At 49.2% G+C, this 121,896-nt stretch overlaps 5 protein-coding genes, 1 long non-coding RNA gene and 1 other non-coding gene across 12 annotated transcripts; 4 read left to right on the top strand and 3 right to left on the bottom strand.

Moving 5' to 3' along the window:
• The first annotated feature begins 13,166 nt into the window (after window positions 1-13,166).
• LOC117037500 (uncharacterized) lies at window positions 13,167-18,225 on the top strand. Of its 2 annotated transcripts, none has more exons than XR_004425531.1 (3): window positions 13,167-13,576; window positions 16,785-16,921; window positions 17,795-18,225. It is a non-coding gene; the product is annotated as an uncharacterized LOC117037500 (long non-coding RNA). The 2 variants fall into 2 exon arrangements; XR_004425532.1 differs by lacking the exon at window positions 13,167-13,576 and adding an exon at window positions 16,343-16,482.
• A 4,990-nt stretch (window positions 18,226-23,215) lies between these two features.
• KANK3 (KN motif and ankyrin repeat domains 3) lies at window positions 23,216-33,632 on the top strand. Its single transcript, XM_033134458.1, has 12 exons — window positions 23,216-23,250; window positions 25,721-25,854; window positions 26,155-26,216; window positions 27,028-28,302; window positions 28,380-28,479; window positions 28,685-28,888; window positions 28,989-29,073; window positions 29,569-29,785; window positions 32,028-32,170; window positions 32,253-32,453; window positions 32,541-32,639; window positions 33,375-33,632. Exons 3-12 carry the CDS (start codon window positions 26,183-26,185, stop codon window positions 33,450-33,452), a joined length of 2,436 nt encoding a protein of 811 aa, XP_032990349.1. The 5' UTR covers window positions 23,216-23,250; window positions 25,721-25,854; window positions 26,155-26,182; the 3' UTR covers window positions 33,453-33,632.
• Window positions 33,633-33,768: 136 nt separating this feature from the next.
• On the bottom strand, window positions 33,769-34,933 carry RPS28 (ribosomal protein S28). 2 transcript variants are annotated; one of them, XM_033134456.1, is made up of 4 exons: window positions 34,808-34,933; window positions 34,666-34,713; window positions 34,044-34,177; window positions 33,769-33,856 (listed from the first exon to the last, which is right to left on the bottom strand). In XM_033134456.1, exons 1-3 carry the CDS (start codon window positions 34,844-34,846, stop codon window positions 34,055-34,057), a joined length of 210 nt encoding a protein of 69 aa, XP_032990347.1. In that variant the 5' UTR covers window positions 34,847-34,933; the 3' UTR covers window positions 33,769-33,856; window positions 34,044-34,054. The 2 variants fall into 2 exon arrangements, with proteins under 2 accessions (XP_032990347.1, XP_032990348.1); XM_033134457.1 differs by having other exon boundaries at window positions 34,053-34,177; window positions 34,808-34,932.
• NDUFA7 (NADH:ubiquinone oxidoreductase subunit A7) lies at window positions 34,928-44,848 on the top strand. Its single transcript, XM_033134455.1, has 4 exons — window positions 34,928-35,063; window positions 35,453-35,502; window positions 37,872-38,021; window positions 44,640-44,848. The coding sequence occupies exons 1-4, from the start codon at window positions 35,013-35,015 to the stop codon at window positions 44,728-44,730; spliced, it is 342 nt and encodes a 113-aa protein (XP_032990346.1). The 5' UTR covers window positions 34,928-35,012; the 3' UTR covers window positions 44,731-44,848.
• A 1,202-nt stretch (window positions 44,849-46,050) lies between these two features.
• CD320 (CD320 molecule) lies at window positions 46,051-51,854 on the top strand. Its single transcript, XM_033135476.1, has 6 exons — window positions 46,051-46,066; window positions 47,152-47,337; window positions 50,117-50,239; window positions 50,625-50,858; window positions 51,156-51,317; window positions 51,485-51,854. Exons 1-6 carry the CDS (start codon window positions 46,051-46,053, stop codon window positions 51,607-51,609), a joined length of 846 nt encoding a protein of 281 aa, XP_032991367.1. The 3' UTR covers window positions 51,610-51,854.
• Window positions 51,855-61,583: 9,729 nt separating this feature from the next.
• LOC117038587 (U6 spliceosomal RNA) lies at window positions 61,584-61,690 on the bottom strand. The gene has a single exon (XR_004425681.1). It is a non-coding gene; the product is annotated as a U6 spliceosomal RNA (small nuclear RNA).
• Window positions 61,691-64,239: 2,549 nt separating this feature from the next.
• CERS4 (ceramide synthase 4) lies at window positions 64,240-92,696 on the bottom strand. Of its 4 annotated transcripts, none has more exons than XM_033134880.1 (12): window positions 92,628-92,696; window positions 92,016-92,074; window positions 71,276-71,449; window positions 69,295-69,412; window positions 68,388-68,506; window positions 68,230-68,287; window positions 67,725-67,775; window positions 67,306-67,398; window positions 66,938-67,066; window positions 66,507-66,613; window positions 64,787-64,943; window positions 64,240-64,708 (listed from the first exon to the last, which is right to left on the bottom strand). In XM_033134880.1, exons 1-12 carry the CDS (start codon window positions 92,646-92,648, stop codon window positions 64,550-64,552), a joined length of 1,245 nt encoding a protein of 414 aa, XP_032990771.1. In that variant the 5' UTR covers window positions 92,649-92,696; the 3' UTR covers window positions 64,240-64,549. The 4 variants fall into 4 exon arrangements, with proteins under 4 accessions (XP_032990771.1, XP_032990773.1, XP_032990775.1 ...); XM_033134882.1 differs by lacking the exon at window positions 92,628-92,696 and adding an exon at window positions 88,649-88,742 and having other exon boundaries at window positions 92,016-92,187; XM_033134884.1 differs by lacking the exon at window positions 92,016-92,074 and having other exon boundaries at window positions 92,628-92,648.
• Between the last annotated feature and the right edge of the window lie 29,200 nt (window positions 92,697-121,896).

The raw sequence follows: 121,896 nt of genomic DNA, 5'->3' as shown, positions 1-121,896 counted from the left end.
TACATTTGGCCGGGCCAGATGCCAAGATTGCAAATCCCGGCAGCCATGCCAGGGAGATGAGAAGAGCAGGGAGGAAGACTTGCATAAGGAGTAGACTTCAACAGTCACCATCTGCTCTGGAAGCTGGCCTGTCCACGCTGCAGCCCCTGGCCTCTGTCTGAGTAGGGGACATCACTAACCCAGAGTGTGTTATCTCCTCCCCCGCTTCCTGCACGAAGATAAACCATCGATCACTTTCTCAACCTGATCACTTTCTCAACCTGACGGTCTTTTCATGATCCACTTTTCAGGGGCTTTTTCTGTGCTGTGTTTAAGAGGGCACAAAACATGCCAAAGGCTCTTAGCTGCATGTGTTGTGAACAAACTACAAAAGAATTTCTCCAGGGGCCTGGCACTGGATTGCAATCCTAAAAACTGCGCTGTGGAATACTGTGCTGTGGAATGTGCCCTCTACCCCAGCAATGACAGTCACCCTGATCAATTTTTTTTTTTTTATTGGGGAAGGGGAACAGGACTTTATTATATTGGGGAACAGTGTGTACTTCTGGGACTTTTCCAAATCAAGTTGTCCTTTCAATCTTAGTTGTGGAGGGCACAGCTCAGCTCCGGGTCCAGTTGCCATTGTTATTTGGGGGCGGAGGGGGTGGGCGGAGCCCATAATCCCTTGTGGGAGTTGAACCTGCAACCTTATGGTTGAGAGGATGTGCTCCAACCTATTGAGCCACCCATGTGCCCTCAATTGTTTCTTGAGCGTCCACTGTGTGACAGTTACTGTGCTGGGGCCATAATGGTGTGTGACCTCCCGTCCTCCCCCCATGTTAAGCTAGTCTGGTCAAGGTAAATGGCATAGAAAAGTGTGGAATATGTGGGCTGGAATCTCTCATCAGAAAGGGAAGCAGTGAAATTGACTTCTCTTTTTTGCTTGTCTGGGCCGCTGAATGAAGTCCCTGCCTTTAGGAGTTTTCAGTCTGGGGCAGGACAGGTCTCATGAACAGTGTCTTTCCATCCGTATCTCTAGGACATTGGTCACTGGGGACCCCTCAGCCCTCTTTCCTAATCTCCAGTCCTTGGGGCTTCTGGCCTGTGGAACAGGAAGAGTTGATCTGTCAGTGGAGAGATTGCTTATAATAAAAGTAGCAGCAAATACTTACTGTGCAATTAACACATGCCAGGTATTGTTCTGAAGTGGTTCTGTATTCACTTAAACCTAATAACTCCAAATGAGGTAGTTACTGTATTTTGTAGATGAGGACACAATTAAGAGAGGTTACAGACTTGTCCAAGTTCTCAGAGTCATCTGGAAAAAGATATTAATAGGATTTGAAATCTGGGTGGCTGACTCACAGCTGTGTTCTTAGAAGCCTTGGTGTGCTACCTTTATTCAAAATAGCGCAGTAAACCTTGCCTCCTGATATTCATGCCCTTGTGTAGTTTCCCCCATATCATATAACCAAGAGCATATTGTTAAAATGATGGTGTGTGTGACTTCTGAGTCTAGGTCATAAAAAACATGTGGCTTCTGCCTTATGCTTGATTGGATGATGTGGTCTAGGAGAAGCCAGCCGCCATGCTGTGAGAACCCTCAAGCAGCCCTTTGGAGAGATCCACATGGTGAGGAATTAAAGGCCCCACCCAACAACCAGCCTCAGCTTGTCAACCATACAAGGGAGCTCTCTGGAAAGCGCATCTTCCAGTCCTAGTCAAGCTTTCAGATGACACCGCCTCAACTCACATCTGTCATTAACCTCATGAGACCCCAAGTCAGAAATACTCAGCGAAGCCACTCCCAAACTCCTGATCCATTGAAACTGTGAAATAAAGAATGTGTACTCTTGTTCTAAGGCACTTCTTACACAGCTAAGGCACTTGTTACACAATAGATAGCGAATACAATAGCCAACATTTCAGTAGTGCCCACTCTGTGCCTTGCACTATTTTCAGTATTTTATGTACATACCCTATAATGTTGGCACAGTACTGTTCCCAGCTCTGTTTTAAAGATGAGGAAACTGAGACATAGAGAAGTCACGTGGTCTGAGAGAGGAGGTGTGAGGGCAATAGTTGCCCCAGGAAGACTGAGACTACTGCTGGGCTTAAACCTGCCCAGTCATGTTCTGTTTTGAGTTCCGCCAGGGGCTGACAATGAGTGCAGCTAGTGCTGCTCCTATGAGTTACAATCCTGTTCAAGTGTGCAAAAAAGCCAAACCCCCTCGGCCAACTCTCTTCTTGCACCCACCCCATCCCTCACCCATGTTTTAGGCAGAGATCCTGCTTGTTTCCATGGACCTCACTGGCCAAACCCCGCGTGAAGATATCCTTGGTTTGGTTTGCTCCAAATTTTGAACATTGGGAGATTTCTAATGAAAGTCTAGATTTTCAGCTTCCCTTGCAAAATTGAAAAGTCCTGCTGGTTTGCAATGGGCCAGAACTGAGGGGGAGCTGCTTCCACCAAGGCACACCCTCCCACCCTGTCACTGCTGTGTGACCCAGTCCCTTCCATGCTCTGTCTTTTGCAGATACCTTAAGTCTCTGCTCATTGTCTTTGGGCTGGTATTTTTCTATTGCCAGTGCCAGCCTCAGACAAGGACAACAGTGGCCTCTATTACAGCGCTGCACTTTACAGGGTGAACTGCACCTCTACACACACACTAGGCCAGGAGTTGTGGGAACAAAGGGTGTGTTTATTGGAGCCCACAGACAGACTCCCTTCTAGACCACGGGGAGAGAATTTCCATTTGGGTACTGGGATGTTCTGGAACTAGGTAGTGGTGATGGTTGTACAACATCGTGGATAATGCCACTAAATTGTGTACTTTAAATTGGTTAAAATGGTCAATTTTCTGTTATGTGCCTTTACCATAAGAAAAAAATCTAATTTAAAAAAATCTTGGCAAAACAAAAAAGTAATAAATTTGAACCTAGCCTTCCATATTGTTTTGAAGATATATTGAATAAAGTCGGAGGATAGAACATATTTTATTATTTAACAGGGGTTACTTAGTGCATCAGTTTTCTATCGTTGTGCAACAAATATTCGCAGAACTTAGTGTTTCAAAATCACTCCAGTGGACTCAGGTGGGTCGTCCTTTTGCCTGGGGTCACTCATGCAACTACAGTTACCTGGAGCTCAACTGGAAATGGATGGTCCAAGGTGAACACTTGATGGCTGGTGGCTAGCTGGAACTGTCAGGCTGGACACCTCAGTTCTCTGTGTGGCCTCTCCCGCAGGATGGCCAGAGTTTCTTACATGGTGATGGCATTGTTCCAAGAGATAGGACCGGGGACCAAGTAATTGTATTAAGCCTCTGCTTGCGTCACAGTTGCTGAATTCCCAATGGCCAAAGCTACACAAGGGCGTGCGTATCAGTAGGCATGAAGCCCGGGGCCATTAGTGAGCAGCCTGTCGGTTAGCTTGATGTAGGAATTTAAATATTTGGACGTACAGTACATGAACCTCCATTTGTGCTCTCGGCCCAGGTCCTGCAAACATTAGAGTGAACCTCTCTATTGCACCAGGGAGTCAATGCAAATCAGGATCCTGTCACTGCCCTCAAGGAAGTCCCAGCCCTGGGGGTCAGACCAACACAGTCTCAGTTCGTTCATTCTGCAAATGTTGCGTAAGCACCTATTGTGTGCTCAGCCCTGTGCCACACACAGGAGGTACAGCCCTGGGGAGGTAGACACAGTCCTGTTCTCAAGAACTCAGTTCACTGTGGAGACTAGGGCCCTGGGATGAGTTATCTACGTGGAGTTGAGTTGCAGTCAAGTCAGTGTCAAGTGACATTTTGTAGACGTTTAATTAAACATTTATTAACTGTAATATTGCAGATTTTTTCCCCCAAATGTGTGGAAGCTATGCTTTGTTTTCAGGTCTCAAACATTGTGTAGGGGCTTGAAAAGTTCTTACACTTTTTTTTTGTTCTTTTTTCAGTTTTTACACTTTCTTTGTGGAAAAGCTTGCCCTGGGGAGGGAGGCAGACCATGTGACTCTGTGATTTCTTTCCTTTTTGGGGGGTAATTTTAATTTTTTTTTTTTTTAGAATTTTTTTTTTTTTAATTGGGGAAGGCGAACAGCACTTTATTGGGGAACAGTGTGTACTTCCAGGACTTTTTTCCAAGTCAAGTTGTTGTCCTTTCAGTCTTAGTTGTGGAGGGCGCAGCTCAGCTCCAGGTCCAGTTGCCTCGAGGTCCAGTTGCCGTTACTAGTTGTAGGGGGCGCAGCCCACCATCCCTTGCGGGAGTCCAACCAGCAACCTTGTGGTTGAGAGGATGCGCTACAACCAACTGAGCCATCGGGAGCTCAGCGGCAGCTCAGCTCAAGGTGCCGTGTTCAATCTTAGTTGCAGGGGGCGCTGCCCACCATCCCTTGCGGGACTCGAGGAATTGAACTGGCCACCTTGTGGTTGAGAGCTCACTGGCCCATGTGGGAATCGAACCAGCAGCCTTCGGAGTTAGGAGCATGGAGCTCTAACCGCCTGAGCCACCGGGCCGGCCCGGTAATTTTAAATTTTGAAATAATTACAACTCATAGAAATGTAACAAGAAGAGTGCAAAGATCTGTATACTCTTCATGGAAATTCACCAATTGTTCATTTGTTCTATTAGCTTTATTATTCTTTCTCTCTCTCTCTTTCAGAGAGACAGAAAATGAGAGAGATTATTCTGTATATAGATAATGTCTATATATAGAGATATTTATATAGATAAAGGTAATATACAAGGTCTGCCAGTTAAGTTCATGAACTCATCCTAGAAAAAGTGCTACACACCTCATTGCTGAATATCACTACAGTCACCTTCCAAGTACTCCCCTTGGGAAGCTGTGCACCGACGCCAGTGCCTAGTCCACCCTTCAAAGCAATTTTGGAACTCTTTTTCTGGAATGGCCATCAGAGCTGTCATCATATTACCCTTAATGTCCTGAATGTCATCAAAATGTCTTCCTTTCAATATTTCCTTTATCTTCAGGTAAAGAAAACAACCATCGGGGGCCAGATCAGGTGAGTAGGGAGGGTATTCCAATACAGTTATTTGTTTACTGGCTAAAAGCTCCCTCACAGACAGTGCCATGTGAGCTGGTGCATTGTCGTGATGCAAGAGCCATGAATTGTTGACAAAAAGTTCAAGTTGTTTTTGTCTAACTTTTTCATGCAGCTTTGTCAGCATTTCCAAATAGCAAACTTGGTTAACTGTTTGTCTAGTTGGTACAAATTCATAATGAATAATCCCTCTGATATCTAAAAAGGTTAGCAATATCGTTTTGACTCTTGATTTGGACTGATGGGATGTTTTTGGTCATGGAGAATTGGCTGACTTCCATTGTGCACTTTGACGCTTTGTTTCAGGGTCGTAGTGGTGCACCCATGTTTCATCACCAGTGATAACACAGCCCAAAACATCATCTTGCCTCTCCAAAAGGTCTTGGCAAACTTCAACTCTCCTTTGCTTTTGTTCATCGTTGAGCTCCTTCCGGACCATTTTTGCACACACATTTCTCATGCCAAAATTTTCAGTTAAGATTTTCCTGTTTCTCAATGGATGTTTGCTTGGTCTGCTATGCTTCTCACAGTCAGCCGATGATTTGACACACAATTCAATGAAGTTTTTCAATGTTTTCATCAGTTCTGCTCGTTACTGGCTGCCCTGACCGCTCTTCATCAGTGACACGTTCTCGCCCCTCAGAAAAACGTTTAATCCATTTGTGCACTGCCGTTTTCTTCATGGCATTATCCCCATAAACTTGGACTAACATGTCCCTGACTTCACTTTCACTCTTGCCAAGTTTAACAAGAAAGCTAATGTTTGTTCGTTGCTCTAATTCAAGCTCAGACATTCTTGCGACAGCACACAAAAACACACAATAATGAGCACCACTCAGCAAGACACCGCCACATGTCGACACAAACACAGCTGTGAGACACTGATATATACCAAGGTTATGAAACCTTACTGAGCTGTTTGTACAGTGCTGCGAACGTCAGCGCACAGTGGCAAATTCGCAAACTTAATTGTCAGACCTTGTATATATTACATGCATATAGATATATATGTAATATACACAGAAATATATAGGTATATGTATCTATAACATACATACAAATATATTGATATATATATATCAACATTGAGAGAAACATGGATAATACATTTATACATAAATACATATGTAATATACGAAGAAACATAATACATGTATGTACAGAAATATAATACACATATATAGAGACATTATTACACACGTAGAGAGAGACATGTAATATACATAACCATATATATATGGAGAGAAGCACATTTATAAACACATATATACATACAATATATGATGTATACACACATACATAATACACATGCACCTATGTGTAACACACACTTATATAAAATACAGAGAGAAAGATAACCCACACACACATTATTTTTTTCTGAACCACTTGAGGGCATGTTGCAGACATGACGTGTGACTTCCTCTTTGACTGAGAACAAGGACATTCTCTGACATAACCACAGTACAGTTAGCCATTTCAGGAAATTCGACTCTAACATAGTACAGTTATCTAATCTACAGTCCACATTCCAGTTTCGTCAGCTGTGCCCGTCATGTCCCTGCGGCATCCCATCCAGGATGACACGTTGCATTGCTGTGTCTCTCTAGTCCCCCATTCATCTGCAACTGTTCCGAGGGTCGTCTGTGTCCTTCACGACATCAATATTTTTGAAGCGGACACACCAGTTATTTGTAGATCGTCCCTCACTTTGCATTTGTCTGATGTTTTGTCCGTGTACGCGTTTTCTGTCATGTGATATCTGCCCACACCCCTTAGTAGCGGCATTAATTGTGATGTTTTAAATTTATTTTTGATTGAGTTATAATTGACATATAACATTGTATTAGTTTCAAGTGTACGACATAATGATTCAATATTTATATGTATTGTGAAATGGTTACCACAATAAGTCTACTCTTTTTTCCTTTTTTCCCCCCCTTTTCGTCCGCCTCCCCCCCACACTCTGGTTGAAGCCGTTGTTTCTTAGTCTAGTAAAGTCTACTCTTAAGATCTATTCTCTTAGCAACTTTCAAACAAGCAATACAATGTTGTTATATAATAATATGTATATGCAGTCACTATACATTACATTCCCATGGCTTATTTGTTTTATAATTGAAAGTTTGTACCTTTTGACCTAATTGTGACTCTTTTAAACACTTAACTTGTATACTGGATGATAAGGGCTGTCGGGGAGGGAGGGGGTAGCACAGGCCCTAGAATTGCCCAGAGAAGTGACCAATCCCATCAGGTAAGGCTTCCTGGGTCAGGCTGAGGGAGACCAAGATTATCCAGACAAAGAGGGTAAGGAATGGGTGACCCAGATTGGGGGAGGAGCCTGAGAAATGCACTATAGCCTGGGACACGTGCCTGGTTCTTCCTAAATGAGCCCAGAGAGACACTGGGGCTATGTATGTAAACACCCCAAGAGAGTCTGCTGGGCCTCTGTCTAGGGAATGGCCCCACCACCCCCAGTGGCTGATCATGACCTTTTCTGCCAGCCTCTAGTCACATTCAGGTCACCAGGAAAGGTCAGTCATGGGTCAGGAGCCTCAGACTCCCAGGGCAGAAAAGATAGCTCAGATTCTGGGCTGAGGATACAGAAAGGAACAGAGCAGAGTCGCCACTGCCAAGATGCCTTCCCCATCTGCACCCCACTTCACAGTCCTCCCGTCATGGGACCTCGTGTGTGTGTGAACCTGGTAGACTTTGCACCCAGGGCAAACAGCCCTGAACTTGCTGAGAAAAGAATAATAACTCTCACAGCGCATGTTTACTTAGTGCTCACCTTTATACCTGCAGGCATGTTCATAGTCCATTTTATGTCATCCTCAGATCGGCCTTGGACAGGAGAACGTTCCTTTCTGTTTTGAATTGGGAAAAATTGTGGCTCTGAGGCATTCAGACACTTGGCCAAAGTTGCACACCTTGGGAGGGCAAAGATTTGAACCTACTTCTTTCCAGTTCCAAAACACTGACTTTTTGGTTTTAAATCTTGTCTCTCTTTTTTTTTTTTGGTAATTTACAATTTTGAATGGGTAATGCATTTCCATTGCACTAAACCCAAAAAGTCCAAAAGACATAGCTGGAGACGTCTCCTTCCCTAGTCCTGCGTCCACACAAAATTCTGTTTAAGAATGTTTATCCAGGTTTATTCATAATCATGTTTGTGGGTTTGTTTTTTTTTGTATGTTTAAACATTTTCATTGTAAAAATTGTTATGGACTGATATTTGTGTGCCCCTAAAATTCATGTTTGAAGTCCTAAACTTCCATTGTCATGGTGGTTAGAGGTGGGGCCTTTGGGAGATAATTAGGTCGTGAGGGTGGGCCCCCCAGGATGGGATTGGTGCCCTTATAAAAAGAGACATGTGAAAGATGCTCTCTCTCTCCCTCTCTCTCTCTCTCTCTCTCTCTCCCCCCACCCCATGTGAGGACAGAGAGAAGGTGGCTGTTTGCAAGCTAGGAAGAGAGCTCTCACCAGAAACAGAATCTGCTGGCATCTGATCTTGGATTTCTAGCCTCCAAAATGGTGAGAAAGAAATAAATGTCTGTTGTTTAAGCCACCCAGCCTGTGCATTTTGTTATAGCAGCCCAAGCTAACTAATGTAAAAATGGTGAGGAAAACATTTTAGCAGCATGTTAAAATATTTCAAGTGCATAATTTAGTAAACTTTAACATATGTATATGCCTGTGAAACTATAGCCACAAACAAGGTGATGGGCATATGTATCCCACCCAAGAGCTTCCTTGTGCTTTCTGGGAACCTTTCCCACTGGCTCGTCCCCATGTAATTAATCATGATCTGCTTTCTGTCATTGTAGATTGGGTTGCATTTTCTAGAATTTTACATAAATGGAACCACATAGTATGTACTCTTTTTTTCTGGCTTCATTCATTCAGCACGATTATTTTGAGATCATCCCTATTGGATTATCTATAGCATATTTATTTTGAATGCTGATATGGATAAACCACAGTTTCTTTAGTCATTCACCTGCTGAAGAACATTTGGGTTGCTTCTGGTCTTTGGTTATTACAAATGAAGTTATGGACATTCATGTACAAATTTTTGATTGGATAATGCTTTCATTTCTATTAGGGGGAATGTTTTATTTATGTATTATTTATTTATTTTTTAAATGGGGAATATCAATTTTATTTTCATTTTTGTGAGGGCACATCTCACAGTGGCCCATGCAGGGATTGAACCAGCATGTTTTTAGTGTTATTAGCACCACGCTCTAACCAACTGAGCTAACCGGCCACCCCTTGGGGGGAAGTTTTTCATTTTAAATTTTGTTTTCAATCTCTCTAGTTCTCCTGTCCCTCATCTGCCCAGTTCCCCCCACTGACCCCCACAATCACTGTCAAAAGTTCCTTCTCTGTCTTTCTTGTGTTTATTTATACAGATATAAGCAATATCCTCCCTCTTTTTACACAGAAGATAGTTTTTGCACCTTTTTTCATTTGACATAAATGTCAGAGCTCTTATAGCCCACAGAAGCTTCCTCATTTTTTACAGCTGTATAGTATTCCATTTTGTGTTTGTACTATAATTTATTTAAGCAGGTCCCTACTAGGGATCAGTGTTGTCCCTAATCTTTTGCTACTATAAATCAGACAGTAATGAATAATCTTTCAGGTTGTCATTTTGTACGTGTGCAATTATACCCGTAAATGGAATTCTCCAAAGTGGAATTACTGGGTCAAAAGAGATGTATATTTGCTTATTTTGATGAATGTCATCAAATTGCCCTCCATGGAGTTGGGTCAATATACACTGACACCAACAATATATAGGAGCATTTACTTCCCTTCAGCATTGCCAATAAATTGTCTTATTAAAGCTGAATTTTTGCCAACCTGATATGTGAAAAATGGCATCTTATCTCATTTAATTTTCATCTGCCTTAATACAAGATTATTTTTTTCAAACGTTTAATAGTCATTTATATTTCCTTTAAAATACAATTTTTAAAAAAACTTTTATTTATTTAAGTGTGTTTTTCCAGGACCCATCAGCTCCAAGTCAAGTAGTTGTTTCAATCTAGTTGTGGAGGGCGCAGCTCACAGTGGCCCATGTGGGGATCGAACCGACAACCTTGTTGTTAAGAGCACCGCGCTCTAATCAACTGAACTAATTAATCAGCCTCCCCTATAATTTATTTTTTAATTGGTATGTTCTTTTTCTTATGGGTTTCTAGAAGCTCTTTGTTAGGCAAATTAAGTTCTTATGACATGAATCACAAGTTTTTTCAGTTTGTCATTTGTCCCTGACTTTGCTGTTAATTTTTTTTTGCCATACAGAAATTTTTTATGTGTGTGTGAGAGAAAACAAACTTATCAATTTTTAAAATGGCTTCTGGGTTTTTAAGTCAGACAAAGTTCTTCCTTATTGCACGATTATAAAGGGTTTCTCCCATTTCTTTTCTTGTAGACTATTTTTGGTTTTATTTGCAAGAGTAATTATTTGATTCAAATTGCAGTGTCTTAATGAACCAGCTACGCCGCCGACCCCTCCCCCTTCCAAGCAATGACTTTTTGTAAGAGTGACACTCTAGAAACAACCCAAGTGGTTCAACTTTAAGGAACAGCCATCGAGTGCAACACACTTTCAAACTGCAGATTATTTTAAGGAAGTATTTAGTGACCTGGGAAAATATATAGGGTGCGTTAAATGAGAAATTCAGAAATTCAAACTGTGTACCCAGTGGCATTCCAATTTTTCTTTCTAAACATGTTTATGAGAAGAGAGGTTGGTGAGAAGTACACAAATGGGTGAATAATCTCAGGCAGAGTTTCTGTAGGCTCATTCATTCATTCATTATTTGTTGACGCTTGTTAGGTCAGCTATGGACATGGTCAAAGCGGCCAGGAGCCAAAAATACCCCTCTGTCAAGTCAGACCCGTCCCCAGGAGCCAAGTCATGTCCCTCTGTCAAGTCAGACCCGTCCCCAGGAGCCAAGTCATGCCCCTCCCCGCATGATAGAGACTGAGGCCCCTGGCGTTTCCCAGAAAAGGCAGCAGACCGCTGGTGTGATAAGCAACTCCGGACACAGCCACTCGCGCCCGATCTGTGCTGGGGGGGCCTGCTCATCTGGCACCTCACTCAGCCAACCCCCACCCCAAAAACTGCACATATGCCTCCCTCCTTCGACCCTGGGCGTGACTTCGCCGGCCCCCCGTCTTCCGGACCGGTGAACCTCGCGGGGAGCGCAGAATAAAGCACTCATTTTCTCAACCTGCCTGACGAGCCTCATTATCTCGCCGCAAGCCTTACAATGCTCATATCACAAAAGAATGGTAGCTATGCATCTCTTTTATTTTTATTTTTTAATATAATTTAATTTAATTATTAGTTTCGGGTGTATAAAACATTATAATGATTAGACATTTACACCCCTCACAAAGTGATAACCCCTGCAAGTCTACTACCCATCTGACGTCATAGCTATTACAAAACCGTTGGCTATATTCCCTATGCTGTACTTTACAACCCGTCATGCAGCTCTTAATGGATGTGCACATCGTAACTCATGAAGCTGTATTACTGAAAAAAATCAAACCTGAATCAGAAAAAAATGTCTAGAAGATCCAATATTCAAAAAATGTCCAAAATTGTAGTTATGAGTCACCTGTGGCTGTCAAACCCTTGAAATGTGGCCAGTCCAAATTGAGATGTGCTCTAAGTGTAAACTACACACCAGCTTTGTAAGACTTGGGGGGAAAAAAGAATGTAAACTACCTGCCTAATTTTTCTGATATTGATTGCATGTTGAAACAATCAAATTTTGGATGTGTTGGGTTAAAATTAAATGGTTAAAATAAATTTCATCTTTTTTTACCTTTTTAGAGTGTCTACTAGAAAATTTAAAATTACAGGTGACTCGCATTTGTGGCTCACATTATGTTTTTATTTTCAGCAATGGCCTACATCTATCTTCTGATGTTTACAAAATACAGCTAACAGGAACATCACAAATGACACCACAAGGGTGCAGTCAGCTATATCCAAACTGTGGAAGATGCAACAGGATAAATCTGTCTTTAACAAATAAATTGGAAAAAAAAGGGGGGGAACTGGTTTGCTCCATGGTTAAGAGCACGGTAGTAGCGCGGTAGTCCTAACCCCAAGGTGGCCACTTCGGGTCCCACATGGGCTAGTGAGCTGCGCCCTCCACAATTAGATTGAAACAACTTGTCTTGGAGCTGAGCTGTGCCCCCCACAACTAGATTGAAAACCAATGACTTGACATCCTGGAAAAACATACTGTTCCCCACTATTCCAAAAAAAAAAAAAAAAAAGATGAGAGAATTTTTAGATCAAAAGAGATTTTAAAAACATTTAAAAAAAAGAACAACAAAAAACACACATTTCAACCCAATGCAATGTGTGGACATTTTGGGATCTTGATTCAATCCATCTCTAAAATAATAAAACAAAATGTTACAAAACAAGTTATAACATTTATGAGACAGTTAAAAGTTTCAACACTTACTGGACATTCGATGATACTAAATTTTGAAAGTATAATACTATTATGAGTATTTAAAAAATAAATAGTCCTTATTGTCTAGAATACATACATACTCAAGTTTTTTATTTCAGATGATGGAACATCTGGTGTTTGCTTCAAAACAATCCAGTTGGGGAGGAAGTGGGAACACAGGAGGAGATGAAACAACACTGAGCCGATAAATGTTTGTTTTACAATGTACTTTTTTTCATTTTGGGAAAATAGACATCATATAAAACTTACCATTTTAACTATTTTCTAGTGTACAGTTTATTGGCATTAAGAATATTTCTCTACTTTTTTGCTTAAAATTCTCCAAAATAAAAGGTTAAAATAAAAAATTTGAATGAGCAAATGGTGACCAAAATAAAACATGTAGGTAAATATAATATTGAGTTCCCAGGAGGGCTAGTACAGTGATTTTTATTTCTCTCTTTAGTTTCTTAAATTTCTATAGTGAATATGCTGATTTTCTAAGGATTTTATTTTTAATAACAATAAGCAAAAGCCAGAAATGGCATTGTTTTTCGGGAGGACAATGCCTTCACAGGTGTTCCGCGGACTAGCGCTGCTCCTGGGGATTTGGCCGGAGGAGAAGCGCCCCCTCGTGGAGGATCTGAAAGCCGCTCTTGTGCGTTCCTTGCCCGCGGTTCTGGGCTCCTGGGGGAAAGGAAGGTGCTCCTGGCGACTGAGCGCTTGCGTGCGCGACTCCTGAGCACAGAAGGCCACCCGAGGTGGCTTCGAGGTCTTGTCCTAGAAGATGAGAGATTCAGAGGAGAAGCCAAAGGAAAGATATGGAGATCATGAATAGCAACCTTCCTCCTTTTTCCAGTCCATTTCATTTATTTAACAGCAATTCATTTATTCATGTATCGAACATTTATTGAGCACCTGCTGTTTGTCAGGCCCCATTCCAAGCACTGACGACAAAGATCCTTGCCCTAATGAAGCTGAAACAATTACTGTGTGAGAGAGACACAATAAACAAGAAAATATATAGCGTGTTATGTGGCGGTAAGTACTAGGGAGAAAAGTAAATCCAAGAAGGGAGTTACTGAACGGGGGGCGGGAATGCTTGCAATTTTAAATAGAGTGGTCAGAAACGGTCTCATTAAGAAGGAGTATGGGGGGGGGGGTTTGACATAGTGTGAGGGATATAAATGATAAATGTCTATTACGTTGTTTTGTGCACCTGAAACTAATAAAAAAAAGAAGGAGTATGAGGAGCATTTGAAATCTTGCTCCCAACATATGTTGTCACTTTGGTTCAAATAAACTCTTAATAAAAACTCTAAAAAAGAGAGAGGGAATTGGTGCAGGGAAGTAAAGGAGGTGAAGGGCTAAGTCAGGCAGATATTTGGGGGATGAACACCTGTGGAAGAGAGAATGAATAGCCAGTGCAAAAGCCCTGAGGCAGGACTGTGCCTAATGTGTTTAAGGAACATTCAGAAGGCCCATGGAAAGAGAGAGGAAAAAAGAGAGGGGGAGAGAGAGACAGAGATACTTTTTTTTAACCTTTTGAGAACCAGTCCCCTGACTCCTTCCTATTTCTAAATACTTCAGTTTATATTTCCTGAGATAAAGGATATTCTCTTGCAGAGGGTTTCTCTATTTTGTCACTGTTGACATTTGGGTTGGACAGTTCTTTGCTGTGGGGGTCTGTCCTGTGCATTTTAGTATCCCTGTCCTGTACCTACTAGATGTCAGCAGGACACACACACCCCAGGAGTGACAACCAAATATGTCTTCAGACATTGCTGAATGTCACCTGGATGACAGAACTGCCCCCAGTTGAAAACCATTGCTTTTATAACCACAGTACAATGGCCACAATCAGTATATTTAACAATGATACAATATTGCTATCTAAACTACAGACCTTATTCAAATTTTATCAATTGCCCAATGATGTCTTTTATAGCAATTAAAATTTTCTGGTCCCTGGTGCAACCCAGGATCACATATTTAGTTGTCATGCTTTTTTAACTTCCTTTCACTTGGAACACTCTTCCTCCTTTTTTAAAAAAAAAAAAAAATTAAATTGGGGAATATTCGGAAACAGTGTTTCTTCAGGGCGCATCAGCTCCAAGTCATTGTCCTTCAGTTGTGGAGGGCGCAGCTCAGCTTCAAGTCCAGTCGCCGTTTTCAACCTTTAGTTGCAGGGGGCACAGCCCACCATCCCATGCGGGAATTGAACCGCAATCTTGTTGTTGAGAGCTCGCACTCCAACCAACTGAGCCATCTTGCCGCCCCTTTGGAAGCTCAGCTGCAGCTCCTTGTCTTCAATCTAGTTGTGGAGGGCGCAGCTCAGTGGCCCATGTGGGAATCGAACCGGCAACCTTGTTGTTCAGAGCTCACGCTGTAATCAACTTAGCCATCCTGCTGCCCCTCTTTCTCCTTTCTTTGTCCATGACACTGAGATTTTTGAAGGTTATAGGCCATTTGTAGAGTGGCCCTGTTTGGTTTTGTCTGACTTTTCCTCATGATTAGATTGAGGTTACCCATCTTTGGGAGGAATACCACCAAGGTGATGGTTTGTCCTTTGTGCCTTAGATCGGGATACGCAGGATGGTCATTTTCACTATGATCACTTGGTTAAAGCCCTGTCTGTTTCTCCTCTGTAAAATTAGTATGTTTCCTTTTGTAATTAATATGTGTCTTATAGGCAGATACACTGATGCTATGCAAATATCCTGTTTCTCCTGAAACTTTCACCCACTAGTTTCAGTATCCATTGATGATTCTTGCCTGAATCAATTGTCCTGATTAGTTGCTTTGAATAATTGTTTTAAATAAACACTGCATAAGGACTGTTAAACAAACACACCACCCACCCACACCCCCCGTCCCCGCCAAAAAAAAACTTTCACAGTTGAAAGCTTTTCTAAAAGAAAGGGTTTATTGAGCCATAGCTAGAAAAAAGACCAGGTCCTGGAGTGTGCAGTCTAAACTACAAGCGTCAGAGCTAGGTGGAAACCACAAGCAGATCCACTGTTCTGGAGTAGAGGGCTACTTTTTATACATTGTTTGGGGAAGAAAGGTGTAAATTGTTTTGAAAGAATTTATATTGGTTACAGATAAGGGGGCGGGAGAAGGTGAAGGAGGGGCAGTTCTATGATAGGGGCACAGTCTGTAAGAAAGCAATATTTACTACTTTTGAATGGTTACAGGCAACTCCTGAACGTTCATGCATATACGGGATGCCTGGTGTCTGGTCTTTGGCTAATAAGACAGACACCTGGAGGTTGATTCAAAGCTCCAACATACATTCAGGAATGTGAGCAGTCTTTTGTTAGCTGGTCCACAGCTATTAACTGGTTAACTGTTCTTGTGTCTTTCATTCTCTGGTTGCTATTATTTAATTTAGAACATTTCAGAATTTTTCTCTTGTCAAGACAAAAGTCTGCTTTTAACATATGTCAGGTGTAAAGAGTAACAATGAAACATACATCCATGTAAATTTCAACTAGGCTAAGAAAGAGACATATGAGAACATGTGAAACTCCAGTAGGCTCCTGCCTGCAGAGAGACATAAATTGTTCAAAGCTGAGGGGTGGGTGGCAGGAGGACAGTAGAGAGCCTGGGATGGTAGGGGCTTGGATTAACTAAACACCGGAGACAGGGATGAATTCCAGAGCTATTTCTGGTGGTGAAACTAACAGGATGTACACCACCTAGATTTGGAGCCTGGGGAGGAAGGTGGAGTGTGTCACTAGGGACCGAGTGGAAGGACATGCTGCCTTTGGAAGCCGCCAACCCGGGGCAGTCAGCCCTCAGGGTCAGGGGTGTGAGGATCGACTGGCAGCCACAGCCTCTCTGGGGGCAGCCGGGCATTCCAGACCGGGGTGGGAGCTGCTACGGAGTTTCCAGGAGGCCCTTGAACTGGCGAAGGGCCTGAAAGTGGCTCCCAATGGGTTCACGTGAGTCGTGGAGTGGTCGGGAGACTCCCTCTCTTCTCCTGTGGCTCAAGCCTCAGTGTGGGACAGGGTGGGACAGAGAAGGGTCACATTTTCTACCCTGAACCGTGTTAAGAATTGGTGGGTGCGGGGGGTTATTGAAGAGGCCTCAGATAATTGTATCTCTTCCCTTCACCCACCCAAAGTTCCTTCTCCCTGGTCCACATCTCCACCCTGGCTGGCTAGGCTGGGACACTCTTCCAGGGCCCCTCAGAAATCCTTGGTCTGCATGGAGCTCAAATTTACCTTTCTCTCCTTTCATTCAGTGAACAAGTATTTATTGAGCACTTCTTGTGTGCCAAGCATTGTTCAAGACTCTGGCGACCAGGTAGTAAAGAAGACAGACAAAAGTCTTACCCATGTGGTGCTGACGTTCCAGTGAAGAAAACACAGACATATATAGGTAAGAAGGTTATAAGTGCTAAGGAAAAACATAGCGCAGGTTAAGAGGGGTCTTGAGTGGAGAAAGGGGCCAGGGCAGCCTCATTGTGACATCTGAGCAAAGATCAGAAGAGGTGAGGAGGAAGTCATGTGGATGTGGACGGGAAGAGCATTCCAGGTAGATGGAGCAGCAGGTGAAAAGGCCCTGAGGCAGGCCCGTGTTTGGTAGAACAGAATGAATTCGGAGGAGAGTGGGAGGAGAAAGGAGGGAAAGAAGTGACAGGAGCAGGTCGTACAAGGTCTTGTGGGCCACTGTAAGGATGTTGGTTCTTACACTAAGGGAGGTGGGAGACATGAGAAGGTTGGAACTGAGGAAGGACAATGACTTTGCCCCCAAACTGGTCCCTCCTTCATCACTTAGCCTGGTTACAGCTCCATCCAGACTGGAACCCTGTCTTTCTCACCTCCCAAGTCTCACCTCCATCTGGTTTCCCTCCTACCTCTACTTCCATCTCTCAAATCCCCATTTTCATCCCATTCAGTGTTTCTAGAAAAGACAGTACACAACAAATGAACACAAATACACAATACCAATAGCATTCCAATATGACAAAAGCAGCCAGTTAGGAAAACATAGGGAACAGAGCTTCTGTCTACAAAAGCAGCCATCTCTCCCCAAAGAGAGAATAACCCTAAGGAGAAGGATGTGCCCTATTTGAAGAAAACTATAAAACTTTATTAAGAGGTTAACATAAGACTTGGATTAATTAACAGATACATCATGTTTATGGATGAAATAACTGATCTTATTTTTTAAAGCCAATTCTTGCCAAATTAATGTATGTTTATTTCAATTTCTACTTTTAAAATTCAATGGACTGAAAATGGATCAAAGAACTAAACTTAAGAGCCAAGACTATAAGACTCTTAGGAGAAACATAATGGGAACCTTCGTGACATTGGATTTGGCAATGATTTCTTGGATTTGACACCAAAAGCACAGGCAACAACAGAAAAAAATTGGACTTCATCAAGGTTAAAAACTTTTAAGCATCATAGGACACTGTCAACAGACTGAAAAGACAACCCACAAAATAGGAGAAAATATATATCTGATAAGGGATTGATATCCACAATATATAAAGAATTCCCACAACTTAACAACAAAAAAACAGTTTAATTCAAAAACAGGCAAAGGAGTTGAACTGATGTTTCTCTAGAGACAATATACGAATGGCCAGTAAGCACATGAAAAGATGCTCAACATCACTAATTATTGAGGAAATGCAAATCAAAGCTACAATGAGATACCACTTCACATCCACTAGGAGGGCTATTTTTTTTAATGTCAGTTTGGCTTAAATAAACTTATAAAAATTCAAAAAAATGGAAAATAAGTGTTAGCAAGGATATGATCGAACTGGAAACATGTGCATGGTTGGTGGGAATATAAAATGATGCAGCCACTGTGGAAAAGTTAAATATAATAAAAATGGTTAAAATGATCAATTTTATGTTATGTATATTTTACCACCATAAAAACGTCAGTGGAACCTAAGAGCTTCATCTCAAAACTACCCACACCAACCCATATTTTAATAAAAGTACTGGACTTAAAAAAAAAAAAAGAATAATACTTTGGGCATCTAGGAAAAAAGAGAAAATGACTTACAAGAGAAACAAAATTAGATTCTCATCAGACTTTTTTTTGTTGTCCTTCTAGTCTGGAGGGCGCAGCTCAGCTCCAGGTCCAGTTGCCCTTGCTAGTTGCAAGGGGTGCAGCTCACCATCCCTTGCGGGAGTCTAACTGGCAACCTTGGGGTTGACAGCCCGCGCTCCAGCCAACTGAACCATTCGGCAGGCAGCTCAGCTCAAGGTGCTGTGTTCAATCTTAGTTGCAGGGCGCTGCCCACCATCCCTTGCGGGAGTCGAGGAATTCAACTGGCAACCTTGTGGTTGAGCGCCCACTGGCCTATGTGGGAATCGAACCGGCAGCCTTTGGAGTTAGGAGCATGGAGCTCCAACCACCTGAGCCACCGGGCCAGCCCCTCATCAGACTTTTGACAGCAATGCTTTATGCAAGAAGAAAATGGAGTGATATGTTTAAAGCTATTCTAGGAAAGAAAATGAGAGCCAAGGATTTTATATCCAGCAAAACCAAGTTTCTAATAGAAAGGATACAGACTATTATCAACACGTGAGCACTAATGGAATATAGTGTCTTTCCATGAGGTCTTCTTGAAGATTCTACTTCAGACAAACAAACGATTAGAAAGACATGAATGTAGGACTGTCAGAGAGTGTGAAGCATACAGTTGCTTGTAAAACTAAGACTGAAAGGGGATAAAATGGAAAGATTACTGTATATAATGGCAAAATGTGCTCACAGTGTAGATGCAGTACCACTATTTTTTAAAAAAGATGGAGAATGGGGAGAATATATGCAAAAGATACTTTAAAGTGCTTTTGGTCACTTATTGGTGGTATGGCATTGGCATTGTTTTTTGAGATGGTTGTGTGAGCAATTTTGATGAAAGCAAATGAGTAATTATGAAATATTCTAATTCTGTCTTCTGCATCCTTGAGAACTAGGATTTTTATGGAAGAAAGGAGAAATGGATAGCAGAAGTGTTAGTTTCCTATGGCTGCTGTAACAAAGTACCACAGTCTTAGTAACTTAAAAAACACAAATTTATTATCTTACAGTTCTGCGGTCAGAAGTCTAACATGGGTCTCACCAGGCTAAAACCAAGATGTCTTCAGGGCTGTGATCCTTCTGGAGGCTCGAGGGGGAGAATCCATTTCCTTATTTCCTTGTCTTTTCCAGCTTCTGAAGGCACCTGCATTCCTGGGCTGGTGGCCCCCCCTTCCAGCAATCACAAAACTCTGACCTCTGCTTCCATCATCATTTTTCCTTCTGTGACTCTGACCTTTCTGCCAACTCTTATCAGGACCTTTACGATGACACTTGGATACTCCAGGATCACTATCCCTTCTCAACGCTCTTAACAGAATCACATCTGCAAGTCCCTTTTGCCATGTAAGGTCACATATTCATAGGTTCTGGAGATTAGCATGTGGGCATCTTTGGTGGGATATTATTCTACCTACCACACAGAGTCATGACATTGAATTGAAAATATCAAAATGAACTCATAAGATATTTTATATAACATAGAATGTACATATATGTATATTGTACTTATACATACATGTATTTTATAACAATATTGTATATTATATATAATGTGATATTATGTTTTATGTATTTATACATCATATTTCATATATATTTACATATAAATATATTTATAAATATATTTTATTATAATACATTATACTGTTATACATTATATTATATCATAATCATTATGATATGATATATTTATATGTAATATGTTTTATATGTAATATATGTAATGTATATGTATTATATGTTATATTGTAATATAACACATTATAATACGTTATATTATCATGATACATATGCTATGTATCATAATCATATATGATGTAATATATATATATTCCCCCTACTTAGCTCTGTTCACTGAAAAAGTCTAGACACAACAAACACCCCAAATGGTATATTTCCCACTAAAAGAAACCAGAGTTTCTGGCTAATGCCAGGTCTGGAACAGAATATGTTCAAGATGAGCCTGGGACACCTGGTCATATGAGAGAGCCAGACAACTATCAAAAACTACCAGACTCACTGCAAAAAGTTCCAACCTGCAAAGGCTCCCACTGCCCAGATAGGCCTGTCAGTGAGGGTAAGTGCAAGGGATATGTTTCAATCCATAAGCTCGTAATGACTTCAAACATTAACAACAAAAGTCTAATTCATCACTTTCAGAGAATGGTGGGGAATCCATTCATTATTTTGAAAACTGGTATATAAAGTGAATGAATGGGATCAAATACATGGTGATGGAAAGAGAACTGACTCTGGGTGGTGAACACACAATGTGATATATAGATGATGTATTGCAGAATTGTGCACCTGAAATCTATGTAACTTTCCTAACAATTGTCACCTCAATAAACTTTAATACACAAACAAACAAATAAATTAAAGAAGGAAGCACTTATTGCCTGTCCTACAGGAATTTCTACTGTGTTACCACATAGGACATAAGGGGAAGCATCTGGCAAAGGAAGAATTCTAGCTAATAAATGGGAAAGAAATGCTGGAGGAAGGTCACTGTTTTGCAACCCTCAATGGCTGCTGGCCTCAGGCAAGGAGGGACAGTCACAAACAGTATGAGCCTCCTGGTGAAAGGACATAACACCACCCACGGTGGTGCCAAAGGAATCAAATCTGAGTCTGATCCCAGTTCTAGAACAAACTGCCAATTTGCAGGGCGTATGGAGGACAGCAACATACTAAACTGCTGCGTCACGAGTGTGGAATCAGCAACACCCCGACCATGGGAAACGTTTCAGGACAAACAGCCTGAGTTGTGCAATTGATTTATCCTAAGGAAAGGAAGGGGATGGAGGGTGAACCTGTGAATTAACAGCAACTTGAAAGCATGTCATTTTCTTTTTAAATGGGCAAGACTAAACTACAGTGTCTAGAGATTCCCATTTGGGTGATAAACTATTCAGAAATGCAAGGCAGTGACTACTACAAGAAGTCACAATAGCGGTTACTTTGTGGAGTCAGGAGGCAGCTGTGATTGGGGCGGGGTGCATAGGGGGGTTTCTGCGTAGCTGGCAATGTGTTGATATGAGTGGGGGTTATAATTATGCTCACTTCCCAGCTGGGTTTCTCAACCTCAGCCCTTTCCACATTCAGGCCAAATAATCTTTTGTTGCGGGGGGCTGCCCTATGCACTGTAGGATGTTTGGCAGCATCCCTGGCCCTCACCCACTAGATGCCAAAAAGAGCCCTACCCCCACTGCATCATGACAATCAAAAATGTCTCCAGATACTGCCATACGTCCCCCAAAGGGCAAAATCACCTGGTTGAGAACCTCCCTTCAGTACTCCTTAAATAATTCATTTATTTGATGCGATTTCTTGAGTCTGGCTCTGTGTGTATGTGCATTTTATTTTACAATAAAAATATTTTAAATATTCCAATGGAGTTTTCACGGGGAAACTCGACAGAATTCTACATACAGTTTATTGCAAGAAAAAAAAAAGAATGGAAATCGCCCAGGAGTTTTGTAAAAAGAGGAATATCAGATATTTAAATATATTCTAAAGTTACAGTAGTTAAAGCAAAGTGGCACTGGGACAAATAGAGGCAGGGAATCTGATCTACAATAACCTGCCTCTGAATGGGTTCCATTTGATCAGTAAAGTCTGAGCTGCTTCAGGTGCTTTCTGCCTGTCCCTCCAGCTCCCCTCCCACCAACACACTGACCTGCAAACAAAGTCCCCCAGGGGTGGAACTTCCTACTTCTTTTCCTTTGCATATGCAGTTTCTCGTATTTGGAGCACCCTTCCTTAACTGTCACCCCTGCAGGTTGCTTCCACACACCCTCCAGGTCAGGGTCTTGCCCCTCCTTTCTCATCCCATAGACTTCAACTCCCACCAGTCACCCCCTTACAATAAACTTCAGCTTGAAAATCTGTCTCTGCCTCTCAGCTTTGAGATCTGGGATGGCAGGGATTGTGTCCCCTCAGGGACTTACACAGTGCACAGTACACAGTAGGTGCTCAACAAATGCTCAAATAATCAGATAAAAAAACAAGCTGTACAGTCACGTTAGATCATAATATATTCCAAATGGGTTAAAATGTTGAATGTAATTTTAAATCATTCTTTCAACAAACATTTATTAAGCACCTACTGTGGGCCCAGGGCACTGGATAAAGCAATGACCAAAATCAATCAGTTTCCTGTCCTTAACGTGCTGACACCACTGGGAGAGACATGTGCAGGGAAGACATTCAGGAAGGTGGAACAGCAAATGCAAAGACCCGGCCATGGCAAACATCCAGGTTCGGGGTACCTCACCCAGGCACTGGGACATGAGCGTCGTTCTTCCAGATTCCACCCAAAGGATCTTCCAAATACACAAATCTTCCCAGTGGCTGTCCGGCTCAGAGACTTTCCACGGGTCTCTAGTGTCCCATAGATCAAATCCAAGCACTTGGCCGCTGCTCTCGGCGCTCCGCCCTGCCTGCTCTCAGGGACTGTCACTCAAAGCCCCGCCCCCAGATACGCCCCACATTCGCGGCAGCGGCTCACCTTGCCTCACCATTGGACACTTTGGAGAGTGTTGGGCGTTGGTTGGCTGGAGTGACCGTCAATTGGCGTCAAGGCCTTAATAACCCGTCCCCGAGCTTCGAGGGGGCGGGCTCCGATGCGGGCGCGGCGGGGGCTGCGGCTTCAGGTAAAGCGCCGGCTTGCCCGGCACCCACGCGGGTCCTAGGGGGATCAGGGGACACCCCGGGAAGGGCCGCTGCGCTTCCAGCCCCTCTGCGGACTCAGCGCGCTGCGACGGGGCGGACGCTGTGTCCTCCGTCTGGGACCCCACCCACACTGAGAGCCCCAGGTGGGCCGTGAGCAGAGTGGGGGGCTCTGGATTCATGAGATCGCCCTCTTCCCGCCCTTCAGGAGCCAAATGAGGGGCTTGTTCGCCCCCTAGCTCCCCAACCGACTCCGGGACCGTTTCCCGGCGTCCCTCCCGGACAGTTTGGGGACTTGAATCCAGTCCTTCTTGGTGGACCTGGGTGTGGGGGGGCGGGGGGGTGATACGGAAATGGTGTTGCGGGGAGGGACGGACGGCCCCCGGGCCGGCAGACAATGGGCAGCGGATGGAACCGCCCAGCGGCGTTTCCTGTAGGAAACTGCTCTGTCTCTGTGAGCCCGTCCTGGGGGCGCGGTGAGAGGGTGGTGGATGCTGATCTGAGTATCTCTCCCTCCCACCATCATCAGCGTCCACCCCCATCTCAGGAGTCTGAGAGTCCAGCCCCAAAGTTAGGGGGTGCCACAAGCAGGGCCTCAAACCAGAAAGACGTCCTCTACCCTGGACCGGGATCCGCACTGCCCGCCGCGTCCCCCACCCCTCAGATTTCGTGATTACAGCTCCGAGTCTTAAAATAGTTCCTGGGGCGGGAGTGGGGGCGTATGGAGTCGGCTCTGACGGCCTAATGAAGGGGCGCCAGACAGAGGATCCGTGACAGCTCAGGCAGGGAGCTCAGGCAAGAGTCGGGCAGCTGGGTGCCCCCATTCCCCATTCCAGGATGTAAGCCCGCTCCACCCTTCAGGGACACACGCGGGGACAGGCATGAGTGCAGGCTGGGATGGTTGGGGAGGGTAGGGCTGTTTCTAGAAGACCATCAAGTGAAGTGGCCAATGCAGAAACACTAGTAAAGCTGCCTGGATTCAAATCCTGCCTTTGCCTATATGTGACTTGGGAGGGTCACTTAATCTGTGTCTCAGTTTCTCCACCTGTAAAATGGGGGAAAGGAGAATGATAGTAAGAAAACCTACTTCAGAGGGTTTAGTTAGGTTTTTTTTTTTTTAAGTTAATACCCATAAATTGCTCAGAATAGAAGCTGGTCTATAGAAAATGGGAAAAAGTGTTGTTTTTATTATTATTTGCCATTCTTGAAGCATCCACCCATTTCTCAGCCCAGCCTCTGGGCCCATAGTCGTAGCTGGTTTGGGTCTTAGGGATGGCCCACAGCTGTTCTTTGAGTTCCCAGCATTTCGGATTTGGGTATTACCAGGTCACCTGGGGAGGGGGCTGACCCCACTGAGTCACACAGCCAGCTGTGTGTGAGGCAGGCCCAGACCCCTAAGTTCCCACCCAGACTTTTTCCACGACCCAACTGTTCTCTGGTAGTTTCCTAAAAACAAGTCCTGAGAGGCACTGGCTGTCCTCCGTAATGACCAGTTGCCCTCTGACCTGCCGTCTCTCAGCAGCCGGTGTGGAGGGACAGGAAACAGCTGCTTCAGGACTAGAAGGGGCCCTGCCTGGCCTTGGGGTGGGGTGCGGGAGGTCAAGGATCCAGGCTGGGAGGGTCCCGCCAGCAGTGGAGCAGGGTGAATCAGGTGGACGGGTGGGTGCTCAGTGACTGGTTGGAATCAGGCATGCAGGTGGTCATCAGGAGTGCAAGAGGCTGAAAGGGGTGACCAGGAAGGTTGCCAGCTGATTAGGACAGCTCAGCAGTGGGTCAGTAAGAGCACAGATTGGGTCTGGCAGGCACCTGCCAGTGGAGGGCTGGACAGGCAAGGGGTCCCCAGAAGATGAGTGGAGCCCAATCTGTAGATGTTTCCCACAGGCAATCAACTTAATTGCTTCATGTCTAGTTTCCCCATTTGGAAAAGTTGAATAATAATATATACCTTACATGATTATAAGGGGTTACATTTAATCAGGCAGGACATACAGTAGGCACTTAATACAAGAAGTTTGCCCTTCCTTGAAGGTTTTTCATTTGGGCTCTTCAAAGCCCTATTTTTCTCACCCTGTGCTTGCTGAATCAAAGTTCTGGACTCAATATTTGTCCTTGTTAAATATCGCATTGTTAGATGTGGCCTAATTTCCCTGTTTCTTAGCTCCTCCATCACATCACCTGAAGAGTTACTCTCCCTCCAGCCCAGGCATGGTCGCAGCTTTGACCACCTGGGTGTTTGTGGTTCCATTTCAAGCTCTTACAAGCCCCTGTGGCACTCCACTAGAGACATTCCAGGGGGGACAGGTATCCATTGATTTGTATTCCTGGAGTATCTGGTCCACAACTCCATCTTTCCTACAAGGAAAGACCTTGGTAAAAAATCATATACACAAGTATATCTTGTTTGCATTTGTCTAAGGAAAAAAATTCAAGTGTTGTTTGTTTTTTAATCTGCAGAATCTGAGAAGATGAGTCCTTAATGAGCCCATGAAGGGCTTCCAACTCTTGCCTTCCTCTTCTGAAGATTCATATTCCACTCCTTTGAGCATTAATTTGTGATTTTCCCCAGGGACTGACAGAAAACACAGCAGGTCTGCAATGACACCCACCCCCACCCTGGTGCCCAGCTATTCTTGTTCTCTTGATCACTTTCCTCTCTTCTTTTGATGCCCTTCCTGCCTCCTCTTGTCCAGCAGGCTGTTTGGAACCTAGGGGGTCCCCACATTCATTTATTCAAAAGTTTCAAGGCCTCTTGAGGGAGGAGGGAAAAGAGAGCATGGTGTGTGGGGGTAGGTAGCTCGAGTCTGTTTACTCACTCAGAATCCAGGCAGACCCCAGAGGGACAGGGCCTGCCTGACTCTACCCTCACCCCCTTTGGGGGTCTTTTTCAGGGTGTGTCTGGTGGCTACTCCAGGAAACATGGCCAAGTTTGCCCTGAATCAGAACCTGCCTGGTGAGTGTGCAAAATGGGATACATGTGTGCACAGACCCAAACTTCGTGCCAGTGTATGGACACAGCCTTGCAGTTCCCTCCTTTGCATGGTGGCCACAGGGCCCTTTCTAAAGGTCCATAGGCTAATGTCTTGGCACTGCGTAACACCCTCCTGTACCACCCTACGACATGCGGAATATAATCCAACTCTTCATGGTGGCCCAGGAGGCCCCCCACTGTCTGGCCCCAGCCCACCTCTCCTACTCCTCTCTCCTCTCCTGTCCCTCACTGCTCTGTACACCCTCACCTCCACCCCTCTGTTACTCCAGCCCACCCTGCTCACTCCAGCGCAGGGCCTTTGCATCAGCTGTTTTCTTTTAGGGTCCGACTGCCCCCAGCTGATTCCTCCTCATCATTCAGGGCTCAACTTATAAGTCCCTTTGGCAGGCACTGACAACAAAAGCCAAAGTCATGCCTCCTCCAGTTACTCTATATTTCATGTTATGATTGCCCGAAGCACCATCTGTAATGATCGTGTTTTTCTGTCTCCTACAAGGGGACAGGGATGTTGTCTGTCTTGTTCGCTGCGGTGTGCCCACCTCCTAGAAAAGTGCTTGGCACACAGTAGTCGCTCAATAAACGCGTTTGCGTGATTATTGGGGCGCAGATAGGCATTTGAGCCTCGGTTGTGCCTGTGCACAATGGCAAGTATGGAGTTTGGTGCAGGTGGAGCCCGGCAGGTGTGTCGTGGTGGGGTGGGGGACGCGCTCCGTTTGTACATTCGTTCCCTGGTCCCCTGTTCTGACACCCCTTATGCCCGTCATGCCCGCAGACCTGGGCGACCCTCGCCTGTGCCCCGGCCCGATCGGGGGCTCCCGCAGCCCGAGCTCGCCATACGCGGTGGAGACGCCCTATGGCTTCCACTTGGACCTGGACTTCCTCAAGTACGTGGAGGAGCTGGAGCGCGGCCCGGTTGCCCGCCGCGCTCCGGGTCCCCCGCCAGCGCGCCGTCCCCGCGCGCCCCGGCCCAGTCTCGCGGGCGCGCGCAGCCCAGGGGTCTGGACATCCAGCGAGTCCCTGGCTAGCGATGACGGAGGAGCGTCGGGCGCACTCTCCCCGGGCGCGCCCTCGGGGTTCCTGATGCTGCCGCCGCTGTCGCCACGAATGCCGGTGCGCAACCCGCGCGTGGAGGACACACTCCTGGAGACTAGCCGGCGGCTGGAGCTGGCGCAGGCACACGAGCGCGCGCGCAGCCCTCGTGGGTCCGGCCGCAGCAGCCCAGCCCTAGGCTCCGCCCCCCATCCCGCCCCTGCCTCGCCCGGGCCGGTGCAACTGCAGCTGGTGCGCGAGCAAATGGCCGCGGCGCTGCGGCGCCTGCGCGAGCTCGAGGACCAGGCGCGCGCGCTCCCGGAGCTGCAGGAGCAGGTGCGCGCGCTGCGCGCTGAGAAGGCGCGGCTGCTCGCTGGGCACCCGCATCCAGAGCCGGACGGGGAGACCGAGGCGCGCCCGGACAAGCTCGCTCAGCTGCGGCGGCTCACCGAACGCCTGGCCACCTCCGAGCGCGGCGTTCGCGCCAGGGCCAGCCCCCGGGCCAACGGCCCGGACGAGGAGGCTCCGAGGCGCAGCGATGGCGCACTCCAGGTCGACGGGGCGGCGGGGACTCCCTCCCGGTCGTCCCAGACGCAGGATGCGGGAACCCAGGCCGTACTGGGGACCCAAGAGGCGGGATCCCAGGCAGTGCCGGAGATCCGGGAGGCCAGCGTGGAGGCGGCTCCCGAGACCTTTGAGGCGGACGCGTGGGTGACCGAGGCGCTGCTGGGGCTGCCCGCCGCCGCCGAGCGCGAGCTGGAGCTGCTGCGCACCAGCCTGGAGCACCAGCGCGGGGTGAGCGAGCTCCTGCGGGGCCGGCTGCGAGAGCTGGAGGAGGCCCGCGAGGCTGCAGAGGAGGAGGAGGCAGCGGCCCTACTTCAACGGCGCGAGGCTGCCACCCAGACGCCGTGGGGTTGTACCGAGAAGGCCACGCAGACCGAGTCCCTCGCGGAGGCCCTTTCCCTAACGCAGAATCCACCTGGACCGGCGGATGGGGACAGGGCCATGGCGCCCGCTGGTGCGTCCGACCCCTTGCGGAGACCTGGCTTGCTGGCCGCGGAACTCGAATTCAGTGCCTTCATCTATTCCCGGCAGGCATCCTCAAATCCATCATGAAGAGGAGAGACGGTACACCTGGCGCCCAACCCAGCCCGGGACCTAAGAGCCTGCAGTTTGTTGGCGTCCTCAACGGAGAGTGAGCACTTTCCCCTTCCCGGTGGCAGCATCTGCGGGAGCATGGACTGGGGTTTGAATCCCAGCTCTGTCCCTCGCTTGCAGAGTGGTCTTGGCAAGCCTGTTTCCTCATCTGGGGAATGGGGACAGCCACTCCCCACTCCCCGCAGGACTCCAGAACGAGCCCAAAGGGGAGGCTCAGCAGATGTCTCCCACGTTGCCCCCAGGTATGAGAGCTCATCCAGCGAGGACGACAGTGACGCCGATAGCGAGGACGGCGTTGCTGAGCCCCCAAGGAGCAGCTCCTCGGGTTCCGGGGACGATAGCGGCGGGGGATCCGACTCCGGCACTCCCGGGCCTCCCAGCGGCGAGGATGCCCGGGACCGGGAGCCGGAGACTGAGGCAGAACCTCAGCCGGGTGCGCAAGGGAGGTGAGCGGTGCCAGAGACACGGAGTGGGGACGGTTGTTCTCTTTCCAGCCTGGCGTCCCTACCCTAACCTCTCCTGAACTTCTCGCGGCCTTTTTGGTAGGTGCGAGCTGAGCCCGCGATTGAGGGAGGCCTGCGCAGCGCTGCAGCGGCAGCTGACCCGGCCCCGTGGAGTCGCCCGCGACGGCGTGAGTGTGGGGACAGCCCATCACAAATGGAATCGTGGGCCCGCCAGGGACCTCCCCTGACGTCCTAAGGGAGCATGTCCGGTTTCCTAGAGTTGGGGAAGGGTTCTGCCTTCTGTTCCCTTGCGCCAGGGACCTCCACCAATCCCAGGCTCTCCAAAGGGATCGTCGCACCGGGACTGCGCTGATTTCCCCTGGTTCCCCAAAAGGGCCCCACCCCAAGCGCAGACCCAAGCCCCATGCTCTCTCCGCCTTCCTCAACTCTAGTTCTCTCACAGGTTCTTCCCCAGAGGGGGAAGACCCCTGCCCTCGCGAACCACACTGACTGTACTCCTCCAAATGAGTGCGGCCCCATGGGTCCCCACTCCCCCCCACCCCCCAGACAAGCAGTGACCATCCTCCCCCGCCTGGATTCCCAGCCCCGCCCTCACACCCTCCCTGCCAGCTCACCCGGACCAACCCAGCGCCGATGCCTTTCCCCCGTCCTCGTCCTCGCAGGGCACAGCACGCTTTGTGGCCCAGGAGTGGTTTCGAATGTCGAGCCAGCGGCGCTCTGCGGCGGAGCCTGTAGCCGGGGTCCTGGGTGCGTTGGCGCGCCTGGGACCCGAGCTGCTGGAGTACGTGGTGAACCTGGCAGATGGCAACGGGAACACAGCCCTGCACTACAGCGTGTCCCATGGGAACCTGGCCATCTCCAGTTTGCTGCTGGATACGGGTCAGCATGGAGGAGGGGTGGGCAGGGCACCAGGCAATGGGGGGCCATGGAAAGGAGAGCCTGGGCAGGTCCTGCCTGGGAGAACCGGGAGAAGCACACAGAGAAAGGCTGGCCAGGCAGATGGCACCACCCTTCCTTGGGGGTTACAGAATCCATCGTAGATGCATTGACCTCTCAGAGCGCTGAGCTCTGCTCTGACCCGACTCTCACTTTGGGGGGAAGGCCACAATTTCAGGCTTTGGGATCAAGTCGACCTAAATTTAGGGGAGTTATTTAATCTCACCAACCTTAGCTTCCTCATCTGTGAAATGGGGATGCATCACCTCCCTACTCCGGGCAGCTGTGGTAACATATATTGAATAGCGAGACCTGCGGTAGGTGGTCAGTCAGTGGTCACCACACCTGTCCCTAAATCTCCAGTCCTGGCGCTCACCTCTTTCCTCTGCCCCGATGTCCAGTCACCTGCTTCTCCAATCTTGAGTACTCACTGGTCCGGGCTGTGACTACTCTCCTGGACTGGGATACTGTGCTGTCCTCCATTCCTAGGTCCTGCACTGGCTCCATTTTACACATTTCTTCACCTGCCTCTTACTGGCTCATCCCCTGCCTTTGGAGCAGATACACAGCCCCAGGTGTTGATGAGCCCACTGACGTACTGAGAGCCTGCTAGGTACCAATGCAGTGCTGGGGTGGGGGTGGGCCTCCCACATACAGCTGCTTTCCCCATGGGACTCACAGCAGAGGGGGCAGTGGACAGTGGACAAACCATCTGCCCACCAAGAGCCCTTCTGGGTGCCCTCCTTCAGGTTCAGTAACCTCTGGGGTTTGCCCTTTGAAGTCCTCGCAAGTCTCACTGCAGTTGAATCAGGTCCCCTATACACCCCCCGACCCCCAAACACACAGATCATTCCCATCCCTGCAAGTCTTGGTGACCAGAGGAAGAGCACAGCTGCTCAGGGCTGCTCAGGGAGCTGGGGCTTGGGAGAGAGGCCGATGTATGAACTTGAAAGATATTTCCTGGGAATCTACTGCCTTAAAGGGAATTGGGTCTGTGGTAGGTGGCAAGGCAGAAATGCCATCACAAGGGCCCCAAGGCTCCTTGGACTCCCTCATTTTTTATTCCCAGTATTCAAACTCCCATTCAGCTTCAACTCCCCAGATGTTGCACTGGACCTTCTGGTTCTCACATCGGTCATCACCAGTATCGCCTATGCCCTTACCTGTTTGCTGCCATGTCAACCTGGCCTCACCCAGAATCCTGAGCCACTCAATGTACCCCTCATGTAGGGGCTGTTTCGTTTCATGGCTCCAACCTCCAGGATTCAATTCCTTGACCTGCTCCTCTCCCGTCACCTTGTTTTCTACCCTACATCAGCCTTACACTTGCAAGGTCACCCAAAGACCCTGATGTCACCGATTACGCCCCTTTCATAACCTCAACACCCAGGACCTTCTCAACTCACCTCCTTATGTCTCTTTTTGCTGTCTCCTGTTCTTCATCTCCAAGTCCTTGGACCTTATGGGACCATTATCCATCTCTCCCACCCCATCTCCTTGGACAGATAGGGGCTTAGGGCCTCCTCTTAACTTGATTATGTCTGCAAAACCCCTATTTCCAAATAAGGTCACAGTCACAGTACTGGGGGTTAGGACTTTAACATATCTTTTTTGGGGACACAATTCAGTATGTAACAGGCGTGGGGAGGGGGAGGATTCCAGAGAGAGGAACAGAAGTAACAGAACCTCAGAGACCATCATGGACCATGGCCTGTATTCCAGGAATAGGAGATACAGGAGGGTTTCAAATAGGAGACTGAGCCAAATTTTTTGATCTGCTTCTGGCTGCTATATGCAAACGAGGGGATTCATACCAAGGTGGACCCCTGGCACAGTTCTCTGGAGTAATGGTAGCTTGGTGGGTAGTAGCCATGAAAATATACATCCCTTATTGTGTCAGGTATTGTTCTAGTTACTGGGTGATACAGCAGCAAACAAAACCGAGTCCCAAAACCAGTTTGAAGTAGGTGGGGGAAGGCCTCCCTGTGAGATTTGAGCAGAACCCTGAAGTTAAGGGAAGAACCATGTCTCTTGGGGGAAGAGCCTCATAGGCAGGCAAAGGGGTCAGTCATGACCCATGGTGACCTCCTGTTACGCAGATCAACCTGATACTGGGAGAGGTGTGAGTGGACCAGGTTGGGCTGGGAGTGTTGGCTCTTCTCAGTTGACTGACCCCCTCTTCCAGGGGTCTGCAAGGTTGACCAGCAGAATCGAGCAGGCTACTCAGCACTCATGTTGGCTGCGCTCACCTCCGTGGGGCACGAGGAGGACATGGCTGTGGTCCACAGGCTCTTCCACATGGGTGATGTCAATGCCAAGGCCAGCCAGGTGCGTCGACACCCTCCCTGGCTCCAAGTCCAAGGTCACTTCCACTTCAGGAGCCAACCCTGTCTCCTTCTCCACTCCCCAGACGGGGCAGACAGCCCTCATGCTGGCCATCAGCCATGGCCGGCAGGACATGGTGGCGGCCCTGCTGGTATGTGGGGCAGACGTCAATGTACAAGATGCGGATGGGGCCACAGCGCTGATGTGTGCTAGTGAGTACGGGCGCCTGGACACCGTCAGGTTGCTGCTGGCCCAGCCAGGCTGCGATCCTGCCCTCCTGGATAATGTGAGCCACCAATGGGGCTGGTGGGTGGAGGGTGGCAGGGTATCCATGCCTTGGTTCAGGGACCTGATTGTCCCTATTATCCTTCAGGAGGGCACCAGTGCCCTGGCCATGGCCCTGGAGGCTGAGCAGGATGAGGTGGCCGCTCTGTTGCACGCCCACCTGAGCTCGAGCCAGCCTGGTCCCCTGGTGAGTGCAGCCCCAGCCCCAAGCAACAGAGCTTTCTAGCAGCACATGGGGGAGACTACCAAGTGTGCCCTAGGAAGACCTCCTTCCTGCTCCCAGGGGAGAAGCAGGGATGGGGAACCTGGGTCTGAATCCTTTATGTGGCTGACACTCCTCTACTTTACAAGTCATGAGCCTGAGGCCTGCAGAGGGAAAGTGACATATAATCAAGGAGAGCTGTTACTGCCCCCTGAGAGGCTCACAGCAAAGGAATTAGGGACCCTTTGGAGTTAGGCCTGGTGGAGAAAGAGGATGCAGGCTCCCTGCAAGTCACAGAGCTTCAGAACGGGAGACTGGATTAGTTTTCCAGCAGCAGTGAGGGGAACACTCAGTATGTCCCCAAGGGAGAGAGCTTATTCTCAAAAGGCAAATGCCAGGCTATTCTCAGCACTTGCATAATTAAACTCCATCAACCTGCCTATCCTGCTCTGCCCTGTAGAAATGTGGGAAAAGAGGCATGGAGGTGACGTGCCACTTCCAGGTCAGATGGGGCAAAGGTGGGATTTCAAACCCAGGCAGCCTGGCTCCAATGTAAAGGGTGGGCTTCCTCCTTAGTCAAGACCACAGGAATGGACAGGAACAAGAGCTCTACTAGGTTAGGCATCCCTGAGTCCAAGGGGGCTGAAACCCACAACGTCCTGCCAAGAGACTGTGACAGGAAAACCCTCCCCCCACACACACACCTCTCTCTCTCACCAGTCATCCCCTGACTCCCCCACGGCCATGCCTGGTGAAAGAGGAAGCAGTGACAATGGAGAGGACCCTCAGTCTCAGTGAGCAGCCTGGCACAACGGACCCTGATGGAGGGGTGAAGAGATCATTACCCCCAACCCGACCTCAGCCTCTGGGGTACAGCAGGGTGCACTGTCCAGATGCCAGCTGTGGCCCAACCTCCTTCCCTAATAAAACATTCCTAGCTAAACTTGTGTCTTGTTTCAGGGGCACATAAACACATGGTTCCCCTTTCTCAAAAAGAAAATGCCTTGTTGGGGAAGAAGCCCCTCAGGTTTCCAGAGTGCAAAGGGCCAGTGACCACCTGGGTGTTCCACTGGAAGGTTTTATAGACCTAGTGACAACCCAGAAAACACCTGAGTTTACATACAATACAAACGCTTTATTGACAGTTGGAGATCATCCCTGTAGGCCAAGTGGTGGACCCAAACATCCAAACATCCAGGACCCTGTAAAGAGACCCAAGCCTGAGATGCTGACCGGCCTCCGTAGCCATGCCAATTTCTGCAGACCCTTTCTACATCCCCACCCCCGCCAAGAGCCCCTCACCCTTGAGCTCGGCAAAGCCTCCCTACCAGCAGCTTACAGTGTAACAGGGGCCGGCTCTCAGTTCCCCCACTCCAGTACTGGATTCACCAGACTTACATTCAGCGCAGCCTCCGAGCCTCTCGCTCTGACTCCAAAAGGGTGAGCACGTCGCCCTCGCGCACCGGGCCCTTTACGTTGCGGATGATGGAGCGGCTCGTATCGTCCATGAATTCTACGCGCACCTACGGGACCCAAGGGGGGCGGGAAAGACGGAAAGGAGTCTGGGACGGCCACGGATAGGCACCGCGAGGTGGGCAGATCTGGATTTAGACGTGCTGGGGCCGGCCTGGAGATACTTAAAAAGGAAACTGAGGCTGGCTGGCAGGTAGGGCTGGGAAGGGAGAAAAGCCCAAATGGGCGGAGACATGGAGAACAAAGCTCTTGAATCCCAGCAGCCACCAAAGGGGACATCTGCACTTCTGGGCACGTTAGGAACGGGAGCAGACTCAGCAGGCTGTGGAGCCACTCAGTGGTCGTTGGGAAGGGCTGAGCCAAGAGAAAGAGGTTCGTCGGAGCTCAGACCCGGTTGGCAGGGCCCTGGTTAGGGTTCGGACCCTCGAGGAGCCTTGGGATAAAAGGGACGTCGGTTCTCTGATTCCAACTGGCAAGGCCTGGGGAATTTAAGGAGGCACGGCATGGTTCAGACCCGGGGACGCCCCCACCTGCTCACCTGCGTGCACTGTCCCTGGGAGCCGGTCCTGCCCAGCACCTTGGTGACCTGGCGGAAAGAAGTTGGGGTCAGACCTGGCCCGCCCGGCCCCCCTTCCCCCTCCTTCCTCATTCCGGCCCTCAAAACCCGGCCTCCCTCTCACCCTGGCTAGTTTGATAGGTTGCACACGGCTAGTGTCCATGATGGCGGCACGGCGGCAGTCGGCGGAGAGGAGTCACGTGCTTTAGGAAGAACTTTTATACAACGTCCTAGCCCCGCCCTTCCCCACTCTCGCGAGACCGAACGCGTACTTCCTAGCATCCCCCGCGGTAGCGACGTCGCCGGCGCCCTTCAGGAGCGGACGGAAGATGGCGTCTGCTACCCGCTTCATCCAGAGGCTTCGAAACTGGGCCTCCGGGGTGCGTGGGGCGGGAAGGGCCGCACTGGGGGTCGGGGGGTGGCGCTGCAGACTCCGTGCGCCCGGGACCCGCTCCTCCATTCCCTCCTGCATCCTGGGCTTGAAAGCCTTAGTGCCGAGATCCCCCTGGACAGAGAACCCGAATCCTCGCTCAGCCGGGGACCCCCAACTCTTGACCTCTTCAGCCCGGGACACACACCCCCGCCCTTGGCCGGAGATCCACTCAGACATGGCATCTCCTTAGTCCCCGCCCCCGATTTCCCTCTTCATAGGACCTACATCTCTGTCCCTAACTGCCCATCTCCCGTCTTCATGTGTCCATCCCGGCCTGTCCCTCTCCTCTACTGGGGTGCCCAGCTGGCTGACCTCCTTCCTCTTCTCCTCCCACAGCAAGACTTGCAGGCGAAGTTGCAGCTGCGTTACCAGGAGATCGCCAAGCGGTGAGCAGGCCCCGCTCGCTGCCCAAACACTCCCTGTTCTCTCCTTCCTCCACCAAAAACAAAGCTCGTGTTCCTTTAGAACCCTGGAGCCCTGGGTCAAAATCCTGCCTCCAGCCCCCTTGCTGGGCTCTGTTGGAGACTGCTGCCTGTGGAAACAGCCAGATGGGGCATGAATTCTGAGTGGGAATCCAGATTGTGATTTTCAGTCCACAGTGTGGCCTTGCGAATTAGTGTTATCATCCCCAAGCTACAGATGAAAAAATTTGGGGCGTGGAGATACTACATCGTTTGCTTAAAGCCACTCAGAAGCTAGAAAGTGACAGCTGGGACTTGAACCAAGAAGTGTCTTGATTTCAAACTCATTTATGTCCAAAAAATTACTTGATCTTTACCGGCCCCTGTCATGTCCTCAACCTTGGGGATACCAGTGCGAACAAGAAAAATTCTTGTCCTCATTCTTTATATCCTAGGGAGAGAGAAACATAGTAGGGAAATAAGCACAGCAGGTAAAAAAACTTGATTCTGGAATGTTCTGCAGACAAAATGAATAAACTGGAGGGTGGCTACCTCAGGTCAGGTGGTCAATCAGTCTCTTTTCAGGGATTGACCTTTGAGTTACCTGAATGATGAGAAGTAGCCAAAGGATACTTATTGAAAAAAACATTCTGGGCAAAGGGAACAGTAAGCACCAAGGCTGTGAGGCCCAACAGCCAGAAGTAGGAAGGAGGGCAGTGGGGTTGAAACACATGGAGGAAAGGGGGATAGCAGTTACATGAAGTAGGGCAGGCAAAAGTAAGGTAGCCATGGAGGGTTAGCAGGAAAGGAAGAAAAATAGCATTAAAATAACCAAATGTATGCGAATGCCTACATGGTGTAACTAATTCCTAATACCAGAAGTTTGTGGGTTTTTTTTTTTTTTTTTGAACAGGAGTTTATTGGGGAACAGTGTGTACTTCCAGAACCTTTTTTTTTTTCCCCAAGTCAAGTTGTCCTTTCAGTCTTAGTTGTGGAGGGCGCAGCTCAGCTCCAGGTCCAGTTGCCATTGCTAGTTGCAGGGGGCGCAGCCCACCATCCCTTGGCGGGAATCGAACCGGCAGCCTTCGGAGTTAGGGGCACAGAGTTCCAACCGCCTGAGCCACCGGGCCGGCCCCAAAAGTTTTAAATTATTTTCCCATCCAGGATAGTTAGGCCAGTTGAAGAAATGGTTTTGTAATTTTTCAGCTTTAGGATAATGGCGCCCACTAGTGATTCATTTGGGCCTTTCCATTAGGCACTGGTTCTTGGTACCTTTTCTGAGCTAGGTTGCAGAAAGCTATAGACCTGCCTACAGAGGTTGACTCTGCACTCCAGGAGTTAGACAAATTCTAACTTACACACAGGATATTACTTTGAATGTTAAATTTTAATTTTTATCTGTATTTCTTTTTCAAAAACTATATATATATATAAAACTATATATATACATATATATATAAAATAGCCACTTGTTTTTAGAAAAACTTAAATCCTGACAAAATGATTATCATCCAAAAGGTTAAAAACATGGTTGAATGAAAATGATCTTTATATGATTTTTCCTACCTTTTCTGCCCTCCCTCTCTTCTGTGTTTTCCAGGGAAACCTGTTTTGAGGTTATGATCTCCTTTTCAGGCTTCCAGCTTCTTTGTAAATTCTCCCGAAGGATTAGCTCAAGCCAGGACAGCTCTGTCATTTCTGGCTGCAGCCACTATGATGTGGCAGGAAACACAGAGGCCTGGGAGACAAGGGGGGAAATGGTGCTCTTTGAATAATAAGCCTTGATCCCAGCAGGGTTCTCCAAAGAGTTCCTGAGATTACAGGAAACCCAGAAGTTCTGTCGTCAGGCCTTAAGGGAGGAAGCCCCTCAGAATGAGCTATGTTTGGAGCTTGCTGCCCAAGTGTTTACTGACTAACTATTGGATAGGTGGTGGGCAGAGCCTCACACCTGGCCTCTTCATTTCCTGAGCATCTGCAGAGGGAAGTGAGGCCAGCTGCCAAGTGAGGCCATGGTGAGGTGGGAACAGGCCCAGGTGTCCGGTCTGGGCCTGCCCCTTCCTTGGGAGGTTTCACAAAAGGTCGTCTATCCATACATGCCACATTTAGGGTAAGTAGGGGACCTGCATTGGGGCAGACCCAGACCTCACCTTTCAGGGCCTTGACATCCAAAGCCTAGGCTGCCACCTGCTTCTAGGCCCCGGACCCTCTCCAGGCATGTCCCTCCATAACTGTACCAAGGGAAGGGATATCCCTGGCCTGAAGCTTGTCCCCATGACTGAAGTGATGAGCCCTGCCCACCCAGGCGGTGAGAGCACTTAGAGCTTTGCTTCAATGCCGATATCCTTTTTCTTCAGAACTCAGCCTCCTCCCAGGCTCCCTGTGGGCCCCAGCCACAAGCTCTCCAACAATCACTACTGCACTCGTGACGGCCGCCGGGAAGCCATGCCGCCCTCAATCATCATGTCTGCACACAAGGCGCTAGTGTCGGGCAAGCCAGCGAAGAGGTGAGGACGGCACACGCCCCTCCTGTAGCCAGCCGTTCTTTTGCTTGTGCTTTTCAAGGTCCCATTTATCAAGCATCTTCATCTGCAAACTCGTTTAATCCCCACCCAGCCCAGAGCAGGAGTTAGGGCCTAAGCCAGGGGGGTGTTTCCTGCAAAGCAGATGAAGCTCCACGGTCCCTTCAGGAGCCCTGGGAGAAGCCCAAGTATTGTTGTTTTGCAATTTTGTATTCCTTTTTAATTAATTAATTAATTTATAGTTAAAGTTTATCGGGGTGACAATTGTTAGTAAAGTTACATAGATTTCAGGTGTACAATTCTGTAATACATCATCGATATATATCACATTATGTGTTCACCACCCGGAGTTAGTTCTCCTTCCATCATCATATATTTGATCCCCTTTACCCTCATCTACCAACCCCTGCCCCCTCCTTTTATTTTTTATTTTTATTTTTATTTTTTTTAATAATTTTTCCTTGTTTTTTTTAAAGATTTTATTTGGGGAAGGGGAACAGGACTTTATTGGGGAACAGAGTGCACTTCCAGGACTTTTTTCCAAGTCAAGTTGTTGTCCTTTCAATCTTAGTTGTGGAGGGCACAGCTCAGCTCCAGGTTCAGCTGCCGTTGCTAGTCGTAGGGGGAGCAGCCCACCATCCCTTGCGGGAGTAGAGGAATCGAACTGGCAACCTTGTGGTTGAGAGGACGTGCTCCAACCAACTGAGCTATCCAGGAGGCAGCTCAGCTCAAGGTGCCGTGTTCAATCTTAGTTGCAGGGGGTGCTGCCCACCATCCCTTGCAACTCGAGGGAGTTGAACCGGCAACCTTGTGGTTGAGAGCCCACTGGCCCATGTGGGAATCGAACCGGCAGCCTTCGGTGTTAGGAGCATGGAGCTCTAACTGCCTGAGCCACCGGGCTGGCCCCCCCTCCTTTTATTTTTAATTGAGATATAATTGACATATAAGTTTGAGGTGTACAACATAATGTTTCAATATCTGCATATATTGCAAAATGATCACCACAATAAGTCTAGTTAACATTCGTCACCTCACATAGTTAAAATTTTGTGTGTGTGATGAGAACTTTTTTTTTATATATATATATACTTTTATTTATTTTTTTAAGTGTGTTTTTCCAGGACCCATCAGTTCCAAGTCATGTGGTTATTTCAATCTAGTTGTGGAGGGCGCAGCTCACATTGGCCCATGTGGGGATTGAACCGGCAACCTTGTTAAGAGCACCGTGCTCTAACCAACTGAGCTAACCGGCCGCTCCCATGAGAACTTTTAACATCTACTCTCTTAGCAGCTTTTAAGTATCCAATACAGTATTATCAACTATAGTAACCATGTTGCAGTCACAAGGCCCGTGTGCTCAGTGCATCAAATATTTAATATTCAATAGATCAGAGTTTGGAATAAGGAAAGATTTTATTTATGGAAATGGTGCCATCATGAGGAGATGGGAGATTTCTCCTTTTCTCAAATCCACTTTAAGAGTGCCCCAAGTTCTAGCATCCTGTATATATCCAGGGAAGGGAGAAGGAGTAAGGCAAGAGGTGAGATCCAAGGAAGTGGGGAATCTCCAAATCTTTTTGTTCCCAGTCCTTCAGACCAGAAGTTACTCAAGTCTCAGGCAGAACTCCTCCAGTCAATTAGCATATCTGTAGAACACTGGCTGGAATTAAGGTGGACTCAGGGAGGGAAATATTTTACCCTGTTACAATTCCCCCATTTTTATATTCATCCCTCAATCTTGAGGAAAGTAAGGCAACTGGTCCAGGCTCAACCAAGGAGGATTAGTCTGTAGGGTGGAATCAGACTGGTCTGCCCATCATGCCCCTTTCATCACGTCTTTCGCCATGGTCCTTGAGCCTTACAGGGTCCTTCTGGGTGTTTAATTTACAGAGACCATAGCAATGGTACAAGAAGCAGTAGGTCAGGATACCTGTACCCTAATATGAGACAAGTAAAAAGTAACGAAGGCAGGCAGTGACAATCCAACAGATTCTCCTGATCTGCACTTTTAGTCTCTGATGATGTCATCAGGTACTCAGGAAAGCTCCTACACAGTGTCCGTCACTGAGATCATCCAAAGCATGAGCTGTTGTGACGATTTCTCCCAAGTTTATATCATGTCATCCAGCTGCAGTCTGCAATTGCAAGGCTCAGAAAAAATAGTTTTAATTCTCAATAATTCCAAGGCAAAGGGTGAGAGGAAAAAATGAAACACTAGTTCAGAGGGTTGTAGCTGAATACTTCTATCAGAAAATTTCAGGATCCAGTCCAGCCCACAGGGGAAAAATAAAACTTTGAAGACAATTAACAACTAGAATCTGATTATCCACGATTGTGCATTATGGTCTCTATTGAAACAATTTTTCTCTCTAAAATCACCCTCATTTTTATCAAAGATAGCCAAATTAAAACTAATTCATTGTGTAAGCCTAGCTTCCATAAACTTGGCTTGTTATTTACATAAGTGCAACAAGAATAGCAATTGATCACATAGGCTCCCTTAAATCTGCTTTGCTGGACTTTTATAAGGAATCTCTAGATTGAACTTCAATTAGCCTCTCAGGGCTAAGAAGCCAGGCTACGTCACTGCCATCAGACTTTGCCTGCAGTACCTATAGAATTGGGTGAGTTCCTCAGGTTCTTGAGGTCCCAGAAAATGTTTTGAGGTTCTTTCTTTGCATCTCCCAGGAAAGCAACCTTTGTTCCTTACCTGGAAAGACTGCTGTGAGCCTTGTAAGCAGGTTACCAGGCTGTTTTTCCAAGAGGCTTTTATTGGCTTCCAGAGTCAAATCTTAATTCCTTAAAGCTTTCTGGTGACATGCAGAATCTGTGCACATCTCTCTCAAACATGACATTCCAGTCAAAGCCTTACCCCAGGAGTTTCCAATTGTCCTGTTATAAAGAGAACAGATTCTTCCTGAATCCATGCAAACAACCATATTGCCATGAAAATAATAATATTCATTAAGAGTTTACAAATTCTGGAGGGATCAGGTAGGGGAAAAAATGTAAATATCTAAGTACTGCTTACAAAGGCATAGTTTACCAAACTGCTCCAAGTCACAGGCAGCTTCAAAGAAACAAGTTTCTTTATATCTGGAAAACAAAAGAGTTAAAAATCAGTAATATTTCAAACAAAAAGTTATAAAAATTATCATCCTCGGTTCATTCAGTCTCACGCAATCAATTCTTGTCTATCTTGATTGTTTGCCAGTATTTCCATGAATCCAGTTATTAGAGTTCTAGCTATAAATTTTCATCCAGTTCAAAGGTATGATCTGAAAATTCCCTCTCAGAAACCTTGTATACTAAAAGAAGCCAGAGTCCTCTCTATGAATCTTTCTGAAGATGAAACATACTTGCAGAAACCATCAGAGTCAAACAATAACTGTCTGTAGAGGACAAAAAACTTAAAATGACACAGTTACAGATCTGATAATAGTGCAATTGACAGTGCAATCAACAAAGAACTTTGCTTTTCTGTATCATCATCCCTTCCCAGGGAAGATTACCACCTAATTGAGTATTCAGTTTAGTACCCACTACTACCAATCTAAGTTTCTTTGAGGCCTCTGTCTCAGTCTCCATCATAAGCTACACTGTTGTCCATTGAACACTCCCTACCCGTATAAGTTTCCTATCTTCACATCAAAGGAAAAAACCTGAAAAGATTTTTCAGACTACTGGCATTTAAAATGACTTGTTTATATAATTTTAAAATAGCCATGTTCTTTGCAGTCTTCTGTAGGGCGAGGCATGAAGTATTTCAAAAGGTCATATGCTTCCTTTTATTCTAAAAAATCAAATTGTCAAGTAGTTTTGTTTTTACTATTCTCACAGGTACAGAGCAAAGGATAAGCCTAATCAACTTTTTCTAACTCACCAGCATACTCAAAAAACTTTTGTGATTCAGTCTAACACAGGTATCAATGTGCTTGGCAAGAATATAATGAATAAAATGGCAAGTGGTAAAATTCAATTTATGCCAGAACACTGGAGAAGTTTCACAGGAGGCACACACATGCACAACTTTAACTTTGTAGACTCTTGGTGATTTTGACATAATCTCTAGTACATCCATTGTACTATTAATACCGTGTTTCCCCGAAAGTAAGACCTAGCCGGACAGTCAGCTCTAATGCGTCTTTTGGAGCAAAAATTAACATAAGACCCGGTCTTATTTTACTATACTGTAAGACCGGGTCTTATGTTAATTTTTGCTCCAAAAGACGCATTAGAGCTGACTGTCCGGCTAGGTCTTATTTTTGGGGAAACATGGTATATGTATACAAATACAATATAATAATTTATTTGACAAAGCTTCCATATAATTTCAACACACCAAACTAAGCCTTAGTTAGAAAAACTATTTCTCTTTTGTAAGGAGAGAAAACAAATCTTTTGAGGTGTTACAAGGGCTCTCCCCCCCTCCCCTTCTCCCTCCTTCCCCCCTTCTCTCTCTCTCTCTCTTTCTCTTTATCTCTCGTTTGAATCCTGGGAAGTTTGTCAACCATACTTGACCAAAAAAATCACATATCATTATGAAACAATATTGAATTATTCATTTACCCAAAATGACAAAAAAGGCATCAAACATAAATACAGGTCAGCAAACCTTTAGTTCTTAGGATTGAGAAGATTGTTCTTAAATAATCAAGGACCTGATTAAAACAATATAAAACACAGAACAATTTTAATAAAACATAGAATCTTTGCTTTCTAGATAGAAAGCTTTTTCATAATATCAGTAACAGACCAACAGTCCAAGAAACCCTACCCTACTTAGCAGGGAGAAAAAAACCCAACTCTAATTTTGTATCAGCTTATTTTTGATACTTAAATTCATTTACTTAATTAAATTTGTTCCAATCTTATTCAGCTTAACCTATATAAGACTTCCTCAATATTTTTCTTTATAAACCTACAACTTTCCCAGTCCCCTTCAGTTTGCCTCTTATTCATTAAGAAACAACCAACCTTAGGACAAATCACTGTCCTTTAATTTCCTTCAAAAATGTATTTCTATGTCTTATTCCTTTTATTACCAAAAATAATAGTTGTTTTCTATCTTAATTAGAATTCTTAACCCCTGGAAACCTCCATTTGTAATGACAACTAAAAGTAAGCAATTAGCATTCTTCAGGCTGGGAAATTTATGAATGCATTTTGTGACCCTTAGAAATATAGGCTCTTTCATTGGCAAATATATTCACAGGTTTTAAGACACATATTTCTAATAAAGCAAAAGACATATTCATTAACAGATTCAAATATATCTTTGAGCTTCTCTGTAATAAGCCAAAAGTTAGGTAAATTTAGATTAATAATGTTTCAGAATTTCATGTCATTTCAAAATACCTAGATATTCCATTATTTTTCATCATGTAACTTAGTAAGAACTGTAACGTTTCAAATTACCAAAAGAATTTTGGAAAAAAACATGTTTAAATATGTATATATCACATGACATAATTATTACTGAAAAGTTTTATCAACGACCTTTTGTTTTAATTGCTTTCATTAGTTCTTAATACCTCTGAGATTTCAAAATCAGTTATTACCCAAGCTATTTTCTTGACAAATTTCGTAACAAAAATAACTTAAACGTTTTTATAAAACTAGTTAAAACAAAAATACCATGTTTAATGTCAATAACTCTAGAAGAGGGCTCTCTCTCTCTCTCTGTCTCTCTCACATCAAAACTCTCATCAAAACTTAAACCAGCTCTAATACAAACATTTTCCTAGATGACATGATCCTGAAAAGTGCTTAGGTTAATTCCTATTATTTTTTTTTTCTTAATTTATATAAGTGCTTACTCCCTTCAAGCCAATTAAATATTATAAACTAGTAATACCATTTGGAGGCAAAAAACACCATATCATATATAAAAACATAGACATTATACACATAAACAGAATTACTAATAATTGCAGAGAAGACTTGAAATTTTTCATTTGAAGTGGGGTGGGGTTTGGCAGGTGAGCCGCTTGTATTTTTTAAAGTGCCTTTTTTTCCTTTCCTCCACCTCTGCATCAGGCAGTACTGGCTGTGGTTACATTCCTGATAGCTCAGCAGGAGGGCCTGGGCGGGGGCTGCTGAAACTCTTTTCTTTTTCTTTTCCTATCAGACTTTGAAAAATCAACTTCCAATTTCTCTAAATTTCTGATCAGTTAATTGTATTCTGAGAATTCGCATGCACCTGAGGGAAGGAAGAGCAGTGGACATGCATCACCTGATTGCTTGGCCCTTTTGCTAGTTTCCTGTTTTGGGGCAGCAGGAGTGGGGTGCTCGTCCACCTTGGGGCTGGGGTGCTGGAGGAGGAGATGAGCTCTTCACAGCTGGTTCTGGGCCCAGGAGCCAGGGTGAGCAGACCGACCCTGGGGCAGAAAGGGGGCTGGCCAGCTCCCAACAAGAGTCTGGGGCCCTTGGGGCCCCCCTTGGAGAGGTTTGGGCCTTCTGAAACCAATCATGCGCTCTGGTCTCCAGCTCCAGTCTGAGCAGGTGTGTTTGTGCAGGCAGGTGTGGTCCCCCTCAGATGACCTCCACACTGCAGTTTGGAAACCTGGCCCTAACCTAAGTCTGTTTTTATTCCTCTTCTAGCTCAGATGTGGTAGCCACTGAGAAGAAGGCAGTGACTCCAGCTCCTCCCATACAGAAGTGGGAGTTGTCCCAGGACCAGCCTTACCTGTGACACTGAGCTCTGGGCCACCTGGCTGTGCCCTCATGGCCACCCGAGTGCTTCCCCTCCTTATCTTCCCTCCTGGGACAATGTGACGTAATTTATAGCAAATATATCATGCTCTCCAGTATCACTTCGTTTTTATTTTAAAGCAACACACTGCTTACTTGGATTTCGGGGTGAAGTTGCTGCCAAATCTCTTAACTCTTACAGCCCTCCAGGGGTGGGGGAGGGATAATGCTTCTCAGGCTCCATGGTGATATGTGCCAGTCAGACGACATGGTGCAAGGGACCCAGAGATGTCCCTGTCTCTTCATTGAAGGCCTGGCTCTATCCCTGAGTGATGGGCTGGGTTTCAGGGTCTCTGGGGGTTTGCGGGGCGCTGACTGCAGAACAGCAGGGCCAGACACCCTGCTCACTTACCTCTCTGGAGAGCTCCCCCATCCACTGCTTACGTGGACATTGGCCAGCACCCCCCCCCCCATTGCGGCCCCTGCCTGACCTTGACCACCCTGCAACTCAGCAAGGACGGCAGAGGACAGCAAGGTTGCTCAGAGGTAATGCTTACCTAGGGCAAATGAGGAAATGTGTTCCTGAGCCAGAAAACTCTGCACAGGCCTAGAGGCTGAGGCAGTCAGCCCAGGAAAGGAAGGGGCTGGTGTCTGTGAGGGAACGAGGACAGTGAAAGCCAAAAAGGAAATGGCCCAAATATGGCTGCAGGAACAATAGGGAGCCATGCAGGGGAGTGTGGCGGCTGCCCCATGGAAGAACCCTGCCGCCCTTCAGTAGGTTAAGGTCAGCTGTGTGCCGGGAGAGTGGAAGTGGAGAACAGGCAGGAAAGGATCACAGTCCCAGGCAGGAGGTATGAGCGTCCCAGAGTGGGCATCTCAAATGCTAAAAGCTCAAAACTCGTCAGAGGGAGGGAGTCCCATGGGCTGAAGCCCCTGGGAAGACTTCCTGGAGGAGGTGGGATTCCGGTTGGGGCAAATGATGAATCCGATTTAGAAAGAAGATTGGGGGAGAGGAAGGCTGGGCAGGGTGTGCAGAGGCGACAAGGAGAGCAACCCTGGAGGGCTTCAGAAGACCCCAGACAAGATGGGTCATTGAATATTCTTGAATTGAAATTTGGCAAGGGAGTGTAATAAGAAAGAGGTCTGACACCTGAGCTCTTTCTATGTACTAGGTACTGTTCTGAACACTTTATGATCTCACCTCCTTCCTGGAGCAATCCTGTGAGATCACTGCTGTTGTCATACCCCCTGGACGTAAGAGCTAAGGTATTAAAATGGCTTCAACTTTGCTCCCTGGACCCCAGATGTCTTCCTTACCAAGATGTCAAACCTCAAAGGTGAGGCACCCGCAGCCCTATTTGCCACCCTTTCCACCAGCCTCTTTCCCCGTGCACCTTTGCTTCTTACCCTATTTCCCCGGAAAATCTGGGAGATTATTATCAGAAAAGACGAGTATATCTATTCCAAAAGTGGCTGTAACCCCCAACATTTTCAAATAGTGAAGAACGCCGTCTACCTGCAAATACAGCCCCTTCTGTGAAAATCCAGACGCTTTAGTGTAGCTTCATTGAACACTTGGGGGGTGGTAAACACTTGCATGCCTGTCTTAACATTCAGAGACAGTGACTTGTCTGGGGTCTCGCTGGCAGTTGGACGAGCTGCTTCTTAGGAAGGCAGAGCAGTAGATAAAACTATTTTCAAGAAGAAAGTGCAACAGCCACATTGGCTTTCTAGAAAGCTTGCAGAAGGTCTGTATTTTATGTGCCTCCTGGGTGAGTGTGAGAAGAGAAAACCCAAGGGCTGCCCGAGACATGTCTTGTTCCAGAAGTGAAGAATAATACTTACGTCCCACAGGAGGGGTCTCTGAGGACTAACTGAGGCAGTGAGCACATCCCGATGCCAGGGACCGAGGACTCAGGCTAGAACCCAAGAAAAGGACGTACATATTTGTAGTAGGCACTGGGAATACAATGAAAAACAGCATTCCACTTGGACCTGACATTCCAGTGGGAAATCAGACACTAAACCAAAATAAGTAAATAAAATGTATAATGTGTTGACTGCACAAATGAGGCACTTGGACGGCGGGGTCGGGGGGATGGGGCGTGCCTGAGGGGAGTGGCTGCCACACTAAATAAGAGAACTAGGCCGTACACGTACTTCAGGATGCATATAGAACGTTAAATATTGTAAGTAGGCACCGACAAGTTCCTTTCCATCCCCAGAAGTTCCTGGTGTCAAATGGGCCCTGTCCATACCTTTTCATGTACTACTTTGCCACTAGGAAAAGTGGGGGAAGAGCCTCAAATCGCGCGTTCCCTCGTATTCGGACTTTTACGGTAGGCTTAGCCCCGGGACCGCGCAACCTCAGACAGGGGCGTGAGTCCCGCCCCCGGCGTGTGCGCGCGTGCGCGGGGATAAGAGCGAGGCGGGGACCGCTCGCCGCTGGTGCCGGGCGTGGGCGGCGCGTGGAGCGCCTGGATGGCTCGGAGAAGTGCGTCCCGGACGGCTGCCCTGGGCCTGGCGCTGCGGCTGCTGCTCGGCTTCGCACTGGGCCTGGAGGCCGCCCCGACCTCGCTCACCACCCGGTCCCCGGCCCAGGCCGCAGGTGAGTGAGATCCGCGAGGCCCCCGAGAGGCTCGGCTTCGTCCCCGAGCGCCGGCAGTGCCTTGACGTGGGCTGCACCGCATGTGTGTCCCGGACACTCCCCCCGCTCGTGGTTCTCGACTCCGCCGACAGCATAGGCCGGCTGTTGTGTGAGCCATCCCCACAGGGGGACTTCCTGCCTCAACTACCCTGCTTCGGCCTGGCTGCCTCCCTGCACCTGCCTTGCTTTGTCGTGCCTCATTGTCACCTCCAAGCCGCCCTTCAGCCCAGCGTGGGCAGGAAGGCTCGCGGCAGGCTCTCGCTGTCCGACCTCTAACTGCAGTGCCGGTCACCCGGTACCTGGTACCTCCCACCGCAGCTGCGCCGAACAAACCCTGTACTCCTGAGCTGAGGCCATGAGGCTGTTTCCTCCCCCTTCGCAATCTCTGCACTTATTCCTCGGGCCTTAGAGAAGGAACGGTCTCCCTCCATGGGACCCCTGGCCTAAGTGGGGTTGGGGGCCATCTCTGCGGTTCCCAGAAGCAGCTGGGAGAATAGAGTGGCCTCCCTGTGCACACGGGTGCCTCTGACTTTCCCACTCCTCCACGGGTTCCCAGCTGATCTGGGCCCCTGCCTCACCCCAGAGTCCCTGCCTTTTCAGCTTAAACATTCCTGGTTCCCTCATGGAGGCAGGGCTCATGTTCACCAAGCACCAAACTCTACACACAAGCACTGCCCTGCCCTCTGCTCAAAACCGTCCCCTGGCCCCCTGGTCCCGTCCCTTTCATAACCAAATCCTATCTGCTCGGTGTGGCCACATGGCCTGGCCCGGCCCTGAATCCTTTCTGGAGCCACAACTCCTTCCCTTTTCCTCTTCACCAAGCTCCCTCTGTCCTGGTCTCCATTGCCTCTCCAAGAGGCTCTACCTCAGGGCCTCTACCTCAGGGCTCTACCTCAGAGCCTTTGCCAGTGCTGTTCCCTAGCCCTGTGCTGTTCCCTAGCCCAGTGCACCCTTTCCTCTTGACAGGCACTTGTTGACAGGCACTGCCCTGGGCTTCTGGTCTCTTCAGCACACCTAACTGCCCCTTTTACACGTGAGAAAATAAGGCTGCGAGGGGAAGTCCCTGGCTACTCCAAGTCCTGTCTGAGCCCACAGCCTTGTGAGCCTGGGTCAGCTCTGCTGCCTTTACAGAGGGACACGCACTCAGCAGGCCAAGGAGCGAGGTTGTTGGCGTCCTGGCCAAGAGTGGGAGGCCTGGGGAGGAAGCCTCGCCCAAAGGCTGCCAGGCCCCCACCCGCAGGGAAGGAAGCCTGCTCCAGGTTGTCTGCAGTTCTTCCTGTCTCCACCCAGCTCAGGGACCGTGGTCCATGGAGGGTCAATTGTGGAGAGTGGGAGGTTTGGAGTAAAGATGGAAGGGTCGGGCGGACCAGCATCAAATGGAGTGGGGTGAGGATGGGGCCACACCAGGTATTTGCCATCCATCTTGCTGCACCCAAGCTCTAAGGCCCTCCCTGGCTCTTTCCCTCAGGCTCCCAGCCATTCCAGCCCCTTCTGTAGTCCTCCCTATCAGCATACAATCCAAGCCTCACTGCCCAGGGTCCAGAAAGGCTCAGGTCTCATCTGAGTGTGACCTGTGTCCACTTGTTGTCAGGCACTGCCCTGGGCTTGTGGTCACAAGGTCAGCCCTGACATGCTGAATGTCTAGTCTATGCGGGTACCAATTTAAGGATGGTTGTTGTAAGTGGGAAGTAGAGCCTCAGGGAATCTTTGAGGGGGCATGAGACCGCCTCCCAGGAAATAGTCTGAGATCGGAAGGCTGAGGAGGAAATCACTAGGTACAGAGTGCAGGGAGGAAAGGGTGCACTGGGCTAGGGAACAGCACTGGGCTAGGGAACAGCACTGGGCTAGGGAACAGCACTGGACTAGGGGACAGCACTGGCAAAGGCCCTGAGGTAGAGTGAGCCAGGCCTCTTGGAGAGGCAATGGAGACCAGGACAGAGGGAGGTTGGTGAAGAGGAGAATGGAAGGAATTGTGGCTCCAGAAAGGATTCAGGGCTGGGCCAGGTCACGTGGCCACACCGAGCAGATAGGATTTGGTTATGAAAGGGACTGGGGCCCAGGGGCCAGGGGACGGTTTTGAGCAGAGGGCAGGGGAGGTGGGTGACTGAATGATGTGACTCTGAGAGGTCCCCAGTGTCTGAATGGAGAAGGGGGTGGGGGCCTGGTGAGGAGGTGGCACGTTGAGGATGGGAAGGTGGTCAGATCTGGGAGGGATTTAGGAATTGGGTTCACAAAGCAGGTCATCTGCCCAGGCCTCAGTTTCCTCTTTGCTAAGCAGGTGGGCTGTCACGGGCCCTGCTGACCCCGACGGTCGGCCTAATTCAGGGCGGGTTTAGAGATGGCCCCTGCTCCAGCCTGTTTAATCATGGAGCTTGGAGAGACTCCTGGGGTGACCATCTGGCTATTTGGAGCCTGGTAAAGACTCCTGAATCAATGAGATGTGGGTTTGAACCCTCACTCTTCCATCAGCTATGCCACCTCTGGCCTTAACCTCTCTGCAGTGTCTTCTGTAGAATGGGCACCGCAGTAGAACCCACCCAGGAAGGCTCACGGTGAGGCCATGAACTCTTCTGCTCCAAGCCCCACACATAGTAGGTCCTCAGCAAAGAGTGGCCACCAGTGTAGTTCCAGTGCTCTGGGACTTGGCCTGTCTCCTGGTGGTTACAGCCTGTGACCACTGGGCTCCTGGAGGAGGGTCCAGACTCGGACCTCCTAGGCCTCATTTGTGTGCATCTCACAGGCCCCAGTGCAGGCTCGTGCTTGCCCACCAGCTTCCAGTGCCGCACCAGTGGTTTCTGCGTGCCCCTCATCTGGCGCTGCGATGGAGACCAGGATTGCTCTGATGGCAGCGATGAGGAGTGCGGTGAGTGGCTATGGCCCCCGGGGGTTGCAGGGGCAGCACCACAGGAGGCGGTGTTTGGGGAAGGGGTGTGGCTTTCAAGTGGGGTGGGGCGGGGCCTGAGGGTAGATGGGACTTGCAACGAGGGAAGTCTGGGTGGGATTCCGGCTTGAGAAGAGGTGGGTTTACAGGGAGGGGAGTTAGTTGGCTCTTGGGAGGAGGAGCTTGCAGGGAGGCGAGTCCTTGGAAGGTGGAACTAACAGGCAGGGGCGAAGCCTTTAAGATAGGCGGGCCTTATAGGGTCCACTGTCCTTGAAAGGCAGGGCTTTCAGGACAGAGAGGTGGGCTGTGGGGAGTACCTGGGCCCTGTTGTGGAAGCGTTTGGGACCTGACTGACCCTGTACTCCAGAGATAGAACCGTGTGCCCAGGATGGGCAGTGCCCGCAAGCCACAGGCAGCCCCTGCTCTTGTGACAGCATCGATGACTGCCCTGATGGCATCGACAAGAACTTTCTGAACTGCAGCAGCCAGCCCTGCCGGAAGGGGGAGCTCCGCTGCTCACTGGGCAGTTCCTGCATCCCACACACGTGGTTCTGTGATGGCCACCCGGATTGTCCTGATTCCAGCGATGAGCGTGGCTGTGGTGTGTACCATGGGACCTCGTGCCTGTGGCGGTGGGGAGGCTGGTCATCAGACAGGGATGCCTGACACCTTTCATCATGTGACCAGGATGGGGTGTGGACACACGCATCTGCTTGTGTCTGCATCTCCGTGGGGGCATCCGGAGGTCAGTCCTGGGGGCAGCCGTGCTCACCAACCTCCTACCGTCTGGGATGGAAGATGAGCGTCAAGGTTCTCCGCAGGCACCTGGAACCCCTGTTTATCTCCCCACGCCTCAGGTGCCCCTCCCCAGCTCATGAATGCCTGGACTTAATTGCAGGAACTGAGACGCTCCAGGAAGGCACATCTGTGGGCACCCCTGTGACCTCTGTGACCTTGGAGAATGTCACCTTTCTCAGGAATGCCACCACCAGCTTAGTCAGGGACCAGGACTCAGTCAAGTCGGGAAACCAAAATGCCTATGGGACTATCGCAGCTGCTGGTATGATGAATAGGTCCTCCCACTCCTGGGGCCAGGGCAGCTACGCCTGAGAGCTGGGGCTCGGGGAGGGGACAGGCCGCAGACTCCCATGCCAGTGCATTAGGAGCTCGGTGGGTGAGGGGCTCCTGCCAGTCCCTCACCCACTCCCATCCGTTTGTTCTCCATAGTGGTGCTAAGTGCAGGTCTGGTTGCCGCCACCCTCCTTGCGTTTTCTCGGCTCTGTGCCCAGGGGCTCCTGGTGGCCGTGAAGGAGTCCCTGCTGCTGTCAGAGAGGAAGACCTTGCTGCTCTGAGGATGAGCTCTTGCCATCACGTTGCCCAGGCCCTGAGTGCGGCAGCTCTGGAGACGCGGAAGCTGCTGCTGGCATACCAGTCCTCCGACATGGGTTCTTCTGGCCACGCAGCACTGCAGACCTGAGCTCCTGCAGATGTGATCCTGGAGACTGGAGGTGTCCGGGCCCTCCCCTGGATGCGAGGAGCTGGATGGGGAATACACCCCAACTGGAACCAAGGGGCTGGCCCCAGACTATTGCCATGGGTGGCCCCGTGCTTAGACACTCCTACTGCCCCTACCTGAGGGTGGCCATTAAAGTTACTTTACATCGTCTGCCTGCCTCTCTGCCTCTGTCTCTCTCTGCCCAGGCATCCGTGGGGTCTGTGGTGGAGTGCCCAGCCCAGAGAGGGTGGGACTTGGGATCCAGCCCTGGACGTCCTGTCAGCCTTTCTGCCTCCGGGATCCAGAGCAGGGGCAGTGGGGCCAGAGCAGCGGGGAAGCCTGCGTTACCCACAGGCTTCTGCAAAGAGGAGCTTGGACAGTGCCTCCTGGGGGCCCCCATCCATCATGGCTGCCTCCTCCTTGAGATGGAAGCCAAGTGTCCTGGATTGGTCCCGGCTCCACCCCGTTCTAAAATGTAGGTTTTATTATTCAGGTATGATGAGGCCAACAGATCAGGAGAGGACTGCCATTGAAAAGCCACTTTGTAACTCCTAGTTCCTGAGGCAGGGGCATGCCATGCCTGGCAGGGCCACACGGGGGAGCACTGGGGTGTCAGGAGGCAGAGGCAGGTGGTGGGTAAATGCAGAGCCCTTCCTGTGGTTTCCACCACAGGGCGTGGGCAAGGCGGGGTCAGCAGGCATGGGATTGCTAGGAGAATGTTCGGTGGGCTCTGGCTGCTGTGTGAGTCTCAGCCTGCTGACTGCTGCGCTCAGCTAGGAATGCCTGAGACACTCACCTGAGTCCATGCTACGCCTGCTCCCCCCGCAGACGTTTCGCCAACCAGGGCCAGCGTTCTGGCTGGACCAGCCCTGTGATTCATAGTATGATCCCAGGATGCACCTCAGCAATAACCATCGGGAACTTTGAGGAACAAGATGTATTACTCACAGGTCCTGGAGGGTACGTGGCTGGCCCGGGGCCACACTGTGGGGAGAGAGAGAGAGAGAACCTGGGGCTCTGCCTGAGTTAGGATCTGAGGGTGGGGCACGTAGGGTTTCCTGGTTTTTTTATTGGCTAATTTAAAGCATGAGAGCGGGAATTACGGTGCAGGAAGGGGTTGCCCGAGTGGTCAGTTACCTACGTCACCCAAGGCTTTCTGCAAGAGGGAACTTTATGGGTGGGAGCAGCCTGATTCTTATCTGGTGGTTTTGGTAGTAGCTGAGTCCTAAGGCTGGCGTTGTGTTCGTTCAAGATGGATGTCTTTCGAAATGGATGCCCAGGGATCAGAACAGCTTCATGGCAGGCACCTGGCCCTGGGGTCATCAGGGCGGGGGATGGTGACTCTGGGTTGGCTAGGTTGAGGTGAGTTGTTCCATCTTTAGGCACAAGCTAACCCCAAAGGACAGTCCCTCCCTGGTTGGGGAGACCCCAGTTACCGGAGCGTCAAGAATACAGAAAATACACCCTAACTGCTGGGTGATGAGGCAAGGCTTTTCTCTGACCCTTGGTTTCCTCATCATTGAATGGGGTGACCAGGACTCAAGTAGTCTCCTTGTGGGGGCCTCCCTGACATCCTTGGAGGTGGACTAGGTGTCTGCTGCCAGCTGGCTCCATGCAGCCCAGTGCTGGGGGAGCACACAGGGTCCCACACAGGGTCTCGGCTCCCACATCTGGCAGGCAGGAAGCTGGCCCCATAAGAGGCAGAGCAAGCGTGTGCACCTGGAGGGCTTCCTGCAGGTGGTAAAGTTCAGCTTTGGGACCCTGCTCCCCATGGGGAAGGTGCTTGAGGTGGGTTTTGGAGACTGGACCTCGGGCAGCATGTTGGAGACTGAGTTCTCCGTTGGGCAGTGGGTTGAGGCATGAAAGGTGGGCTGCAGCCAGGATGGGCGGTGGGGCCTGGACTGACGGTGGAGCAGAAGGTGCCCCACCTCCGGGGGTACAAGGCCTTCCCTCTGCACCCTGTGGGTGCACCCCAAGCTGGCCAAGGTGCCTGCCACAGAGACGGAACTAGGGTGGGCTTCAAACAGTTGGCAGGAAGGAGTTATCCCAGAGAGTAGGGTTTTCTTGTTTGTAGGTTTTTCACCTTTTGCTCAGGCATGGTCAGCCGCAGTGGGCCAGAGGCTGTGAGGCCAGCTGCAGATGTCACATGCCGCCTAAGCAGGCGCCTAGGATCTGGCTCTTTCCGGAGTATCACTTGGGTTCTGTTATCAGGGGAGCCAACCACCGCATCCGCAGGGGCTCCCAACAACTGTCGATATATTCTATCTCATGGTTCTGGGTTGGCGGCTCTTTTTTTTTTTTTTAATGTTACTATCATGTTTTATTTTTTTCAATTTCAAAAAGGGTTTTCAATTTAAAAAAAGTTTTTCAATAGTATATTAGTTTTGGGTGTACAGTGTAGTGGTTAGATATTTATATAACCTATGATGCTATCCCCCCCATAAGTCTAGTACCCACCTGGCACTATATAGTTATTACGATATTAGCAACTATATTCCCTACGCTATAATTTACACTCCGGTGATTATTTGGAACTACCTATTTGTACTTAATCCCTTCACTTTTTTCACCCTGCCCCCAACCTCCTCCTCTCTGGCAACCAACAGTTTGTTCTCTGTATCTATGAGTCTGTTTCTGTTCTGTTTGTTTATTTTGTTCATTAGATTCTACATATAAGCAAGATCATAATGGTATTTGTCTTTCTCTGTCTGACTTACCTCGCTTAGCATAATAACTTCCAGGTCCATCCCTGTTGTCACACATGGTAAGATTTCATTCTTTTTTTTATGGCTAATTAATAGTCCATTGTATAAAGGTACTACATCTTTATCCAGTCGCCCATTGATGAGCACTTAGGTTGCTTCCATATCCTGGCTAGTGCTGCAATGAACATAGGGGTGCATATGTCTTTTTGAATTAGTGGGTTTTTGTTTTGTTTCTTTCCCCTTCTGCCTCCCCACGCCCCACTCCGGTTCAAGCCGTTGTTTCTCAGTCTAGTTGTGTAGGACACAGTGCCCTGGCCCACGCTGGTGTTACGAGCCTTGCGTTCCCCCCACCCCCACCCGCTGAGGCAGTCGGTCGCCGGTCGTGGGTTGGCCGCTCAGCAGCTCATGGCAGCTCTCGCCGGCTCACGCTGGCTGCTGGCCACTCATGCTGGCCACCGGCCACTCATGGAGGCACATGGTAGCCCACGGCAGCGCTCAGCAGCCCGCAGCAACCCATGGCAGCTCACGCCAACCTCCGGCTACTTACTGCAGCCCAGCTCCAGGGAGAGCCGTTTTCACAATCTTAGCTGGAGAGGGCGCAGCTCACTGGCCTGTGTGGGAATTGAACCGGTGATCTCCACGTTAGGAGCACAGCGCTCCAACCACCTGAGCCACCGGCCTGCCCTGTTTTTATTTTTATTGAGGTGAAATGTACGTAATGAAATGAACCATTTGAAAGGGAACAACTCAGTGGCAGTTAGAACATTCAGAGTGCTGTGCAACGACCACCTCGGCCTTCTTCCAGAACATTCCCATGACCCCAAATGGAAACCATGCCCTCCCCTCCACCACTCCCGGTCATGCCTAATCTGCTTTCTGTCTCTGTGGATTTGCCTGTTCTGGACATTTCAGATAAACAGAATCCTACAGTATGTCGCCGTTTGTATCTGGCTTCTTGAGCATCGTGTTTTCCAGACTCGTCCAGGTGGTAGCCCTATCTGGTTTGGGTTTGTAGGTTATACTATCCTCTTAAAAGAAGTTGGGTGTTGTCCCCCTCTCATTCCTTTTTCTCTTCTTGGTGTCAACCTGACTAAGATGGGAATTATCTGCTACTTGAAATGCTGATAAAACTTTATTGGAAAATCCTCTAGGTTTTGTCCTTGAGGGAGAGGTCGATTTCTCCCCCATTCTTTCCATCTCATTATCTTTTTTTTTTTTTTTACTCAGCAATGTTTTCGGTATCCATGTTGGTTATGTGAAGTAATTCATAGTGATATGTATTTTACAAAGTGCATTTTATTAGTACATTTCCGTATTATTGGCTTTTGGGATAGTTCCCCCTTTTCTCCTACCAAGACACGCCCCTGTATCCTCGGGTACTCCTGCTGCGACTGGGATGCTGCGAAGTGCTGTGCTGGCTTGTGGGATCAGCATGTTTTCATTTTTTTCAGTTAGTGCCTAGTTGTCTTCCAGAACAACTTGGATCAATGTCCACTCCACATCCCTCAGGAGAATATCATTTTCCCCCACAATCTCATTAACATTTGACATTATCACAACTTAAACAATTTTTTTCCAACCTCATGGTTGAAAAATAAACCTTATGGCTATTTCAGTGGGCATTTTCCTGACTTCCTAGTGAAGCTGTCTTTTGAAAACAACTAATAGATTTTATTTTCTAGAGCAGTTTTAGGTGCACAGCAAATTGAGTAGACAGTACAGAGATTTCCCATTCTCCCCCCACCCCCACACATGCACAACCTCTCCTGTTATCAACATCCCACAGCCAAGTGGTGCATTTGCTACAATGGATGAACCTACGTGGACACATAGTCACCCAGAGTCCATAGTTTACATTAGGGTTCATTCTGGGTGTTGGACATTCTATGGGTTTGGACAAATGTATCATGACATGTATCCATCATTGTAGTATCGTACAGACCAGTTTCACTCCTCTAAAAATCCTCTGTGTTCTACCTGTTCACCTGCCTCCCTCCAACTCCTGGAAATAACTGATCTTTATACTGTCTCCATAGTTTTGCCTGTTCCAGATGTCATACAGTTGGAAAAGCCATTATGTAGGCTTTTCGGATCAGCTGCTTTCGAAACTCAGTAACATGCATTTAAGGTTCTTCTGTGTCTTTTCGTGGTTTCATAACTATTTCTTTTTAATGTTTTTCTTTTGTTTTGTTTTGTTTTTAAAGAAGGTGTAGCTCACAGTGGCCCAAGCGGGGATCGAAGAAGCGGCAACCTTGGTGTTATTAGCACCACGATCTAAGCAACAGAGCTAACTGGTCACCACACAGCTATTTCTTTTTCACAATGAATAATTGTCTATGGTCAGGACGTCCTACAGTTTATTTATCCATCACCTACTGAAGGACATCTTGGTGGTTTCCAGGTTTTGGCAATTATGTGTAAAGCTGCCATAAACATTTATGTGCAGGTGTTTACGTGGACATAAGTTTTCGACGCCTCTGGGTAAGCACCAGGAGCACGGTTGCTGGACCATATGGTAAGAGTATGCTTAAGTTTTGTAAGAAACCACTGACTGTCTCCCAAGGTGGCCACACCGTTTTGCATTCCCACCAGCCGAGAGTGACAGTTCCTGTGGCTGCACATCCTCGCCAGCGTTTGGGGGTGTCAGTGTTCTATGATGGATTTTGGCCGTTTTAACAGGTGTGTAGTGGTATTTTGTTTGTGATTTTAATTTACACAAGAATTTTAATTTCTTTCCCCAATGGCATAGCATGTGTGATGACATATGTTTTCATATGCTTATTTGCAATCAGCATATCTTCTTTAGTGATCTTTGGGCCATTTTCTAATTGGGCTGTCTTCTTCGTGTTGTTTTAAGAGTTCTCTATATATCCTAGATAGCAGTCCTTTATCAGATATGTGTTTTCCAAATGTTTCTCCCAGTCTATGCTGGCCATGCAACCGGCAACCTTGGTGTTATGAGCACCAAGCTCTAACCAACTGAGCTAACCGGCCACCCCCGTCTTCTCTCTTGATAGTGTCTTTCACAGAGCAGAAAATTTTAACTTCAGTGAAGTCCAGCTTATCAACTCTTTCTTCATGGATCATGCCTTTGGTGTTATATCTAAAAAGTCATCGCCAAATCCAAGTTCATCTATGTTTTCTCCTATGTTATCTTCTAGGAATCTTAACAGTTTTACATTTTACGTTTAAGTCTGTGGTCCATTTTGAGTTAACTTGTGAAAGGTGTAAGATCTGTGTCTAGATTCATTTTTTTTGCCTGTGAATGTCCAGTTGTTCCAGCAACGTTTATTGAAAACCCTATTTTTTCCCCACTGTATTGCCTTTGATCCTGTGTCAGAGATCAATTGACTATATTTATGGGGGTCTGTTTCGGGGCTCTATTCTGTTCCATTCTTTGATTTCTTTGATCAGTTTTGGAGTTTTCCTCATACAGAACTTATACATATTTTGTTAGATTTATGCCAACATATTTAATTTTGAGGGTGCTAATGTAAGTGGTACTGTGTTTTTAATTTCAAGTTCTACTTTTTAATTGCTGGTACATAGGAAAGTGATTATCTTTGTATATTGACCTTGCATCTTGCAATGTTCATTGCTTTAATGGCTTATTAGTTCCAGGAGGGGCTTTTTTTTTTGTTTTTTTTTTTTTTGAATGTTCTATATAGATGATCATATCATCTGTGAACAAAATTTTATTTCTTCCTTCCCTTTCATTTCCTTGTCTTATCCTATTGCGTTAGCTAGACCTTCTAGCACAATGTCGGAGGCATGATAAAAAGGGACATCATCGCTTTGTTCCTGATCTTAGTGGGAAAGCTTTGAGTTGCTCACCATTAAGTATGATGCTAGCTGTAGGGTTTTGGGGTGGATGTTCTTTATCAAGTTGAGGGAATTCCCCTCTATTCCTAATTTATTGACTTTTCCCATTTTAAAAAAAATTGTGGTAAAAACATACATAAAAATTACCATCTTAACTATTTGTATTTATTTTTGTTTTTCTTTCTTTCATCTTAACTAATTTTAAGTGTACAGCTCTGTAGGGTTAAGTATAAGGACGGACAATTATGTTCAAGAACTCATCCTAGAAAAAGTGCTACATACCTCACTGCTGAATATCACTATGGTCACCTTCGAAGTACTCCCCTAGGGAAGCTATTCACCAATGCCAGTGCCTAGTCCACCCTTCAAAGCAATTTTGGAGCTCTTTTTCTGGAATGACCATCAGAGCTGCCATTGTATTACCCTTGATGTCCTGAATGAAATCAAAATATCTTCCTTTCAATATTTCCTTTATCTTCGGGTAAAGAAAGAAGTCATTGGGAGCCAGATCAGGAGAGTAGGGAGGGAGTTCTAATACAGTTATTTGTTTACTGGCTAAAAACTCCCTCACAGACAGTGCTGTGTGAGCTGGTGTATTGTCATGATGCAAGAGCCATGAATTGTTGGTGAAAAGTTCAGGTCGTCTAACTTTTTCTTGCAGCCTTTTCAGCACTTCCAAATAGTAAGCTTGGTTAACTGTCCAGTTGGTACAAATTCATGATGAATAATCCCTCTGAGATCAAAAAAGGTTAGCAACATCGTTGCAACAAGTTTGCGAACTTAATTGTCAGACCTCGTACATTCATATATATATATTTTTTAATTCATTGGGGTGACAATTGTTAGTGAAATTACATAGATTTTAGGTGTATTACATCATTATATCATCACGTATTACATCATCTATAAATCCCATTGTGTGTTCACCACCCAGAGTCAGTTCTCCTTCCATCACCATATATTTGATCCCCCTTACCCTCATCTCCCACCCCCCTACCCCCCTTACCCTCTGGTAACCACTAAACTATTGTCTGTGTCTATGAGTTCTTGTTTCTCATTTGTTTGTCTTGTTCTTTTGTTGTTTTTGGTTTATATACCACATATCAGTGAAATCATATGGTTCTCTGCTTTTTCTGTCTGACTTACTTCGCTTAGCATCATACTCTCAAGATCTATCCATGTTGTCACAAATGTTCCTATATCATCTTTTCTTACCGCCGAATAGTATTCCATTGTGTGTATATACCACAACTTCTTTATCCATTCATCTATCGAAGGACATTTTGGTTGTTTCCATGTCTTGGCCACTGTAAACAAAGCTGCAATGAACATTGGAGCACACGTGTCTTTATGTATAAATGTTTTCAGATTTTTTGGGTAGATACCCAAGAGAGGGATTGCTGGGTCATATGGTAATTCTATTCGTAATTTTTTGAGGAACCTCCACACTGCCTTCCATAGCGGCTGCACCAGTCTGCATTCCCACCAACAGTGTATGAGGGTTCCTTTTTCTCCACAGCCTCTCCAACACTTGTTACTATTTGTCTTGTTGATGATAGCCATTCTGACTGGGGTGAGGTGATATCTCATTGTGGTTTTTATTTGCATTTCTATGATCGTACATTCATATTTTTTAACCAATTCTCAGAACTCTTTTCATCTTGAAAAACTGAAACTCTATAGCCATTAAATAACTCCCCATTTCTTCCTCCCCCAGCCCCTGGCCCCCACCGTCTACTTCCTGTCACTATGACTCTGACTCCTCTAGGGACCTCCTATATAAGTGGAATCAAACAGTATTTGTCTTTTTGTGTTTGGCTTATTTAATAATGTCCTCAAAATTTATCTATGTCATAGCATGTGTCAGAATGTCCTTCCTTTTTAAGACTGAATAATATTCCATTGTATTTACCCATGCTTTTAAAAATTCCACTCCTGTGACTTGCCTGTTCATATCTTGGTGGTCCCTTTACTTTTGGGCAGCTCTTTCTCACTGATATTTGGGAGTTCTTTGTCAAAGTTCACTCAAAAAAAAAATCTCTACCCATTAAAGTTATTTCCTATCTCCCCTGGCAAGTATCAATCTGTATTCCATTTTTGTAGGTTTAATTATTCTGGATATTTCATATAAAAGGAATCATAAAATGTGTGACCTTTTGTGTCTGGCTTCACTTATTTATTATTTTCCCCCGCTTATGTTTTTGAGGGTCATTCATGTTGTAGCACGTATCAGCATTTCCTTTTTATGGCTGAATAATATTCCATTTTATAGATATACGATGTTTATATGCATTCACCTGTTGATGGACATTTGGGTTGTCCCCATCTTTTGACTATTATGAATAGTGCTGCTGTGAACATTCCTGTACATTCATGTATTTGAGTCTCTGCAACTCGTTTGGGTATATTCCTAGGGGTGGAATTGCTAGGTCATATGGTAATTGTTTAACTTTTTGAGGAGCTGCTAAACTGTGTTCCACAGTGATCAAATATTCTACATTCCCAAGAACAACGTACGAGTGTTGTTGCAATTTTTCCATTTGCTCACCAACACTGATTATTTTTTGCTATACGATTATGGTTTTGAAGTGGCATCCTGTGGTTTTGGTTTATATTGAGCATCATTTGCTTTGTTGAACATCTTTTCATGTGCTTGTTAGCTATTTGTGTATCTTTTTTTGAGAAATGTCAATTCAAGTCCTTTACCATCCTTTGTTTTTGTTGTTATTGTTGAGTTGTAAGAGTTCTTTATATGTTCTGGGTACTAGGTATTTTCAAGATATATGGCTTGCAAATACTTTCTCCCATGCAGAGGGTTGCCTTTTTTTGCATATCCTTTTAAATTGCATTTATTAATATAATAAGTATCTGTCACACCTCACAACTTCAAAAGCTAGAAGTGACAGTAATTCACCACCAGAGGGCGCTGTCACTCCGTTATTTTTGCCAAGATCAGAGCTGGGGAGAATTTTCCTTTGTACTTTTAAAAAAATTATTAGTTTCAGGTGTACAAAACAATGTAATAGACATTTACACCCCTCATAAAGTGATAACCCCCTCCCCCAATCTACTATCCCTCTGACATCGTATATAGCTGTTACAATTCCATCGACTCTTGCCTATGCATTATCCCATGACTATATATATGTGTGTATTTATAGTTGACATTCAATATTATTCAGCTTCAGCTTCAGGTGAACAGCGCAGTGGTCAGGCATCTACACAGTCCATGAAGTGGTCTCCCTAATAAGACAAGTGCCCATCTGACACCCTGCAAAATCTTTACAGCGTTGATTATATTCCCCCAAATAAGGAACACTTCATGAATTTGCCTGTCATCCTTGCACAGGGGCCATGCTAATCTTCTCTGTATCGTTCCAATTTTAGTACATGTGCTGCCGAAGCGAGCACCACTTGTACTTTTTTTTATGTTGAACATATTTATTTGCTTCAAGGCCAATTGCATCTTTCTCCTCTGGGCAACCTGTTCTATTTTCACGCTTCCCTCCTCTAGGATCTTTTTCTGTCTCTCTTAATATTTACTCCTTCACATTTGTATTTGATAACCCCTTTATACCTCTTTGGTTCTTTTTCTTTTCTTTTGCCATTTCTCTCTTCTCTCCCTTTATTTCCTTCAGGTCTTTCCATCTTCTCATGAGTCCTTCTCTCTGACACCTCATCCTCTTTTCCAGCTCCGAGTCTGCTGTCTCTCTCCTCTCAGCTTCGTTTTCTTTTTAGTTTTATGTTTCACAACACAGTCATGTATTTAACATATATCAAAATATGTTAAATTTGGAAAACAATTTGCACTGAAGAACAAGGGGATCTTCCTAAAACACATTTAAAAATTTCAAAGAGGTAAAGAAGTTATGGAGGTGAAGGTACAAGAAATTTGAAATATTTTCAATAGGAAATTTAACAGAAAATTGGTAATATATAAACATTACATATGAAACAAATTGATATAGCCTAGAATATTTCCCAGGTTATAACTGAAAGCACACAGCATCTATAGCTGAGAAACAAAAGTACAAATTCAGGCTTAGGAACTGGTACTTGATGAAATCACATTATTTCCCAGTAATTAAGTTTCCTCGTTTATGGTACTGAGTGATGATAAAGTGAAGTAATACATATTTGTATATAAACATAATAACGTAATTCTATATATAGTTGCTAAAAATATTGATGTTGTTCTTAATTCCTTTCAATCACATGAAGCTCTCTTGTGCTTTTTCTTATATTTCTGCTTATACATTTCTTTATTGAATTTCTTCCCGTTATTAAAAAAGCCATTGATTTGAGGTGGCTGGTTAGTTCAGTTGGTTAGAGCATGGTGCTAATAACACCAACGTTGCCAGTTAAATCCCCACGTGGGCCACTGTGAGCTGTGCCCTCCTTTAAAAAAAAAGAAAGAAAACTGCAATTAAAGAAAAACACCATTGATGTATCTGTTTTTCTGAATGTTAAATTCAAATGCAATGATAGACTGTCTCCATTTGTGGGGCATTTGTTTAACTCAAACATTGCCCAGAAAGTGTCCAAAGGGGTTTACTGCCTAATCCCTGGATAGCCTTCCTCATTTTTTCTTTTTCTTCCTCCATCTCTCGTTCCTCTTCCACTTTTTCTTCTACATCTTTTTCCTTCTCTTTTCTCCTTCTCTCCATTTAAAAATGTCCCATCTTTCATCTCCACTGTGATTCCTATTTGATTCCCCTGGTTTTTGACACAAGACGTAACTGGGTGTTCCTGCATAGGAAGATTTGAAGTAGCAGGAGCTCTCTCCATCTTGAAAGTTTCTTTTCATGGCTTCCAGGACACCATCCATTCCTGTTTTCATCTATATCAATAGCTGATCCTTCAGTTTCTTTCACTTGTTTCTTCTTTCTCCCTACCTCTCCCAACTTTGGTCCTCCTGAGTCCGCTCCCTTTTCTCTGCAATTCCTCTTCCCCTCCCATCCTCCTCCTCTTTCTTTTTCGTTTGCCTTTCGTCTGCTCTTTGTTCTCCCCTCTCCTCTTTCTAGCCCCTTTCCAGCATCTTGAAACCTTTCTCTTGAATCTTGCCTCTCCCTCCGTCCTTGTCTCTCAGTGGAGACAGACCTTTCTCCTCTGCCATGTGTCCCCATTCCCATTTTCCGTTTGCACAGATGTGACCCACACCCCTCCACCCACTCCCCCTCGTGTCCCTCAGCCATCCTGACTCGTTAGTCTTCTCTCGCCTCCTGTTCCTCACCCTTTTCCATCTCCATCTCTCCTCGCTGTTTCTTCTCACGTCTGTTCCTCTTTGACCCTGTTTTTTTCTTTCTCTCATGATCTGTCCTCTCACACATTTCCTCTCCCATGTCCCCCTGCGGTGCCCCCATCCTTTGCCATCTCCCACTTCTCTCTTTTACACGACTTGCCTCCTCTTTGTTGTCCCCCGAAGGCAGCATGTTCTGGCCCTGTATGGGGCCTCGTGGCTGTGGTTTCTGGGGTATGGGACATAGGCCCTCAGCCTCCCTCAGCTGGGGAGGGGGGACACATTTGGGCAGAGCTCCTGAAGAGACAGTGACCTCACCCAAGCTGACCCTTGGGAGGCCTGTGGGAATCCCCACCCTTGGACCCTATTTCACTGTCTCCAGGGAGGCTGCAAGGACAGGCATGAGTCTCCCCTCTGATCTCTGTGACCTTGGCCAAAGTCTAGTACCTTCTGAACTGTAAGATGGGTCTGTGAATAGCTGGCTGAAGGCTGCCCTGGGGTGGAAGGAGGTTTCTTGGCTAGGGTGTTGGCTGGGAGGGACTCATCTAGGGGAGTCTCCATGTGCTGCTTGCTGTCAGGGTCCCCTGGGGCTTGGCACATGTCCAGGGGTGGCAGTGAGTGTCCCATCAGTGGGGTATGTACTAATAAGCCGAGTCCTGGCTTCCTCGGGGTCTCCGAGGAGCTGTGGCAGGGACACAAACACTCAGGCAGAGAATTTGGCTCCATTCAAGTTTTATTGAACCCCTTTCAGCCTGGGGCTCTTCCAAGTCCCCAGGCTGCAGCCTGGAGCTGGCTCCGGTGGGCTGTAGCGTCCTGCTGCTGCCCACCGCCCTAGCACTGTCCAATGGCCCAAGGGAAGGAAGGAGAGTGGGTGGGTGGAGGGAAGGGGCTGGAGACAGATCACCAGCCCCCCCACAACCCTGGGGAGGGGCCCTCCCTATCTCCACAGAGCTGGCCCAAGGGCCGCCAGCCCAGCTGCCCCAGAAATCCAAGGCACTGGCGGCAGCCCCTCACAGCCAGTCCTTGGCCAGCTACATGGCTGACATGTGCCCGTTGGCCAGCCACACGGCTGCCCGGCTCCGAGGGCCATCAGTGGGCGCCGTCCCGTTCTTCAGCTGCGGATGCTCCCGGGCTGCCTCCCCTTCACTCGAGTCCAACTCCTCCACGTCACTGCGAATGTCCTTCTCCATCTGGGGAACAGGGTGGGCATGAGGCTGGGGCTAGGGCCCCAGGGCGGCGCCCGTGAGCCCACCCGCGCCTGGCCCTACCTGGCCTTTCTTAATGAAGCTGTGGATCATGCGAAGGATGAGGTAGGACCAGAACACGTGCAGCAGCTGCAGCAGCAGCAGGAGGGAGTTGAAGAAGTAGTAGCCGAAGAAGGGGCCCGAGTTGGCGATGGACTCGTAGTATGTGGTGTACAGGATCCTGCGGCAGGGGCGAGGCAGGAGGGCGAGGCGCCTTCACCAGCTGCTCCAGAACCTTCGATGGCGCCCCACTGCCTCCAGAGTAATGCCTATGCTCTTTAGCTAGGCATGAAGTGCCCCTCTCACTTGGTTGTGTTAAATGGGGACACATAAGGTTGTACAACCATGAACCCCAAGGGGCGCTTAGGATCCCAGTTGCTCTACTGGGTGGTCTTTTCACAATTTCCTTCTCTCCTCAGACCCCCGCCCCCACTCCTCCCACCTCCCCCGACCCAGCAGGCTTTCACCCCCTGCCACCCTCATCCAGATCAGCTGTAAGATCACCGGTCACCTGCCTGGCTCAGGCAGCAGGCGCCCAGCTGGCCCTCTCTCCCGACGCCCTTTGCCCTTGAGGAACCCACACTCCCGTCTCCCCACTTCATACCTGCTCTCTCTGTATCTTCCCTGCATGCCCCCCCCTCTGTCCACACCTGGTCCCCCAGTGACCCCATCCAGGCTCATGGCTGCAGACACTGGACATTCACATCTTTCCCTGGAACCCTGGGCTGGTATGCCCACTGCCTCCCCCACGACTTTTCAAGGGGTTGGGGAGCAGTGGAAATAGGTCCCTCAAACCCATACAGCTAGAGCTGGGCTCCTGATCCTCAAGGGACAATTCTGAGCTCATTATCATTCGTGACCCGAGTCATCCCCGAGTCCACCAACTTCTCTCACTTGCACTGGTCCTGCCCATCACCCCTCACCGGGATCAGAGAGCAGTGGCCTCGGCCTGGCCCCTCAGCTCCTGGGGGGTTCTCACCCTCTGTAGCCACCAGAGGGCACCTGTGAGCACCCAACTCAAGTCCTTTCCTCCTCTGTTCAGAACCCTCCCCTTCCACTTGGGATGAAAACCCCCACCTCCCTGCTTTCTCAGCTCCTCCCTCTCTCCCCCTGCTCCTGCTACATGGGCCTCCTGCTGTTCCTCCAATATGCCAGGCACCGTCCAGCCTCAGGGCCTTTGCACATACTGTTCCCTCTGCCTGGAACACTTCTGTGAGGATCAGTATGGTCTCTCCCTCAGCTCCCTCCAGTTTCTGTATGAACATTGTCTTCATGCCTTCCCTGACAGTCCTGTCTAATTCCAAATGCCCACACCCTTCCTGTGCCTGACTTTATTTCCTCTTTAATACAATCAATCCCTTTACATGCTCTATATTCTACTGTTTGCCTTATTTCATTCCTCCAGCCCAGCCCCCAGTGTCAGCTCCACACGAGCAGGGATCTTCACTTTGCTCTCTCTGCTGTGAGAGGCTCTGCAAATACACTGGGTAATGACTTAGTGAGCTGGTGCCCGACTACTCCATGTTCCCGGCACGCGGGAGTGAAGACCGAGCCTAGATCTCTCTCTCTCACCTCTGGTCCTTTGCATATGCTGTTCCTGGGCTGGGAACACAAAACCCTTCCTTGCCTGCTCCTGGAAGCCTCCCGGCCACCACCCACTGCCCCCTGGGTGAGGCAGGCCTGGATCCCAGCTGCGCCTGTCCACCCGCCCAGCATCCCCCGGCGCACAGGAGGGCTGACTCACTGGGTGGGGAAGAGCACAAGGCGAGTGTAGAAGAAGACCAAGGAGAAGACGATGAAGAGAGAGTTGCACACTTGCTGCTGGTGCGCATAGTTAAACATCTTACAGGCCTGGGGAGGGCAGCAGAGAGAAATGGACTCAGATGGGTGGTAAGGGTGGGGAACGAGGGGAGGGGGCAGGGCCTCATCCCAAGGTAAGGGCGACCTGTGGCTGGGCCAGGTGAGTTGGGGCCGGGCCTTATCTCCAAGAACTGCCTAGAAAGGTATAAAGTAGGTCCGTGTGTGAGAAGCTTCATCTTCCTGGAAGAGGAGGGGGCGGGGCCTCACCTCCCATGAAGAGAGAGACAGTCTCCTAGGAGACTGGGGGCGGGGCCTCCTCTCCAGAGGCACCTGGGAGGGTGGGGAGGGCGGCTGAGAGGCTCTGGCGGGGCCCACCTCCAACACGTAGTCTGCGGAGTCGTGCAGCAGCAGCACCAGAGAGCCAATGCGCAGCAGGTTCGCGCTGTAGGAGAAGGTGATGAGGATGATGGTCACAAGGTGGTGTGCCACCTGCTCCTTGAAATCCTGTGGGAGACGACGGGTCACAGGCAGGACAAGGCTGGTGGCCGGAGGGGCCCCTTCCCACAGGGCTGGGAGCAGGCTCTCTCGGGGCTGGTTGGCCTCTGGACCCGGTGGATTCCATGCTTGCTGCCTGAGGCACCAGGGGACCTCCAGGTGTGGGGTGAGCCCATCCCTCCCCCGCCCAGACTGGGTCCCGACTCCCCCGGGACGCCACTCCCTTAGCTGGACTCGGCCTGGCCCACCTTGCGCTTGATGTCGAAGGGCAGCCTGATCAGTAGGGAGATGTAGAAACTCAGCTCGAGGAGGTACCAACAGTACAGGGCTGGCTTCAGGGGCTGTGGCAGGACAGTGGGGTGGGGTTAGCTGAGGGGAGTGGAGGCTCCCCTGGGGCACGGGCATGGCTCAGGGCCCTCCCCAATGTGCTCAAAACCAGAATCCCTACGAGCAAAGAAGGTGTGAGCCTTCTTTACCTGGAGGTAAGCAAGGGTGCTGATTTTGTGGCAGCCCCTCTTCCACATTTCCTAACTCCTGGCCCCTCTTTGTTCCGCAGCAGAGGCAGAAATAAAATGGGACTTGGAGGGGGTCTGGCTGTACTGCCTGTGGCCACAGGAACTCTGCTCACCCAATCCTCCCTCCAGCGTCAACATCCCCTGCCGCTCACCTGCTTCGGGTAATTTTCCCAGCACATTACCGGCCTCCACAGCCACGACTCCTGTGGGGACACAGGTTGCCCAAAGGTCAGACACCAGCCCCCCACCCGAGGCCTGGGGCCTCCTTAGGGCTGCCCTGGCCCTCAGGTGCTGCTGTCACTCAGCTCTGCTGTTTCCCACCTGGTTACATCTCCGCTGTCACACTAGACCAGGGGCTCCCTCACTTCCAGGTCCCCAGCCCCATGCCCAGTAGCTAATATCTACCATGACCTTGTCAAGTTCTCTCCCCACTCCGTGCACATGCCTTCCCCTCTGCCCACCCCCCTACACCCCCCCACCCCCAAGCCAGGCCCAGCACACAGTAGGTGCTTGTGGGGTAGGTGTCTCTCCCCACTCCGTGCACATGCCTTCCCCTCTGCCCACCCCCCTACACCCCCCCACCCCCAAGCCAGGCCCAGCACACAGTAGGTGCTTGTGGGGTAGGTGAGGGGCCAGGAAGCAGCCAGGAACACTCACGTGATAGAGGATCGAGAGGCCACCGAAGAAGGAGCACAGATAGAAGACAAACCTCCAGCTACAGATGGGGAGGGAGCCCATGAGGCAGCTGCTGAGGGAACAGACCCCACCCCTTGCACCCCAAGACAGCCCCCTCTCTAGGCCCACCCCGGGCTGACCTGGCCTCACAGAACTTCTTGGTCAGGCAGGGCCGTTCCTGGTTCCGGCGTCTCCGGAACCAGCGTTGGGTCTGCCGCAGCGTGAGGCCACACTGGGCGGCCAGGACAGCCATCTGAGGCTGGGGAGGGGGACATGGGGGCCATGGTCACCAAGGTGGCTTTCCACTTCTATTCCAGAACAGATGGGGCCCAGCTCGTTCCCTCCACCCCTGCAGCCCCAGACCTCACTGTCTATGGAGATAGGGGAGAGGCGTGATGGCCTGGGGCTCCTCAGTCAGCCAGGCCTATGAGAACCCAGCCCTCCTCACAGGACAGGCAGGTGATCGATGGTGGATGGGATTCAGGAAGGGGCTGGGGAATGGGGGAAATTCCCCTTAGACGTTTTCCTGACATCCCTCTAGAACAGAGAAGTCTCACACTACTCCAGGTAGGCAGTGGAGACCTTGCCCGTCACCCCCACCTGCAGAAGGAGACTGACAACAGAGGGGATCACAAGGCTCTGTTTTGCAGGAGGTGCCCCCCTAGTCCCCCGGGGCAGGAAGACCTCTCCCTTTCCCTCTCCCCTTCACGACCCAGCCCAGACCCTGACCACTAGGCAGCTACACTGGGATGGGAACAGGAGGGTCACATGACTGCAGAATCCCCCAAATAGTCAGGCCTTCTGCTCTTCCCCAGAACAGGAGAGAAACCCGCTCTCCACACCTCTAGTCCTAGGAGCGACTCACTGGGCAGATGTGCTCACTGAGGGGGTCCTGGTGAAGAGGGGGGTGGGGGCACTGCAGGGGAGCCAGCCGCTGCTCTGGGTCTTCCCTACCCCCACAAGTGGGCCACATACCACCCTCAGGCCCCATCCACACAGCAGCCATGCAGGCAGATGGGGATGGAGAAGGGCGGTGGGGGCCCTCACCTCCTTGGGTCTCCATCCTTCCATGAGGAAGTGTTTCTCCAGCGTGGCGTTGGGTTTCACTAGCCTCCTGGCCTGATCCCGCACACCCAGCCACCGGCTCAGGGGCAGGCCGACGAGTCTGCGTGCAGGGGATACAGCCCATCAGTCCAAGTGAGAAGGCATGTACATGCTACAGGCAGGGAAACTGAGGCAGGGAGGGGTCATATCCTGGGACCCTGGAGGGTATCCTGGCTGCTGTATTAGACTGAGCATAAGAAAGGCAGCTGGACCAGTCTTCAGGATGGGAGTGTGAAGGTCAACTTTTGGGGTACCCAATCACCTTCACTCATCCAATCCCAAACCAGAGGTCAGAGTCCCCTCCCTACCTGGGTCCTGGTCTGCCGCCCACCAGGCTGGGGGCTCCCACTGGCAGGAGCAGGTCTGCTCCCTCCTCTCAGGCCTCCCCTCTCCCAGTCTCCCCCACTCCAGCTTGAACACTGGGGAGGAGCCCTACCCTGGTCAGTCAATCACCACATAGCCCACAAGGGGGCACCCAAGGCCAGGGAGCGGGACCGAATCGCACATCCATCTTCCCCAAATCACCCTTCATTTGGCGAAACGGAGGTGCAGAACATCCCAGCAAGGAACTCATTCCAGATTCAGTCGTGATGGGGGAGGGGATGGAACACACTGACGTTGGCTGAGTGCTTACGATCTGTCAAGCATCATGCACTTAACCCTATTATGGGCCTTCCCACTGTGTGACCTCAGGCAGGTCACGACCTCTCTGTGCCTCCATTTCCTCTTCTGTAAAATGGTAATTAATAATAATAGAACCACCTGTTGGGGTTGCATTGAAGGGCTAAGTGGGTTCAGACACATCAACTGCTTTGAGCCGTGGTTGGCACAGAGTAAGCGCTCAAAGGGTGCCTGTTAAATAAATGTCAGTGGGCGTTCCCTGGGTTCCCTGTGTCCAGCTTGTGTCCAGGGAGCCCAGAGCCCAGAGAGCTCCTTAGGAGTGCGAGACACAAAGCAAGATGCAAAACACTTCCATGTCAGTGGGCAGGGCAAGGCAGGGGGGACCCAAAGCGGCTGGATGGGGTTAAGGGCTCTGTGGGGGGAAGGGCTGGGCAGGTTTCCCTGGAACCCAGCCTTAAAGGAACTGTAGGGAAGCAAGTGCAAAGGCCAACTGGTCACAACGAAGGGGGCAGACCTGAGTGGAGGAGGACATGTATGTGGAGAAAGGAGAGGGGGACGGGTCCTTTGCATCAGGGGAAGCTTGGTGGGGGGACAGTGGGGGGCTGGCAAGGCAGGTCAGGGTGCTGTGGTCACATGGGAAGGGGTGGGACTCCCTGGGATGGAGTGGAGGGACCCCCCACCTGGAGATGGACTCCTAGGGACAGAGGAAGAAACTCAGCTCCGAGCAGCACTGGGATCACCCAAGAGATGACACAATCCAGAGTTTGGCAACCAGGAGGTCGCCGGGAAGCTGGGCAGGTGGCATATACTCAGGGGCCGATGCCAGGCTGCAGGAGCCCGGGGGTGGGTGGAAGGAGCCCCAAAGAGGAGATGGGGCCCACGCTCCTTTCTGTGGCTAAAAAGGGGAACAGGAGGGAAGGTGTTCGAAGGGGCAATGGGGGGGTGAGGGAAGGATGAGGGCCGGGCTTGCCTGTAGGGGGCAGGGGAGGAGGGAGTGGGCAGGCATTTCTTTGCTTACTGACTACCTGGCCTCTGCCAACCAGTCCTCGGTCAGCAAAGCAGGCATATGTCCTCCAGGTCCCCACCCGTTTTCTGAAGATGCTGGCACACCCAGACCTGAGCTGCAGCCAAGGTTCTGATAAAACAGCCATCAGAGACCAGAAGAATGTGAGAGGTGGGAGCTGGGGGCAGGAGGGAGCGGGAAAAGCACTGTTTCAAAACCAGGGACCCGTTAGGACGAAAGCACGCACGAGGCAGCAGCACAGGGCCAGCACCACACACATGAGCCACGATGAACACTCACCTCTCGAAGATGAAGCGCACAGCCACCAGTGCCAGTGCCAGGGGCAGTGCCGCCAGCAGGTCCTGGGGGTGGGCGTAGACCAGGCCATCCCGGTCCTCCAGTTCAGCCCATGAGCTGTTGGGCGGTAGCCAGAGCCTGTCCTGCCACAGCCACTCATTCAGACTGGACCACATCCTGTGGACAGATGGTCCAGTTAGTGATGAGCTCAGCATGCAGGATGGGTGCCCTTGTTTCCCCAGTGCCTGGCAACCTGGAGCTTATTACAGCCAGTGTTAAGGATAGACTTGCGCTGTGTGTCCTCAAGCAAATGACTCGACCCCTCTGAACCTCAAGTTCATCTGTAAAACAGGGATAGTAAAATCCACCTCTCAGCCCAACCTGGTCAAGCACACAAAGTCCTTAGCCTGGTGCCTACTGGTGCCTTAACAACACAGCTCATGACAACAGTTATTATTCTGTACTTTTACAGTGGCCCGAAGTCAAGGAAGTGTCTGAGTGGGGTCATGACCTCGAGTTCGTAAAGGTCCAGGAAGGTTTCCTGCCATTGCAGGAAGGTGCCTTACATACAGCCCAAAGATGAAGGACGTAAGGAAACCTGCAATTCCTTCCCTGGCCATCCTTCCCAACATGGAGTCTCCGTGAGGTATGAATGTCAGCTGTCTTGCTCGCTATTCCAGGCCAACACGGGTGGCGGCTGGACAAGAGAGACAACTGCAAGACTGAGCTTCTGGGATACATAGCAGCGACCAAGGTGAGCCTGCTTTACATCAAGCAGCCCCCACCTGCGGAGCTTGTCTTGAGTAGCCCACACAGAGTCTCCCTTTCTTGAGATCTTAAGACACTTGGAATGCTTTTTCACTCATTTGTTCATCTGTTCTCCCACCCATCCATCCCTCCATTCACCCATCTGTTCGTTTGGTCCATCCATCCATCCATCCATCCATCCATCCACAAAACGTTCTCTGATTGACTTGTACGTGCCAGCATAGGCTGGGTGTTGGGGACATAGCAGGGAACAAAGCTGACACATTCCTGTCTCCATGGAGATCTCAGCCCAGCAAGGAAGGCAGCCAATATGCAAATAAACAGATACAGTAATAAATGAAATAACCCCAATGTGATGGGGCCTGGTAGAAAATAAACAGGATGGCATGATTTTAAATGAGGTGACGAAGGAATGTCTCTCTCTAAAGAGAAACCATCTGAGCTGCGACGAAAAGATGAAGAGGGCCTGGGTTAATATAGAGGGGAAGAGCGATGGTACAGAGGGGCTTTCCAGAGAAATAATAAGCAGCATGTGCAAAAGCCCCAAGGCAGGAATGAGCTCAGAGAGCTAGAATCACTAAGGAGGCCCATGTGGCTGGAGCAGAGTGAGTGAGAGGGAGAGAGGGAGGAGGCAGGGGGAGAGAGGGGACGGGGGAGGGTGAGGGCAGGTTGTGCAGGGCCTGTGGGAGGGAATTTAGATGATTTCCCCCAACATTTTAAGAGGAAAACTTTCAAACCTGCAGAAAAGTTTAAAGAATTTACAGTGAACACCTATATGCCCACGGCTAGATTCTATCATTCACGTTTTGCTTTATTTACTTCATCAGATACCGGCTCGTGCTTCCATCCCTCCCTCTATCCACCCATCAGTGCGTCTGATTTTTCTGGATGCATGTCAAAAGAAGCAGCAGACATCAAGCCACCTCACTCCTAAATATTTCAGCGTGCAGATCATAACCAGGGTTTTACATTTGCTTATGTGTCTTTGTATTTCTTTCAAGGTAACTTACTAGAGGAAAATGCATCAGTCCTAAGTGTAGAGCTGCTGAGCTTTGGCAAATGCACCTACCTGTGCAACCCCACCTCCTACCACAAACATTCTTGTTTTTCCGTAAAGTTCTCCCGTGTGGTTTCCCACTCAATCTCCATCTCCGCCACCCAAGGTCACCTCTGTCCCAATTTTTTTTTCCATCTGCACTGGAGGTCTGTCAGATGGATGGATGTGAGGGCCCCTGAGAAGCAGGCTGTTTTATCTGTTCTAGAACTTCATACAAATGGAGCCACGGACTCCATCTCTGAGTCTGGCCGCTTTCACTCCGTGTCATCCTTGAGACTCACCCCTGTTGCATCTACCAGTAGCTTCTTTCCTTTTTAAAACAGAATCCGAGGTACCGTGTGAATGTACCACAGTTAGTTATCATTTGCTTGTTGATGGGCATTTGGGCGGCTTCCAGTTTGGGGTAATTATGAGCAAAGCTGTAATGAACATTCACATCTGAGTCTTACGTAAACAGAAAAGTTTTCAGGTCTCCTGGGTCAATCCCGAGGAATGGAATGGCAGTCACGTGTTTAACTTCATAAGCAACTGCCAAACTGTTTTCTGGGATGGTTGCATCATTTTACACTCCCGCCCCTGGAGTCTGGGGGTTCTGTGACTCATGGTTTTATTTTAGGTGAGATGGCAAGCCATGCAGGAAGTGGCCTGTGGGAGGCCAGAAGGGGGTGCTGTGAGCTGTCCAGATGAGGGTGGGGGTGGGGGTGGAGAGAAGGGGCTATTTCCAGAGACATTTTGGAGGCAGAGCCCCCAGGAGTTGAACACCCTCAAGAAAGAAGCAAGAAGAGAAGCAGGAATGTACAATTCCATTTATATCAAGTTCAGCATCAGGCAAAACAAATAAACAAATCTATGATGCTTGCATCGGCTTCCTGTGGCTGCTGTTACAAGTTGCCACAAATTTCGTGGCTTAAAATAATCCAGACTTATTTTCTTACAGTTCTGAGGGTCAGAAGTGTGAAATGAATCTCGCCCGGGCTACCATGAGCATGTAGGCAGGGCTGCGATCCCTCTGGAGGCTCCAGGGGAGAGAAGGTGTTTCTGTGCCTCTTCCAACTTCTAGAAGCGCCCTTGTTCCTTGGCTCGTGGCCTCTTCCTCTATCTTCAAAGCCAGCAGCGTAGCATCTTCCATCTTCAAATCTCTCTCCAACTCTCCTGCCTCCCTCTTATAAGGACCCCTGTGATTACTTTGGGCCCTCCAGGTAACCAAGGTTACCTCCCATCTCAAGGTCAGGCTGTTGGCAACCTTAATTCCATCTGCAAACTCAATTCCCTTTTGTCATAGGAGGTAACATTCCCAGGTCCCGGGATGGGATGTGGACATCTTTAAGGGGCACTATTCTGCCTGCCACACTGCCAGCCATCAGGAGAGTGGCTGCTTTTAGGGACAGGTAGTGTCCGGCGGGGCCATGAGAGGTTGCTGAGGGCTGAGAGTTTCTGTCTCCTGACCTGGGTGCTGTTCTGGTTGGGAAAATTCACTGAGTTGTGCATCTCTGATATGGGCCCTTTTCTCTGTGCAAATGAAAACATTTATAGTTAAAAAGTCTATGACTCAGGGGCGGCCGGACGGCTCAGGTGGTTAGAGCACAAGCTCTGAACAACAGGGTTGCTGGTTCGATTCCCGCATGGTCCAGTGAGCTGCGCCCTCCACAACTAGAGTGAAGGACAACGACTTGGAGCTGATGGGCCCTGGAGAAACACACTGTTCCCCAATATTCCCCAATAAAATTAAAAAAATAAAAAGTCTATGATTCAGATTTCAGTTCTGACATGTGGGTTTTCTCCCCCACCAGCAAGCAATTCGCCGGCACCAGCTGGGTGTCCTATAATTCAGCGCAATTCTGACATCTTCTACCTGGAGATCATGTCAAATCCCACAGGTGAAGGGCTAGGTCCCATAAGACTGCTGCCCCCCTACTTGAGATGACAGTCGCCTGGGCTTCTGACCAACTGGCTATTGAGAGGAAGCTCCCACCTTCCCCTCTGGGGTTTGATGAATTTACTCGAGTGGCTCACAGAACTCAGAGAAACAGTTTACTGACTAGATCAGTGGTTTATTATAAAGGACATACTCAGGAACAGCCAGATGGAAAGATGCGTAGGGCCAGGTATGGGGGAGGGGGCGCAGCTTCCACCCCTTCTCCGGCCACCACTCTCCCCAAATCTCCCTATGTTGACCAACCCGGAAGGTCTCAGATCCCTGTCCTTTAGGGTTTTCATGAAGACTTCATTACGTCGTCACGACTGATTATATCATTGGCTATTGGTGACTGATTCAACCTCCAGCCCCTGTCCCCTCCCAGAGGTCTGGGCGTAGGACTGAAAGTCCCAACCCTTGGATACATGGACACGTACGGTTGGCTCCCCTGGCAACCAGCTTTAGGTGACCAAGGAGGCTTTCCAAAAGTACCTCATTAACAAAGCAAAAGACATCTTTATTTCCCAATTCCCACAGTTTAGGAGCTCTGTGCCAGGACAGGGAACAAAGACCAAATTTGTATTTCTTATTATAAATCACAATATCACAAGTCATACAGAAAAAAGAAAAATTCTCAGAGTCTGAGGAACTGGGATGAGAGCATTTTGGGGCAGGAATTGGCCTCTGTGTTGAACAGGAGAAGCAGGGGACGTGGTAGAGGGGGCAGGAGCTCCTCGGGAGGCCCACGGGGATAGACGGAATCCTTGGGGAGGGCAGTATGGATAAAGGAACAGTCCCCACCCAACCACAGACCACACTGAGGAATCCAGCCTTCCGGCATCAGTAAGTAATTAGCAGTAGCAGCTGCCACTGGACACTTTCGTGGGGGGCGGGCACTAGAGGGCAGCAGCTTGGTGAAAGGTTAAGGACGTATGGTGGTGGCTAGGGTAGACCCACAAGGTTCAAGCAGCCCAGACAGAACAGGCACACAGACAGGTACATGCAGAGACTTTTGCCAGGGTGGTCAAGTTCTCTAGAATAAAAAAACATCTTCACTAACAGGCAAGGCTGGCTTGATCCTGTGCACCCATTGGGGCTTGAGGGCACAGGCCCAGCCTGGCCTTCCCAGCCTCGCCCACCCACTGCAGGGCATTCTCCAGCCTCCTCCTCAGGGCCCTCCCACCCATCCGACAGACCACCCCCCACAAGTGCAGAGGGAATCCCAGAATCCCAGGCCCATGTTCTTCTCCCACCCAAGGGTACCCAGATGGGGCTTCACTGAAGCTGTGATGCTTGCAAATCACAATGAGCTTCAGGGCCAAGGAGAACACATATGAACAATGGCATCTCGTAACTCAGGCCTCTGCCCGTGTCCCCAGCCTCAAAGCCCATTCATTGCCTGACACTCTGCTTCCACCACACTGTACAATTTCACACACGCCAGCCTTTACAAATGCTGTCCTCTGCCTAGAATGTCCATCTAATATTTATCGTCCCTTGTTGGGTGCTGAGGACACAAAATGGTGGGGAAAGTGGGCATGGTCTCTGCCCTCACAGGGTTTACTCATCTTCCTTATCTCTCTGGCAAACTCCTATGCATCCTTTAAAACCCAGTTCAGTTGTCACTTCCTCCTGGAGGCACCTCCCGTTGCCCCCACTTTGGCTCCACTTAAAGCACCTCCCTCAGCCCTGCCTCGCTCAACCCTGCCTCATTCACTGTGAGGTTGGGAGCAAGCCAAGCAGTGTTTTTGGAGGTGACGAGGGTGGAGAAGGAAGGATGCACGACCAGTCTCGAATCCCAGTGCTCTCAGCTGAAGCAGTCTCAGCCCTTTCTGGCCCCAAGTCATTGTGGAAAAGCACTTTCCAAACCAGAGAGCCCTCCAAGGGGGCTTCAGACTGATACACTGGACCCTGATTGCAGAGGTCTTGGCCCTGGAAGGCCTACCCTCTCTCTAATCTGTCTCTGCCTTTTCCCCCCACCCCTTTCACCGTCTTCATAAAGAAGAGGCACTACAGAGTTTGGGAAGAGAATGTGGTCTGGAGCCCAGGTGACCACCCAGAGTCCCAGCTCCAATGCTCCCCATCCTGGGTGCCTCAACTTCTTCACCCACCTGTTGGTGGCGCAGGTGCCTGGACAGGTGGCTCAGAGGCAGCTGTCAGCAGGCATCCATGGCCAGCAAGGCCCAAACGTCTCTTCCACCTCCCTGACCCCACAACAGATGCCTTCTTCCAGAGGGACAGGAGAAAATGGGACCCAGGGTGGCACTCCTCTTCAATCTGCATGTTTTCTGTTTTGGACCCCAGCTGCCCCATCTGAAAAGTGGACACAGCCTGATTTCCTGCTTTACCAGGCTGTTGTGGAGGCCCAGGAGGTCACAAACACTGCATGCTGGTATCGCAACAGATTTCATTCCTGTGTCACCGGTCGACCAGTCACGTGACCTCAGGCAGGTGATCTGGCTGCTCCCTGCCTCAGTTTCCTCATCTATACCATAACAATAGGCCCTTCCCACATGGGGTGGCTTGAATGATGCCTGGGGTGGAGTGGGTACTAGGTCAAGTTTAGTTACTTACTGTTAGCAGGAGAGGGGTAGGATGGGGAACAGTCTGGAAAGGAGGGGTGCTGGCCTGTGGCTGGTTCTGGGTGGTTCTTCCTGGAACACCCCCTAGTCTCTGCAAAGGCGCCTTCCCTTAAAGCTGTAGCTAATGAGCTCAGACTGGGCTCAGCCAGGGCCACCGAGGGGTCACCTGGAGAATCACCAAGTGGGTGGCTAGGCCAGCCTGACCAGCCTGAGCCCTCATGCCCTGCGTCACCCCTACCCTCCCCATCCCGGGTCTCCCAGCCCAACCGCATCTTGAAGCCTCTTTGGCCTTATTCCCAGCCCTGCCCCTGCCACCTGGAGCCAGACTCAGATAATCCTTCTTAGTGGCTAAAAATATCCCAGATTGGAGGACAGAGAAAGATTAGGGCTTCCTGCTAACATGAGGAGGGGGAGGGGCAACAGAGGATCCCTGGCCTGCCTCAGGGGTCTGAATGAGCACACCTGGTCCCTACTATTCCTCTGAACCCCCAAATGTCCCAGCATTGCCAGCAGAGCAGGGCTGTACACACAGGTTTGTTTTATTCTCAATCTGTTAATAGCTGGAAATGCAGGGCTTGCCCAGGTTGGAAAAAAAGAAATCAATTCAGACTCCAGATGTCCAGGCCCAGCCTAAGGATGGACAGAGGTAAAGTGTGCATACGTGCACACACACACACACAGGCTCACTCACACTCACCTGGCCTCTATACCCTGGCCTGCTGCCTGGGGTCACCTGACATTTGCCCAGGGTCACCTGACATTTGCCCGGGGTCACCTGACATTTGCGGCTGGAGGCCCAGGCAAAGAACACATGATGTGCTAAGTGGGGACTGTTTGCTGATAACCACAGCTGCTCCCGCACTGGGCCCTGGCTCCTCCACGTGTCCACGCGGGGCCTCTCTAAGCAGGGTCCCCACGAGGTGCTAATAATGACGAGAGGCAGCCAGTCCAGGAGATGCTTCCATGCTGCTCCCTGCAAAGACCCAAAGAAGGGCCCCAAGTCCAGGGCTCCCCCTCGTCCTAACCCCTCAAGTTTGGACACTTCTGCCCTCCACACTCTGGCCTTGTCGATACACTTCCTTCTCCCCACCAGCTCAATTCACTGCCACAGCTACCTGTGGTCTTCCAACTCACCGAGCCCATTCCTGCCCCAGGGCCTTTGCATGTGCTGTTCCCGCCCACAGCCCCATGTCTAGGTCTGTTTCATCATTCACATCGCTCACTTGTCACCTTCTCAGAGAAGCCTTCTCAGATCACTACCGAAGAAGCCACCACGTTATTCCAGCTCCTTATCATGTTTTATTCCTTCAGCCCTGTCATCCTGGTTGATCTGTTTTCTTATTTACTTGTTTGTCTGCTTCACCACAAGGCATAAACCTCACGAAGGGATGAATGTCTTTTTAGTCACTGCTGTGTCCTCTGATAGGGCCTGGCAAATATTAGGTGCCAACTAAATGCTAAGTGGATGAATGAGAGGGTAAAAGGGACACATTGACGGGTGGGTGGACGCGAAGACTTTAGCTCAGGTGATCGAACTTTCTAGAAAAAGAAGCCACTTTCTTTAAAAGGCAAGGTCAGCTTGATACCCATAAAGTAGGTCCACTGTCTCCCTGGAAACTGGGAGCCCTGAGGCTCAAAACCAGAAGCCACTGGACACGGATCACTCAGCCAGCAAGGGAGAGGGGAGGGGCCTGCTCTGCGCCACCAGGGGGATCGGGGCTCACAGCACCGTGTGGAGGACCCCCCAGGCCTGCCTCTGCCTATCAAGGTTTCCCCAGTGGGCAAGCTGCCCTCCTCCCTGCAGGCTCAGGGGCCTGGGTGAGCTGCGCTGGGTCCCCTGCTGACCCCAGCCCACTGGCCACCCCTCTTCACCACAGCCGCCCTTCCCACCCGCTGGCTACACCTTCTCACACCACCCCTTTGCAACTCTCCCCAGGCCCCAACTTAAACAACCAACATGGGGCCATGAGGGTTACCCATCAGCTGTGCCTTGGGACTGGCTGCTGGGACTGCCCTCCTGGCATCTGCCCCCTCCCTCCCCCAGCTCCACCCCACACCCAGGTCCTAGGATCCCCAAGAGCTTCCCCTAGTGGTCCAGCCCCCAGGCCTTCACCATCAGTGGTGCCTTTTGACCAAAATGCCCCAGCCCCATCACTGGGCCAGTTCCTCCTAGCCTTCCAAGACCTGGATCAGATGAAACTCCTTACTTAAGTGGATTTTTCTGCCCTTCCCACCCTCCTTGAGCCTTTCTGAAGAGCTCCGGGGAGCTAGCTGGCTCCGAGTCTCCCTCAAACAGTGAGGGCCAGGGCCCGACCTCCGGAGCCCAGCATCGCTGAGTGCAGGTGTGTGTTGTGAGGTCAGTCATGGAGTTTTCAAAGACTGATGGAGGGCAGAGAGTCAGGTCTCAGAGTCTGAGGGCGAAAATGGGCAGTCCCCAGCCCCACAGGCAGGCGGCGCTGAGGGCAGCAGGATCTGATAGATACCTGCACAAGGTTGGCTCAGGCATCCAGGTGGGAGTATAAGGGGAGCTCCCCTGGGCTATTACAATTAAAAAAACAACAACACAGCTTTATTGAGGTATCACTGACATGTAATAAACCACACATGCTTTAAGTATGTGATTCAATGTATTTTGACATATGTGCATAACTATGAAATCATCACCTCAATCATGACAGTCAACAGAGTTGACTCTTGAACAACACAAGTTTGAACTGCTTGGGTCCATTGTATATGCAGATTTTTTCATCTTGTAAAGAGACAATGTAAACTGACGGTATAGATAAATGTATACAGTACTGTAAATGTATTTTCTCTTCCTACTGATTTTCTTAATGACATTTTCTTTTCTCTAGCTTACTTTATTGTAAGAATACAGTATATAATACATAGAACATACAAAATATGTGTTCATCAACTGTTTATATTGTTGGTAAGCCTTCTGGTCAACAGTAGGCTATTAGTAGTTAAATTTGGGGGAAGTCAAAAGTTATAGGTATATTTTAAAATGCACGTGGGGTCAGTGCCCCCAACCCCCGCATTGTTCAAGGGTCACCTGTACATCCATCCCTCCTCAAAGTTTCCTTGTGCCCCTTCAGAGTCCTTCCCTCTTGCCCTTCCAGTGAAAACTGGAAGCAACTTTGATGTCCAACATTTGGGGATAAGGAACCTCAGGATTCCATTCAATGAAATATTAAGTAAGAGCTTAAAAGGAGGAAGATGATACATCATGGATGGATCTCGAGGACATTATGCTCAGAGAAAGAAGCCAGCCACAAAAAGACAAAACTATAGGACTCCACTACAGGAGGACCACCTAGAGGAGGCAAATCCATAGAGACAGGAAGTAGATGGCGGTGGCCAGGGGTTGGGGCTGGGGATGAGGAGTTAGTGTTTAATGAAAACAGTTTCAGTTTTACAAGATGAAAAACTTGTGGAGATGGCTTCACAACAATGGGAATATACTTAACAATACAGTGGTACCTCGGTTTTCCAGCGACTCCGTTGACGAACATTTTGGTTTACAAACGCCTTAAACCCGCAAGTGCTTCAGTTTTCGAACACGACTCAGAAGCCGAACATGTCACGTGGAGTCCGCTGAGTGCAAGCTCCTGAGGCCTAGCTGTCGGCTGTTTTCAAACGTTTCAGAACTCGTGGATTACGTTCGAAAACCGAGGTACCCCTGTACTGAACTCTGCACTTAAACATGGCTAAGATGGTAAATTTTGTTATATGAATTTGACCACAATTTAAAAAAAAAAATTTAATTTCAAAAATTACCAAAGATAGAGAAAAGAAGAGGAAAAACTATGCTTACTGACTAGGGAGAACCAAGTTAAAAAAAAAAAATGAAAGCAAAATGCAGAGACACACTAATGGCCTGGTACGTAATTTATGAAATGGAAAACCACCAGAAGACTTCTGCTTCTGGTGATGGAGGAGTCAGCCACATCAGACCCGCCCTCCTGAGGAGATGCTGCAGGAACTTAACTCTGTTTATATCAATATATATCACGTCTATGGTAAATTGGTTTTGTTATATGTCATTTCCCTTAAAGTCACAGGACCTATCAACAATGTTAAGTAAGGACTTACTGCCCCCAAAAGCTCTCTGAGGCTGCAATGTCCGACGTGGTAGCCACTGGCCTAATATGTAGCTATTTACTTTTCAATTAATTAAAATTAAATAAAATTAAAACTTCAGTTGCACCAGCAACATTCAATAGCTGCGTGTAGCTTCCATATTGGGCAGTGCAAACAGGGAACATTTCCATCACGCAGAAAATTCTCCTGAGCCAGTACTGCTCAAGAGTGACCAAAAATACGTAGAAGTTGGACGTGAGTCTACACCTGGAATAATGGAACAGCATGGGAAGCGTTTCCCACTTTTTACTGTTATTCAGTGAAAATAGAAACCGGCTTGAAAAATGAGAAGACAGAGCCCAGAGAGACCACAATAGCTCAACAACGGAACACGTAGGAAAGAAGAGAGCCAAAAAAAAAAGAAGTCCCAAATTCTATACAAAAACTCAGTGTGAACCCTTGAATCATATATGTACAGGGCAGACTCCAACCAGCCCAGATAAGGCTAAAAGATAAAGTAAGATTTCACCTGCCACCCATCACAGGGAACATAGACTTTGGAGCTTGAGTCCTGATGGGCTAATTGCCTGATTTAAAAAAAAAAAAAAAAAGAATCAATGCTCTTCAGAGGAACACAACATAATCCAGAGTCTCTGCAACACAGCTTGCACAATGCCGAGGATACAATCCAAAATTACTCCACATATGAAGAAACAGGAAAACATGACCCAGACACAAGAAAGAAGAAAATCCATGGAGACAGAGCCCAAGGTAATCCAGATGTTCGAATGAGTAGATAAGGACTTTGAAGCAGCTATTATGAATATATTCAAGGATGTGGAGAAAAATTACCTCCTCATGAATGAACAAATAAGACACCTCAGCAGAGAAGCAAAAATCATAAAAATAAACCAAAATGGAAATCCAAAACTGAAAAATACAATATTTGAAATAAAAAAGTCATGTGTAGGCTTGTGTCCTGTCACACTCAAGTCGTCCTCCCCCCCACAGAACGTGCTGACTTTCTCCCGAGACTTCCTGGCCAAGATCCCACCTTCCACCCAGTCCCTGGGGACTGGAATCTGGGAGTCGTCCTGGGACTGTCCACATACCTCCTGGACACTCACCAAGTCCTGGGCTTGTATCTACTTCCCCTGTCACAGTCGAGCAAGTCCCTTCTCTGCTCGATTCCTACCGCTGCAGCCTCGTCTGTCTAAATCACTGTGGCCTCAGACCTAGTCTCCCCACCTCTGGGTTTTGCCCAGGCCACCTCCATCCTTCTAACATGCACATCAGACTCACAGCTTTAAATCCTGCAAGTGCTCCCACCAACTTGGCGCTATGCACCCAGACATACGTCCAGGCCTCCGCACATACCTCCATTACCCCACTACCCACCGCCAGTCTGACAAATCCCTTCTGGTTCTTCACAACTCTGTTCTCCAGACACCTCCTCCAGGAAGCCTGCCAGGTGCCCCCACAGTTGGTGAGGGGTCCTTCCCCTGGATTTTCCTACTCCCTTTCTCAGAAATTTTGGGGCAACTTTTGTCTCCTCCCCAGTAGCCTGGTGATAGGGCCTGGCCTCTCCGTGTTTCCAGCACCTGACACGTAACAGGTGCTCAGAAGCTGTCCCCCAAATGGACGACAGAAAGAAAGGCTAAGCTGAAGCCCCGGTTCAGGCTGTAGACACCTGGGGCCCCAGAAAACAACTTAGCTCCAGCCTCAATCCTTCCCAACGCTGCCCCGTTCCTTTCCCGCCTGTGCGATTACATACTCACCAGTCTCCTTCAAAAGGTTCACTTTTTTTCCTTAAGTACATTTATTTTCAGATTTCCCTCCATCCCTTACAGAGAAAGCCAGCTTCGGGGTCACTTGCAGACAGTAGCCACAAAACAAGCACAATGAAAACAAGACGACATTCAGTCCCGGCCAGTGCTGACGCTGGCCAGGCTGTCGGTCCAGACCTGAGCCCTCCTTGTGCAAGGGGAGGTGGGCAAGTGCCTGCCGTCTGGGCCTGCAAGACACAAAGGCAGCAACGGGAGCTCTGTACCTCGATGGCCCCAGAAAAGGGGTGGTTTATGAACTCTCCTGTCAAGTGGGCTGTCCCTGGGATTTCAAAGACAGGGAAGCGCCACCTCAAGGGGTCCCCAATGGCTGGCATCTGGGAGGTGACGGGGTGGGGATGAGGTATGTGGGTGGGCAGCAGGCACAGTGGGTGGGATGTCTTCAAGGGGTGGGGGGTTGCGTATGTTGGGGTGGGTAGGCCCCATCTGGGAACTACATGCTTGGGCAGGAATTTGGGGAAAAGAAAAGCCCTTTTGGGCAAATTCCAGGTGCGGGACATCTGAGCAGCAGCAGGGGGGTGACAATGGGGGCAGGGCCTCAAGAGCCCAGGAACCCCAGCACCCCCCGCCCCCCACCAGCACTGCCCGCATTCCTGACTTGAAAGTGGCTCCCACTGGTCTCGGTTGATATAGTGGCAAACTGTGAACCTCAGAGTCCCAGACCTGTCAGATCTGCTCCTACTGGGTGGTCTCAGGCGAGCAGCACCTTCCGTGAAATTGAGTCACCATCCTGGCGCCTGCTTGCATGCCTGCCTTCCCACCTGCCCAGGTGGCATGGGGAGCCAGGCCGGGCACCTGTGAGGCGGGGTGGTGCAGAGAGGGGCTGCCCATGGTTCCTTTAAGGACCGGAAGTGTTTGTGTAACAGGAGGAAGGCTAAGCACTTCCTCTCAGATGACAGTTGAGGACAGCCCCTCCTCTCCCATGTGCACAGACAGAGGGTGGAGAGCCAGTGGCAGGGGCTGGAGGGAGGCTGGAAGGCTCGGGGTCATTTGCTTTTACCCAGCCATCCCTCTCTCAGTCGCCCCACAATGGCTCACGGTACAAGCCATCCCAGCTGGAAAACCCCGGAGAAAGACTCCCCACCCTTAAGGTCCAGCATCCATCACATAGGACTGCCTTAGTGATCTGGCCCCCGCCCGCCCCCAACCCTACCCCGCCCTGCTGACCTGAGGCCACCCAGACTCCTGGGTCTCAGCCTAAGGGTCATGGCTGCATTCCCAGGGTCTGTTTAAATCTCAGAAACATCAGTCTAATGCAATACCTGGCTGCCAGGCTTTTACCTGAGCTGCTCCCTTAGCCTGAGACCCCTTACCTTTCAAGTATGTCCCTATCCCTGCTCCCAGGAAGCCTTGGCGGACTCCCAGGCTGGGTCAGGGGGCCTGGGGTTCTTCCATTTGGCCCAGGTTATTCTGCTTTGTCACTGCCCAGGGACTGTCTGTCTCCCTAACGAAAGGGGGGCCCTGGGAGGGCAGTGAGCACATCCAATTCCTGTCAGTGATGGAGCCCCCGCCCTGGCCTCAGCTCAAATATGACCTCCTCAGGAACCCAATTACGTCAACATGGAGAAGGCAATGCCTTGGCAAATGCAAACATAATGCTGCTAACGGTTACAAAGGGTGATGATTACAGACTCTTTCCTAATAATAGAGAGATCCCTCCCCTGTTTCTTGGTAAAGAACTACTCTGGGGGCCGTCTGTTGGCTCAGTTGGTTTGAGTGCAGTGCTCATAACACCAAGGTCACCGGTTCCATTCCCACATGGGCCAGTGAGCTGCACCCTCCACAACTAGATTGAAAACAACGACTTGACTTGTTGCTGATGGGTCCTGGAAAAACACATTGTTCCCCAATATTCCCCAATTAAAATTTAAAAAGAAAGAAAGAAAGAAAATAACTACTCTGAATGAAAGCCAGTGGCTATAGATGTCCACACAATGGTTTCTAAATATTCTACAACCAATCTCTAAGCACATTTGAGCAATGTTCTATGCAAATGACTCATGTACTTTTTGGATTTCTGAAGGTCCTGAGGCATAACTTTTTTACCTATTCCCAAAATTTCTACTGGCTGTGCTTAGGAGTCCTGGCTCAATATTGACCAAGATTGAAACAGGATGAAACAGGTGAACCGTTAGAGTCCTTTGGCTCAGACCTGTCTCAATGCAGAAGTTACTGCAAGGATTTCTTTCATTGCATCAACTCAAGCAAAAGACTCTTGCAGTACCCCTGGAGAATGTTCTGGAAACCCTTAACACTCAGGCCTGTTAAGGAAGAGACCTTGCTCCCTGTGCTATTCAGACAGGCTTAGATTGAATAAACACGTCCTATTCCATCAATCTCAATACTTCTGTGGAGTCATGTGAATTTTGTTGTGTAGAAAAGGTGACAGTTTCAAAATTCAGAATCACTACTTTGGCCATGAGAACTACATTAAGGAAGCATGTACCTAGACAACCTGACACCTCCTCCAAGAATTGCCCTATAATCTGTAGCCCTCGGGAGCCTCTCAATTCGAAGTACATGAGAAAACATGGCACTTGGCAATGGAGGGGAAGTTGGGCTTTATCGTTAGAAATCTGCCATTTGGAAAACAGTACTGCTCCCTCACATCCTAAAGGGTCATGGCATTTGTCCTGGAAAATGGGTCTATGAAAAAAGTTTTTGGGGGCGGCCGGATGGCTCAGTGGGTTAGAGCAGGAGCTCTCGGCAACAAGGTTGCCGGTTCAATTCCTGCATGGGACAGTGGGCTGTGCCCCCTGCAACTAAGGATTGAAAACGGGGACTGGACTTGGAGCTGAGCTGTGCCCTCCACAACTAGACTGAGAGACAACGACTTGGAGCTGATGGGCCCTGGAGAAACATTGTTCCCCAATAATAAATAAATAAATAGATAGAAAGATAGATACTATATAAAAAAGTTTTCTTTGTATCAAAAGTGGAAGAGTCAAAATCTACGAAAAGGAAATATACTATCTACAGAGGGTGCCAAAAAAAATGTATACACATTTTAAGAAAGAAAAAAACTGTATTAATTGTAATACTCAATATGTACTGATAACAAAAGATGAATACAAGTCACATTTGACTTCTGCAATTACAGGAGGTGCTCAAAGTGGTTACCATCAGCGTCCCGACACTTCTGATTACTGCGAACTACTGCTTGAGCATAGAGAACATTGCTTAAAATGTGTATACATGTTTTTGGCACCCCTGGTACATCAGAGAGGCTCTGACCACCTGAAGTAAAGTAAACCCTCTCACTCGTAACACATTTCAGGAAAATTCTGGGAATATGCGGGAAAGGGCTAAGTGTCCTATCTCAGCGTCTGACTTGCCCCCAACTCTTTCCAGTCTCTGGCTAGGACCTCAGGAAGTAATGCAGGTGTCCAGTGCCAGGTGTTTCTGTCATCTACATCTTGCCACGGGAAAACTGAGGCAGAGTAGGAAGTGGAAAGGTGGGATTCGAACCTAAGCCCACCTGTTTCCAGAGCCTGCCATCCTATGCACCTTTCCCCCAATCCCTTCCAAGCCAAGCCTCTCAGGCTGCAGCCAGAAGTACCTGGGACGCCAATCATCATTTCACAAACATTTATGGTGTGCCTACTGCGTGCCAGGTGCTGGGCTACACACTGGGATCCCAGCAGGGAACAGACTACATCAGGATTGCCACCTCATTCGGAATCTCAGCTCCTTGAGGGTGGGACTGGGAGGTGGCAGATACCATATATTTTATTAATTTGTTTCATGAGGTCAGGTAGTAGAGAAAAATAAGGAAGGAAAAGAGATAAGGAGTAGGGCAGTGGAGACTGCAATTTTAAACAGGAAGGTCTGGAAGGCCTCCCTGAGAAGGTGATGTTTGAGCAAAAGAGGCGAAGGAGGAAGCCATGGGGATAGAGCATTCTGGGCAGCGAGAAGAACAGCCTGTGCAAAGGCACTGAGGCAGGGCCATGCATGATGGATCCAAGAGGCCCGTGGGACTGGAACAGAGGGGAGAGTGGGAAGAGCTAAGGGCAGGGAAGTGATAGCCTTATATCACTTCAGGATATACCTGAATAGACCTGCCCTAACCAACATCTCAAATGAAGAAATAAGACCTAGAGGCAGACATTTCCAAAGCTTGTCCTGCCTGCTCTCCCCTCCTGTCACTCAAAGCCCTTGTCCCTGCCATCTCCCAATAGTTTAGCCTGATTCCTTGCTGCAACGGTGGCCCCATAGGGCCTGCCAGGATCACCGCCATAGCTGAACCAGGCCTAAGGGAGCACCCATCCCAAATTGGAGGGTGATAGGGGGTGGGGACAGTCCTTATAACGGTGTCCTGGCTCAGCAGAACCTTGATGGAGGTTCCAATGTGCAGGAGTCCCAAGCCTCTGAAGCCAGAGGGGTTTGGGGCACATCTGGTCAGTGGTGGGGTGTGGAGGGCCAGAGAACTAGGCCCTTGTCCACGTGGGTTGTGGGGAAGGGAGGCTGAGTCTTTTCTCCTCTACCTACAAAGGGAGTGACAGCGGGCTGGTGGCGGGCCATCCTCAAAACACACCTGCCTAGGTATTTGCTGCTTGTCCTGAAGCCGCAGCCAGGCCACTAACACCCCTGTGTCCCTCAGGCTCCTGTTACCTCTGAGAACATCCTACCTTAACACCCAGCTCTGCGCCCTGTGCCACCTGCCACCCAGCTACCACTGCCACCTCCTTCTCCTCCCCCCACTACCCCCTTCCGACTTCAGCTCCTCTGCCTCCATATCCCCCATCACTGCCTTCTCCCTGGTTACTTCCCTCCAGGGCGTCTCTCAGGTCAGCTGAGCCCCACCAAGAACAGAGGGAAGGGGGTGGTCTTCCCTCCTCCCACCAGCCCCCTTGGACTTCGTGGTTCCAGGACTTCAGAGTAGAATGACCAGTGCACACAGGGAACAAAGCACCAAAACAACCCCCACCGCCACCCCGGCAAACTGCAAAGCAAGGGGGTATGCAACAACCTCTCACCCCTTGAGCAAGGACCCTCCCAAGGTCTGCTGTTGTTGGAGGGGGCCCTGAAAGCCTCAGTGTCTTCATCTGCCTCTCTCTCCTGTCTCACCCTCTTCCCCCTCACTCTGCTCCCGCCACACTGGCTTCCTGCACATGCTGGTCCCTCTACCTGAAATGCTCTCGCTCCAGATGTCCACCTGGCTGGATACTTCTCATTCTTCAGGTCTCATCCTCCTCCTTGCTCTCTCCTCCCAGAACATCAGCTCCATGGGGGGGCAGAAGGGGGCAGAGAGGAAAGTTTCATTTTGTTCACTGCTAGTCCCCACTGCCTCCCAGTGCAGGCACCTCCTAAGCAAGTGCTGAATGAATAAATGACAGACAGGGGTGAGAGGCGGGGCCAGGAAGAGGAGGCCTCCAGGGGATGGCTGGCAGGGGCTTGGTCCCTCCTCAGATACACAGTAGTGGGAGTCCAGGAAGGGGTGGGGAGAGAGCCAAACTCCTGCTGGTTTAGTGTGGGGAACTAGTGTGAGCATATTAACAAAGGTATAAAGTCCAGACTGAGGGAGAAGAAAGACTTCCTCTATAGCCACTCCAGTCAGAGCCAGGTTGGGTCTGAGGGGCTAATTCAGGGTGGCAATGAAAAGCCCATTCTGAATGGCCTCGGGTGGGGATAGGGACTGGAAGGACAACCAAACAAGGTGGTAAGACCCCTGCCAAGGGGAAGGATTATTCGACAGGGGATTCAGAGACCTGGCCAAAGCTGACTTCTTCTTCCTTTTTGAAGCCCTTGCTCCTCCCTTGGCTTCTGGCTCAACACCCTCTCCTGGCTTCCTTCCACCCTCTCTCCACTTCATCCTCCCACCCCCAGTGTGGGTATGTCTCCCAAGCTCCAGGCTTGCTTCTCCAAAGCCTGCCCCATACCTCGCCTCCACCTGGGTGCACCTTGCCTCTATCTGGGTCTCTAACAGCACCACAGTTTCCAGATGCTGGAAACAGATTGCTGACTTGCACCAGAATCTGCTCCCCCGTCAGTGGCTACTCCTTCCCACCCCAAATGCAAAGCTATCCAGGATCCTCCCACTTCTCACACATCCGAGCTTCTCCCAGGTCCAGCCCCATCATGACCTGGACCAGCGCAGTTGCCTCCATGGGATCTCCTGGCTCCCACCCGCAGCTCCTCCCATCATCCTGCGGTTTCTCCTCTCCACATCTTAGCTCATTGGTCTCTCTGCCCATTAATTCTTAATCATCTTTATTAACACAGCCAACAGCCGCCTCCTCTAAGAAGCCTTCCTGGACCCCCTCTCCAGGTTGCATCAGGTCACTCCTCTGGCTCCCTCCCCCCAGGCAGTCTCTGTTTTACCAGGTGCTTATTACCAGCTGGGCTCACCTCTGAGGTGATGAGTGCTATTATTCCCATTTTGCAGGGAAGACACTGAAGCACAAGGAGGTGAAGTCACTAGCCTGAGGGCACTGAACTCAAACTGGCAGGACATGGTCTGAGACAACCTCCAGACAGCCGGAAAGGGGACAGCCTGCGGTGCCCAGATAAGAGGGGGACCAGGGCTTCCCACCCCCACGCCTGCTTTCCTGTGGGTGTCCCAGGGGTAGTGGGAGGTGGGAGGAAAGAACCCAGGCCCACTTCCCCCTGCCAACTGCAGTCACCCTAGCAGCTCCGGTGCCCACTCCATGCCAGGCACTGGGCCAACCAATTTTACATGCCTGACTCACTCAATCTGCAAATGGCCCTGAGTCTGGAGGTGGGCGCAGTTATGCACACCCACTCTAATTTCTCAGAGAAGGAAATGGAGGCTCACAGGGTTGTGAACTCCTATCAGGGCAGGCGGCAGCGGCGGGCAGTAGCAGGCGGGTGGCAGTGGCAGGCGGGTGGCAGCGGCGCTGGAGGCTTCCCCATCCCCCCAGGCACCAGGCTGCAGCTGCGATGACCAAGCCCTTTCCTAGCCAAGGCTTCTTTTGATCCCAACAACAATTCTAGGGATAGGAACTACTGACCCATTTTACAGATGGGCAAACTGAAGCTCAGAAAATTTCCCTGGGGCCCAAAGGCCGGTTTAGGTTTAAGGACCAAGGCTCACAGCTTATTTCCACCGCCTCTTCCAATCCCCACTCAAGACACCTTCGCTGGGAGTAGGTGAACTGGGAGGACAGGCAAAGAAGGTCTCAAACGTCTCCTCCCTATAGCCTGGCTGGGCCTGAGGGACCCAGATGTGTTTAGTGAGGTTCCCACACTCACCAGTTTATTCACAGCAGCTGCTCTTGGAAGAGGACTGAGTTGAGGCTGGGGCTTCAAAAACAGCCCAGAATGATCCAGAATTTCCAAAATTTTTACCTCGGGTGTCCCCATGACACCTAAGTGGGGCCAGCCAGTGCTCAGCCACCTGGGAGCTTGCCTAGGCTCCCCCATCAGGTGGCACCTCACAGGTTCACAAGTCTGACTCAGCTGCAACAGCCCCACGGTCCAGATGTTTCTCCCTCAGTTTCCCCATCCAGGCAAGAAAGGCCCCTGCACTCTCCCAGCTGCTCATGCCAGCAGTCTCCTCCACTCACTTTTCTTCTTGCCCCACTTCTGAGCAGGCAGGGGATACAAATTACGTTCTACCAAAGTGAACCCCCCAATTCACCCCCTTTCCACCACCCCTGCCAGTCGGGTCCAAAGCAGCAGCTTCCTCCCATCTGTTCTGCCCCCAACAGCCCTGGGGTCTTAAGATGCAATGGGACCATGTCACCACTTTGTCCTAACACTCCTGTGGTCTCCACAGGCTTGAGAACAGGAATCCACATACTCCTCACCATCCACCTTCGAGGCCCGTTCCAATCTCTCCCCACCTTCAACTCCCTGCGCTTCAGTCACGCTGGCCTCTTTTCTGCTCTGCAAAACACCTGCCTCTGAATCTTGCCGTTTTCTGGGCCTAAAAAGCCTTCGCTGGCTGGTTCGCTCAGGCCCGGATGATACCTTCTCTGACAAGCTCTCCCTGACTTAACTTATCCCACCGCCCTGATGCTTTGTCTTCCCCGCACTTAGCACGGACAGGAATGACCAGTGTTTCTGTTTACGCGGTTCCTAGCCGTCTAAGCGTCCGGGCTGCGAGCTCTGCGGCCAGGGCCCCGGCTGCATTCCCAGTCCTGGCATGTCGGTGGCACCCGCTAGGCACTCCATAAGGATTCGCTGGTGACAGACCGACTGACACTCCCGTCGCGCTCCCCGCGTTCACACAGCCGAATTCCCCCGCGTCACGGTGCCAGGCTCGCCCCCAGCCCCTCCCACCCGTTTCGCAGCCGCATCCCGGGTCGCGCACGGAGTCCGGGCCCTCGCGGGAGTGGGGGTGTCTGGGGGAGGCGGCCCGGGCCTGGGACCAGATGGGAAGCCCCGAGAGGCCGTCCCGGGCAGGATGGTGGGGGACCTAACGGCAGCGTCTGGGGCCAGGGTCGCGGCCGCCATGGCTGCGGAGGCGGGGCAGGAGTTGGACGCGAGGGTGGCGTTTCGGGCGGCGTTCCGGGAACCGGGGCTCGCTTACCTGGGGGCGCAGGAGGCTGGGCGCACCGGGAGTGGGCAGCGGGGCAGGGGACCGCGCGCCTGGCAGACAAAAGAAACGCACTCAGCCCGCGCGAGGCAGCCGGACTCCGCTCCCGGCACCGCCTCGGGGAGGGGCCGGGGAGGGAGGCTGTGGGGGGGCTTGGGGCAGGGCCTGGAAGGGCTGGGCTGGGGGCGGGGCCCAGCGGGACGCGGGGGCCTGGCGGCGCTTGGCTCCCCGCCTGCGGTAGGCCGCTTCCCGGACCCGTGCCGGGCGCCACCCGGCCCCTCCCCTAGCCTTGCCCTCTCGGGGCCCCGCCCCGAGGCGCGCTGGGCCGCGATCCAGCCGCGGATATCTTGCCTGAACTTTACCTCTTGCGTTTGAATCCAGCACGGTCCGCTGCGCTCTCAGTCTGGCCCCTGCTGCTCCTCTATTCGCTACACGGGCCCCCCGCCCCCTCCGAGGTCCCCTCTTCTGGCCCGGCTCTGACCCGCGCAACTGCCAACACTCCCGGGGCGCCCAGATCCGCTGGAGCGCACCGCAGGGCGTTGCCGGGGAGGCCCGAACACCTACTCAGGCCTCAGAGGCCGCCTCCGATGCCCAGATTCTGGGTACCTGTCCCAGCTCGCGGGCCATGCCCGCCCAGTTCGTGGTTCGTGGGACCGAGGACTGACAGGCAGAGTTGGGGCCCCTAGGGCCTATTCTGGAGGCTGGGAGACGTGGAGGGCAGCCGGGCAAAGTCTGTGGTTTGATAGGGTGCAGGGAGCAGAGCTAGGGAGATAGGCCGGTGTGGGTGGTGGCGCAACCGAGGTGCCTGGGTAGCGGAGTCCAACAGGGAAGAGTGCTGAGTCCCCTCTTGGCGTCTGGAACCGAAAGTGTCCCCGGATCAGCAGAGCGCAGGGACATACAGCCTGCGCGAGCCTTGAATCCCCAATCAGGCAGTGGTCGCACCTGAGGACTCATGGTCCAGCTGTCACCAGTTGAAGGCAAAGGGGTTCCCGAGCCGCTGGCCGACCGCGTGTCTTCTGGGCAATGTCTTCACCTTTTGACAATAAGCCTCTTCCTGAAGCAGATCCTGGGGAGGTGGGGCCCTAGGCAAATCACTGAGATTTGATTTCCACACAGAGGAAGCGGGAGGGGACAAGAGACCTCTGCTGCAAGTGTGGAAGAACCCGTCCCTCCATTCCAGATTCCTGGCCTTGCACTTGCTGTCTACCCCCACCGACTCCCCACTTTTCTTTTTCTTCAAATGCTAAGTCCTTTTCCCTCAGGCCTGTCACCTCCAAAGAGCCCGCCACACACACCCCCACCTCTGCCCCACCCTCCACCTGCACTCTTATTCTCTCCCTTTCCCTTCAAGAGCTCCACTGCCCATCTAAAAAGGGAAACAATAAAGTCATTTGTGTCAGTTGTTGCCACCAGGAGCTGCCTTGTATCACAAGTCTTGCCACTGGGGCTGCTCTGAACATGGCTGCTCGTATTTGAATGAATAGCAACAGGGAAATTACTGCTGGAATGGGAGAATCCAGGTCCCAGTGAAGAAGTGGCAGATCCCTAAAGAAGTGGAGGGAGAGGCCCTCCAAAGAGGGTGGGGTGGGCCAGGTCCAGAGAGAGATTTCAGGTGGGAGGTACTGCCTGGGCAAAAGTGGGGAGGCTGGAGAAAGGGGTCAGCGTGGCAGGAGAGAGGCAGGCAGGACTGTGTGAGGTGATGCAGGCAGGACTGTGTGAGGTCCTGCCACGCCCTCTTCTGCACACCCTCTTTCTCCTGGTCCTACCGGCCCATCCCACACCCCCATCCCTGGACATAGAGTGTTCAGAGCAGGTAGCATCTGAGAGATGAGTGGGTGGGCATTTAGCTGAGTTAGGGTCTGAAAGTGAATGAGCAGAGGACAGTTCGGTGGGGCCAGCCACTAAATGCCCTCCAGGGCCTTCTCTGAAGAAGTGCAATCAGATTTAAAATTAGACACAATCAGATTGAAAATGAGTGGGCAGTGTCAGCGACTGGGGTCTGGTCTGGGGGTTGTAGATAGGAGTGAAAGGAGGGATTCCAGAGGGATTTAGAGGTAAAATTGCCAGGGTCTGGGGAATCAGGGGAGGCCAAGGTCTGGCTGATGGGAGTCGCGAGATGGAGCTGTTTCTAAGCTGGCCAGTTCAGTGTGGGGTGTCTGGGTGGGGGAGGAGGGACCCTAACAAGGCCCAGAGCTCAGAGCTGGGGGACAGAGTGGGAGTTCCGCGCCTCGTCCTCCTCCCCTCCAGGCCTTCACAGGGACAAGGAGGCCGGATCCAGGTGACCTGCTGCGGAGTTTCTCCTTGTCCCTACTGCTCCCCTCCAGCCAGTTGGCTGGTCCCAGCCACGTTGGCCTTTTCCAGACCCTGGTTCCATCATGGCCAGGTCTGGACCCTGGACCCTGTGATAGATGAATCCAGTGATGTCTACGTGTCCGAACCCCCAGAACCTCTGACTATGTGACCTTATAAGGCCGTTCTGATTAAATTAAAGGATCTGGAGATGATCCTGGAATATCCTGGTGGGCCCAGTGACCTCACAAGGGTCCTTATGAGAGGGAGGTGGGAGGGTCCGGGTCGGAGAATGAAATGTGATGGAAGCAGAGGTCAGAGAGAGAGCTTAGAAGGTGCTACACTGTTGGCTTTGAAGGAGAGGAAGGCGCCATGAGCCAAGGCAAATAGGCAGCCTCTCGAAACTAGGAAAGGCACAGAAACACATTCTCCTCTAGAGCTTCCAGAAGGATCGCAGCCCTGCGGACATGTTGATTTTAGCTCAGTGAAACCTGTAGGTAATACACGTGTGTTACTTAAGCCACCAAGTTTGTGATGATTTGTTACTGCAGCCAAAGGAGACTCATACAGACTCCAAGCCCCCTATTCAGAGTCCCGCTTACACTGTCAGAACCCACCTCTCATCTTGACTCAGTTTCCATATCACCGTCCCTCCAGACCTGGCCCCCTCTGGTTGTCTCCAGGGCTTCTGCTCCCCTGTTCTAGCAGGTTGGAGGCTGAAGTCCTGGATATCTGTCTGTCACTGCCTCTCCATGTCCTGCAGTGTCCAGTTCAGGGACTCTTGCTCCAGCGTCTCAAGCCAGCCAGGTGTCTACTGTCCCAGGGCCTGACTGTCCTGCCTGGCCCAGCCTTTGCTAATCAAGATCCCTGCCCTCAGTGGGGAGCTCCTCTCCCCGAAGACAGAGGCCCCCAATTCAGACAGACCTGGGCCCCCATTTGGGCCATGTGCCCTCAGGTGTGTGACATAACCTCTCTGAGCCCTGTGGTATCCCCATCTGTGGAATGGAAGGTGACCAGGCCCACTGGGGGACAGATGCCTGAAGGGACCACGCTCCTCATTTTGCCCCCTCCCAACCCTCCCCTTCCAAATGGCCTGAGTAGGGGCTGAGGGAGGGGATGGGAGGAAGTGGAGGGGGAGTGAAGGGACCTCTGCACTGGCTGTTCCCTCTGACTGGAACACTTCCTACACGTGCACGCGGCCCCCTCACCCACCACCTTGAACCTTTAGTCAAAGTCTCCCCCACCCCGCCCTCCCATCCTGCCATCCCTCTGCCTGCCCCCCAGTCCTCCTTTTTGTTCCATGTTGATCCTGTACGCTGACAGCCCTCCCTGGAGAATGTCCATTTCTCCAAGGGCAGGGGGCTGTGTTTCAATTCTACCCTAACGCCTAGAACAGGGCCCAGTACACAGTGGGTGCTTCATAAATGTTCATTGGGGGCAGAGAAAATGAGAGGCAAGGCAAGAAATAGGGTTTGTCTGAGAAAGGCTCAGAAAGAGGGCTTACTGAGTGTCCATGTGCCTGTCTGTGTGTTTCTACGTCCGTCTGGGTCTCTGTGTGTTTCTCTGTTTCTTTGTGTCTCTGTGTCTGTGGGTCTATCTAGGTGTGTTTCTAGGTGCATATGTGTTTGTCTGAGGAGGCGTCTGTTTGAATCTGGGGTGTCTGTGTCTGTCTGTCTCTATGTTTCTTTGTATCTGTGTGTCTCTGTTTCTTTGGATGTCTGTGGGTCTGTCTGTCTAGGTGTATCTATAGGTGTATACGTCTTCTGTGTGTTTTTGTGTGTCTGTCTGTAGGGTGTCTCTGTGTTTCTGGGGGTGCCTGTGAAGGCTCAACTTCCCCTGCTGAGCGGGAGCTGGACCCCATTCTCTCCAGAGTGGTACCCGCCTCCTCTCCAGTCCTGCTGCTTGCATCCTCCCAAACACCGTCCTGACTCCGTGCCTCAGTGTCCTTACCTGCCCAGAATAGGTGCTCAGCACCCGGCTTGTCCCCCCCTCCATCTGGCCTTCCCATCTCTCAGGGCCGGTTTGAGTTGGTGATGCGACAATGGACCAGCCAACTCAACAGGAAGCCCTGGTCCATTGATTCCCGCCTCCTGCCCCCCACTCGGGAGGCATCTGGAAAGTTCCTCATGTCTCCTAATCTTCACCTGCAAGCCTTACATGTCTGTACAACTCAGCACATAAAACCCCTGGATCCAGGGGTACTGTGACCGACTATCCGGTGTGCCTGGGGCACGGGACTTCCAGGGATACCACCAGGAAAGTCCCAAGCAAACCACGATGGTTGGTCATCCTACTGGGGGTGTGGTGACTTGCCTGGGGTGACACAGCTAGGACAGGAACCCCGTGCCAACACCCACAGATCCAAGACACCATCCCCTCTCCTGGAATTGATTAGGAGAAATTTAGGGAGTCTTACTTTTCGAGGGTTTTTAAAACAGGAGGTGACAAACTCTGATTTGCGTTAAAACACTTTTCACTTTTCGTCAGTTAACAGGTAACACTCGAAAACTGCCCAAGAGTTTACTATGGCAGTAAGACTCCTCCTACCCTGTCTCTCAGGCCCCCAGAGGCTCAGTTTATTGGTTCAGCTTCTTAAAACCCATTTTGTGTATAAATGTGCATCTTTTTTTTCCTTTCCTTTTTTTCTAAACAAATACTTGCACCTTACACATTCTTCTGCACCTTTCTTTTTTTAAATAGAGGTAAAATATACTGGGGGTGCCAAAAAAATGCACACAAGTAGACACTTTGGTCAGCGTTGCTCAAGCACTAGTTTGCCGTCATCAGAAGTGTCGGGACGCTGATGGTAACCACTTTGAGCACCTCTTGTAATTGCAGAAGTCAAACGTGACTTGTATTCATCTTTTGTTATCGGTATATATTGAGTATTACAAGTTGAATACAGTTTTCCTTTCTTAAAATGTGTATACATATTTTTGGCACCCTCTGTACATAACATACAATTTACCATTTTAAATATTTTTAAGTATCCAGTTCAGCACCATGAAGTACAATCACAATTTTGTGTCACTGTGGGGACAGAGCCAGGAGAGCAGTTTCCGAGCTCTCAGCCTCACGTGGAAAGGTGCTGGCTCGGGTAGTAGATGGCCATCAGCTGTGACTAGTTGGCCGTCAGCTGTAACCAGTTAGCCATTAGTCACTAATATAACTGCCGTGGCTACACCAGGGGGTTGCTGGTTGGTTGGCAGAGAAGCAGATGGCGGATTGCACATTGTGTGGCTTCTGCTTCCTGTACCTCCAACACAGCCGCCAGCGAGGCTATAGTGGTGTGACTCCCCTATCTATGGCTCCATTGGTGTTCCTTTTTAGCCTCACCATGTCCTGCGTTCTTGTGTGGGGAGTGGGACCAGAGACCCTGCCTGACAGTCACCATCACAACCGTCCATCTCCAGAACTCTCTGATCTTCCCAAATTGAACTCTGTCCCCAGTAAACACTCAACTCCCCGATTCCCAGGCCCCTGGCACCACCATCTACTTTCTGTTCCTGAAACTGATTCCTTCGGGGACCTCTTACAAATGAAATCAGAGAGTAGTTAATCCTTTTGTGTCTGGCTTACTTCACTCAGCATATTTTCAAGGTTCATCTGTGTTGTACTACATATCAGAACTTCATTCTTTTTATGGCTGACTAAATATTCCACAGTACATGTATAGCACATTTTATTTATCCATTCATGTATTGATATATGCTTGAGTTACCTCCACCTTTTGGCTATTGTTGATAGGGTAGGTAGATAAATAGAAATGAGTGGGAGAAGGAGAAACTGAGCCCTGGTTAGAAAGCCCCTTGCTGCAGCTCCTACTTGGGTCAAGACCCCTGGCAGCTGCCCAGCAGGACTCCAGCCTTACAGGTGCCTCTAAATCAAAGAGATGTGTTGTTAGGAGTCAGAGAAGGGGGGACCCCATTCTGTCTGTCAGGATCATCAGTACCTGACTAGCCCAACAGGATTCCAGGTTTTCACACACCCCTAAGGGATGCATTTACTCATCCCCCCAAATCAAGGGATATGTTTACCCATGCCCCTAAATCAAAGAAATGCATTGCTAAATGCCAGAGGACTAGGCACCTCAGGGGAGAAAGATGAGAGAAGGGAGAGGGGGAGGCAATTCTACCCATGGAAATAAAAGCCTTCACACGATGGAAAACGAGGCTGCTTCCCTCTCTTGGGTCAGCCTGCTCCACGTCTTGGAGTGTACTTTTTTTTTTACTTTTTTTTTTTATTGGGGGAACAGTGTGCCTCTCCAGGGCCCAATAGCTCCAAGTCGTCCTTCAATCTAGTTGTGGAGGGCGCAGCTCAGCTCCAAGTCCAGTCGCCGTTTTCAATCTTTAGTTGTAGATTGGTAGCACGCCACCATTCCAGGCGGGAATCGAACCGGCAACCTTGTTGAGAGCTCGCACTCTGACCAGCTGAGCCATCCTGCCGCCCTGGAGTGTACTTTCTTTTACTAATAAGCTTCAGCTGTTCATGCTGCACAAATTTCTGTCTCTTGATTGAATTCATTCCTTCAATCAGTCGAAGGACGGAGGTGTTCACGGTCATTTTCCCGGTAACATTGTGAATCATGCTGCAGAGAACATTGGGGTACAACTGTCTGGTTGCGCCGGCTTTCAATTATTTTGAGTATGTTAAAGAACAGAAATTCAACTGAGTAAATTTGGAGCTCTAATTGGCTTTACTGAGCCATTCAATAGTTGGGCAACGTCCCATCTCGCAAGTAGGGAGGAGGGTGGGGCAAGGAAGTCATCTGCAAAAGAAAAGGCTTGTTTCACGCCAGGTCATCTTTTTGGCTGGAGGGAAGACAAGGGTTTTACCTTGTGGATGATAATCAGGAAATTTCAGGTTGGCAGTTTAAAAGGTCACACTACAGGGCGAGGTTAAAATTGTAATTAAATCTTGGTTTGCCATTGTGGGGACAAATGACTCCATTTGGGGCCTGTTATTTCTTTTTTAACAGGTATATACCTGAAGAGGAAGTGCTGGATCCTATGGTAATTCTGTGTTTAAATTTTTGAGGCACCTGAACCTTGTTTTTTAGCTGAATATACCTAGGAGCTCTTTGATAGCAATACATAAAGAGGTGTTGAAAACAAAATTTCAACGGAGTCAATTTGGTGCTCTAATTGGCTTTATTAAATGATTCATGAGTGGGGCAGCATCTCATTGAGCAAGCAGACAGCTACTCCCAGGGTTGTTCCACAGGGAAGGTTTTTATAGGAAGAAGGGTGGGGCGGGGGAGCTATCAGCAAAAGAAAAGATAGGATTATTTTCAGACTGGGACATCTTTTGTCTGTGTGTGTGAGGGGAGGGGACTGGCAAGGATTTTCTGAAGCCAATGCCTCTTCTACCTCTGGGGAATGGAGAGGCGCCCCCCGCCCCGTGACAGATGACCTCATTGGTGCTAACCAGAAAATTCAAGATTGGTTGATTAAGATTTTGTTCCTGGGAGGGGTTGAAACCTGCAATTAGGTTTGGTGTTAAATCTAGGTTTGGTATCATGGACTCTGGACTTTAGGCATGAGTGACACCATTTTGGGCTTGTTTTCTCTTTAACACAGGTCTCTCTGTTTGTTTTTTTTGAAAGGGGGAGTGAGTGTTTTGTCTTTTTTTTTTTTTTTTTTTGGTAATAGCTTTAGATATACAATTCACATACCATCCAACCCCCCCGATTTACAATGTTCAAGTCAAGGGTTTTTAATATATAGTCACAGAGTTGAACAGCTATCACCACCTTGTTCTTTCTCAAGGAACCAGTCCCCTGTTGATGGACAGAAAGGTTGCTTCTAATTAAGCAAAGATGTAATGAATAACCTGGTGCACAGGTGATGTGAAACTAGTGTGAATAGATCTCCATAAATTAAATTCCTAGAATTGCTAGTCAGAAGGCGCGCCAGAGTGGAATTTTGATAGCTATGGCCTCAAGGTTCTCCACACTCCACAATAGCAACACTACCAAACTTTGCTAATCCGATAGATTTCAAATGATAGTTCTAATTTGCATTTTTATTATTTTGGGTAAAGCTGAGCATTTTCTCACTCTTAAAAAAAAGTGAATCTCTAGTCTTTTCCCAGAAAAAACATTTTTTTAGTTATCAGACTTCTAAAAATTTATTAATAGAAGCACTTTTTTTTTTTTTTTTTAAAGGAGGGCATAGCTCACAGTGGCCCATGTGGAGATCGAACTTGCAACCTTGGTGCTACCAGCACCACACTAACCAACTGAGCTAACCAGCCACCCAAATAGAGGCTCTTTTTTAAAAATATGGTAAAATACACATAGAAGCTCTTTTTTCATTTTTTTTTTTTTTAAAGATTTTATTGGGGAAGGGGAACAGGGCTTTACTGGGGAACAGTGTGTACTTCCAGGACTTTATTTTTGCAAGTCAACTTGTTGTCCTTTCAATCTTAGTTGTGGAGGGCGCAGCTCAGCTCCAGGTCCAGTTGCTGTTGTTAGTTGCAGGGGCACAGCCCACTATCCCTTGCGGGAGTCAAGGAGTCCAACCGGCAACCTTGTGGTTGAGAGCTCACTGGCCCCTGTAGGAATCAAACCTGCAGCCTTCAGCGTTAGGAGCACGGAGCTCCAACCGCCTGAGCCACCAGGCCGGCCTAGGAGCTCTTTTTTAATATTAAGGGAGTTACTTCTTATTTTCTGATACAAGTTGCAGTTTTCCCCTAGTTTATTACATTATAATGTTTCCCCCACACACATCGATTTATATTTTTATGAAGTTGGACTTATTCACCTTTTTCTTTTGTGGCTTTTATGTTCAATTTATTTTTCTTAAAAAGGCTTTACCTATTCTCAAATTATTATTTTTAAAAGGCCCCAGTGTGTTTTCATTCCCTACTACTTTTATGATTTTATTTTGCACACATAAAAACTTTGATGAGCCAAGAATTTATGCTGAGGTGTGAGGTAAGGGTTCAGCTTTTATTCTCCCAGTTGTCCCAACAACTTTCATTGCATCATCTATCTTTCTGGATGTGCCGTTCTGGGAAGATCACCAGGGACTCACATCAGCAAGGAGGATAGTTCTGAGGTGTGGAGAGAAATTACACAACATGGAAACTGCTTACTATTAAAGGGACGATTTCAGAAATTGGTCTCCACCCAAACTTCCAAGTTTTTGGCAGCTCCAGCGGCACGCCTGGAACGTGATTTTTTCTTAAGATCAGCTGTTCTCTGGTTGTGGGATGTTGTAAGCATCCCATAGAAACAATGTTGACACAATGCATGTTGATTGCAAAATGATAGGACAAATCTTGCCACTTAGTGGGACTTTGTGTGGTGGAAGGAAGTGGCTGTGGAGAGGAGCCAAAACACCCTGGAGTTATTAACAAAAGAAGACTTGGTGGTCAATCCAAGGAGTAACTAAACATGGAGACAGTGGCCATTGGTGAAGGCAGAACGAGCTGCTCCAGGGCGCCTGGAACAGCAAATGAATCAGACCACACATGTGTGTGGTTTCCTGGGGCTGCCAGGATACAGGACCCCAAAAGGAGTGGCTTAACCCACAGAAATTTATTCTCTCACCATTCTAAAAGATCTAAGTTTGAAATCAACGTGTTGGAAGGGCCACGCTTCCTCTTTCCAAGGGCTCTAGGGAAGAAACTTGCCTGCTTCTTTCTAGCTTCTGGGGCTGCCGGCAATCCTTGCCTCGAAGACCCATTACTCTTGTTTCTGGGTCCATCTTCACATGACTGTCTTCTGTCTCTGTGTGTCTGTTTCCCTGTGTCCAAATTTCTCTTATAAGGTCACCAGTCATTGAATTTAGGGCCCATTCTACTCCAGGATGACCTGATCTTAACTTGATTATATCTGTGAAGACCCTACAGTAAGTCCTCACTTAATGTTGGTCGGTTGTACGACTTTAAGTAAAATGACATGTAAGAAAACTAATTTACCATAGGCTAAAGGATAGAAACAAGAGTTAAGTTCCTTCGGCAGCTCATCAACAGTATTAACAAAACGACAGATAAGATGTTATTTGAGGACCTGCTGTATTTCCAAATAAGGTCACACTCCCAGATACTGGGGCTCAGGACTTCAACATATCTCTGGGGGACAGAATTCAATCCATAATATCCTCCAAGCATTGTTTGTTTTCTTTGTGTGTGTATGTCTATTCCTCACCCCCACCCCACCCCCAATGACTCTTTGGTGTCAGAATCCTTTTGGAATATTACATATGAATTATTAAATACAAATCCTGTGGGGGCAAAAATACCCCCTCCAAAAAACCCCCCAACGAATTAACTTCTTTTTTTGTTTCAAGAATTAGCCTGTAGTTTCAATTAAGGCCGCCATCTTGTTTACTATAAAGTAGAATTAATTCTTTGTCATAATTTGGACGCTGTGTTTGAAAGATATAGTTCCTTCCAACCAGTCTTTTTATTTCCTCCTCTGGGGTTTTGGTGCCTGTGTTAATTGGGGGGGGATGGGGCGGGGGAGGCTTTTCTCTGGGACCAGTGAGCCAAAAATAACGAGGAGGTCCCTTGGTGATTCCAGGTCAATGAGGTGGGTGAGTGATGGGGGTGTGCGTGCAGGTACAGGATGTTCAGGACGTGAGTAGGAGGTGGGGTGACCTTCCCAAGGACAGAACGTCCCTTAGCTGAAGGGGCAGGTGGGCAGGATGGGGGAGAGGGAGCTCCTTTGAAACAAAAAGCCCAGTGTGACCTGAGGGAACAGCCTGAAGGAGACTGTCCACTCAGGCCTGCAGGATCCGGGAGCAGACTTTATGGAACCACAGTTGGATTTTTGTAAGAGTGTCATGATCTGATTTGCAGTCTGAAGGGTTATGGGGCCACAGTGTGGTAGGTGCCTGGAGAGAACAGAGGGACAGGAGCTTGGCTTCCTGAGGGCCCTTAGGGGCTGGTGGGACTAGGGGGCAGGGAAGGAGAGGGAGGGAGGAGGGAGGTCTCACGGGCACGGCTGGACTGTGCACCTGGCACCATGTCCCTGTCTGGCTGGGCAGCCAAGTGGGCAGCACAGGGCAACTGCAGATTTGGAGAGAAGGTGCTGCGTTGGATGGGAGAGGTCCAGCTGTGTGGGGGAGGCCTGCACTGGAAGCCCAGAGTGTCTGAGCTGGAGATGCAGGGCCCATGGGTGACAGCCTGTGCAGGTGAGGGCCGGAGGAAGGGGGACATCTGGCCCGTGCTCGTCCCCTCTCCCGCCTCCGGCCAGCTGCATGGACCACTCTCAGCATCCAGGCTGGGGGAGCCTAGTAAACAGCTTGGCTGGACAGATGCGGCTGAAGGACAGTAGTTGAAGGATCACTTCAGACCTTGAACTTGGCCTTCAGACCAGGAGCGGGGAGGGGAAAACAGCATTTATTGACCATTTACCACACACAGGGCATGTCGTCACCTCTTGCCTATGAAAAATAATAAGAGTCACAAACTGTCACAAGGCACTTATGTGCCAGGCACTATTTTAAATGAACTCATCTAATCCCTCAGCAACCCTGTGAGGTGGGTACTCATCTCTCTTTTGCAGGTGAGGAAATGGAGGCACAGAGAGGTTAGGGCACTGGCCCAAGGTCACACAGCCTGTGAGCGGCTGAGCTGGAGTGGAACCCTGGGTTTATGCTCTACTGGCCATGAGTCAGTGTCAGGCAGACACACAGAGCCAGGTACTGTGCAAAGCTGTCCTCCCTGAATAAAGCCTGTCACTGGGGGTGTGAGCTGGGGGTAGACTGACTTCCCTCCACCTCCCTGGAACCTCCTTCCCTGCCACTTCCTCTTTTGCAACCACTGCATGGAGTGTGGGGTAGGGAGATGCAGTCAGGGGCTGCTGGGAAAGCAGAGGGGCAGTATTCAAGCTCAGGACCTTTGAAGTCTCTGCCTTGTCCTTCCCCACTGGGGGAGGGGGCAGTCTTTGGGCAGAGGCCTGGGGTTCTTTCCATCTTTTTCATCCCAGGAGTTCCCAGGGTGGGGGGGGTGGCTCAGAGGGTGGAGGGTGGGGTTTCCTGAAGGAAAGGACCCTGGGGTGAGTGGCTAAGCTTTTGCATATTACTCAGTGCCTTCTCTTGTATTTTGCAAAATGGGGGGTGAGAGGGGTAGATGACTGGAAGAAAATCAGCCACAGTCCCAAAGCCTCCTGTTCCCAAGATCTGAGCAGGAGTGGAGGGAAGGTAGGAGGGTGACGCTTCTGGAGCAGGGGCACGGGAGCTGAACCTCGGAGGGCAAGAGGTATCAGGGCAGTCAGGCAAAGAGGACAGCAGGTGCAAAGTCCTGGAGGTTTGAAGCAGTGTGTTCTGGGCTGAAGGCTGATTTAATGGTGCAAGGAGCAGAGAGGGTAGTTAGAGATGAAACTGCAAAAGAAGCAGGGTTGGCACCAAGAAACTCCTTAAAAAGTTGGGTGAAATCTTGGGGGCAATAAGGAGCCATGGAAGGTTTTATAGCAAGGAGGGACGTGGTTTTATTTGTGTGCCCTGGAGATCCCCTGGCTACTGTCTGGAGGATGGAGGATGGGCTGGGGAGAGGGGCGTGGTGGGAGCAATTGCTCATTATAGAGTTGATTAGGCCTGAATCTGAGCCTGAATCAGGCAGAGGGGTGGAGGAAAGGGGGAAGTTTTTAATTTTTAGAGACTTTTTTTTATATAAATTTTATTGGGGATTATTGGGGGACAGTGTGTTTCTCCAGGGTCCATCAGCTCCAAGTCATTGTCCTTCAGTCTAGTGGAGAGCGCAGCTCACTGGCCCATGTGGGAATCGAACCGACAACCCTGTTGTTCAGGGCTCGCTCTCTAACCAAGTGAGCCATCTGGCCGCACCTAAGTTTTAGAAACTTGTATTCAAATATAGCATGTATACAAAAAAAAGAAAATGCACAAGTCACAGTTTTCACAGCATGAACATGCTTGTACAGTCAGCACCCAGATCAAGGATAGACCACCACCAGCCCCTAGAAACCCCGCTGTGCCTCCTTCTTATCTTTCCCGCTAAGGGTCACCCCTAACTTGATTTAGAACAGCACACAATCACTTTGTCATTTGGATTTCATACAAATGCAAGCAGACAGGATGTTCTCTTTTGTCTGGCTGCTTTTGCACAGCATTAACTTAATGAGTTTCATCCAAATTGTTCTAGGCTGTTTCAGTCCGTGTTCATTGCCATTATTGTACAGCAGGGTCTCTCAACCACTATTGACATTTGGGGCTGGATAATTCTTCGTGTGTTCCACGCACTGCAGGATGGTGAGCAGCATCCCTGGCCTCCATCCATGAGATGATGGTAGCACATCCCTCCACGTTGTGATAACCACAAATGTCGCTAGACCTTGCCAAATGTCCCTTTAGGGGTAAAAATCACCCCTGGTTGAGAATCACTGCGATATAGTATTCCATTTTGTGAAGTCACCACATTTACTGACCCATCCTTTCATTGGGCATTTAGATTATTTCCACTTTGGGGGTATTACAAGCAGAGATGTTACGAACATTCTTGTAGGTTTTCTGGTGAACGTCCATATGTATTTCCATTGAGTTTATTCCTGGGAGTCATAGTGTAAATGTTTATTCTGGATGAACAATTTTTCCTAAGCACTGTGCAGGTTTTTGTGTGGACATAGCTTTCAACTCACTTGGGTAAATACCAAGGAGCTCGACTGGTAGAAGAGTATGTTTCGTTTATGTATTCCCACCAGCAGAGAGTGAGAGTTCTGTTGCTGCACAGGCAAAGGGATTAAAAAAATAATAATAATTAAAAAAATAAATATATATATATATATTTACATATACGTATTTACATATATATATATATCTCGACACATAGTAATAGCTAATTTTACTAGAGAGTTTTATTGTATACAAAGTAATTTTATGTACATTATTTTTTTTTGGCAGAGAAGGATCCTCCTTTTATTTATTTTTTCCAGTTTGATTGCGATATAATTAACACATAACATTGAATCAGTTTAAAGTGTTCAATGTGTTGATTTGATACACTTATATACTGAAACTAATCACTACTGTAGAGTCAGCTAACACCTTCATCACCTCACATAATTACCATTTCCTGTTTGTGGTGAGAACAGGTAAGATGTACTCTTTTAGCAACTTCAAGTCTATAATACAGTATTGTTAACTATAGTCACCATGCTGTATATTAGCTCTCCAGACCTTATCCATATTTTAAAAATTTAATTTAATTTTTAAATTAAATTGCTTGGGGGAACATTGGTTAATAACATTATATATTTTCAGGTGCACAACATTATAATACAACATCTGTGTACTCTTTTGGGTGTTCACCACCTGAAGTCTAGTCTCCTTCCATCACCACATATTTGACCCCCTTTACCCTCTTCATCTCTTCCCAGGCAATAGGATTTTTAATCACAGAGAAATCTAGAAAAATAAATTGGGTTCCATCTGTAAGCAGCTTTTTTATCTTAAAACATTATATGAAATGCTTTCCATATTGTTGGAAAAAGGACACTTCTCCATTTTGTTAGAAAAATCTTTCCATATCATTAAAAACATGTGTAATGACCGCATAATCGATTTTACCATATTATTGTACTGCATTCTACTTAACTGTGCACCTTAGACTTTGTGCTAAGTGAGTAGTAAAATAATGCTACCACGAGTATTGTTATGTGTAGATATTTGACTACTTCTCATATTTCTTCAGAGTGAATTCTCAGAAGTGGAAATACTGGCTTGCAAAAGACAAACATTTTATGATTCTTGGCACAAGCTGCCAAATGCTCTCCAGAAGGCTGCAACGTACGCTGAAAGCAGCAAGCCAAAGCAAGATTCTGTACTTTTAAAAGTCACTATTAAAATACATAGAAAGATGTCTCATTTTTAATGAGCAGTTAGTATCTTTGAGCATTCGTGAGGTTGAATGTCTTTTTCCGGATGTATCACCATTATTGGTTGGCTTTTTTCACCTGGATATTTGTGACTTTTCTGTTCATGGTCTTTTTCATCTCATGGTTGCATTATTCATATAAATCGATTCATATAAACTCTCTACGTTTTAAAGAGAAACAAGCAAGTACTTTCCTATCTCACTTCTCTCACTGCTCTTAAGCTTAGAAAGAACTTTGAAATCCATTTATTTTTATTTCCTTCTAATTTCTTCTAGTCACATGGAAGTGTGTAGTTTGAATTTTAGCTATTTCACTCTTCAGATCATCTTTTATTCGTTAGCTATTGCTATAACAAGTTACTCCAAAACTTTGTTGCTGAAAGCTATAGCCCACGGGTCAAACACTGCCTGTTTTTATAAACTTCTACCGGAACACAACCCATTTGTTTACAAGTTGCCTATGGCTGCTTTTGCATTGCAACAGCAAGTCAAGTTGTTATGGCAAAAATTGTATGGCCCATGACGCATAAAATATTTACTATCTAGTCTTTTACAGAAAATATTTGCTGATTCCTACAAATGAGCCAGGCAGAATGCCATTTATGACTCAGCCTTCGAAGTCACATACTGTCGTATGGAATTCCATTGGTCACACAGGTCACGCCACCTCTGATTTCATATAAGAGGAGACTTGAATTCCAGGAGGTGAAGATGACAGGGGGCCATCTTGGATGCTGACTGCTATCCCTGAAACTTGTTTGCAGGTATTTTTGCAAAGATACTTGGCTGCCTGACTGATATTTATTTTCCCTTCTTCATGACTGAAAAGCATTGATTTTTTTCTGGGACAGGAGAATGCTCCAGTTAAAACACAAATGCTAGATGGCTGGTTTGCTCAGTGGTTAGAGTGCAGTGCTCATAACACCAAGGTCGCCGTGTTGGATTCCCACATGGGTCAGTGAGCTGCGCCCTTCACTAGACTGAAAATAGCGACTTGACTAGGAGCTGATGGGTCCTGGAAAAACACACTATTCCCCAATATTCCCCAATAAAAATTAAAAAAAAGATGCAGGCCAGGCCCTTTAAAAAAAAAAACAAAAAAAAAAAACCCACAAATGTCCCCAAATTCCCTTGTAGCTAGAAGTAGCTACGTGACCATTTTATGGCCAATGAGACGTAAGTAGACATTGGTGGTAGGGCTTCTGAAAAGCTATGGTTTTCCTGACTAGAAGGGAGAACTCTGCCATCCCTGCCTTTTTTTTCTTCACATAATCCTTCCCCTTTTTTGCTGCCTGGAACATGGTCACGATGCCCGGAAGCACAGCAGCCATGTTGAGACCACACGGATGAAAGCCACATGGCTAAGGATGGTGATACAAAAGGATGGAATGACCCCAGGTCCCAGCAGGCACCGTGGAGCCTCTGCACCAGAGCTGGGCTCTTTATTTCCAGTCATGTTATATTAGCAAGAGCAAAACTCTTCCCTCCCTGTTTCAGTCACTGTTAGATATTTTTTTTTATCATAAATAGCCAAATTTAATCCCAAAGTGTTCTAATATAGTATTGATGGAGGAACTGACTTATAATGGTGGTCCGAGCGGAAAGAGAGGTCCCCAGCCTAAGCCCCAGCCCACTTCCGCATAGCCCCCTCCAAACCACACCCCAGGAAATCACCACACGACACCTACCCTTTCCCACATTCAAGGAAGTCCCCAACCCATAAAAACCTGCTCAAAACCTTGCTAGGGGCTCAGTATTTTGGGAAGGATCCCGCTGAGCCCGCCGGCGTAATAAAGCTGACTCTCCTAACTCTCTGAGTGACGCTTGGGTTCTTTCTGGTCTTGGTATCTGTAACATTCTTGGTTCCCTGACTGGGAAACCCAACCAAGCTGGCCCCTTGAGCCACCGGTTTGGGCAAGAGTGGGCCATAGGGTGGCGGGAGAGCCAAGACAGGGCTAGGCGCACCCTGCTGATTTCGGCAGGCCCGGGACCGGCGACCTCCTGCCGGCTCCGGCCCGTGACTCCCTGCCAGACCCCAGTAGAGAGAAAGGACGGACAGTCAACCAGGACATCGGACACGGTAAGACCCCGGGACCCGGACCCAGTTAGGCCTGCCTAAGGGCAGAAGGGGAGCCTGATCACCTCCCGCTGAGTCCCACTTCGGACTCCAGTTAGGGCCATTCTGGGGGAGGGCGTCTTTCCTCCCTGAATGAGTGTGTGTGTGCTTGGTCCCAAACTGGGATTCTGTGTGGATCCATGGCCTGCCGGCTACGGAGCCCGAGTGAGCCCCAGCCTGCCGTTTCCATGGTAGCGTCGTTGGGCATAAGGGTGATTTGCACTCTCGGAGTGCGACCGGGCCTGGGGCTTATACGGGCACACCTTAGCCAAGACGTACCCTAAGTTCCCGCGAGGGAAACAGCCAGGCGGGTGCCTGATTGAGACCCTTCCCTGGTCTACGCAACACTGAACATCATGGGAGGGAGTCACGGGAAGCCCACGATTATAGACTGCATGTTAAAGAATTTCAGGAAGGGTTTTGGAGGCGACTATGCGGTCAAAATGACCCCCGGACATCTCCACACTTTATGTGAGCTGTGGTGGCCAAGTTTTGATGTGGGATGGCCCTCAGAAGGCACTCTTGACCTCCCCACGATTCGCCAAGTCTACATAGTTGTCACCGGAACCCCAGGACATCCAGACCAGTTCCCTTACATTGACTCGTGGTTGGAAATAGCCGGAACCCCTCCTCCTTGGGTACGGTTCTGCTCCAATAGTAAGGGACAGTCCAGGGTCCTCGTTGCACAGAACTCATGAGGCCGTGCCCAGAAAGACATGACTAAGACCATTTAGCAGGGAGACCCCAACGAAGAGCCGTCACCACCTCCCTATGCACCACAGCCAACGGCTGGCGCGGCCCCGCAGCTTCCAGACACTCCACTTCCAGCCTCGGCCTCCCCGTGGTCCCAACCCAACTAGCCCAGGGCCCGACTTCATAGGATTTGCGGGAATCGAGTCGGACTGAAGAAGACCGGGCTCGTTCAAACTTGGCCCCCACGAGCCCACGGTTGACTTAGATGTAGGGGGCCAAACAGTGACTTTTATGGTAGATACCGGAGCAGAACACTCGGTAGTCACCATGCCAGTGGTACCACTCGGGGACCGCAGAGTCATCATAATGGGAGCCACCGGGGATCAAGCTAACAGCCGACCACTCTGCCAGGTTCGGACTTGCAAATTAGGAGGACACACCGTATCGCACGAGTTCCTCTACTTACCAGACTGCCCAATCACACTCCTGGGACGCGACCTCCTTACCACGTTAGGGGCGCAAATCTCCTTCAAACCATCAGGCCAAGCCACCATGTCACTGCAGCCCCCGTCAGAGGGACTTATTCTGTCTTATCCACCACCCTGAGGGAAAAAGAATGGAGGCTTTACGGGACTGGCAGTGTAGAACAGAACCCAGAAGCCTACAGGGTTGATTTCCTGGAGGTTTGGGCTGAAAATAACCCTCCTGGGCTAGCAAAACATAAGGCCCCAGTTTTGGTGGAGCTGAGATCCAGAGCTCAACCCCAATGGCTACACCAATACCCCATCTCCAGGGAAGCTCGGGCAGGGATTCAAGAACACCTCGCCAGTCTCAGAGCAGCAGGGATGCTCGTAGAGTGCCAGTCGCCATGGAATACGTGCCTCCTGCCAGTAAGGAAGCCCAACGGAGAATACCGGCCTGTAGAAGATTTAAGAGCGGTAAACCAAGCCACAGTCTCCCTACACCCCGTAGTCCCAAATCCTAGCTGCCCCCGGAGGCCAGATGGTTCACCTGCCTGGATCTGAAAGATGCATTTTTCTGCATTCGGTTGGCGCCCCAGAGCCAATCACTGTTCGCCTTCAGATGGACTGAACCTGATACCAGCCGGCAGCTCCAGCTGACATGGACCTGGCTCCCACAGGGCTTCAAAAACTCCCCAACCCTCTTTGGGGAAGCGCTAGCCTCAGATTTAGCCACCTTCCCTCGAGAAGAATACTGCTGTACTCTATTGCAATATGTGGATGATCTGCTCTTAGCCTGTGCCACCGAGACCGAGTGCCAAACCGCAACGGGGGCACTCCTGTCCCACTTAGCCGAGACGGGGTATACAGTCTCCTGGAAGAACACCCAGATCTGCAGAGAACAAGTACAATACTTGGGCTTTGTCATCTCCAAAGGACAGCGGGCCCTCAGCACTGAGCGGAAGAAAGTCATCACTTCCCTCCCTCGGCCCACCAACTGGAGAGCGCTCCGTGAGTCCCTCGGGGCCGCCGGCTTCTGCCAGATCTGGATTCCTGGCTTTTCGGCAATAGCCCGGCCCTTATATGAGGCTCTAACTGGTCAAGAAAAGGCCCCCATGCTATGGACAGAAGATCAAGAAAACGCCTTCCAGCAGCTCAAGAGCTCACTTGGACAGGCCCCAGCCCTTGGGTTACCTGATGCTGAGAGGCCATTCCACTTATTCGTCCATGAAAGAGACAAAGTAGCCTTAGGACTGCTGGCCCAAACAGTTGGACCATGGCTCCCTCCCATCGCCTACCTCTCAAAGAAACTAGACCCGGTAGCAACGGGTTGGCCACCATGCCTGTAGGCCCTAGCAGCCACTGTGATTCTCATCAAAGAGGCAGATAAGCTCACCTTAGGCCAGAGACTCATAGTTAAAGTACCCCACTCGGTCACCACCTTAATGAACATTAAAGGACCCCGATGGCTGTCGCATGCACGGCTGACTCAGTATCAGGGGCTACTCCTGGAAAACCCTCAGATCTCATTAGAAACTCTGCGCACCCTGAACCCAGCCACTTTCCTGCCAACCGAGGAAGGGGATCCAGAACATGACTGTATAGAAGTTATCAACGAGGTCTATGCCACCAGACCCGACCTCCGGGACAGCCCACATCCTAACCCGGACCTTACTCTGTATACTGACGGCAGCAGCTTCCTGAGGGATGGAAAACGTCACGCGGGATACACAGTAACCACCACAGATAAGGTACTCGAGGCAGGGGAACGCCCGTTGGGGTGGTTGGCCCAACGGGCAGAATTGAGGGCACTAATAAGAGCCCTCACTCTATCCGAGGGCCGGAAAGTCAACATCTACACCGACTCTCGGTTTGCCTTTGCAACCGTCCATATCCATGGGGTGATATACAAAGAAAGAGGCCTTCTGACCGCGGAGGGAAAAACTATTAAAAATAAACAAGAAATCCTTAAGCTCCTACAAGCCATTTGGCTTCCCCAGCAGGTTGCAGTTATCCATTGTCAGGGCCACCAGAGGGGCAACGAGCCCTCAGCAGTCGGGAACAGGCTCGCCGACACCATGGCCAAATCAGTGGCGACAGGAAGCCCTAGTGAACTGCTCTTTGTCACTGACACTACCACCATGTCCCTCCCACGGTACACAGAAGAAGAACTCAGATGGACGAAGTCAGATGGGGCCACCAGATTGCCACAAGGGTGGTGGCAACTGCCCGACGGAAGACCCTTCATCCCAGCCCTGCTAGGTCCTCAAGTAACCGCTGAATATCACAAGTTAACCCACTTAGGAAAAACTGCTCTCGAAGGCCTCCTAGCCAAAAACTTCTACAGTAGCCGGCTGTCAGCTCTTTGCAAGTCAATTGGAGAACGCTGCCTCACTTGTGCAAAGAACAATCCAAAGTCCGGCCCCAGTCCCATCCCCGGGATTCAGAGAAGTGGTACCGCGCTTTTTGAGGACCTCAAAGTCGACTTCACTGACAGGACAAACTGCCGCGGTGCTAAGTACTTGCTGGTCCTGGTCTGTACCTACTCCGGGTGGGTTGAAGCCTTCCCCAATCGGACTAAGAGCCGTGAAGTAGCCAAGGTCCTCTTTAGGGAGAATATCCCCCGCTGTGGGATTCCACTTTCTATCCACAGTGACAACCGGCCGGCTTTCATAGCAGAACTCCTCCAGACGGTGACCAGAGCCATGGGCATCAACTGGAGACTCCATACAGCATAGCGACCACAAAGCTCAGGGAAAGCTGAACGCATGAACCGTACCCTCAAGGAGACATTAGCTAAACTGCACCAGGAGACCTCCCTAGGGTGGGTGGACCTCCTACCGCTAGCCGTCCTTCGGGTGCGCTGCACCCCTGGCAAATCTGGATTCTCTCCCTTGGAAATTATGTTCGGGAGGCCCCCTCCCTTGCTAACCAGCCTCCCTGGCGACATTCGCCAGCTGGGGTTCTCCAGCCTCTAAAACCAGATGGCCGCGCTAGGCAAGGTCCTCACAGATGTACATGCTTACATTCTGGAAAGGGCCCCCACTTCTCTCGGGGCCCCGATACACCCCTTTACCCCGGGAGACCAAGTCTGGGTCAAAGATTGGAAGCACGAGCCCCTCTGACCCTGGTGGACAGGCCCTCACACTGTCATACTTGTTACTCCCACCGCTCTGAAAGTTTCAGGCATTGCTCCGTGGATCCATCACACTCGGGTTAAAAGAGCCCAGCTGGAGGACGACGCCTGGATCACCCAGCCTGACCCGGCCTGTCCACTCCGTCTGACCCTCAAGAAACAGCCCGGGTGAGCCTCGCCGTCGTCTGCCCGGCCTCCGTCTTCGCTGTCATTGGACTCCTACTATTTCTAGCCTTTGCTGGTCCTCTTGGCTCCTACCCCTGGCCGGCCCACTCCTCACGATCCTCCTCCTTGCTACCATCCAGCCATGCATAGTTAACGTTTCATAGAGACCTCCGTCACCCGTCGGGCTATAGCCCGGATCCTTGCCCTGTGGGGTTATCGTCCTCTTAGCCAATATGACGATCTCTAAGTTGATACCATTTATGAACATGGCCATTTATGACCTAGCTTTACCATCATGTCACTTCCGCCATACCCTATTGGTTAAGGAGGTGGACACAAAGATCTGCCCAGGTCCAAGAGGAGGGGACCTACACTCCAGCTCTGTGCAGGGATGTCAAGTTCACAGTGAAAAAGAGCAAGTGGGATGTGAGGGACTGTTACAGCTGCTTTGGCCGAATACAATTTGCTCCATCCCCGCTGGCATGTCCCCTCCTGGGGCAGGGTCCTTGTTCAGGTTGTTCACTGCTGTGTCCCCAACACCTAGAAAGTGCCTGTCACATAGTAGGTGCTCAGCACACCAGTTGCTTCTACAAAAACATTTCAATGTTTTCCCTGAAAATCCTGTGTTCTGAAAACTCACACTCTAAAAATAACAGGATGTTATTTATATACTTATACATAGTACAATAAAAACAATGTTGATATTACACCAGGATATTAATTATAACAAATATTATCTGAAATATAAATTAAATATTACATTTAATAACAAAACTAATTGGGTAAACAGGGCAGAGAACAACAAAACGTGCTGTACTTTGTACCCAGAGCAGTAGAAAAACCAGTTGGCATCCTGGTCAAACCACTTCCCTGGCACCTGTGCCAGTCCCTCTTCTCCAGGTTCAAATCCAGGATGCTTGCCTCTTCCTTTGAGGCGAAGGCATTCACTTCTAAGAGAGGCCATTTTTAACCCAGTTCAAATATGATCCAGCCTGTGGGTGTTTTCATTAATTTATTGTTTCAAACTAAGGCAAAATGTATTTGCAGTGTCTTTTCATCTGAACTTGGCACTTCCCCAGCCAAGAGAGCACATGGTATAGGGATTCTTGAAGACCTAAACCAGCCACACAACCCAGCCACAGAACCCAACCGTGGAACCAATCATGGAACCCAACACAAAACTCAGGCATAAAACCCAACACAAAACTCAGCCACAGAACCCAACCACGGAACCCAGCCACGGAACCGAGCCACAGATCCCAGCTACAAAACCCACTCACAGAACCCAGCTACAGAACCCAACCACAGAACACAGCCACAGAACCCACACGTATTCTCGCATCTAAGACGCAGTTCAATTGTGCAATAATGAGAGAGGTCTTAGTGGTTCTGCCCCTTCCCAGCTGGGCCGTTTGGGCCAGAGCTCCCTTGTTTTGCCACCTGTAAAATGCTGCACCAGGACTGGCTTTGCGTGTGTGTGACCTATGCATTTGCCCAGGGCCCCGCACTCAGAAGGGCCGTGCACTTGAGTTATTGCTTCATTGCCATCCACAAGTTTAAGGTGTTGATCCGATACATTTATAAATTGCAAAATGGTGACCATAGCGTTAGCTACCCCCTCCAGCACATCACATAGTTACCCTCTCCTTTTTGTGGTGAGAACATTTAAGATCTATCTCTTAGCAACATTCAAGTATACGACACACACTGGCATCAGCTATTACCACCATGCTGTACATTCGATCTTCAGTCTTGTTAATCTGATAACTAGAAGCTTGTACCTTTGACTAACATCCCCCAGGTCCCCGACCCCCAGCCCCCGGTAACCACCATTCTACTCTGTTCTTTTGATTTTATCTTTTTTAAGGTTCTACATATAAGTGAGATCATAGAGTATTTGTGTTTCTCTGACTTATTTCACTGAGCACAGTGCCTCCATCTGCAAAATCTTAATCATTTTGCCTTCAAATTTGTTCTTCGTAAGTGAAGTGTGACGGGACAGTGGAGCATGCTTGTCAGTAGAGATCTGCATACAAAATTCGTGATGCCCCATGAGCTCAAAATTTCAGTGGACCCACGACGTAGGACAGTTCAGCAAGACTCAAGGTGAGGGTTTGTTGTTCTGTGTTGGACTGAGTAAGATGCTGACAGTCAGGGGTGGCTGATTGACTCAGTTGGTGAGAGCTCCGTGCTCTTAACAACAAGGTTGCCAGTTCGATCCCCACGTGGGCCACTGTGAGCTGCGCCCTCCACAACTAGATTGAAACAACTACTTGACTTGGAGCTGATGGGTCCTGGAAAAACACACTTAAAATAAATTTTTTTAAAAGTTAAAAAAAAAAAAAGATGCTGACAGTCTCTAGGTGTAACACTTTCCATGCAAACCAGAACTTGCTTCTAACTCTGAAAGGAAGTAAGAGTGTTTTAAGAAACAAAGATCAAGACACCCTATTATGTTTTTTCCATGCACATTACTGGCCCGTATTAGCCAACAACTTACGCTGAAGATCACACAGAAGAAGAACGAACAAGAGGACAACCCACAATTCCCCCGACCCCTCTCTCCCCAATACCATGGACACCTTTGCCCACTCCTTCCGTCCACACGTTGCCCACACACTACCACTGGCTCCCCCATTCCTGCAGCCATTCAGCAAACAGTCCTGTGCCTTCTTCAGGGGGCACAGTTGGAGTCAGCTGAGCCCCTGGCCCTCTCCCTAATCATCTCCTCTCCCCTTTGTTCACCCCAATGTCCCCCTCAAATCTCACCATCTGTAATTTAAAAAAGGAAATCTCGGGGCTGGTCCAGTGGCTCAGGCAGTTGGAGCTCCGTGCTCCTGACTCCAAAGGCTGCTGGTTCGATTCCCACATGGGCCAATGGGCTCTCAACCACAAGGTTGCTGGTTCAACTCCTCGAGTCCTGCAAGGGATGGTGGGCAGCGCCCCCTGCAACTAAGATTGAACACGGCACCTTGAGCTGAGCTGCCTCCCGGATGGCTCAGTTGGTTGGAGCACGTCCTCTCAACTACAAGGTTGCCAGTTGGACTCCCGCAAGGGATGGTGGGCTGTGCCCCCTGCAACTAGCAAGGGCAACTGGACCTGGAGCTGAGCTGCGCCCTCCACAACTAAGACTGAAAGGAGAACAGCTTGAAGATGAACGGCACCCTCCACAACTAAGATTGAAAGAACAACTTGACTGGGAAAATATTCCTAGAAGTACACACTGTTCCCCAATAAAGTCCTGTTCCCCTTCCCCAATAAAAAAAAAGTCTTAAAAAAGAAAAAAAAGAAATCTCACCATGCTCACACAGTCCTTCACCATCTCTTCCATTGAAGACCCAAAGCAAAAACACTTCTCCAAGCTGGTATCCCTCCAGCTGCCCACAGCCGTCTTCCCTTTAGCAGCCAATCTTGTCTCACTTCCCAGTCAGAGCTGACACTGCCCTCTACACACACTGCCAGCCTATCTATCTCCGGGGGGATCCTCGAGTTCCTGTAGACACCGGCCACTCCCGGCTGCCCTGACCCTCTGCAGGGTCTGGCACTGTGGATCATCTCTACTGTCTGAAATCCTCTTGTCTTAAAATGTACCGGGGTTTGTTTTAACGGGGTACGGTAAGACACACAGACATGGAAAAGACTGTCAAGAAGGAAGACGTTTATACTCACAGTCCTCTAGAAACAGGCGGTACACACCATGCCAGGCTCACGGGGAAGCACCAGAGTTGGTCAGGAGGCAGAAGGAATGAGGGAACTACATGGGCAAGAGCCTTTATTGTGGTTTCCACAGGAAAGGCAGACAGGGCACGGTGAGATTTAGGATTAGCTGCTTTGAATAATTTCAGCTGTCCCTGGAGCATAGCAGCTGTCCCTAGTTGTCTGGTACCAGGCCCTGGGGTGATCAGAGCGGGGGAGGAATTATTGGCCCAGGTGCAGAGCCAATAAAGGAGGTGGCTGTGGGTGTGAGTTTTTCATTGGCCGTTTTACATATGAAAGGTGCCCTGCAAGAGGGAGCGGTTGGCCACCTCCAGCAATTATAATAGCTAATCTTAGGAGGGGCTGTGTGTCGGGATCAGCAAGTCCCCAGGATGGCAAAGCATCAGAAAATATACAACATGAAAAGTGATTAATACACTTCTTCACCTTGTGACTCCACTCACCTTTCCCCTGTATCAACGCAGTCCCGAGCTCCCTGTCCCCTGGTCCTGAGTCATCCCATCCATCCGTGTCCTCTGGTTCCCATTTGTCTCCAACTTTAGCATGGGCTTCTCAGGGACCCCTGGACACGTGTCCTCCTGCTTCCTAGATATGTCCCTGGAACCCATCTCAGCATTGTCCACCCATCTAGGTATGACCTGAGTATTGTCCCGGACGTCACCTTCCCCCTCATCTCCTGCAGCCGGTTGACCATCCAGCTCTGATGGAGTTACCGCCATAATGTTTCTCAAAAGTCCCCTTTTTGTGCCATCCCCAGTGTTGCATGCCTTCATTCATCATTCGATCAACAAATGCTTCTCAGGCCCTCGATGCACCTGGCCCTAGGCCAGGTTCCTGGGGCCACTGTAGTGGCCAGGACAGATACAGTCCCCATCCAGGAGCTCACAGTCGTTGGGGATCCAGGCACTCAACATTAGTTTGTAGTTTAGAACAAGCTTCCTGCCTGTTGCTTCTGACTCAGCCCACCCCCATCCTCATCTGCCACCAGCAGCCAGAGAGATGGCTCTGGAACAGACGGGACGGCATTGTTCATCCCTGCTTAGAATCCCGAGGCTTCCCGACAGCCCTGAAGAGAGCTCACGCATCTTAGCTGGAGACACAAAGCCCTTCAAGAGCTGAATTCGCTGGTCTGTGAGATGATTCACTTATTCCTTCCTCGTGGTCTTAAACCCCGGGCAGCATGCAGGCATAGCACCGACACTCCATCCTCGCCTGTTCCCCAGCTGACGCCTCCTCCTCTGTCTCCCTCTTCATCCTCACTGGTATCAGATGGGCAAAGAACACAGTCATTGCAGGTGTGACCCAGCCCTGGAAACAGCCTCAGAGGAGGTCAACTCTATCTAGCTGTGAAATGTGCATACTCTGTGGCTCAGCCATCACATTTTGGGGGGATGTATCCTGCAGATGAATTTGCACATGCAAGGAAATTCAGGCAAGGCAATTCCAGGCTGCCTTGTTTATGGCAGCAAAACCTACATGTCTGTCCACCATGGGCCAGTTAAGTAAAAACAGTGGCCCCTCCATGAAATGTATGGCTGTGTCATGTGGAAGGAGAAAGGTCAGGATGTGCTCTTAAAAGCAGCTTAGACACACCTCCCTGTGGTCAGCTTTATCCTGTACATGTACTGAAACCCTCATCACTTTTAGGTCTAGGAAGTAGGTGCTGTAATTCTCCCCATTTTAGGATGAGGAAGAAAAATGAGTCAGCATTGAAGGGTTAAGTGATCCACCTGGAGTCACGGGGGAGCAGGGACAGAGACTGGAGTGGAATCTGAGCAGGCCATGAGGCCAATCCCTGAGACAGGACACCTGCATTGGCTGATTTGGAAAACGGTCCAACATCCATCCTTCATTTCAAAAGCAAGGAATGGTTTCATAAAACGTTACCGTTGGGGGAAGCTGAGTGTAGGGAATTCAGGAGCTCTCTGCACTATCTTTGCAACTTTTCTGTAGCCCTAAAATCATTCCAAAATAAAAACCTTATTAAAAAGAAAAAGGCCTCCAAGAGATACTTCGACGCTCCTGGTCACAGCAGCATTGCCCACAACTACCAAGAGGTGGAAGCCACCCAAGTGTCCATTGGCAGATGATGGATAAGCACAGTGGTCCATCCAGACAATGGAATATTACTCAGCCTTACGAAGGAAGGACATTCTGACACCTGCTACAACATGGATGACCCCCGAGGACATGATGCTCAGTGAGAAAAGCCAGACACAGAAGGACACACACTGTGTGATTCCTCTTATGTGAGGTCCCTGGAAGAGTCAGATTCATAGAGACAGGAAGTAGATGGTGGTGCCAGGGGCTGAGGGAGGGGAGGGCAGTGAGTGTTTAATGGGGACAGAGTGTCAGTTTGGGAAGATGAGAAAGTTCTGGAGATGGGTGGTGGGGATGGTTCCACAACAATGTGATTGTACTTAAGGCCGCTAAACTGGACACTTGAAAATGCCCTTCATGCCCTAGTCCCAGCTCCGTGCCTGGAAGCCTCAGTCAATATTTGCAGATGATATCATCTCCCATCAGCTTGTTGGCCGAGGCTGACTTCCAAGATACCTGGGTCCGTGCCAGTTGGCTGGCCCCCAGATCACAGAAGCTCTTATCTCTGGGCACAGATTCTCCATGACAGAGGAAGCTCCGTGTCCGGCCAGCTGCAAACAGAGCAAAAGAATGAAGAAAGCAGGGTGCCTTTCCCAAAAGGGGGTGTCAAGTGACCTGGTCAGAGGGCAGAGCAGGAGCTGGAGCTCAGGCTGGGAAGGGAGAAGTTCAGCGGGCAAGGGTACCACTCTCATCCTTGCCTTCCCCATCTCTCTTCCAGGGCAGGCTAAAGAGCATTTTCACTGGAAAGCCACCACTGAACCACAAAGCACAGGCACAGGCGGCAGAAGCTGGGATGTGGAGACTGACCTCCGGGAGCAGAAGGAGGACCCTGAGACCAAAAAATGGTATCAGCTTTGCAGGCCCACAAGCTGGACCTTATCAGGGCCTGCAGAAGTTTAGACATAGAAGTAGGTGATGATCACGATTGCAATTAGAGGTAACCCTTGAACAACACGGTTTAAACTCCCAGGATCCACTTATATGGGGGAGGGGGGTTCAATACATATATTGGAATTTTTTGGGGAGATTTGCGACAATTTGAAAAAACTCACAGATGATCCATATGATTTTCTTAATCAGATTTTCTTTTCTCTAGCTTACTTTACTGTAAGAATACAGTATATACACATAACCTACAACATATGTGTTCATTTGCTGTTCACGTTATCTGTAAGGCTTCCCGGTCAATAGTAGGCTAGTAGTAGGTAAGTTTTTGGGGAATCAAAAGTTATAGGCAGATTTGGAATTGCAAGGGGGTCAGCGCCCCAACTCCTGCATTTTATTTATTTATTTATCTTTTATTGGGGAATATTGAGGAACAGTATGTTTTTCCAGGACCCATCAGCTCCATGTCAAGTTGTTGTTTTCAATCTAGTTGTGGAGGGTGCGGCTCACTGGCCCACGTGGGAATCGAACACGGTGACCTTTGTGTTATGAGCACTGCCCTCTAACCACAGAGCCAACTGGCCGCCCCAACCCCCGCATTTTCAAGGGTCAACTGTAGTTACAATGTATTTAAGCTCCCCCAAAGAGGCAGGAAGTCCCACTATGACATAGGGTGTCTTTGTGTAAATTGCAAAAAGCTGTGCTCTCTCCCCAAGAGGCAGGTAGCACTCAGGAATCACAGCATGGGCTGCGGGGTCATAGGACAGGGTTCAAATCCCAGCTCTGCCAGCTGCACAGCCTTGGGCATGTTAGTCAACCTCTCTGAACCTCAAAGTTTGCTCTTGTGAAAAATGGGGATGACAGCAGTCGTGGCAGGTTGTGTAAGTCTATGGTGGGAAGTGAATAATATATGTAAGTAAGAAAGACAGTACCTGGACAGAAGAAGCACTTTCTGACTCTTAACTATCAGTTTATGATTATTATTGTTGTTGTAGGATGTCCCACATTTAAATGTGACTTCGAACCATCCAGGGATCCTAGAAGGCAGGAATTATTATTATTTCTATTTTCCAGATGGGAGATCAAGACTCAGAGGAACCGGGAAAAAGAGACTCAGAGAAAGTGAACCTGAGAGCCTAGAGCTATAGAGTGATGGGGCAGGCATTTCATCCAGGCTGCCCACCACCCCAGACTTGGGGGCCTGCTCCTGCACCCTGACCAAAGCCTCAGATGTGGAGGGAAACCAGATATCTGGTCTACGAATGGCACCAGAAGGGGCAGAGTCCATTGGAGCAGATTCCCAGGCCATGGCTGGGCCTCCTAATTCCAGCCAGAGTTCTTTGCTCTTTTTCTGGATTCCAGGATGATGGTTCTTTCACCTGTGTTCCTGTACCTGTCCCTAACGCCAGAAGGCCACAGTCACTTTCCAATTCACTTTCCTTCCTGTCTGGAGGCGCAGACAGACTGTCTCCT

This window comes from Rhinolophus ferrumequinum, chromosome 18 (genome assembly GCF_004115265.2).
Source record: "Rhinolophus ferrumequinum isolate MPI-CBG mRhiFer1 chromosome 18, mRhiFer1_v1.p, whole genome shotgun sequence".
Taxonomy (NCBI): domain Eukaryota; kingdom Metazoa; phylum Chordata; class Mammalia; order Chiroptera; family Rhinolophidae; genus Rhinolophus; species Rhinolophus ferrumequinum.
This window is presented reverse-complemented; position numbering and strand designations above follow the sequence as displayed.

Bases quoted from the DNA above. Each gene is read 5' to 3' on its own strand.
- NDUFA7 (XM_033134455.1), top strand. From the start codon at position 35,013: ATGGCGTCTGCTACCCGCTTCATCCAGAGGCTTCGAAACTGGGCCTCC. The intron at 35,064-35,452 runs GTGCGTGGGGCG...CTCCTCCCACAG, and splicing joins TTCGAAACTGGGCCTCCGGG to CAAGACTTGCAGGCGAAGTT. The intron at 38,022-44,639 runs GTGAGGACGGCA...TTCCTCTTCTAG, and splicing joins TCGGGCAAGCCAGCGAAGAG to CTCAGATGTGGTAGCCACTG.
- CERS4 (XM_033134880.1), bottom strand. From the start codon at position 92,648: ATGGCCCGCGAGCTGGGACAG. The intron at 67,067-67,305 runs GTGGGCCAGGCC...CGTCTCCCACAG, and splicing joins CCTTCGACATCAAGCGCAAG to GATTTCAAGGAGCAGGTGGC. The intron at 64,709-64,786 runs GTAGGGCCAGGC...CCTGTTCCCCAG, and splicing joins GCTTCATTAAGAAAGGCCAG to ATGGAGAAGGACATTCGCAG.
- RPS28 (XM_033134456.1), bottom strand. From the start codon at position 34,846: ATGGACACTAGCCGTGTGCAACCTATCAAACTAGCCAGG. The intron at 34,714-34,807 runs GTGAGAGGGAGG...TCTTTCCGCCAG, and splicing joins AACCTATCAAACTAGCCAGG to GTCACCAAGGTGCTGGGCAG. The intron at 34,178-34,665 runs GTGAGCAGGTGG...TGGGTCCCGTAG, and splicing joins CCCAGGGACAGTGCACGCAG to GTGCGCGTAGAATTCATGGA.
- CD320 (XM_033135476.1), top strand. The intron at 47,338-50,116 runs GTGAGTGAGATC...TGCATCTCACAG, and splicing joins GTCCCCGGCCCAGGCCGCAG to GCCCCAGTGCAGGCTCGTGC. The intron at 50,240-50,624 runs GTGAGTGGCTAT...CCTGTACTCCAG, and splicing joins TGGCAGCGATGAGGAGTGCG to AGATAGAACCGTGTGCCCAG.
- KANK3 (XM_033134458.1), top strand. From the start codon at position 26,183: ATGGCCAAGTTTGCCCTGAATCAGAACCTGCCTG. The intron at 28,303-28,379 runs GTGCGTCCGACC...TATTCCCGGCAG, and splicing joins CAGGGCCATGGCGCCCGCTG to GCATCCTCAAATCCATCATG. The intron at 28,889-28,988 runs GTGAGCGGTGCC...CCTTTTTGGTAG, and splicing joins CAGCCGGGTGCGCAAGGGAG to GTGCGAGCTGAGCCCGCGAT.